Genomic DNA, 144179 nt, shown 5'->3' with positions numbered 1-144179 from the left:
AATCTTCTACATAACAGCCATTGGGATTCAAGCGAACCTGCAAACCCTGCTTAACCATTTGTCCAACAAAAACAAGATTCTTTGTAATGTTTGGGACATGAAGTACATCTACTAAGTACTTTGATTTCCCACTCTTCGTATTTAGAGGTATGTCCCTGAGCAATGGGGTGAGCTGTGTCATCTCCTGTCTACACATAGCCTGACACATCTGGTTTGCGCATATCTCTAAACCACTCTCCACGAGACGTCATGAGATTAGAGGCACCTGAATCCACATACCAAACATCATCTTGTGTGGAATTCTCTGCAATCATTGTATTCATTACATGTTGCATAACAAACATGCGCTCGTTTTTGCTGTCATCTGCATCTCTGCTAGTAGATGCATAGTTGCCCTGTTCTCTCTTTCCACTTGCTTTTCCCTTTGGACAGTCACGTGACATGTGACCTCTTTCACCACAAGTCCAACATTCTCTGCTATCTGCAGTATGTTGCTGCCTGCTTGATCCTGCACCACGACCTCTTTGACTCTCCCTGCCTTGAGACTGGTTTCCCCTGCCACCTGTATTGTTTTGATTTGATTGACCTCCTTGAAATTGGCCCCTGCAACCCCTTGGGCCTCGACCACGACCTCTACCTCTACCTCTGTTGGAGTTAGAATAGAAGGCCTGTTCAGAATTATTTCTGCCATGAGAAGAAGATGTGTCAAGGTTCTTCTCCTCAAGAATAAGCATAGAAATCAAATCTTGGAACACGAGAATGTCGTCTCTTGTATTCATGGAAGACCTGAAATGTACATACTCATCCAAGCATGCACGGACAATGTCATCGTCTTCCACTGAGACTTTAATAGATCCAAGAGCCTCAATGATACTCTTGATCTTCAAGGCATAATCATTGATTGAGAGGTTGTTCCTCTTAACCTGATTTAGCTCCGACATTAGTTGAAGCTTCTTGGCCTTGGTGTTCACCTCGAACACTCTCCCTAAGTTTTTCCATGCAATGGCGGGGGTTTCAGCATCTTGTAGATATCCCATCATGCCATCTGTGATGCTCATAGAAAGCCAATACATCAATTTGCTCTGGCCTTGTTGCCAGTCCCTCAAAGCTTTTATTTGTTCTACTGTAGCATTTGCCTCAGGAATCTCTGGTTCCTTTGACTTTATTCTCTTCTTCACAAATATGGAGAATATAGTATGTTGAATAGTTGAATACTCTCTCTTGCTCACACCAAGTGTTCAAGTGTACCTTGTATCTGTGTGGCTGGTACTGCATTCTTTGAAATAAAACAATCCACGATATCCCACTACAAAACCTTAAACTTTTTGTCATGGATTATATCTTTAGCAAGACTACTACTTATCAAGGGCTTCAACTGCTTCCCTACATTGGTTGTGGGATCAATGTTTTTCTTGTCCAAATAGAAAGCATGTCTACAAAGAAATCAATACACAGATAGCATGTCTATTTGAAATACTAAAGTAAGATTGAACTCCTCATTTTAGTGCTTGGATTCTTTTTTTAAGACCACCAGATCCAACATGGCAAGGTTTTAAGATTTTGTAGTTTCTTCATTTGCACACGAGCACCCAAGCTCGTATCATTCTTTTGTAAGATTTGTACCTTTTCTCACAAGACCTGTAATTCTTGTGTGTGACGCAATATAGTTTTTTTTCCATTACAATGCAAATAAGAGAGTCGTAGAGTCTCTTTTGCTTGAGCATAAAGCATGCATCTATGATTTTCAGGTTGGCAAATTAGAGCTTTGCAATAGCCTAGCAAGCCATTATCTCCATCACCAATAAAGGTCAATAAACCAGTAAAATGTATAAATGTAGGAGAGGCATTAGTCTTAGGATTAATAGGATAGAGTGAACCATGTGTCCAAATGTCTACATGTTTTTCTCCCTCTGCTCTGAGTCTCTCTTTTTGTGCTAGTGTCACTAGTGTTTTGGTTTTGCTTCGCTTAAGTAATGGCTCATATTGAGGATCCAAGCCAATGTGTAGATTATATTTAGGACTTTGGCTGGGAGGATTGTGGGTGTGGAGGAGACGGCCATTAGTGATTAGTGCAAGGAAGACAAGAAAGCCATTAGTACTCAGTGCAAGAAACATTGCGGAGAGAAGAAAGTTGAGTCATTGAATCTCTCTCCAAGATGATGAGGTGCATTAGATGTAGCTAAAAAGAGGCATTCCCTCAATCATTACGGCCGTTATGACATTTTGGGAAGAATCTACTTGGAAGTACATTTTTGAACGGTTGTATCGAGGACATTTTTTCTTTTACCACATTTACTTTCTAGAGAGAGAATGCCAAAATTTCTATTTTCTTAGAAGGCCCTCCAAATGACCTCAAAACTTTCCTAGTGTCACTAGGCCCATCCAAAGCCTCTTGAACCAACACAAGGGGGATCCCACATCAATGTAGATGAGCTAGAGACCGCCTACAAGGACACGGAGGGATTTTTCCTTAAGCATGTGATAGCACTTCTTGATGGGATGGTAACGGCCACGACAGCCAACATCTCCAAGTAAAGGTTCATGCCAGCAAGCATGCAAATGATAAAGAAGAAATCACCACATAGGGTGATGCAAGGATAAGGGAAGAGGGAAGAAGACAAAGAAAAGGGTCGGGATAGCTAGGATCATGATTATGAGGATGGTGATGATGATGGCAAGGATGACGATAATGGAGGTCAAAACAAAGGCCCTTCAAGAGCAAGAGCTTTGAGTGATTTATTTGTGGATTTATTGAATGATAGTACCCAAAAACTTGTAAAATTTGTGGAAATTTGAAAAATACCCCTCAAATTTCAAAATTCTTGAATTATCCTTGTACCAATTTTAGTGTGACCCATGGCAGCCATTGTGGAGGTAGCTTTCACTGCCCCTCATATTTACTCCTCAATGCCCTTATAGCTTGCAAGTGGAGCAAGCAAGGCTTTTGAGGCCTCTAGAAAGCTCTCATAGATGAGGGAGATAGGCACATGGTACTTATCTCAAGCATGTGTGATGAGACTCTGAGCTAACCAATTTCCACTCATGTGCTATGTGGCATGTAGATGTACATGTATTGTGGTTGCTAGATGTATATATCTACTAGTATGGTCAAGAACTACTCTCTATAGTAGAGCATCTTCATGGGAAGAGACTGCCTGGGTGTGACCAAAGTCTCTCTAGTGTAGAGTTGCAACACGTCCTATCTAAGTACTTTGTTCCACTCACTTTGTCTAATTGGAGAGGATGCCTAGGTGTGACCCAAGTCTATCTAGTGTAGAGCTACAACAAGTCCTATCTAAGTACTTTGTTCCTCTCACTATGTGTGAGCCCGATGAATGGGGAATCTAGATCATACTGAAAGGGGGCTAGTCTCTCCATGTCTATTCCATGTAGCTCAAATCTCTGTGATCAACCACCACAAGCTAGTGTTAGAAAAATGGTCATGCTAAGAAACAAAAAAAATCACAATTGCTTGCCAAATAGGGCCTAAAATAATCTAGGACATGAAAATAGATTAATATTGGTTCCAGCTCTCATAATAAAGGGAGATGACTATCAAAAAGAAGGAGGAAGCCATTGGCAAGAAGCGACACCAAGTACAAGTTATTCTAGAAACTCAAAGGAAAATGGTTGGTGCATTCAAATGTTGAGCACCAAAGTCATCATTAGATGAAATATATTTCAAAGGATAAACTACAAGACCATCTATTTCTCTAATTACAATCCATTGGCTATGGTCAAAGGCCTGAGGGATGCACCTTCTAGGTATGTAGGTGTATCAAGTATGCTTGACAAGAGGGTATATTATAGTTCTTGAGAGTTAAGATTCACACTTATAAGAGGGGATTTTTTATCCAACTTTTAAAGAAAGTTGTAAGTTTATGAAGAAAGATGGGTAGTTTCATTCCAATTTACAAAATATGTAGAGGAATTTTTTTCTTAATCTCTAATCACATGTGATACTACTGAGGTACATCCCCAAGCTTAGAGCATCTTTGAGGCTTTACTATGATTTGTGTAGTTGATGTGGCTCTAATGAGTTTCCTAATGTTGTGTTGTTGCAAGTGCAAAGTGACATGAGGAGAAAGGATGAAGCAAAGTGGAGAGAAGAGAACACTTTTGTTGGGGTAAGCCTTTAGATTACACTCTAAATGTGACCAATCCCTAAATCCAATCATACATGCGTGCACCTCTATTTACATGGATGAAACCTCCTGCATAGAACATCTCAGTATATACTACTCATGTTATGCATACATGCTACACATTGTAGCCCATATGTTGTTACGGTTATAGCATCTCAAGTGAATGGCCCTAAATCCAAGCATACATGCATGCACCTCTATTTACATGGATAGAACCTCCTGCATAGAACGTCTCAGTACATGCTACTCATGTTATGCATACATGCTACACATTGTAGCCCATATGTTGTTACGGTTATAGCATCTCAAGTGAATGGCCCAATGTGATCCCAATGTTTATTTTGAATTTAGGTATTTATTTTACTTATTTGTCAAAGTTTTGGGCAGGTTTTCCAAGACTAGTATATAAGGAGCCCTCACCTTGCATTGTCAACTTTGACATGGTATTAGAGAGTTAGGCTCGTTGATCCTCATAGAGGGCAGCATGGTGTGAAGAAGAGGAGGATATTTAGCTAGCATTTTTGAAGGACCTTGGTGATGGCTTCTAGAAATATGGTATTTTGAAAGGCAACCAAGTGCACCTCTATTGGCATCCATTTCCCTGTGCATTTTGAAACACATGTAGGCAAGAGGGCAACACCGGTTGGCATATCAAAATGCTAGGTGCAGAGGATTGCCACTGGTGACACTAGTAGGCAACATTAACACGTGCAAAGGATTGCCACTGGCCACACTAGTAGGCCTCTTTGAAAGAATTTTGAAATGCTAGAAGGATTTGCACCCCAAGCGACTAGCATTTTGAGACAACATTTTGAGATGCAGGGATCAAGAGGCCATTGTGGCAGCCCTTTCCAAAGAATTTTGAAACACTATTGTAAGAGGTGATTGGCAAGGTGGTTGCAAATGCCAAGTGATTTGAAATTCTCTAGCAAGGGGTGTTGAGATGTCAAGCTCAACATGTACGACCTTTAGATGACTTTGATTGACAGTCATCACGGGCATGCGTTGGTGGATACGCATATCCTTGCCAGTGATACTACACTGCATCGAGTTGGTCTACCTACTACTAGAGTGATGGCACACTTATCCATTCCCCTCACTCACAAGCAGTCCACACTATACCATTGTACTAGTTGTCTTTTTTGTTGTCATATTCCCTTATGTTTGGGAACTTGAGGAAGACTCCTCTATGCAGGGTAGAAACAATTTTAAACAAGTCCTTGTCAACAATAGAGGAAGAGGAAGAGGACGTGGGATAGGTCATGGAGGAGGTTGAGGAAGAGGTAACTACCAAGCACAATAGCAGATTAACAATCAGAAATAGAATACAGGTGGTCAAGAAAACTTTTGAGGCAAGGGGAGTCCAAGAGATCATGGAAATGCACAACGTAACAATGCATGTCAACATGGAAATATAGTATCATAGGGTTGTGGAATACATGGTCACTTTGAATGTGATTGTCTAGATAGGAGGCAGTAAAATAACTATGCAACCACTAGCAAGAATGTAGGTAAGTCTAAGAGGCTATTTGTGGTGCAGCACATGCTAAATACCATGTTTGGAAATGTAGAAAATCTCATGATAATGTCTAGTATGTGGATTCTGGTGCATCAAATCACATGACCAGTCATGGTGAGTGGTTTAAGAAAATGCAAACTTTGCAAAGTCCTAGTTATGTAGAGATTGGGGATGGTATTGCACATCCGGTTATGCATACAAGAAATGTACCATTATCTATGATAGGTGGTAAAGTAAAGTACCTGGCTGATCATGTACCTAATATCACAAAGAATTGGTTTCTATTGGGTAGATGGTTGAGCAAGGCTTGTAGGTCAAGTTTAGCTCTAATGGTCTGTTTGTCAAAGAGCATAATAAGAATGGAAGGTTTGTTGCGCAAGGAAAGAAAGTGGGAAGAATGTTTACTTTGTATGTAAATGTGCCCGAGGTGAATGCTGCCATGTTTTCACAAGGTGCAGGAGCTATTCAAGATATTGAGATTTGGCACAAACATACCGGTCGTGTAAATTTGCAGAGGCTAAAGATGATGCAAACTAAAGAGATGGTTACAGGTTTGCCAACATTTACAATTGTTAAATGCAAAAAGTTTGTGAAGTTTGTTAGTTCGGAAAGCAGGCAAAGTCATCCTTTCCTCATGATAATTTTGTAAGCAGGAATGCATTGAATTTAGTGCATATAGATGTATGGGTCCAGAAAAGATTGCATCTATGGGTGGATGTAGATATTCATGTAAGTTTCATTGATGGTCTATGCACTTTCAAGATTTCAAAGTTACATTTGAAAAACAGACTAGGAAAATTGTAAAGTGCCTGAGGTCAAATGGAGGGGGAGAATATTTCTCTAATGAATTCAATGGTTTTCTAAAAAAGCATGGAATTTAGAGGTAGCTTTTAGGCATACTCCACAGCAAAATAGTGTTGTTGAGTAAAAGAACAAGCACATTGCAAAAGTGTCTAGAGCATTGATGAATGAGAAGAACATGCCTCATTGTTATTTGGTTAAGGTTGTTACTACAGATGTTTACATTATGAATACAACCCTATTGCTACAATACATAATATGACACCATAAGAGAAGTTATGTGGTGAAAAATCGGATGTAGAAAATTTTTGAAGTGATTAGATGTATTTCTTATGTGCATGTGTTGGATGAACTAAGAAGTAAGCTTGACCCGAAAGCAAAAACATGTGTGCTCATTGGTAATTTCCTTGAGCAAAAAGGGTACAAATGTTACAATCATGTCACATGTAAAGTGAGGGTGAGCAAAGATTTTATTGTTTTATAAAATGACAAGTTGGTATGTTGATGTGAAAGATGATTTATGGGATGATGTAAGAGAGAATGTGACTGCAAAAAATGCAGGTGTACATTCACAGGTTTTGAGTGGACCACAAGGGTCACCTAATGCAAGTCGTGGTGAGAATCCATGGAATGGCAGGTTGCATGAAAGAGTGAGTCCTTCTAACTCTTCAAATGTATCAAGAAAAGGGAAGGAAAAGGTTGATGATGGCCCTAAGCTACCAAATTTGAGTGATGGTTATGATGATGGCGATAGCAATGGTTCTGAGTAGAGTTTAGATAAAGAGTTTGGCATACCCTCTGTGGAGACTCCGGGTGCAAGGAGGATGCAAGTAGGGAACAAGGTTCCTGGAAGTGATCCTAGACCACGCAAGTCTGAAAGAGTAAGAAATCATGTGCAAATATTTACTTATAGTAGTTATGTGGCTTGTCATTGTGCATATATGGTGAAGATTACAGAGGAGGTAGAACCCCCATGTTTTGAGAATGTTGTTGAAGATGAAAAATGGTGGCAAGCTATAGATGAAGAGATGACTGCCTTGATGCAAATGGAACATGGGAGCTGATTCCATCATTGAAGGGAAAGGAGGCAACTGGATGTAAGTGGACTTACAAAATAAAGCATAATATTGATGGTAGTGTGAGAAAATACTAGGCTAGGCTTGTGGCCAAAGGTTATGCATAGACTAATGGGATTGATTATGAGGGGACATTTAGCCTTATAGCCAAGATGGCTACCATTTGTGTGTTTATTGTAGTGGATGCAGCTTTAGGATGGGTGTTGAAACAAATGGATGTAAAGAATGCTTTTTTGAATAAAGACTTAGAGGATGTTGTGTCTACGTGACCTTGTATGCAGGTTGAAGAAAGCATTGTATGGGTTGAAGCAAGCACCTAGAGCCTATATGAGAGGATTGTAGCATTAATCATTTCATTAGGATTTGAGATTTCTAATGCAAATCATTCATTGTATGTGCGGAAGAATGGGGTAGTAATTGTGGCGATATGCATCTATGAGGATGACTTGATTGTTGGAGGTGATAATGTGGTTGAAGTAGAGGGTGTACATACTATACTTATGCAAGAGTTTGAGATGAAAGACTTGGGAGACTTCCAGTATTTCTGGGGCAGTGAACTTGTTCGCACGAAAGAGAGTGTATGGCTATCACAAAGACATTATGTCTTGACATGTTGAAAAAGTATGGTATAGCTAATTGTAAGTCAATCATGATGCCCTTAGATCAAAATTTGAAGTTGGGGAATGATGTAGGTCACGTACTTGAGAATGCTATCATGTATAGGAAGAGTGTGGGTAGCTTGATCTACTTGATTATCTCACATCCAGACTTGAGCTACACGATTGGATTGCTGAGTTAGTTTATGCAGTCTCCTAGGAAACCACACTTGGATGCAGTAAGACACACATTTCACTATGTGAGTGATACTTTGGATTATGCACTCTTTTATAGGGTGGATGTGAAGTTGCAGATCTATGGTTAAAGCTGGTAGCACATATGATCATAGGTCTACCAACGGATTCATGTTTTCACTTGGGAGTGATGCTATCACATGGAGTAGCAAGAAGCAACCTATGGTTTCTCTTCTGATTAAAGAGGTAGAGTACATGGGTGCTACAGTGGTGTAGCATGGTTGGGATTGCTACATCAGGACTTTGGAGTACAAGTATAGAGGCCAGTTGTCATCTATTGTGACATCCTCAGCAACATACATCTGGCATGAAAGCCACTATTTTATGCCAAAAAAAAAGCACATTGAGGTGCATTACCACTTCATCAAAGAGAGGCTCTTAGAAGGTGACATCGACCTTGAGTACGTGGTGACAAACGAGCAAGTTGTAGACCTTGGAGCAAAAAGCTACAACGATTTTGAGCGTTGCTTGGAGTACTGGAGATAGCGTTGAGCTTGAGGGGGAGTATTGAGATGTCAAGCTCAACATGTACACTCCTATGATGACTATCGATGATGACTATCATCGATAGTCATCATCATTGGCATGCCTTGATAGATATGCATATCCTTGCCAATAACACATATTTAGGAATTATGGGAAAAATACACAAAAATGGGACAATTATTCTTTTTCTCTATAGTATTTCTTGAGAAGAGGTGAACAATGTTTAAGGATGCACATTGTTTTTGTATGCAGTGTTTAGTGGTTTTTAATTTGTGGACTAGTAAAATCACACGTATCAAAACTCAAACTTGTTCAGAAATGGGCGCAATTTTTGGGCGAGCAATTTCTGGCGAGCGCTTTTTAAGAATCGGGCGAGCGGATTCCCAAAAGAAGGGACAATCTACCCATCTCTCTCTCTCTCTCTCTCTCTCTCTCTCTCTCTCTCTCTCTCTCTCTCTCTCTCTCTCTCTTCAACTAAAATTTGATTGTCGTTTCACGACCAACTTACATTCAAACAAAAAACACCATGGATTCATTCAATACACTATTAATAAGAGAAACAGAAGTTCCTTACACACAGTTATGGTCTATTTCATATAGCAAACCCCAAATCTATGTGTTCCATTGCATCAAAAGTAAATACATATGGGGGGTGATACATCATGGGTGACATGGATGAAAGAAGGGCGGTGGGGGGCCATATGCTCTGGGAGGAAACAAAGGTCATGCCAACGGGGGAAGTGTACCAAATGGTGGGGGAACTCCTCCAAATGGCAGAGGGTACGAACTATATGTGGGGGGGGGTTGTAGGTAGTGAAAGAGGCAATGGATCAACTCCGGGCGGGGCCTCAGATGTGGAGGCAATGAATGCACTAGGAGACGGTCCAGTTGCAGGCCATGCCAAAATTGGGGCCGTGAAAGTGGGATATGGTGCTGCTGCTGCCCCGCCCTGACTGCTGAGTGGTGTCGGGAAAGGTGGGTCAAGCGGATGAAGCTGCTCGGACACCTGCTTCGATTGCTCAGTTACAGAGCTCTGACACTCCTAAGAAACATCAATGTCGAGCCTAAATCGGAAGATAGGCACTGAGCTACTTGGCTCCAGACAAGCACTGAAAACTACCCAATCCTTCTCACAACCGATGCAATGTCTATGTAGCAGTAAACATTGTGCTGCCAATGTCCCAACTTCTGCAAAACAATCCAACACAGTATCTCCCATGTTTGTGAAGGTACCTAGTAGCCATCCACAAAAAAAAAAGTAACCTTTAGATTTATTATACCTATAATTTTACAGGAACAATCAAAAAAACTTGCAAAAAGTTTCTACCACCTGGCAAACGTTGGACTCCTCTCAACACCTCTACGATAAGGCCGGCCCATACGATCAAGCGTCCACTGTGTGGAATCTGAACCTGGTAGCTTCTTCCACAACATATCTTCATCAGCAGAGAAGCCACGTACATTTGCTGCAATCTCTCCATCCGCTCGATCGTACCTCGGAAGCCGACACCCACCAGTTCTAGGGGTGAAAAAATGACCAGCAACAAATTACCAACCTACGAATGGAAGTAAAACATTATTTTTTGACATGCAAACATCGAAGTTACTATTCATTATCATAACAAAAAAAAAAACATACCCCCTCTAAATAGTCTTGAACAGTCGTACAACTAGACTCCGGCAGCCATATGTACAATATCCTCAACAACTGGAAACCAGCTCCCTCTGCCTTCGAAGTAACAATGGAAAGATGTTTTGCACGACATGTCGCCAAAACCATGCCATCAACCAAAAGAAACTCGATTCCCAGAAGGAATGCAGCATCCACAAGCTCACTATCCCATTGGTTACATAAAGGAATCCCACCTGTGCTAGCTGCATGTGGCCTAGTGTGTAAGGGAAAGGCCATGTACACCAAACGTACGCCACCCAATCTCAAGCTGGGGTTCATCTTCCATGTTCCTGATAGAGAGTCCAAGAATCTACGTATTGACTGCATAGAACAACATGCAATCTTTGTTAGCACTAAAATTGTGCACATAACTATGATTGTAAATTAGCATGGCGTACCTGTCATTGCACAACACATCTGGGATAGCTTTTGCCAACTTTTTGGCACTAGCATGCACTGCAAGGTGGTGTGGCTCTACATGCATATCTGTATGTAGCAACATAAGATCAAATATATCTTTCAAGCAATGCTAAAGAGAACAACACAATATTAACCATTTTCACGTACCTGGATGGTTATCTTCCACAACTCTGGCCATGTCTGATAGGTCCTCTGCAGCCCTGCCATGTGATGGTGAACATGGAGGGGACTCCTGGATGCCCCCCACTGGTCTTGGAGTGAAGGATAGTGTTGGTACATTGTGGCTCATAGCACCAAGGCTATGAGCACTATTGCTGACTTCTATAGAATACTCCGCAACCACATGCTCGCTCTCACTATCACTAGAAACTACAACCCTCTTCTTTCTCTTCCCATGTTGCTTGTCAGCCAGTTGTGCTTGCAAGTCTTTCTTTGAGGTCTATTTCTTCTTGTCCGATTTCTTTGATGTGTTTGGAGAGAGAGCATCCTCTATCACAATCGCTTTCTTCCGTGACGCAATATGCTCCGCTATTAATTAAAAAAGAACAGTTATTGAGCCCATGTTTGTATTGCTTCATGGCAAAGGTAAAAACTATATAGAATGATACATATGTATAGCTCTTCCTCTTCGGGTGGGTACTCCTTGTCCGGGTAGTCCAGCCACCAAGGACACTTGAGCCACGCTCCCTTTGGCCGCAAGTCGTCTATCCACTCGTCAGGATATAAGCCCGTCTCCTCTCTCTCCGACATGCACCATGCATCACTGGGGTGCTCGGAAATGGGAAAGACAAGAGCATCTTTCCACCATCTACAAGATAGACCACGATGTTTTGAGCCACCAAGAACAAGATTAGTGTGTCCTATTACATTATTAATTTGTCAATTAAAGATGTCAAACCTGTACAACAAGCGTCGTGCCGTACAAGAAAAGTGGGGTTGCTCTTCGGGATCCTGTGTGGACTTGATCCGAGCACTCCACTTCTTGAAGGCCTTCTCAACGTGCTTGCATCTGTATGTCAGTAATGTGTGGGCAAGTGTGCAACCATGCCTACCTTCAACCTTCTCGTGTTCGATAGCAACATCATGATTCTCGGCCTCCATTTTCTCGGCCATCTCAAGCACTCTCCTGCAGCAACTAATAAGTCACAAGTTACATTATCAACAAATTGCTAGCCGGTGCACATAATCACTAAATCTAACCTTTCCAATTGCCACCAATACACGTGATATCGAAGCCACTGGATCCAGGCCTTCTCCGTCAAACCGATGCCATTCTCCTTCAAGGATGCATCACCGCCTTGGAGCAAATCAAGCAAGCGCCACTTCCTAGCAAAGGAAAAGCGAGACTTATTTTTGATTGCTACATTATAAAAAGAGAAATATATCAAATGATTTAAATGACTTTTACTTACTCTTTCGGGCTAATGCGTGCACAGACAACCTCTGCCACTCTCGAGGGTGTCATTTTTGTGGTCTTCTCACTCAACCTGTAAATGATATACATTTTTGGAAAAAATCGTTGCCATTCTCAGGATTTGCAATGGTGGCTATCTCAAGCCCTTTGCACGTAAAGTAATGCTCCATTTGAGATAGAGCTAGATTGATGCTTTCCTCGTATGCGTCATGTGCCAACTCGTAGTCAAAACTCCCTTTTGATGGCAGCCCTTCTGTTTTACTACTAAACATATGATCGAACTCTTCCTATCATTTGCCAAGGACTCAATCAAAATACACATAATAAGATTTCGCAATCAAAACATATTCTCATTTAGCATTGGTTTAAAGCATACCTTCCAAAGTAGTTGCGCAAGGATAGCCATTGGCAATTTTAGCCACTTTGACTTGTTTGGACCTCTAAAATTCAAAGCCCTTTCTGCTGTCAAATGCGCTCTTTCGGGGAATTTTTGCAAAAGTGAAGTAGGGTCCGCCAACCCTAGCTTTCTCATCATGAAAATATCATGAGCAGTTGTGTGAGGCATTGAAACCCTCGTGGCCCTGTAAAACACTCGATGTAATTTATATAGTTAAAAAATTAGATGCATTTACATTCACAAAAAAAATGGGCTCACCTATTGATCATTCCCAAAACCAATAGACACTCCGCTGTCTCATGGGGTTGAAAATCAACTAGAACACACTCCACCTTTGGTGCCTTCTCTATTGGGATGTCATTCTTGTTCATCCACCGCATCATCCCTCCAATCGGTGATTACCATCCCAAACCACAAAGTACCTCTCGACCATGTGACTAAGCTCGGGGATTTGACGAAGCTCCTCATCCAAATCATATGACATTGCAAGATCCCTCGAAGCATGACCACGACGAGAAAACTGTTTGTGATCCTCCCAAGGAATCCGTTCACTAACAATAAATCTTGCCATGGTTGGTTGGTAGCTTTTGTTTGCAATGGAGAGTTGCAAATCGGCCACATGGTCATCATGCATGCGGATGGCGGGGTTTGAAAGAAATCGACATAGAGGCAAGCGTGGAAGTTTGTCATCGTATGGTACTCTATGAGAATCCACCAGCCCAATGAAATGTGCTTGTCGACAACGTTTCCAAACGCTTCATCTCTTACATCTTCAATAGCGGTACCTGTTTCCACACGATGACTGGGTCCGGCGTTTGATTGTGTTGTTCCATCCACTCCAGTTACGATGGACACAATGCAATCTAAAGAACTCAAGGCTTGAAATTGTTCGGTATCCTATGTGCATAGCGGAGGTACTTCTTGTGACGTAGTAACATCAACCTCATCCACGGCACCAGTATTTTTGGAGTGATTTCTTGTTCTCATGTTTGCGCTAAAGAATTAAAGAAGATAGATATAGGATGATTAATGAGAAATTGTAGGTAAGAGTTTGAGATGTGAACAAGAGAATACTTGACAGAGAGAAGGAGAGAGATCTGTGCAATAGAAGAAAATAGAGATGAGGAAAGTGAAAAGAGAAGGTCAATGCTCTTTATAAAGCTTTCATTTTTATTTATTAATTTTAATTTTTTAATTTTATTATTTTGTCCTCGTGTGTGTGAGAGAGAGGAGGGTGAAGGTGTGTGTGTGTGTGTATTGGTTGTGTTTGTGTGTGTGTTGGCATGTGCATGTGCGTGTGTGCACGTGCACGCGTGTGCATTTGTGTGCATATCGTGGGCCTGTGTGTGTGTGTGTGTGTGTGTGTGTGCATATCGTGGGCGTGTGTGTGTGTATACACACACACGCACGCGCTGGCATTTGTGTGTGTGTGTGTGTCTGTACACACACGTGCGCTGCACGTAGGCGTGTGTGTGTGGTGTATACACACACATGCTGGCACACACACACGCCTGCGTGTGTGTGTGTGTGTTCATACATACGCACCTTCGTGGCGCGTGTGTGTGCGTTTGTGTGTGTATTCACACACACACACACGCTTTTTGCAAGTGTATGTGTGGACACACACACACGTGGCAATCCAAGTGGACACGCTGACCACGCATGCCGCCGCATGTCCATGTGGAATTGCCACGTGTACCTTCGATGGCCGACGTGTCCACGTGGAATTGCCACGTGTACCTTCTGTGGCCAACGGTACATGTGGCAGGCCACGTGGCCACGCGCACTGCTACGCAACCAGTGCATCGGCCACATGGCCTGTCACGTGTATTGCCGATGGTCGACAGTACAGGTGACACGTGTATTGACGCGTTGCCTATGTGGCAGTGCGCGTGGCCACGTGGCCTGCCACGTATATCGTCGGCTAATGACGGTATACGTGGTGAGTCCATGTGGACACGCGACGGCCTGCGTGGCCTTGCGTGTCCACGTGGACTGCCACGCGTGTGACGTGTGTGTGTACTCTGCCTCTGTCCACGCATTCGTATGAGACAGACACACGTGGAGGCGTGTGTCCGTCTCTCGCCAACGCGTGGCCAGAGGCACAGTACACACACGTCACACACGCCCATGGCCAACGCCCTGCCCTCCCCTGCCTCCGCCCCCCTTGTGTTAGTGCCCCGTCCCCGCCATGAACGCGCGTGCCATGGGCGCTTGGCCGCCCATGGTAAACGCTCTGGCCCGCCCGCCTCCGCCCCCCTTGCCCCGCCTGCCCCTCCCCCCCCCGATAGCGTCCCTGCCCCTGCCTCTGCCTCCGCCCCAAGTGGCGGCCCTGCACGCAAACCCTACCCCACCCCACCCCTCCTTACTTTGCCTCCACCAACGCACACGCCCCCCACCCCCCTTCCTCGCCGCTTGAATGGCGTGGGAGGGAGGCGGGGAGTACTATCTCTTAAACGTTCTCGTTATTTGACTCCTCAACCCTTCGACTTCGACTTACAGCATCTTGCCTCCCTATCCTTAGCACACCCGATTACTCACACATCTCCTTTACACATGAAGATTAAAAAAAGAAATTAAAATAAATAAATTCACGTGATCACACAGTCACAAACAAATATTTTGTAACAAATATTTTTAAAAAAAATATTTGGTATTTTTTTACATTAATTTTTCACAATAATAAAATAATATTAATTTTAAATTTATAACAGCTTTATTATTAGACGTGAGTATATAAACAATTTGTTTTAGTTTATACAATGTGATCTTGTACTTAATTATTTGATTAGCATATTATTTTGGCTTGCTCTTTATTTTTCCTGGGTAAAGAGATTTCTTATCCTTTTTACAATGGTAAATTTATATATTGAATCGTTTCTTTTAGAATTAATTTCTCCAATGCAATTTACAAATTTAGATGCAGTCATCGAAGTTGGTGATATTGAAATGAATTTGCCTCTTGAGAGGATGCTCAACAATTTGGGTGAATTCATCTATGTACTGGATGAGCAGCTTTCACGTAAATACAAAGTCAACGTATCCCATCAAACACAATATGCCGCTCACCTAGCATGACTCCCATTGCCATGTGGATAGTCCGTCAAAGATGCAGTTCGGTCAAAAGGAGTTAATAGATCTATGTACCCCCCCTCGAGTTTTGCCCTCAAACAGCTTCAAAAGGAGTACAAGACAAAAACTCTTACAGGCCGAAAAGAAGGACACATTGACAAAGCTTTTAATGCAAATACAACAAGTGGAACAAGTTACAGAGATTCCAAGGTCTTACAATGGAGATCTCGTTCTAGAATTTCCACCTACCATGGGAAAGTTGCACCATGTGGATGTGATGGAGCATAAGTATGATCCTCATTTGTGGTCGAAGCCTACTACGTCCAATATTGTTTTTCCAGGTGTAGTGCATCTTAGTCATTGCATAGGATCTCTCAAGTGCATGAATGAACAATGTGTCAGCTTGGTTAATTATCATATTCCCAATACAAGTCATTTCAACGCGTACATACAAAAGGCAACTGCACCTGGGCAATATTGTAAGATTGGAGATAAGAGCCTTACATGCCACTTTTGTAAGGCAATTGCTTTCTGTATTGCAACATGTGATTGTGTATTATACTATGTCATGCCATCCGATGAGACTGTCACTAGAGTCATGATTCATCGTAGCACACATCGACATGATGTGCACAGTGGCACATCCAAAACACTAACGCACAACACCAAGCTGATGGTGCAAAGGATTTTGACTGTTGACCCACACGCAAGATCCAGGAAGGTTCAAATGTGTTTGACAAAAGAAATTATAAGTACAACACTTCTTTGCAACAACACCAACGAAGGAATTTTAGGCGAGCAACAGCTATTTGCAATCGCTGAGGAGTTGGGGCCATTGGTGCAAGATAATTGGTATGAGCATTTCCTAGATTCTTATTTCGATGCAAAACTCTATGCTAAAAAAAAAAATTATCTAAACACTTTTAACATTGATAGGTTTCGGAGGTAGTATCTATTTTACGTAGAGGGGTTGACAAAGAATCTTTTGGCATTTATGCACTCCTAAAGCTGAAGCGAGACTGCACATATGAGTTTTTCCATGGAAGCCGGTTTCTTGGTCAAGGTACGGAGGGGGAGAAATGTTATGTCTTCAAAATGTCCACAATTGGTCCAGCATCCGGTGTGGACCTAGTGAATCGAATGAGACAAGATCGGGATGGCGATCTTCGACGTGCGTGGATCCAGTTTGATCACACCAGACTTGTTAACGAATGGGTGACTATGGCCTGTCATTTCTATGATCCAAGGTACATGGCGCACCTGAAGAGCTTTGTGGCTTGCCTTTGACTCTCTCTAAAAATATTTGTTTGTAGCATGCAGGACCTTTTGACTATTGCAACTTGTGAAATGAAACAGCAAGACATGGAAACGCAATGTTTGTTTTGGGAGTGCCTCAATGATATAATGATATCGTGTGGGTGTGACAAGCTAATTTCTTTGGCTACATGGCGGATGAAGCTCAAGCAAATTGGAATGCAGTTTGAATTGTTTTCAATGGTGGTGACAAGACCAATACAATGAGCGGTCGAGAGCGTTCTTGTCTTTTCCATTGGAAGCAAAGCTTGAATCAACACACAATGAAGTATGTGGTGCAAGCTTCTCAACACAAACACAAAGAAATGTGTGAGAAGTGGAAGCAAGCACCAACAAAAGAGGCTGCAGCAGCAGAGGCTCGTCTGATATGCCAATGGTGGCGTAACGGTCATTGCATAGACCGTAACATTCCATACATGGATTCATGGCTTAGTTGGTGGGAAATTCATATTGCACATTGGGGTGGCATTATGGCATGCGTAGAAAGTAGCTCTGATGGACCAAACACTCCACGCACTAACCTTGCAAAGAGCAAGCATGGCAACTGGCTAGCAGGGGAGGGTTTCTGTAAACGCATTTCATTATATGATGCATGTACAACCGACCTTGCGAATTCCGTCTTACAGAGCACAAAGGCCATTTCATAGAGCCATGGAAAACACATTGGGAAGGGTCCATCAATACAAAATCTTACGGAACGCCATGAAAAACGTCCTAGCCAAGTGATAAGAGCAATGAATGCGGCTACTGAGGGCACTCCAATGTATAAACAACCAACTCCATTAACAGGAGATAAGGAGACATCAAGGCAAAAACGCAAGCCAAATGAGGTTATCAACGTGGAAGATGATGCATTGCATAGGCCTGAGTACAACTCGGTCACCAAAGATCGCAAGAAGTGTGGAAGACCACGTAAGATCAACTTTGCAGAAGAAGGAATATCACAAACCCCAAAACGAAGTATAGGTTCTGGTGGGCTGTATGTAGTTGAGCGCAAGGTCAATGAGGCAATGTGGGCCATACACCGAACTCCACAAGGTAGTAGAGTCACATGTAGCGGCACGCCAAGAGGAGGACGCAGGTGTGGATGCAGTATAGCAGGTTCTAGCCTTGGTATACCATCCCCATCTTTTGAAGGATATCGAAAACATCCAAATGGTGTGGTGCGTCAATGGTTTTGGTTTTGTCCGGATCATGTCTTGCATTGCCATATAGTAGACCAGAACATTGAGCCGCAGCCTCAGCATCCACCACACACTTGGCCCGTGCATGTGGGCACCAACCTATCGGAGGATGAGGTGAAAATATTGCATGAAGGGAGGTATCAAGTGGAGCTTAGCAAAGAAGAAGTATCTAATGTAACGCCAATTGCTCCTGCACAAAATATTACAAACTCTCCTTTCAAGTCAAAAGATACATCCACTCCTAAAGGCAGTGCAAGAGCCACAGTGCGAGATGGTCTGCGTGTACGGTATCGGACTTCCATGTCTGAGGATGCTCCTCGCAAGATCAGTTTAGCACTAGCCCTGAGAGTGAAGGTCGTAGAAGAGATATGTGCAGCAGATGGTGTTAATGAGGTCTTCAAAGTAGAGACCAAAAGTGAAGATGGTCATGTCGGGATGTACAAAGTTTGTATTAGCAACCAACCATCGTGCACATGTCCAGACTTCATGGAACGGGTGTCAAAGCAAAAACCATATCTTGCATGTAAACATTTGTATTTTATTATCTGCGTGTGCTAGGGCTAAGCCAAAATGAGAACATGTTTATCCATCAACCAATCCTGGCAGATGTTGATATCTTCAGGGCACTGAGCCGAAGCCGAACTTATCCAGGCATGGATGCATAGCATTTGTCAATTCTCACTTTTTCTTAGTATGCTTTACCTAGACAATTGTACTACTTTTAATTTTATCTTATGATGGCCACATTTGGATACATTCATTTGCAGTTTTTTTTCATATTTGAGAACTGGTTGTTTTCGTGTCAAATCATGTATAAAGTAATATAATATTTCCACAGTGGCTATAAATTGCCATAGCTTGAATTATTTTTGTGAAAGCATCCACTAACTTTCTAGCACACCTCTCTTTCTTTTATCCATGTCCGACGATCTTGCATGGGATGCCATGGAAGCCATTCCCAACGGAGAGGCATTGTATGGAGCCGACTGGTTTAGGGAGGATCTAAAGGCAACCATCAATGTGTATCGCCTCTATCGATGCCACAAGGAACTCAATATGCGGAGCTTACTCAGTTTGAACGAGAAGGGATAATTTGCTTTCTCTTGCTGGAAGAAGATTGGGCTCATCACAGAGGAGGATGAGGAGGAAATGACGCAGCAGCTAGGGAACATGGTGAATCTTTATTTGCCACTCGAAGGGAGCACATCAACTCTTCTTGCCTATGTAATGTAAGTGCAATAAAATGTAACTTTTTATTATTAATGGGTGTTTTTGTTTTAAGTACCCTTGTCTCTATTGTTTTTGAAACAATTTGTTTAGCTTCCATATCTCTCTCTCTCTCTCTCTCTCTCTCTCTCTCTCTCTCTCTGAGAGAGAGAGAGAGAGAGAGAGAGAGATATGAAAAAGACGAAAGAGTCGACAAAGAGGAAGAGAGAATATTTTTAGGAATCTGCTCACCTGATTCCTAAAAAGCACTCACCAAAAACTGTTGGCCTAGAAATATCCCCCTTCAGAAATGACTTCTCATGAACCTACATCCTCAAGCATGATTCTCTAGGAGTAAGCATTATGTCAAAACACAACTTTAAGCCCAAACTCTACGTTGAGCACGGTCTGATGTAAATGACATTCAACCATGTGGCTATCCTTGTTGTGGTGACAAAGATGAAACAAGGAATGTTACAATTATACACGGTCTTGGGAATTAGCTTCTACATACTGTAGACATGTTCATTGATGATAGAAATCCGAATTTGAATCCTCTAGTTGTTTAGAACTAAATTGTTGTGACAAGAGAATGTGAAAGACTCTAGCTCAAATTTGAGATTAAGAGCCATTGCATAATCACTCTAGAGTGGAGAGTGCAAAGGTTGGAGCATGCTCCCAACTTTTGGAGTTCAAAGGCCAAAGCATGCTTCCAAGGCTTGCTCATTCAATCTCGAGGGCGATCCCTTTCATTCAAGCTTGAGGCTGAGCATAATGTTTGGGAAAGGTTTCCCTCAGCTTAGCCTTGAGCCAGTTGAAAACCAAGATGAGCCACTTGCCAACGAAGTTAAAGGGAATAAAACCCTACAAAATCTATTGGAAACTAGCTCAAAACTCCCACAAATCTGGAGAATTTTACTAGTGTTTCCGGTTTGGATCTTGGCAAGGAGGAAACCAAGTCCCCTATGAAAAAAACTTTCCCAAACAGTGGGTGAGTATGCTTCCAAGTCTGGCTATTTGAAGTTGAGGCAGATCCTTTCACATATTGTTTGCCTTCTAGGAAAAAAGGCTTTCTTGAACACTGGTTGAGAATGCTTCCAAGTCTGGCTATTCGAAGTTGAGGCCGATCCTTTCAGGACTTAGGGGAGCAGTCTTCCAACTTGAGTCCGAACATGAGATTTCAAGTACTATTTGATCTTACTTTAATTTGAATTCAAAGATAATGGACGTCAAATATGACGAGTGGGAGCGGGGATGCCGTCAATGCATCTCTGCAAAAAACCATCGCTACTCAGTGCCTCCCATCGCCATGCAGCTTCCCATCATCGTGCAGCCTCACTAATGGCATTACTGCGATTGCTGCAGCAGCAGGAGCAAGGGGTGGTGGATGCACTCCATCAAATATGGCGAGGTTAAGCTCCAATGCGGTGGTCATGGCCGTGAGTTATTACGTGCTTCTTCTTTGCCAAATTGCTTCAGCCCTTAGCGCAGGGTCCCCTCCGTCCATACCTCCATCACTAGCTCTAGAAAGTCCTTCCTCTCTAGAAGGTCCCCTCCGTCCGTATCTCCATCACCAGATCCAGCAGGTCCTTCCTCTCCAGAAGTTCCCCTCCGTCTGTACCTCCATCACCAGCTCCAAAAGGTCCCCTCCGGAATCCCCTGAAGACCCGAATAAATCTCTTTAATTCTTTTGAAGGTTTCAAGTTTACTGCCTGGCTTTGATCTTGAAGCCGTTGAAGGTGGTGCTCGCAACAGTATCCATTTCACATGCCAAAGTGAGCACATCAATGGCACTAATTACCAAGGACACAGGTGAAGAGGACAAAGCAAGTGGAACCAAGAAAGACAAGCTCGCAGAGGAAACTGAGGAAGCAGCAAAGGAGGTCTGAATGCGCGAAATAATAAACGACAGGTCGACGTGGCAATTTAAAAAGGGCGAAGGGCTAAGAACGAGCAGAGCGGGAGAGAATGCGAGCGGAATTTTCATCGAAGGAAAGGGCCACAGATGCGAAATAAGCTTCATAGAGCTCTTGCCTGTGTCTTCGCCATGGACATTCTTGCGGGTGCTGCTCATCGCCACCTGCAGAGCCGGGGGGGGGGGGGGGGGGGGGGGGGGGGGGGGGTGTTTAGCCACATGGACTAAAAGACAAGGCAGGGCGCTTGCTATGTATCCCAAAGTTGAATTTGCGCACGATTTTGCTAAGATGAGATGAAACAATAGCAACTAAAGTTGTTGTCAAGCAATGCAAATGAGAGAAACGGTTTAGATCAAAAAAAGTGTGGGAATACTAATAGCAAGCTATGACGCAGGCCACATTGGGCACCTAATTCGTCGATACAATTCATCACTTTCCTACCTTCCACGGATGCTTTGGGTCCACGGATGCTCCCAAAGCATCCGACAATTGATTTTGGCTCCCAATTAAGCGTGTTGGAAGCCACATACTATTGGTATTGATGTATGCTATCTCCAAGGGTGGCCATGAACTTAAGTTCAAGCCTACAGACCTTTCTATACATGCCATGGTAGAATCTCAAACTAAAGTTGGAGCCTGCATACCCTTTTGTATGTGCCATGGTAGAGGCTCGAACTTAAGTTCGAACCTACATACCTTTTTGTACGTGCCATGGTAGAGGCTTGAACTTAAGTAATTCAAACTTGCATACCTTTTTGTACGTGCCACGGTAGCGGCATGAACTAAAGTTCGAGCGTGCATACCATTTTGTACATGCCATGGTAGAGGCTCATTACTTTAGTAAATGTTTGTCATATCTGAAATATGTATGCTAATAGCTTGGTTTCTATGTGTTAATTCATTTTTTCACCTCTAACTATAAACAAATATATGTTTTCTCTTTCAAAAAGGCCATTGCTAGTTTTAACAACTTCTCAAATTCGTGCCCAAGAAATTTGCTTACAGAGGAGTTATTTGCATAGGCAACAACCATCAAACTCCTTCCAATAGACCACCAAGTGTCCCAAATTTAACTAAATAAAAATCATCAAACTTCTTCTAATTGACCTCCAAGTGCCCTAAAGTCCTTGTTATATTATGACTAGAGCAGAGTTCATCACATCATCTAGAGAATATTATTCAGTGATGGGCTTCTTGAAATAGCTAAAGTATGACAAAATAAGGGTACTATCTAGGAAAAAAAGGATTTGAATTGAGAGTTCCTACAAAAAGAGGATACCTCAAACTACACAAAATAACTAAATTTTTCAATAGCTTTATAAAAAAATGGGACTTGAATAATTCCCAAAATTCCTCAATATGTCTTCAATGATATTATAGCTATACTACACCAAGTTGATCTACCTACCGGGCTAATGGCACACTTGTCCATTCGCCTCACTCACTAGCAATTCACACTAGACTATTGTACTAGTTTTCTTTCATGTTGTTATTTTCCCTTATGTTTTGTAGACCTGTTATCTTGAGTTAGTGAAGAAGAAAAAGAACAGGTTTTTCCTCCATCTTGTGTGTGTGCGCTTGCAAGAGCTCGAGCTCTCTCCTTTTCTCTCTCTTAACAAGGGGAGATTTTATGCAAAAATTTTGGTTTTTAATGGCCAATGGAAAGGCACCTTAAGTTGAATCCTCCTTGGATAGTCCCATAAAGCCACAGTGTTAACAGCAGTGACGTTGATCCATAGTGCTCATTTTGTCAACATTGGAAAGCTATGGAGCCTTGGCACCAACTTGATACCTATGTTATCAAGCCAATGAGCTGGTGAAGTTCCTCATTGGAATTTGACATTGCAAGTTATGGTGTAGTCATTTTTGAGTGAGGCAACATTGTTGCACAAGTTTTTCCTAGCTTTGGATGGATCGCACACCCTAGGAAAAGGCATAGTCTTTTTACTATAGGAGAGGGAAAAAGGTATGGTCTTGGCAAAGGCTTGCCCTTGACAAAGGTACAACCTTGACATCAATGGCAAACGTATAGCCTCAGCAAAGGTACAACCTTAATGTAAATGGCAAAGGTGTGGCCTCGACAAAGGTGCGGCCACAACAAAGGTACAACCTTGGCGCATCAATGGCAAAGTTGTGGCCTCATAAAATGTGTGGCCTCAACACAGGTACAACCTTGGCATCTATGGTAAATTTGTGGCCTCTACAAAGATCTTGGCATCAATGGCAAAGGAAGGGCCTGCGCTTCAATGGCAACAAACGTCTTTGATTAACTATCGGCTATGGATATGGAATTGACCAGTACTCAGTTAGCTACCTCGAGACATAGGAGGTCATCAACTAAGATGAGGATGCATTGTTTGGCTCAGAATGTGAAGGCAAAGTTGAGTCCAAAAGCTCACAAGAAGACAAAGGCAAAGACAAGCTTGGCAGAGATAGCAATGATAAAGATTTGACTCCAAAAATTGGCACACAGGGCAACGGTCATAGTGGCCAAATTTCTAGTCAGTGGTTGTTGCCACAACATGCTTCAACCAGAGAGAGGCTTGTGAGCGGTAGAGAGGGGCAAAAGAGCTTCCTATACATGATTTGGACCCATGTGTTGGATTTCAAGTTATTGGTGTTTCATCGTGGGTCACGTCGAAGTTCAAGGCACATGCATCTGGCTAGGAACCAAGTATACAAAACACTATAGATATGTTGTAGATAGTCCGTTGTTGTTGGTCAGATTATGGATATGATGTATTTAAAAAGTTCATTGTCTAGGAAAGTTTGGACGTGATGTGTTCACAATTCACAAATGGGGATTCTTGGACGTAGTGTGGTGTTTCAAATTTTTGTGAGGCAACCAATGCTCAAGGTGGAATTCTTCTAAGGTAAAAAGTTGGTGTTAGCATAATCAAGGTAAAAAGTTGGTGTTAGCATAATCAAGGTAAAAAGTTGGTGTTAGCATAATAGAGGTGTATACAGTATCCAGGCAAGTGCTAGGTGTCCATGGTAACTTCTGCATTGATCTGGTCTTCCTACATATGTCCACTATGAGCTGTCGAGAGGGTTTTAATGTTATAGCATTTCAAGTGAATGGACCAATGTGATCCCAATATTTATTTTGACTTTATGTATTTATTTTACTTATTTGTCAAAGTTTTAGTTGGGGCAATTTGCGAAGGCTAGTATATAAGGAGCCCTTGGTCCTCATTGTCTAATCATCTAATTCATTGCCCAGTTGGTTAGTTCAATAGAGTCTCTCTCTTTTTTGCTCTGTCATGTATTCTCTTCATGATAGTATGATTTTGCATTGTCGACTTTGACACATGGTATCTCTCATAGCCACATGCTACTTTCCCTCTACCATATGTGGTGCATATCCCTCTCGCCTCTATTTTCACCTTGCATCTTGAACATGTAAAGCTAATATCCAAAGCTTGTGTCAATCTCTCTCAATTTTCTAATTAGTCAAGAAAGCTTCCATTCCATTTATTGAGTACGGTCCTCTAATTTAGTTAGTCTCTATTGCTATGGTGCCTACATAATTATGAATGCCACAATGGTTTATCCACCATAGCTCTTACATGTGGTATCAGAGATAATACCTAAGTAGTATCTCCTACTAAAATGTAGTATCAAAGATAACACCTAAGAAGCATCTCCTAATTACATTGGTCAAATCTCTATGCTACACTTTGTGCTCTCTGCTTTTTAAGTTTTAAGCTGATTCATAACATTTTAGGCTAATTTTTACTCAACTCTAATTATCTCTAGCATTAATTTTTGGGCACATCTAAATAGCATCTACCCTTGCAAATGATAAGTAATAATTGGATTGATCATTAGGTTGTGTGCAATTCTTTCTTCTTCATTTGACTTGCATAATTACATTGTGATGCTTGCATAACGTGCATAAGTCTATGTGTTCACACACATCAAACCATAGCAATGATCTCCCAAGCACTCCATTTGGAGTTGACTCAATTAGATTGAGAAATTTGAGATAATTTGTGTACAATTCGTATAGAAGCAGTAGTGTTCATTTGCAAACAGTACTCGGCAAGGCCATTCTACAAAGCCTTCAAGCTTTGAAATCCAATTAGTTTTGGTGCCTCAATTGAGTGATCAAAATCCCTCAAGTTTTAGCTTTCAATCAAGCACTTGCTTTGGCCATCATTAGACCTAGGCACAGTGGTGGTAATTACTTGAAGAAAAACAACAAAGTGTTTGATGTTTGTGCTTATGCCCTCTTGTCTTTCATCCTTTGATTTAAAAGCTACACATAGGGCCCTATCAGCTTTGAGAGCCATCTTTGCAACCTTTTCTCAAAGCTTTCGAAGTCTCCGTCGCGCTGTCCCTACCACTCACTACTCTCATCACCAATTTGGCATACCCATGGTGCCTCGCCATCCCCATCAGTACGTCATCACTTGGTGGCTTCCCCTTGACTGCTTGTCATCACTTACTAGAACCCATGCGTGGAGCCCGCACGTCATCATCCTCTGCCATGTACAAGCGTTGCTCGTTATCATTGGAGCCCATCGCAACCCACAACCAACATGGTAGCACACTTGGGTTTGCTGGAAAATTTTCTTTTTATTTGTAATTTATCATAAAACTTATTCCCACCAAGCCTCATCGTGTCAATTCCAGCTTTGATAAACCCACAGTAGAATAGGCATTCTTACATGCATTATGATTCGTATCATGATTTAACATCTCTTAATAAGAGAAGCCACACATGTGCACCTTTACTCATTAAGTGCAAATCTTTTGCAATATTTGAGGCTTTGCAAAGAAGTGATCTTGCATGCTACAATCCACATCCGGTTACATATGCATACACACTCACTAATATGTTCTCTCAGTATGTGTTTTTTCTCAAGGAACCCACTATACTTGGTCAAATTTGTAACATCTACATTGAGTTGGTTTATCCTCCTTTGTAAGCTTGTGTTACCGCCTTGCAAACACAATTGATGAGTGAGTGATTTCTAATACTTTATGCTTACGTGTTTAAAGCACTAAAAACATTTGTGCGTGATGCATACTCAAGTGAGCGTGAGTTATCTCTTCGGACACACCGCACACACGATTGTTTGATGTGTGCATTGACATGTGCCAACTTTCTACTCCCTAGTTTGAAGAGTCGGTAAAATATCTTCTTTTTTTTGCAGTACTTACAAATGTGAGTAGAAGAGACATATTAGCATAGCAAAAAGAATTACAAACTACAGGCATGCTCAATATGACACATGGAATCACAAGGCACATTCTACATCGCCTAAAAGGAGAGCCACCCTGAGACAATCAGCAAAGAAACATAACATCACTTACATAATCATGGGGTGTCTGAACAGGGAGCCACCCTCGACAAAGTAAACACCATCATGAAGGGTTGCCACAAGAGAAACACCCTCTGCCACCGGGTGCGACCCCACTCAAACAGGATCATCAAACTGAATCCTATAGCCTGTCGCAAGAAGGGGGCAGCCCGTACCTCCATCACCGGCCACACAAGAGCATCCACCAAAATAGTGGGACCATCCACAACAAAACCTCCCAGCACAATCCCGAACCTAGCATGAAACCATGCATATCAGAAGTCGGCCGGTGCCGGCAGAAGAAACCGCCAACAGATCCCCAACCAAATGCCGACCTCCATTGTCCCCGAGGAGATATGGGTGGGGAGGTCTCCCCCATAGCCAAAAATAAGAGGGGTTGCAGAGTGCAAAGAAGCCGTACAGGGAGAGCAGCCAGGAGCCCCCCGTTGGGAATGTCCCTTGCCCTCCAAGCACAAGCGTTGCCGCACGAATCTGAGACCAAGGCTGCCGACCTAGCGCCTCCTACCGCAGGCGATCCCCTTGATCCCTCCCCGCTCCGAATCCCTCGCAAGGCAAACACGGGAAGCAGAACCACGGCCGCACTATACCCTAAGCTTCGATATAACTTATATGTTTTATCCATGGGTGTCTCCTTGAGTCGGGTTTGGGGTTCCAAGTGTTGGAAGGAAAATGTTTGAAAAGCCCCAAAAGATATTTTTATAACCATGAGGTTCGACAGCCATTGGTACGAAGTGGTTAAAAGTTGAAACGCAAGCCGAATGGTGAGATTGATCGCTATAAGGCTCGACTTGTTGCAAAGGGTTATGCACATCAAAAAAGCATAGATTATGAAGACACTTTTGCTTCCACTTGTCGTATGGCTAAGCAATTTCCAATGACCCATGTAAGAACTTTGAAGCTATTTCTATGCACTTTCTAAGCACCATTGAGCATTGCTAAGGAGATGCTTCACTGTGAAGCACATCAAAGGAATTGCATCACCTCTTAGCACTTTTGAGCTTGTGTCTAAGCACTTCTAAGCTCCATCGAGCAGTATGAGGAACTTCTCAATACTGTCTAAGCACCTCATAAGCACCATGAAGCTGTCTCAAAGCACTTTCTATGCACCTTATTTAGCATGATAACCACTCATGCATAGCTCAAGTAGTTTCTCAATAGTTTTAGAGCAGTACAAGCACTTTCCAACTTTTCTTTACTTCGGCCAAATCGATGTTGGCACCTGCTTTGGATAGCATTTCGGTGATGGCTTCATTTTGTTTTTTTTGCTATTTTTGATCCAAGTGCGAGGTTGGCCACCACCGCATGCGTGGACAAGGACGAGGGCAAGGATTGGTTTTCAGTATAAACCCATTTGTGCTAGTTTTGAGAGTTGCCTACAATCTCGGCGGTGAAGTCTTATTCTAATTGGGAATCTTGTCACTACGCCAATAATTATTGTCATTGTTGGTCCATAACCATAAGCATTCATTCTCACACGTTACATTTTGAATACGAGCACCACTTCCCTTCCTTCTGTACATGTACAACAGGTCTCTTTACTTTGTTCGCCATTGGGTAAGCATCCTAGAACAGGTAAAGGTGTAGGGAAAGGACACTCAATCCTTCCCTCGACGGCCCAGATTGGCCAACCCCCACCCCTAATCTGGCCCCACCCCCTCTCCTAGACTTTGACGGTGTAAGATTTCAACAAGTCTTACAATTCCAAAAACTTCAACATTAGGCTCAGGATAGGTTTACAACTCTCCAAGTCTGAGCATGCCTACAAGATTCGTAGAGCCAGAGGACATAGCATACCCAGATGGAAGCACATTGTTGTAGATTCATCTTCACAAGGAGCAACAGGTCTTCTACAATAACATTGGTAGAGGTAGAGGGCACATTATTTGTCAAGGGGGTGGTCGAGGTGGTGGAAACTTCCAAGGTAGGGGGAGTCAAATAAGTTGTCAAAACTTTCGTGGAAACAATGTGCACAATAATGACAGGGGACGTTGAACATGTGGCGATCAAGACCATCCGTGCAAAAGAGAGGGAGAAGGAGAGGATAACAAAACAAAGAGAATATGAGAACTGTTTACCTCTTGAGAGTTGCTAAAAATGAATAATCTAGGAGACACTGACATATGAATCAAGAAAAAGAATTGGTTCAGATTGATTATATAATTCATGGATTCTGGGATCACCACTATGTGGTGATGAGCTTATTTCTGTTAGAAAATAAGATGTAGCTAAATAGATAATTGAGTAGATTACTTAATGGAGAGAGACAGATTTACATACACGAGATTATAGAGTAGAGAGAGAGAGAGAGAGAGTACACACGATATACGTGGTTCACCCAATGTTGACTACGTCCACGGAAAAGCAGCCACTCAATGGCTTTAGTACTTCAAAACAAGAAGTAGTTTACAAAGGGATTATACTCTTAATGAAGCTCCTGCCTTGCTTCACTCTCACCACCTCACTCACCTTGTTGCATCAACTTCACACTATGAAATGTGTATAGAAATTGCCTCCTTTTATAGGCCAAAAAGGTTGCACTCTCTCATGAGAGGCAACCATGTGTAACCGCCCTTGTGTAGATAAGTCCAAAACGAACCCTCCAATCCGGCCATGTGTGGTCGTCCTTGAGAAGACAAGTCCGCTTTTGAATTCGACCACCGGCCATTGAATTTGACCACCGGCCACCGGCCATTGACTACCGACCACCGACCAACCGACGTTTGTTTTCCGACCACTTTCCGACCGCCGTCCGGCCATAATATTCCGACAAAAAAGAATATTCCAACAAAGAAAAAAAATGTCTCAAAGGCTTCCGCCCCTGAAGTCCCTAAAGTTTCCCCTGATTTTTGGCCCCGTGAAAATTTTGGTTTCCGACGAGTGATTTTCCTTCACGCACGATGACTTTTCCTCATAATGGAGGCCTTACAAATGTGCGTTTTTACCACAAAAAATTACAAGAGTAAATCAAGCTCCATACTTAACATTTCTGTGCATTTTATAGGAGGGGACAGTGCCCTTGAGATGTTTTATTAAAAGAAAATTATTTTCTTGTTAAACCAAAGAGAGAGAGAGAGAGAGAGAGAGAGAGAGAGAGAGAGAGAGCTGCAAATGTTTACAGACTCGCAACGGTTTTTGGACCTGCCCTAATGAAGTGCGTCTCAAAAGGTAGCTCACTTCTCTCTTCCATCTCCCTAGAAGTTTTCTTTTTCCTTTCCCCCCAAAAGAGCCAGTTCACATGGCCTACTGGTTGCGGACTAGTTCGCAACCGAGCACTAATCCCTAGTTCCCATGTGCATGGTCCGCTATACAGAACAGGTAAGAAAGAGGAGAGAGACCCCGTTATTTCCAAAAATGTAGCATTGACGGCTCCACTCTTTGTCGTGTTGTGTGGTTGCCGTCTTGCTTCACCCCTTGGGGGTGGAGAAGAAGCGCAACTGGTTCGCAACCAAAAATCGACAAAAATCTCACAACCAAGCCATGGAAACAGAAATAGTTTGCAACAAGTTGCGAACGCGTACGTGAACTGCTGACAAATTATTGACCTTGTTTAGAGAGAACTTGCCACCTGAATACATTCACTGAGCGGAAAGACTAAAGCTCAAGGACCTCACACAATTACCAAGAAAGAGTGAGTGCTTCAAAGACGGACAAAGTCGAGGATAGAGCACCATTACTTGAAAGTTCTGGATTTGCAGTTGTGTGTAAAAACCTTACAAAAATATAGTTCAAAAATTCCAAGGAAACGGGCAGAGAAAGGCAACGAGCATTGAGCGACGAAGACTTACAAAATAGACCCACAGATAGAACAGCGAGCGAAGAGAGAGAAACATCCTCTCCGATGATTGACAACATTTCAGAAGCCTTCATGTCGATCACATCTTTCTGATCTCAGTTCCACGGTGGCTGATAATTGATGAAGCTTGCAAAACATGCTCTTGAATACAATTCAAGCTTTTGACCAGCTGATAACAACCGGAAAATACATGCCAAGAATTGCAACATAACAATACACCACGACAGGATAATGATTATGGCGTGTACTCTTTGCATTGCAACCAATCTCTCTGAGGCACGCAAATGGGCAGGGAACTAAGTACACGCCCACACATCCATCACAAATAATGCACAGAAATTACACTCTTAAGAAATTATAGAATTCATTTAAGGGCGGTTACAAATGAGTGAATGTTCACACCTTCTCAGTTGGAAGACCTGAACATTGCAGTGGTATCTAGGAAGACGATTCACTAAAGATTTCTATATGCAATTCCCTAACAAAGGCTTGTAAACCTTGTGTCATTGGGTGTAGGTTCCCGCAAAACCTCTCCGCATTGCTCGCTAAAAGCTGCACATCAAAATAGAAAGCCTGAGTCGAATGGTAGTAATCTTTTTCCAAGCGTTGCATAAGGACATCTAACGTCAGAGGTAGAGGCAACCTGACCATATTTCAAAAAAGCCAATTTAGCTCTCAGTGTTAAAGAAACACTTGCCATATCTTGGCTTGAAATGGAATGTAATCAAGGTGGTGGCATCATTGTTACCTATTTACAAAATCAGATTTACATGATGCTAGCCTAAGCTTGCGCAATCCATAAGCATCCTGGAAATACGAGGAATTAACATGATACTAAATTTCAAATCGAAGACTGCATGTAAACTTGTAAAGAAATAAAAGTAAAATACCTCTGGCTCATTAGCAGCAGATTCAAGCACCAACAGCAACCGATCTCTTGTTTGCAGATCAATATGTGGCTGCTCCCATTTAGCATCAGTTGAATCAAAAAGCTCCCATGGACTGTGTCGGTAGGGATTAGTCGGGTCAGATTTATACTGAACAGCAAACCTCTCCCAAGGGCTCTCAGGAAAATCAACTGATTTCGGTTTCACATTTATTACTCGTCCCTCCCACCATCTGCCCCCTTGTCCATTCTGAGATCTCCACCACACTTTGCACCTATCCCTGTTGGTCCACTTTCTCTCTATGGAAGAATCATACCGATTTTTCTCAATTATGAAATCAGGAAAATTTGTTAATTCTGGCAGACTTAACCAAAAGGTTTTGCCCTGCAAACACGATGTGCAATCCACAAACTCCAGAGTGAATTTGCAGCAAGTCTCTCCAGAATATGGTAAACTGACATATTCAAGACCCACAACTTGGCAAATTTCTGTGTGACATAAGTCATCTCCATATATAGTCCAAGGGCCAGGCTCATCTAGTCTGTACATGTCCAAATACTCTGCATGTCCCTGAAACTCAGAAGGAACAACAGTCAGTGTGGAAACAAATACATGCGCCCTTCCCTCCCTGCAAGATGATGAAGACTTGCTTTGGACAGTGTACCTGTCGAAGGTAGACAACCTCATCACCATATTGAGGAATGTAACGAGTTTCTTCCACCTCAGACTGCAAAAGCCAGGCTAAGCTTTTTCTTGTTCGAGCTACTTTGTCCCGAATTACCATGCTCGTGTTTACCTGTCGGCCTTGATCCCTTGTCACTTCCTTTTTGTGTCTGCTTGACACCCTCAGCTCCTTTTCCTTAACAGAAGATGCTTCAGCTTGTGGGCACTGCCCCACACCCCTCCTCTTAGACCTGATATCATGCAGCTCAATGTTCTGTACAGAATGACTCGTGTTTTCCTCTGTGTCTGCATCATCATAGTTGCTAACTCCAGGAGCCCTATTTATCCGAGCACTCGGTCTTTTAGCTTTTTTTCCTGTATCATAAATCTCCCTTTCCTTTTTAACAGCTTCTCTCTTACCTCTCTTGCCCCTTGATCTCATTGCCCTGACACCATCCATCACCACTGCCTGAACTTGCCTAACTTTTTTCTTGCTTGTTGAATCCTCTTCAGGTTTAAGAGATGGAATGTCAGTAGACTCTATCTCACACAAGGTTCTCCTTTTGTGAAGTGAAAAATCAGTCTCTCCAATAACATTCTCTGACTGGCTCCAGCTTGCATCATCATGACCGGATTCACTGTCATTATGGCCTCCCAGTAAACATAATTCTACCTCATCAGTATCCCCTGGAATACTTTGCATAGCACCTGATGAACCATCTCTGAGAGCCTTCCTCTCCTCCCTATCCACTAGCCTGACACAACTCGAATGATCTGGGCTTTTAAATCGATTTTCTAAGACAGCGCTCCTGTAATGACCCTCCCCATTGACCTGTAAGAACGCGGAATTGCAGTGATTGTGTGCAACTTTTTTACTGTTCTTTCTAGCTTGGCATGCAATGGCACCTCTCAAGCTGTTGACTGCTTTACCAACACCTCCCTGCTGTTCCTCATGAACCAACATTGGTTCTCCGTAACTCAGGCCCATATATCTACAATGGACCACTTGTGGTTTCAAGTTCACCTGATTTGTTTCAGACCCTAAGCTAGACCTGGTCCTTGGTTTGCCATACTCCTCTTCAGAAGGAAGTTCATTACTAAGACAGTGCTGAGCCAAAGAAGGGAATTTAGCAAAAGACTCCGGAGATGACATCCCCTGAGGCCCATGTGCTGCTCCTGCCTCTCTTTCAAAACTATCCATACGTGATTGTTTGTGTTCCGAGTTGCCAGACCAATTTATGCCTTCACTTTCAATATCTGTGTCTTCATTTGGAAGGTCCTCTGCTGCATCTGGAAAAACTTCCCCTACAGTCTTTTCTATAGAGGTGGAATAGACATCCGTTCGCCTGCGATAGCTGCCACTAAAACTGGCCGGGCTATTTGGCTCTGAGGCAACAGCTTTGCATGATCTCTCAAAGTACTTTGGAACTAAATCAAGTTCAGACTGGTTCTTCTCTTTGAGTCTTTTCCTGGGCCTTCTTAAGTCACCCGGTGGCATATCTTCATCGTATTCGGGCATACTATGTTGAGATCCACTACAATTTTCATTATTGCCTGTGTCTGATAACCCATCAGAATTGTCTTGCATATGTGTTGCAGAATCAGGAGCCTTGAGGATGAGCCTTCTAAGCCTTCTCTTGGTCTGTTCTTTAGAAATGTCCAAGTGATCCACCTCAGGGCTCACAGTTTCAGCAGTAGTAGGGTCTTCTAATTCGTCTTTATTGACAGGGAGCAAGATATCAGTCTCATTTTTACGCAGCTTTAAGACCAATCTTCTTGGTCGCCTGCTTGGATCTTCTTGTTCCAGTAAATCCTGTCTACCTGGTGTGGTAACTTTCTCAAGGACAATGGCCATAGGACCCACTTTGCTATCTGCATGGTTCTCGTACTTACAAAACTCTTTATCCCCCTCGTTAAACCTGGGACTTATGTCTTCAGCAACTGGAGAAGATGCCTCAAAATTTCTCATGAGGCATTCAAAATCTTCCTGCTGTTCTTCCTTCAGTTCAGCCCCCTCGTTCATCTCCACGACATCCTTTCCAGTTCTCTGAAAGACTTCCTCCATGCCGTTAACTTCCACAGCTTCAGCTGTCTCGTTTACTTGGCAAGCGTGCTTGCCACCATTCTTATCACTGCTTAGGGGCAGTCCATCAGATTCAGCCTCCTCGTCACTATACAAACTTGTATCTTGATGACTTGAAGATGCATCGTCCTCCTCTCCATCCTCATTACTCTGTTTGTTGTTAGTAAACAGCTGCAATGCATTTGCTGCCGCAGCCCTCTTTGGACGTGTCATGCGCTGTTCCGATGCAGGTCTTGGAGAGGTTTTGATCAATTCAGACTGCCCTTGCCTTTTAACCTTATGTATCCCAAGATCATTGATTGAATCAACCCGGTGTGGACAAGAAGGTGCTTTCCGAATTTTTCTTTCACCATAATCGTGGGGATGACCCTGACAATACGACAAAAGGAGCAAACAAAAAATAGTCACAAACTGAGCGATTTGAATTGACATACAAAGTGATGGCACGCACAAATTAAGCACCTCAGCTTTTCGTTTACGATTAGAGCGGCGCAACCATGTCTCTTCTACACTATTTTTGTCATCTTCCTCATCGTCACTTTGCCCCAGGCCTTCACTAGAGCTGGCTGTTCCTTCATCTTCTTCATCATCCTCAAGCAAGCTTAATATTTCCTCACTTGCACTGTAATCTGATCCTGAATCATCAGTGAGCCTAGTCAAATCTTGTTCCCAGTCCATTTCCTCATCAACATCTATTGGTTGTTCCACCCATCTCCGTGCACCACCCTCTGCAGTCTCAACCGAGGATCCTGGAATGTGAGGATGAAGGACAAGTGGATGATCTCTGAAAGCAACATAGTTAAGATCATCCATTCCAACAGCAAGATTAAGCCGTAGAGGCTGCCAATCTATCCCCAGTGCTCCAAGACGTCTTTGCTGATACATGCTCTGGTAAGGCTCCTGGTATGGAATCATATCTGAATCGAAATCCAAAGTCAGAATTACTCCAAGCGAGTGCCATGATAAAAGAGTAATAGCTCGAGAAACAAAAGAATAGCCCAGATTCATCTATAAAGAAAAACGCAATTTAAAAGCCCTTGATACTCAGCCAGAAACCTATATAATCATCAGCGTCCTAATGCACAATGATAATCAAATACTAAGTCAAGATCACAATATTTCCAAAAAGGATGTAGAGCTCATTTTCAACTACCCACACATCACACACACATATACTTTTCTTTTTTCTCGTTTTTCTTTCTTGCAAAATAAGGGGGGCTTGGTACCCTTTTGTATAAGGGAATCAAGATTACAAACCCGAAGGCATTACATCAGCCCGTAGGCACACAAAATATAACTATCTGATAATGAGAAAATGTCGCATGCACATCTAACCCTATGTGCATGTGAACAAGCTGATGTGGACAAGCTGACTCCTAGTTCAAGGATTTAGAACAGCCTAGGTAGTATTCTGGCACCCTTGTAAGCCTATACGCAGGACATGCATGTCTAGACACTTGGATTAGTTGCATACCCTTGTGAGCCTATACGCAGGACGTGCATGTCCATGCACTTGGATTAGTTGCATGCAGGCCATCCGTACAACAACCACGTCAGCAGGTCCTTCGCTTGAATTTTAATGCCTAGGTGTCCTTAGGTCCCTCGGCAAGAGTCCATAAGTTGGAAACAACTTATGAAGAGGTCATGCCTTGTCATTAGTTTGTGACATTAACAAACTCACTTATAAGAGGCGCTTCACATGCGGTTAAATACCTATGCTAGGATATTGATGCTAGTCTACCCGAACACTTCCCAATGCCTACACCTAGCAGACACTGGTTGTGCTCATGTGGCAGTACGGATTTTCACAGGCAGCACTGACTACTTTTGGCTGCAGGCTTTTGGGATCGAGTTGCTTTTGAGTTTCATGCTTTTGGGGCTCTGCTTTTAGCACCCCTTGTGATGTTTATAAGTGACCCAAGGGGGCTCGCTTTCTTAGAGCATTTGGACGCAGAGTCTGAGAGCAAGAATCCACAGGAGTTGTACTTTGCTCCAAGATTAATATAAAAGAAATACCGAAAGGGGCACCAGTCTAAGGGGCCAATCTCTCTCTTGTCGACTCTTGAATTGTGAATTGTTTTGAAGTGAATCTCTGTTGTGTCGCGACAAAATCTAGACTTGGGGTGTCAAAAGTTTGTTACAGTGGTATCAGAGCACGGCCGATTTCTCTTCTACCAAGAAATCCGATCCCTTTTCTCGCGGCACCTATGGATTCCGAAAAGAATTGATCGATCTCTTCTGCAATCGCTCAGGCGGGAGGAGGCAATATAGCAAAGTCAAGCGACTTAGCAGAAGATGAGTACACGCCACCTCAGTCCACACAATATGAACTCTTGGAGATACAACGTCGACAGCAGTTTGACGAGTGCACAGAGCAAATGCTTCGGTTTGTCAAAAATCCCTAATTTGCAAAATTTTTGACTCAACAGTCATGGCTGAAGTGCATACGAACCACCAATCAAACCTCCTACTCCGAAAATGTTCACTGAACAAAAACTCCATGATGTGGTCCAGACTCAAATCAGTCAGCTTTTGGACATGAAGAAGCCATCGAAGAAGCAATTGAAGAAGCGCAAAAAGAGGACTGACTACCCAGATTATTGGGCCGTCAATCTTCTTTTGCATTTGCAAGAAAGCAGAAGAAGCGTGTGCGTTTTGAAGGACTACCCAGTTCTTCATCCTCTTCTTCTGACAGTGCTTCTAGCTCTTTCTCTTCCAGCTCGAGTGAGGAGGACAGAAAGGGCAAGAAGCAAAGCTTTGGAAAGAATAAGAAAAAGGCAAAGAAGATCAGATTCCGACCAGTTTCTGATAGTTCTACAAAGGAGTAATCCTCTGATAATTCGAACTCCGACGATCACATGTTTTATGCAAAGAAGAAGCACTTTCACAAAGCCAACCAGTACGATTTCCTCGAAGATAAGAGGAAGAAGACAAAGGAATTTAAAGAGGGTGGACAGTCGATAAAATTTGAACCCTTTTCTGGATTCCGAGATGCTCCGAGGGCTTTGGCTTTCATTCAGCAATTTAACATAGCCTTCTCCAGAGGACATTACTCAAACACTCCAAGATCAAGAGGGCCGCATCGATTTTGAAGGGAAATGCTCGAACATGGTGGTCCACTCTTCTTTTGAGGGAAGAAGCCCCGGTCAAGTGGTTGAAGTTCAAACGGCTCTTTATTTCTTCTCGGTTGACCCAAGAATACGAACGAGATGTGAGAACCGCTTGGAACCATCTTCGGATGACCAAGGGTGATACTTTGGACACATATTGCGAGAGGTTTTGGGATTCTTTTCTACCGACCTCTTCGTTTAAGAAGGTCACTTTTAAAGAACAGATTGAGTGGTTTTGCTGCTGTCAACTCCCTACAGATATCCGAGATTACTGCCTTGAACAAAAGTCCGAGTCTATACAACAACTAATAGGACATGCGAAACAGGGATTCTCGATACATTCAGGGAATTTGACCTACCCCACTGACGAAATTTTGACTCAAAGAACCAAACAGACCTTGACCAATGAAAGAAAAAGAATCCCCATGAAAAGAAAGATACACGACACCGATTGACTATTAGAGAGAGAGAGAGAGAGAGATAACTATCTCAAAGAGGGAAAGTGTTTTGGTTGCGGGGAACAAGGGCACATCTTCGCAAAGTGCCCCAAAAAGGCACGACTAGGACAGACTCAAGACAGGCTAGATAGTTCTACAACAGCGGAGGAACGTGGTAGAAAAGGTAAAGATAAACCAAGATTGGTACCACATTGCATGGGAACCGACCCAAGCCAGATGGATGAAAGTACAAACTTTGCTACGCATGGAGCAAAGTCAAAGATCAGGAAGCCCTTATCTTTTTTGATAGAGGAGCCAAGGCCAACTTCATTTCACCTCAATTGGCGGCGCGGCATGAGATTACGGCCGAAAGGATGGAGCCACTAGCGGAGGCAGTTCTGGCAACGCCCAGACGGGATGTAGCCATTACGTCTGTCATTGGCAAACTTCGTTTGCATTGTCAGGGGTATTTAGAGCACAAGGACTTTTACATCATGCCTTTAGAAGGGTGTCGTCCTCCTAGGAATCCCTTAGTACCATAAGAACAACATTGTGGTCGACTATTGGGCAAGGAAAGCAACTTTGACAAATGAGAAGGGCAAGAAAATTATACTTGATGTAAAATTGAACAGTGAGTCCGTCCCTATTGTATCTGTAACAAATTGCTGACGTGTTGACCTACTGAAGAACGGAGCTACCGGCCGAGGGGCCTAAGCCTTGAATTTTTGCCAAAAACCCTAACCCTAACCCTAAGGGCAGCATAGAGATTTCCGAAAATTGCGTTGCTTGATGACGTGGCAAGCTGTACGGATTTCCGTGATTTACGTTGGCAGCTTTTTGGCTTTGCTTTTGGACCAGAGGCTTTTGAGTTTTAAAGGCTTTTTACTGTAACTGCTTTTCAGGCCAAGGGCCTTCAAATATGAGGCTAGGGCTCATTCTCTGGCATGCTTCTTGGAGAAGGTGCAGATTCTGGCGTACCGGCTTGTACTTTGATGATGCAATATAAAGAAATACCGAAAGGGCCGCCAAGATTTGGGGCCAATACTCTCTCGGGTGGAATTCCGCCACTCCGTGTCGCGTGTCGTCTCTCTCTTTCAGTTCAGTTGTTATTGAAGTGCTAAAAGTATGTTTCAGTCTGTTCTTTTCTATTGGCACGTGGTGCCCGCATTGTGTGTCACAAAGTGATGACGTGGCTAACGAAAGCAACAACCCTAATTTCTGCCAGAAACCCTAATTTCAGAAAACACTAATTTCAAAAAACCCTAATTTCCTGCAAACCCTAACTGCTGGCTGGAAACCCTAAACTAGCACCAGTCCGGATTTTGCGGCGCAAATCACGGAGGATGGGAAAAAAGCATGAGCAACGCTAGTTGAGTGCTTTTTGGCTTTGCAAGGGAATTGGAAGAGAGATAAAGAGAGAAACTGCTTTTGAAGTGAAAGCTTTTGGGGCTCTGCTTTTGGGCATCCCTTGTAATCTTTATATACACGGTTTAGGGCTCACTTTGCAGGGCATCTGGACGCACAGTCTGAGAGTGAAACCCTAACCACTCTTTGTACTTTGACATTGATTTAATACATAAAGAAATACCGAAAGGGGCCAGCCTTTGGGGGCAATATCTCTAGGCACGGAACTCCGTCGGGCCAGTGCAAATCTATTGTGATCTGTGAATTGTTTTGAAGTGATTATTTGGTGTTGTCGCAATTGATTCTTGACTTGGAGTGTCCAAGTCTGTTACAGTGGTATCAGAGCACGACCGATTTCTCTTCTACGGGAAATCCGATCCCCAATTTTTTTTCCCCGGCACCTATGGCTTCACACAAGGATCAGTCGACTCCCTCTGCATCTGGACCTGCAGGCAGGGATCACAACGAAGATTCCGACAGAAAGTATGGTCCGCCTCGGCCTACTCAGGCGGAGCAAAGAGAGATGAAGCGTCGTCCATTGATCGGCGATGCAACAAAGATGATTCTCAGTTTAGCGAAGGATCCGAAATTGGCAAAATATATGAGCGAGACTTCTTTTCAGGAAGTGCATACACAGTGGCAGAAAACCACTACACCACCATTGAAACCCGCTCTCAAGAAACCTTCTGATCACAAACAGTATTCAGAGAAGGAATTACAAGAGGTGGTTGATGCAAGGATTGCTCAGCTTTTTGACGTGCAAAAGAAAGTCAAAAAGCACGGCAAAAAGCAAAAGAAAAGCACTGACTTCCCGGGATATTTGGATCGTCAGTCGACTTTTGACAAGGCAAAGAAACAGAAAAAGCGTATTCGATTTAAAGGAGCACCCAGCTCTTCTTCTTCTTCTGACAGTTAGAGGTGGTTGATGCACGGATTCCTCAGCTTTTTGACGCGCAAAAAGAAGGCAAAAGGCACGGCAAAAAGCAGAAGAAAAGCATTGACTTCCCGGGATATTTGGGTCGTCAGTCGACTTATGACAAGGCAAAGAAACAGAAGAAGTGTGTTCGATTTGAAGGAGCACCCAGCTCTTCTTCTTCTTCTTCTGACAGTTCTTCTAGCTCTTCAGATTCGAGCGAAGAAGACAGAAAGGGTAAAAAGCGAAGCAAGAAACAAAGCTTCGGAAAGGGCAGAAACTTCTATGCGAAAAGAAGAATTTTTACAAAGCCAACCAGTATGACTTTCTCGAAGATAAAAGCAAGAAAGTCCGAGAGTTTAAGGAAGGTGGCCACTGGACGACGCTATTCAGAGCACTCCAAGATTAGGAGAGCTACAACTTACCTTAAGGGGAATGCTCGTACTTGGTGCACCGTCCACACTTCTTTTAAACAAGACTGCGCCAGTTAAATGGCTGAAATTCAAAAAGCTTTTTATTTCTTCTTGGTTGACGCAAGAATATGAACGAGATATATGAGCTGCTTGGAACCATCTTCGGATGACCAAGAAAGATACAATCAATGCTTATTGCCAAAGATTCTAGAGCTCTTTTCTACCCGCCTCTTCATTCAAGAAGATAACGTTCAGAGAACAGATTGAGCGGTTCACCTTGGGTCTACCTACAGAGATCCCAGATCACTGCTTGGAGCAGAAGTCAGCTTCTATTCAGGAGTTGATGAGTCATGCGAAGCGGGGCTTTGCCATTCACTCTGGCAGTCTGACTTACCCCACAGATGAGAACATGACACAACGAGCCGAACAGACTTATGGGACTGAAAGTAGAAAGAAAAAGAGCAACCCAGAGAAAAAGGATGCACAACCCAAGCTTACTCCTCGGGAGCGAGCTCGATTCATCATAGAGGGGAAGTGCTTTGGGTGCAGGGAAAAGGGACACATTCCGCGAAGTGCCCTAAGAAGGCACAGAAAGAACAGAATGAGGCCTAAGAGTTCGAGAGCAACTGAGGAACGTGGACGAAAAGACAAGATGAAAACAGGACTGGTTCCAGATTGTGTGGGTACCGATCCTGACACCATGGATGAGAGTACAGAACATTGCCGAGCTTGGGGCAAAGTGAAAGATCAAGAGGCCCTGATTTTCTTTGATGGAGGAGCCAAGGCCAACTTCATTTCACCGGAATTGGCGGCGCGCCTCGAGATTACTCCCAATCGGATGGGACCACTTGCAGAGGCAGTTCTAGCAGCACCCGGCAGGGACGTAGCCATTACACCTGTCTTTGGCAAACTTTGGTTGCATTGTTAGGGGTATTTGGGGCATGAGAACTTCTTCATAATGCCTTCGGAGGGTTGTGATGTTCTCTTAGGGATTCCCTGGTACCACAAGAAAAACGCCGTGGTCGATTATCGGGGGCCAGAAAAGCGACTTTGACTACAGAAAAGGGCAAAACAAATATACATGATATTAAACTGAAGGGCGAATCTGTCCCTATTGTATCGGCTTCGGCCATTTCAAAATTAATGAAATCCAGTCTGTTTGTTTACTCCATCTTTATGAAAGAATTGACCGATAAGGATAAGACAAATATGTCTAAACTTGATAAAGAACGCCAAGATTTTCTCCACTCTCACGCCAATTGCTTCTCAGTGGGCCTACCAGGAGAGTTACCGCCTGCTCGTCCTAAAGATCATACCATTGATCTGATACCTGGAAGCCCACCACCGAACCGGCCACCTTACCGTGTGAGCCGAGCACAGAATGAAGAGATTATGAACCAAGTGAAAGACCTCTTGAAAAAGGGTCTTGTCCAACCTAGTACTTCATCGTATTGCTCTCCAGTGTTGTTGGTTTAAAAGAGAGACGGATCTTGGAGGATGTGCATCAATTATACAGCTCTCAACAAAATCACCATCAAGAACAGATTTCCGATTCCTAGGATCAGTGATATACTCGACAGGTTACAGGGATCCTCGTGCTTTAGCACGATTTACTTGAAGAGTGGATATAATCAGATCCGGATCGCATCGGGAGACGTCTACTAGACAACCTTTTGGACTACTTTTGGGTTGGTGATGCCTTTTGGCTTAACCAATGCTCCTGCGACATTTAACCGGATGATGGACAGGATTTTTTGAGAGTATAGACTATTTGTTGGCACCTTCTTTGTCGACATCATTGTTTTCTCCAAGAATGACGCAGAACACACAGATCATCTGTTCCAGGTATTTCAGGCATTACGAGATCACAAATTTGTGATTGATGCGAAGAAAAGTGAATTTTTCCTACCAGAGATACACTTTTTGGGACACATTGTCTCAGCAGTGGGAGTGCAAATGGACCCGGCCAAGAGTGATTGGTCCGATTTGAAGAATGTCCATAAAGTTAGAAGCTTCTTGGGACTGTGTTCGTACTACAGGCGGTTCATAGGAAAGTTTGCGAAGGTTGCTTCCCCTTTGCATATCTTGACACAGAAAGGAGTCCCTTTCTTGTGGGGATCCACAGAGGTAATTGCCTTTGGGACCTTGAAGGAGAAATTGACTACGGGACCAGTTTTGACTTTGCCGGACTTGCAGAAGTCATTTGAAGTATATTGTGATGCTTGTGGTCGTAGTCTGGGTGTGGTCTTGATACAAGAAGGCCATGTCATTGCTTACGAGAGCCGATTGTTCTGTAGGCCAGAGATGACAGCATAGATATATGAGAAAGAGCTTTTGGCGGTTCTCCATGCTCTTACTCAGTGGCGGCATTACCTACTCGGAGCGGATTTTATTGTCTTTACAGACCATCAAAGTTTGCGCTACTTCTTGTCACAGAAGCAGCTTGTCACAGTTTCACTTCCAGATTGTCCATGTTCAGGGAGAGAAGAATGTGGTGGCAAATGCTTTGTCTCGGAAGCCGTTGGTTCTGGCTATTTCCGCGATACACCATAGGAGCTTCGAGGATATGGTCGATCAGTATGCCACAAATACAGATTTTACAGATATTTTCAAACGGATACGGGATGGGGAGACGATAGCTGGATACTCCCTTCGGGAAGGCTACTTGATGAAAAAGACTATGTTGTGCGTTACACAGCCGTTGAGGGAAAAGGTTATGACTGAATGTCACTGTCCACCTTTTACGGGTCACCTCGGCATTGCTACCACCATGAAAGGGGTAGAGAGATACTTTTTTTTTTGGCGAGACTCAAAAAGGATATGGAAGAATTTGTGCGTAGTATGCCAGAAGGTCAAGTTTGACAGGCATAAGGCACAGGGATTGTTACAACCTTTACCTATACCCACCCGCCCGTGGGAAAGTATTGCAATGGATTTCATTTTTTATCTCCCGAATACACAGAATGGTCGCGATGATTTTCCGATACTCCTCAGATTGTGAAACTTTACCTCGATGCTTTTGGTTTAGCATAGTCTACTCCAAATAAAACCAAAATTCAGCTTGGCCAGAGATCTGGTGCAGTGAGATACACAAGAGGGGAGTCGCTCCGCTCCTTTGTCAACAGATGCCTTGATTTAGATACTAGTGTCACTGATGTCTCTTCGAGCTTCAGGGATACTGAAAGCTGACAGTATTCTGTTGTATGACTTTAAGAAATGGAATTTCTGATTATGATACTGATTTGATCTTGACTTCTCTTAAGTGCAGGAACTGATAGACGAAATGACTGCAGCATTTTGGTCTGATTGATCTCGAATAGACATGGTTCCAATAGGGGTTAGTCAATCGGACATGGACGAGGTCTCGATTGGACCTAGATGTGATTGCTAGCTACATTGCCGATAAATCATGCTCTAAGATCCGAATGAATGTTGAATGTCATGTGATGTCCTGTGATGTCTAGTGATGTCCTGTGATGTCGTGTGATGTGACTGTTGATTTGGTACAAGTGCTAGATGTGTGTTCCTAGTACGCAGGTACTAACAGTCACTGTCTGCTAAGACGGTTTATGGCTTCTATCGCTTTTGCAGGCGTAGTCGCGGTCGATTACAATGCTTTCAAGAGGGGGGTATGTCACAAAGTGATGACGTGGCTATCGACAGCAGAAACCCTAATTTTTGCCAAAAACCCTAATTTCTTGCAAACCCTAATTTTTTGTAGAAACCCTAATTTCAGAAAACCCTAATTTCCTGCAAACCCTAGCTGTTGGCCGGAAACCCTAACTGGCGCCAGTGCCACGTGGCAACAGCTCCAGATTTTGCGGCGAAAATCAGGGAGGATGGGAAAAAAGCATGAACGACGCTAGTTGAGTGCTTTTTGGCTTTGCAAGAAAATTGGAAGAGAGATAAAGAGAGAAACTGCTTTTAAACTGAAAGCTTTTGGGGCTTTGCTTTTGGGCATCCCTTATATTCTTTATATACACGGTTTAGGGCTCACTCTGCAGGGCATCTGGATGCAGAGTCTCAGAGTGAAACCCTAACCGCTCTTTGTACTTTGACATTGATTTAATACATAAAGAAAACCGAAAGGGGCGCCAGTCTTAGGGGCCAATATCTCTAGGCACGGAACTCCGCCGAGCCAGTGCAAATCTCTATTGTGACCTGTGAATTGTTTTGAAGTGGTTATTTGGTGCTGTCGTGATTGATTCTTGACTTGGAGTGTCCACGTCTGTTACATTGTGACAGTTTTGGCTTCGGCCATTTCAAAATTAATGAAATCCAGTCTTTTGTTTAATCCATCTATTTGAAAGAATTGAATGATGAACAATGAACGAACATGTTTGAACTAGACAAAGAACAACACATATTTCTGCGCACATGTTGATTGTTTCGCAGAAGGCCTACAAGGAGAGTTACCCCCTTCTCGTCCTGAGGACCATACTATTGATCTAATTCCTCGAACCACACCACCAAACCGGCCACCTTACCGTGTTAGCCGAGCCCAGAATGAAGAAATCATGAACCAAGTAAAAGACCTTCTTGAAAAGGGTCTCATCCAATCTAGTACTTCACCCTATTGTTCTCCGGTTTTATTGGTACTAAAGAAGACGCATCTTGGAGGATGTGCATTGACTATAGAGCTCTCAATAAAATCACAATCAAGAACAGATTTTCGATTCCATGATGATATTCTTGACCGACTACAGGGATCCTCTTGTTTCAGCAGGATTGATTTGGAATGCGGATATCATCATATCAGAATCGCTCCGGGAGATGTCTACAAGACAACCTTTTGGACACGCTTCGGTTTGTACGAATTTTTGGTGATGCCTTTTGGACTTACCGATACTCCAACAACTTTCAACCGAATGATGGATAGGATTTTCCGAGAGCATCGATCTTTTGTGGGCACTTTCTTTGATGATATTATAGTTTTCTCCAAGGATGAAGCAGAGCACCGACACCATCTGCTACAGGTCTTTCAGGCATTACGTAATCACAAATTGGTTATTAAGGCCAAAAAGAGCAAGTTTTTCTTGCCGGAGATACACTTTCTGGGACACATCGTCTCAGCAAGAGAAGTACAGATGGATCCGGCCAAGATTGAGACTATCCGCGATAGGCCAGAACTGAAGAATGTTCATGAAGTTAGAAGCTTTTTGGGCTTGTGTTCTTAGTACCGGCGGTTCAAACATTCAGAAGTTTGCCGAGGTAGCTTCACCTTTGCACTTATTGACTAAGAAATGTATAAGAAAATGTATAACATGGATGAAATGTATAAGAAAATTTAAGTTGCCTTGGAGAAGGCTCGGGCAAAGCAGCAAAAGGCTGTTGATCGTCACCGTCGTGAATTGCTGTTATCACCTGGTGATTGGGTTCTGTTAAGGTTCGAAGAGGCAAGGTTAAAGAAGATGAAGGGCAAGGAACGGCTATTTCCTAAGCTCAGTATGCGTTACTATGGGCCTTTTCAAGTGCTTGACAAGATCAGCGATGTGGCTTACAGGCTGAAATTGCCTGATGCGTGGAAGATTCATAATGCGTTTCATATGAGTCTTCTAAGAACCTTCGTGGGTGATGTGCCAGAAGATATGCCAGATGAGGATCAGCCAGCAGTTGAGGAACTTGATGAGATCATGGTACCTGAGCAAGTTTTGCCACATAAGGATAGAAAAGTTAAAGGACATGTTGCAAGATGCTATTTGATCAAGTTCAAGAACAATCTGCCTATGGATGCAAAGTGGATGGAAGAGCATGAACTGTCAGAGTCACCAAATGTATTGCAGCTTTACCTTGAAGCCTTTGGGTTACAATCTACTTATGCCCCGACCCAACGTGTGCAAAGGAGGGGTAATGATAGAGCTACCACATCAAATGTGCATATGAATTCAGTGTGATAGATGGAAAGTATGAAGGTCTCATTCCGTCATTTGTATCTATGTGTTACGACCTTTCTTGTGGATACATGCGATGATAAAAGAGTGCTAACAACACAAGATCATCAATGGCGTGACACTTCTGCACCCAGATTCAACCCTGCTAATCTTTAGGATCTCTCACAATAGTCAAAGCTAGACTGAAATCCCAAGGTAAAGTTCCAAATTTGAGGAGTATCTGCTAGGTCCTCCTCCTCCATCCACTTTACAACAAATGCCGGAGAGTTCTTGACTAAGTAAGATCCACCGTTCACTTTACCTTTTCGCTTTCCTTTCCTTTCCTGGTGAGCCAGTATCTGTTCCGCAATGAGTATCTCCTCGCTCTCTTCCACTTCAGGTAGCTCCTCCGGCTCCTTGTCGACTAACACCTCACCCTTGAAAGGTTTCAATAGACTCACATGAGAAGCATTGTGAATTTTCCAGGTATCTAGCAACTTCAATCCGAAGGATACATCATTTACCTTCTCTTGAATTTGGAAAGGACCACAGTCCCACATTCCTAGCTTTCTGAAACCATAAGAGCACCCGACAGACTTGGACACTCCAAGTCAAGATTCCAAAAGACACCACAAGAATACACTTCAAAACAGTTCACAGTTCACAATTGATTCGACACTGGCTCGACGGAGTCCCGTGCCTAGAGATATTGGCCCCAAAGACTGGCGCCCCTTTCGGTATTTCTTTTTGTATTAATCTGTTGCAAAAGTACAAGCGAGTGGGAGGCTCTTACTCTCAGACTCTGCGTCCAGATGCTGTGAGAAGTGGGAGGCCTGCCCACTTATTTAAAAGTTTACAAGGGTGCTAAAAGTAGAGCCCAAAAGCTTCAAAATCAAAAGCATGGTCTTTCTCTCTCAAGCTCTCCTGAGCCAAAGTAAAAGCAAAAGAGCTCTCTCTCTCTCCCTCTCCAATTTGCGTAGACAAAAATAAAGCAAAAGCTGTCACCAGCGTGTGACTACTATCTATCCTTTTTGTTGATTTCTTTCTTATTATCTATTTACTTTCACTTTTTGGAAACACCCCTCGGAAAATCTAACTGCCCTGCATTGCATAGCTAGTGTGGAACTGTCCAGAGGGAGTCCAGGCCTGAGGGCAAGAGAGCACTAAGGTTGGACAAGGACTATGGTTAGCCAAGTGGGGTCATTGACTAGCCAAAGTGGAATCCTTTGCTACTAAGGTTGGACAAGGACTATGGTTAGCAAAGTGGGGTCATTGATAAGCCAAAGTGGAATCCTTTGCTACAGAGGCTACATTTCAATTCTGGATGTGGCCGCAGTGTACAAAGAGGGTCGGATGACCAAAAAAGATACAATGGCAGCATCTCCTAAAATTTAGGGAATTGCTATTTTGGGACCTGAAAATGTGTTGACGTCATTACCTCCGGAATGACAAGGGGAACATTTTCTTACTTTGCCGTGAAGTCAACTGGGCAACCGGTTGGGATATTTTTAGACGGCAACCCCGAAACGGGAAAATGCTTATAAATGTGCCAAGTGGCACCTTCTGGTGCACTTGCCTCATGCAACAAGAAGTGGCGCTGAATTTAGGAGGGGGAGAACCTCATTTTCAGATTTGTCACAGGTTAAGAGCTATGGAGTGCTTGCTTTCCCTCTTACGCACAGTGCGGTGCCAGGAGTGATGCCCTGCACGCTACGCACTGCCCTCTCTCTCCCCTTTGGTAGTATGTTATGCCCCTCTAGTGGGCTCTTCATTTGACCAATGTACAGTTGTGTGGGTTCATGCGCGATTGCCGAGGCAAGACCCTCTTGCACAGGTACTGGATTAGCTAGCGGCTAATCCCCCCCGCAGGTACAGGTGAATTCAGAGAGGTTTCACGCCAGAAATCTCGTCCGATTCAAAGGGCAAGTAGCCCTACAGGTGCGGGAGCTCGAGGGCTTGCTACGGATGCGACCGGCACGCGAAACGGAGCCCGAAACAGTAAATTACAGCCTGCTGTGTATTTTTGCAGGTTTAGGGTTTTGGCCCTAAACAGACCCTAATACCCCCAGGAGGTTCGGGGACGCAAGGGGACCGTTGTACCGGTGATCTGGCACATTTTCAGGGCTGAAAACAGAGAATTCAGCGTGCTGCAGATTCTCGCCAGGTTTTGCAAAGTGCCCGTATGGGTCGGGAAAGTCGGTCAATGCGTGGGAATACTGACTGTGAAGGGTCCTAGTACAGTTATGTTGCCGAAATGAGGCCGGAACAGCTGAAATTCAGTCAAGTTTGTGCAGGGCAGCTAATAGGGATCCACACATTTATTCCCTCTTTTAAAGAATAAAGAAATACCGAAAGGGGCGCCTAAGTTAGGGGCCAATCTGGTGTCCGTCTACTCATACAGGTGCAATCTAGCAGCCTGTATCCCTCTCCCCTTTGTTGTGTCTTGAAAGTACAGGTATAATAGACGACTAATAATGGGTGACAGGTAAATCAAGGTTTAAAGTAAAGTCTACTGCCCTTTTTGGATTGAACAGGCCGGTTACATGGTTCCATTGCCGGGATTAAATCACTTTTTCCCATAGAAGTGAGCCTTGGTCAGATTGGGCTTGAAGACACAGGGGATCATAGACCAGACACAGGGTATTGCAATTATGGCTGACAGACCAGATGATGTGACTGAAGAGGTTTCCTCTTCACAGGGTCAACACACACATGAAGTGGGTGAGTCCTCAAGACCACGACAGACAGATGACGATATATTCAGGACCTAGTTGGCTACTGCTGTGGCTATGTTCAATGCGTGGGAATACTGACTGTGGAGGGTTCTAGTACAGTTATGCTGCCGAAATCGGGCTGGAACAGTGGAAATTCAGCCGAGTTTGTGCGGGGCAGCTTGTAGGGAACCACAGCGTTTATTTCCCTCTTTTGAACAATAAAGAAATACCGAAAGGGGCGCCTAAGTTAGGGGCCAATCTGGTGTCGGTCTTCTCATACAGGTGCATTCTAGCATCTGTATCCCATTCCCCTCTCTTGTGTCACTATAGCGCAAGTAAAATAGACAACTAATAATGGGTGAAAGCTAAATCAAGGTTTGAAGTAAACTCTACCGTCCTTTTTGGATTGAACAGGCCGGTTTCATGGTTCCATCGACGGGATTAAATCACTTTTTCCCATAGAAGTGAGCCTTGGTCAGTTTTGGGCTTGAAGACACAGGGGATCATAGACCAGACACAGGGAATTGAAATTATGGCTGACAGACCAGATGATGTGACTGAAGAGGTTTCCTCTTCACAGGGTCGACGGACACATGAAGTGGGTGAGTCGTCAAGACCACCACAGACAGATGATGATATATTCAGGACCCAGTTGGCTACTGCTGTGGCTATGTTCACACAAGTAATGCAGAACCCGAGGTTTTTAGCCTTTCTGCAACCTCCTGTTCCGTCTCAGCAAGTTGGGTCACTGGATCATATTCAAAAGCCTGTTAAGGCTCGAGCACAAGTGATTCATACTCCACAGTCAATAGAAACACCTGTACACTTGACGGAGAACATGCAGTCTCCACAACCTATGCCTAAGGTGCAAGAACAGGTGGCTGAGATGCCAGTCCAGGCTGTACCAATTCAGCCCGCCACCTTTCAGTAGCCTATAGCTGGTTCTAATGGGCAGGGAAGCAACTTACAGGCTATGCAACAGGTCTTCCCACCACCTTCAGTACACCCTGGCTATTTTGGAGGTGGATCCGTATTCCAAAGCATGGCTGGTCATGCACCTGAAAATCAGTTTTATACGCCAGGAAAAGTGTTTGGGGGTGCTCAAACGATAATGCCTAACCCCATGTACAGTGTCATGGGTATCCAACCAGGGTTTCATAGCACTCAGGGCCAATTTGGGATGCCACAGGCAAATTTTGGTATGGCTGGAATTACAAATCAGCAGGCAAATATGGCATTTCCAGGTCAAGTAAATAGCGGCCAAGGAACACAGATGAATCCTAACAGTGTTCCCATGTTTCAGTCACTTCCATATGACAATTTAACACCGCTGGAGAGGCCAACTCCGTACAAAGAAGGTGGCAAAGGTGTGTCATTCACGACCTTTACAGGGTTTGATGACAGGAAGAAGGCTCTCTCATTCCTCCAGCAGTTTGACAAGGCCTATGCAGGGGGAAACTTTACAGAGGCTTCAAAGGTCCGCAAGGCAGCCACTTTCTTGACAGCGAATGCGGGACAATGGTCGACAACTTTATTGCTTCAAGGGCAAGCTCCGTCCACATGGATTTACTTCAAGCAGATTCTTACAGCAGCATGGTTATCTGATGACTTTGAAGCAGATGTCATGACAGAATGGCACCAGCTAAATGCTGCCACTTGCAGAAATCTGGATGATTACAATCGGAAGTTTTGGAAAGCTCTACTTCCAGTAACTTCCTATAGGTTTGTGCCATTGACAGAACAGATTGAAAAATACTGTTGTGGCCTACCTAAAGGATTCAGAAAATACTGCACGAAGACAAAAGTCACTACTTTGACGCAGCTCATCGAGGTAGCAAACATTCGGAATGGTTTGCTCATGGGGGAAGATTGTGAATTTAACACTGGCGTCAAGGCAGGATCAGGCAAGAAAAATTCAGCCAAGAAGCACGTTCCCAATGAGGCTCCTAAAGGGACTCAGGAGTCAGCCAACGCAGGGAAAGACAAAGTTACGGCTGAATTAGAAAAAGGACGAGCAAAGAAATGGAAAAGACGTTTTCCTCGCACGTCAGAAGAGCAAAAGAAGGTCCTGAGGACAGAGAACAAATGCTTTATATGTGAGCAGCCTGGCCACATTGCTTACAACTGTCCTACAAAGAAAAGGCCAGCTAATTCTGAAGACAAGGAGGACAGGAAAGGAAAGAAGCCCATGGCTGGTCTAGTGCCAGATATGGTGGGCGACAAGCCAAATTCAGATGCAAGTGAGCTTTGCAGAGCATGGGGAAAGGTCAGGGATCAAACAGTGCTTATCTTCTTTGATCCAGGTGCCAAAGCCAACTTCATTTCCCCAGAATTGGCTTCAAAGTTGGGAATCAGACCTGAAGAGATGGGGTATACAGCAGAGGCAGGTTTGGCATGTCCTGGCCATACAGAGGCTGTGACACCCATCATTGGAAAGTTGCGTCGACATATCCAGTCCTATGTAGATGCTGAAGAATTTTACATCATGCCACTAGACGGATGTGATGTGTTGTTAGGTATTCCTTGGTTGTTTCGTGTACAGGGAATCATGGATGCCTACAACAAAAAGATCACTGTACAGAGCAGGGGAAAGACTCACATTCTGGATGTAAAGCTTAAAGGGGAGTCTATTCCTACTGTATCAGCTTCTGCTATTACTTCTGTAGTGAAAAAGCATCTTTCTGCATACTTTGTTTTTGCACGTTAAGTGTCAGATTGTGATGAATCAAATTTATCTATGCTAGATAAAGAAAGGTCAATATTTTTACAACAGTACAGTGACTGTTTTTCCGTTTCATTACCGTCTCAATTACCGCCAGAGAGACCCGAGGACCATGCGATAGATTTGGTGCCAGGCAGTAGCCCACCAAATAAGCCTCCGTACAGGGTTAGTGCGGCTCAGCAGAAAGAGATAATGGGCCAAGTACAGGAGTTGTTAGAAAAGGGGCTGATTCAGCCCAGTTCATCTCCATTCTGTTCTCCAGTGTTGTTGGTGCAGAAAAAGGATGGCTCATGGCGTATGTGCATCGACTACCGTGCACTGAACAAGAATACCATCAAGAATAGGTTCCCTATACCTAGCATTGATGATATTATGGACAAATTACAAGGAGCAGCTATGTTTAGCAGGATAGATCTAAAGAGTGGGTACCATCAGATCCGCATTAGATCAGAGGATGTGCACAAGACTGCTTTTAGAACGACGTTTGGCCTTTACGAATTTTTAGTGATGCCCTTTGGTCTCACAAATGCTCCTGCTACGTTCAATAGGATGATGGACAGAATTTTCCGTCCACACCAGCAGTTTGTTGGTACATTCTTTGATGACATGATAGTCTACACAAAGAATGAAGAGGAGCATAGGCATCACTTGGCCATTGTGTTCAAAGAGCTACGCAGTCATAGGTTGCTCATCAATGCAAAGAAAAGTGAGTTTTTTCTGGAAGAGATTCAGTTTCTGGGACACATTGTCTCAAAGGATGGTGTCAGAATGGATCCTGCAAAAGTTGAAGCGATCAAGTCATGGCCAAATTTGAAGACGGTGCATGATGTCCGAAGCTTTTTGGGACTATGCTCCTATTACAGAAGGTTTATCCGACATTTCGCTGAGATTGCTTCACCTTTACATGCTCTTCAAAAGAAGGCAGTAACCTTTAGATGGACACAAAAAGAGATTTCAGCTTTTAATCTCTTAAAGGAAAAGATGACTTCAGATCCAGTCATTGTGTTGCCAGATCTTAGGAAGTCATTTGTGGTCCAGTGTGATGCCTGCGGTAGTAGCATTGGTGCACTGCTAATGCAAGATGGCAGGGTAGTAGCCTATGAGAGCAGAATTTTGCAAGGGCCAGAGATGACCATGCAGGTCTATGAGAAAGAGTTACTGGCTGTGATTCATGCGCTCTTAAGTTGGAAACACTACCTCCTAGGTGCAGATTTCGTTGTCCAAATGGACCATCAGACCTTGCCATACTTCTTGACACAAACAAAGTTATCTGAGAAGCATATGGGATGGGCAAATATCTTGTCCATGTTCCATTTTCAGATTGTGCATGTGGAAGGCAAGAAGAACGTTGTGGCTGATGCCTTGTCAAGGGAGCCACAAATTTCAGCTGTGTCAATTCCTTATCATCATGAACTTGATGATATGAGAGAACAGTATGCAAATGATGAAGATTTTGCAAGGGTCTTCGAGCAGCTAATGGATGGACAACGTCATGAACACTATCTTCTTAAAGACGGGTTCATGATGATGCATGGCAGATTGTGTGTCACAAAGCCATTGCGACGCAAAGTTATGGAAGAGAGTCATGTCCCACCGTATGCAGGGCATCGTGGTATTGATGCTACAGTTAAAGCGGTTGAGACATTCTTCTACTGGCTACATTGAGAAGAGATGTGGATGCCTTTGTGCGAGAATGCCTAATATGCCAAAAGGTCAAGTTTGACAGGCAAAAGGCACCAGGGTTATTGCAACCACTACCTATTCCAGATAAACCATGGGAAAGTATTGCTATGGATTTTATCTTCGATCTTCCGAGAAAGCAGACAGGAAATGATGATATTTGGACCATTACTTGCAGATTCAGCAAACAGGCTCATTTTATTCCTGTTAGGAAGAAGATAAAGCTAGATCAGATGGCACGCTTGTTTATGAGCAATATTTTCAAGTATCATGGCATGCCACAATCGATTGTTAGCGACCGTGATCCACGCATGACAAGTTTGTTCTGGTGAGGTTTGTTTGAGAATATGGACACCACGCTCAAATTCTCTTCGTCATTTCATCCTCAAACAGATGGGCAGTCAGAAGAGGCAAATTCTACTGTCCTAGATCTACTAAAGTGTTATGTATCAGAGCATAAAGGAAAGTGGGAGTAGTATTTGCCATTGGTGGAGTATGCATACAATAATACAGTGCATTCATCAACTGGCAAGGCACCCTTTGAGATAGTTGAAGGTGGCAAGAAAGTTCCTCCCATACTGCATACAAAGGACAAGATATTTGAAGCAGATAAGTATGTTCAGGACATGGATGAAATGTACAAGAAGGTCAAAGTGGCGTTGGAAAAGACTCACGCAAAGCAAAAGAAAGCAACTGATCGTCACCGTCGTGAAGTGGTATATTCACTTGGTGATTGGGTGCTTTTACGCTTTGAAAAGGCAAGGTTAAAGAAGATGAAGGACAAGGAAAGACTGTTTCCAAAGCTCAGCATGCGCTACTATGGGCCTTTTCAAGTGTGCGACATAATCAGTGATGTTGCATATAGGCTAAAATTGCCTGACAGTTGGAAGATTCACAATGCGTTTCATGTGAGTCTTCTCAGACCCTATGTGGGTGATGGGCCAGAAGATATGCCAGTTGAAGATCAACCGGAAGTCGAGGAACTTGACGAGATCTTGGTCCCGGAACAGATTTTGGCACACAAAGAAAGGAAAGTGAAAGGCAAGGTTGCTAGGCGTTACTTGGTAAAGTTCAGAAACTATCCACCAATGGATGCTAAGTGGATGGAAGAAGGTGAACTTGCAGAGTAACCAAGTGTGTTATCACTTTACCCGGAAGCCTTCGATTTGCAACCTACCTTGACCCCTTGAGTTTCAAAGCTACATGGATTGTCAGTGTGACAATGGCTTCTGAAACAAATGATGTACATGGTATTTAAAGTGAGCTCAAATCAAATACCTGTTACATGAATGTTAGAGCTGTACAGATTGTTAGTTTGGCAATTGCTCTTATGGAATGTCCAAAAGTTTGGTTAGTGCTATAGAAGTGAGTATTTCTTGTCAGTTTGTCAAGGATACAGTGATTGCTTCTATTGAAGAGTACATGTGTAACTGCATTCTTAAACTGTCGGTTTGGGTATGCTCGAAAGTGTTACGGGATCCAACGTGTACTATAAGACAGTGGCAAAATGTGCAGCTACCATTTTGTCATTGGAAAGTTAGTGACTCAAAGCAATGGCAGAGTGCGAAGCTACCACTATGTCATTGGGACAGGGTTCACACGCAGGCAATACATGAGTCGACGAGGTGTTGAATACACCAGGGTTGACAATGAGTATGTATGTGTCGTATATGTGTCAACAGGTGTTGAATATATCAGTGTTGACTAGGAGCATGTACGACATAGATGCAAACGAGGACGTTTGAGACTTCAAGAGGGGGGTATGTCACCAGCGTGTGACTACTTTCTATCCTTTTTGTTGATTTCTTTCTTATTATCTATTTACTTTCACTTTTTGGAAACACCCCTCGGGAAATCTAACTGCCCTGCATTGCATAGCTAGTGTGGAAATGTCCAGAGGGAGTCCAGGCCTGAGGGCAAGAGAGCACTAAGGTTGGACAAGGACTATGGTTAGCCAAGTGGGGTCATTGACTAGCCAAAGTGGAATCCTTTGCTACTAAGGTTGGACAAGGACTATGGTTAGCCAAGTGGGGTCATTGACTAGCCAAAGTGGAATCCTTTGCTACAGAGGCTACATTTCAGTTCTGGATGTGGCCACAGTGTACAAAGAGGGTCGGATGACCTAGAAAGATACAATGGCAGCATCTCCTAAAATTTAGGGAACTGCTATTTTGGGACCTGAAAATGTGTTGACGTCATTACCTCCGGAATAACAAGGGGAACATTTTCTTACTTTGTCGTGAAGTCAACTGGGCAACCGGTTGGGATATTTTTAGACGGCAACCCCGAAACGGGAAAATGCTTATAAATGTGCCAAGTGGCACCTTCTGGTGCACTTGCCTCATGCAACAAGAAGTGGCGCTGAATTTAGGAGGGGGAGAACCTCATTTTCAGATTTGTCACAGGTTAAGAGCTATGAAGTGCTTGCTTTCCCTCTTATGCACAGTGCGGTGCCAGGAGTGATGCCCTGCACGCTACGTACTGCCCTGTCTCTCCCCTTTGGCAGTATGTTATGCCCCTCTAGTGGGCTCTTCATTTGACCAATGTACAGTTGTGTGGGTTCATGCGCGATTGCCGAGGCAAGAGCCTCTTGCACAGGTACTGGATTAGCTAGCGGCTAATCCCCCCCGCAAGTAGAGGTGAATTCGGAGAGGTTTCACGCCAGAAATCTCGTCCGATTCAAAGGGCAAGTAGCCCTACAAGTGCGAGAGCTCAAGGGCTTGCTACGGATGCGACCGGCACGCGAAACGGAGCCCGAAACAGTAAATTACAGCCTGCTGTGTATTTTTGCAGGTTTAGGGTTTTGGCCCTAAACGGACCCTAATACCCCCAGGAGATTCGGGGACGCAAGGGGACCGCTGTACAGGTGATCTGGCGCATTTTCAGGGCTGAAAACAGAGAATTCAGCGTGCTGCAGATTCTCGCCAGGTTTTGCAAAGTGCCCGTATGCCTCGGGAAAGTCATCCAATGCATGGGAATACTGACTGTGAAGGGTTCTAGTACAGTTATGCTGCCGAAATCGGGCTGGAACAATGGAAATTCAGCCGAGTTTGTGCGGGGCAGCTTGTAGGGAACCACAGCGTTTATTTCCCTCTTTTGAACAATAAAGAAATACCGAAAGGGGCGCCTAAGTTAGGGGCCAATCTGGTGTCGGTCTTCTCATACAGGTGCATTCTAGCATCTGTATCCCATTCCCCTCTCTTGTGTCACTATAGCGCAGGTAAAATAGACGACTAATAATGGGTGAAAGCTAAATCAAGGTTTGAAGTAAAGTCTACCGCCCTTTTTGGATTGAACAGGCCGGTTTCAAAAGCTGTTGCAAGCTGCCCTGCTTTTCTGTTGTCGCAAATCCCGCCGCAAAACGCAGATGTCCGTACAGCCTGCCACGTGTCAGCCCAACGCCACATTTTTCGGGTCTGCAGTGCCACATCCGCAGTGTCCCCAATTCGGCCAGCCAAGGTAGGATATCTGTGTGTGAGTACTGGGCAGCCACGTCACCGAGTTGTGAAATACCCCCCTCTTGAAATCGTTGTAATCGCCCTCGATTAAGCCTGCAAAACAGACTGAAGCCATAAACTGTCTTAGCAGACACAGACTGTTAGTACCTACGCACTAGGAACACACATATAGCACATATACCAATCGACAGTCACTTCACACGACATCATAGGACATCACTTGACATCACACGACATCACATGACAAATCACATTCAATATTCATTCGGATTTTAGACCATGATTTATCAGCAATACAATTAGCAATCGCATCTATGTGTGTGAGTATTGGGCAGCCACGTCACCGAGTTGTGACATCTATGTGTGGTAGGATATCTGTGTGTGAGTATTGGGCAGCTACGTCACCGAGTTGTGACATACCCCCCTCTTGAAAGCGTTGTAATCGCCCTCGATTAAGCTTGCAAAACAGACTGAAGCCATAAACTGTCTTAGCAGACACTGACTGTTAGTACCGACGCACTAGAAACACACATATAGCACATATACACTTCACACGACATCACAGGACATCACATGACAAATCACATTCAACATTCATTCGGATTTTAGACCATGATTTATCAGCAATACAATTAGCAATCGCATCTAGATCCACTCAGGACCTCGTAGATGCCCAGTTGACTAATCCCTAATGCAACCATGTCTATCGAGATCATTCAGACCAAAATGCTGCAAACATTTCGTCTATCAGTTCCTGCACTAAAACAAGTCAAGAACAAATCAATTTTCATATTTTCCGGAATTCCATTTCATAAAGTCATACAGCAGAATACTGTCAGCTCTCAGTATCCCTGAAGCTTGAAGGGACATCAGTGACTAGTATTCAAAAATCGAGGCATCTGTTGACAAAGGAGCGGGGTGACCCCCCTCTTGTGCAAACCCACTGCATCGGATCTCCGGCCAAGCTGAATTCGGGGTTCCATTTGGAATAGACTATGCTAAACCAAAAGCTTCAAGGTAAAGATTCACAATCTGACGAGTATCTGCTAGGTCCTCCTCTCCATCCACTTCGCATCCAATGCAAGAGAGTTCTTGAATTTAACCAAGAACTGCCTTCTCACTTTACCCTTGTTCTTTTTGTCCTTATGTGCCAATATCCATTCAGGAACAAGGATCTCCTCGTTTTCCTCCACTTCGGGTTGCTCATCAGGCTCCCCATCTTCGGGCACATTACCTTTAAAAACGATTTGAAGGTGTAACACACTTGGACACTCCAAGCCAAGAATCAACCGCGACAGCACCAAATAACCACTTCAAAACAGTTCACAATTCACAATAGATTGACACTGGCCCGGCGGAGTTCCGTGCCTACAGATATTGGCCCCAAAGACTGGCGCCCCTCTCTCTCTATAATTACGTAGAGGAAAGCAATGTCAAAAGCTGCCGTCAACCAGTCCCTAATTTCCGCCGCAAATTTCGTGTCCGTACTGCTGTTACGTGGCATTTCTGCCACCAGGAAATTAGGGTTTCCAGCAGTTAGGGTTTTTGGCAAAAACTAGGGTTTGTAAGTTTTAGGCTTAGGGTTTCAGCAGCAGTTAGGGTTTGACAGAAATTAGGGTTGGGGTTTTTGCTCTTGGACAGCCACGTCATCACTTTGTGACATACCCCTCTCTTAAAAGCATTGTAATCGCCCTCGACTACGACTGCAAAACAGACAGAGGCCATAAACCGTCTTAGCAGACGCTGACTGCTAGTACCTACGCACTAGGAACACACATCTAGCAGATGTACCAATCGACAGTCACATCACAGGACATCACTAGACATCACAAGACATCACATGCATTCAACATTCATTCGGATCTTGGACCATGATTTTATCGGCAATGTAGCTAGCAATTGCATCTAGATCCACTCGGGACCTCATTGATGTCCGATTGACTAACCCCTATTGCAACCATGTCTATTAGAGATCAAGTAGACCAAAATGCTACAGTCATTTCGTCTATCAGTTCCTGCTCTTAAAAAGAAGTCAAGAACAGATCAGTATCATATTCAGGAATTCCATTTCATAAAGTCATACAACAAAATACTGTCAGCTCTCAGTATCCCTGAAGCTCAAAGAGACATCAGTCATTCTAGTATCAAAATCGAGGCATCTGTTGACAAAGGACCGGAGTGACTCCCTTCTTGTGCATCCGACCGCACCAGATCTCCGGCCAAGATGAATTCTGGGTTACATTTGGAGTAGACTATGCTAAACCAAAAGCCTCGAGGTAAAGTTTCACAATCTAAGGAGTATCTGCTAGGTCCTCCTCCTCCATCCCATGCGCATCCAATGCAAGATAGTTCTCGAACTTAACCAAGAACCGCCTTCGGCCTTTACCTTTATTCTTCGTATGTTATGTGCCAAAATCTATTCAGGAGAAGGGATCTCCTCGTCTAACAGACTTGGACACTCCAAGTCAAGAATCAATCACGACAGCACCAAATAACCACTTCAAAACAATCCATAGATCACAACAGATTTGCATTGGCCCGGCAGAGTTCCGTGCCTAGAGATATTGGCCCCAAAGACTGGCGCCCCTTTCGGTATTCTTTATGTATTAATCAATGATCAAAGTACAAGAGAGCGGTTAGGGTTTCACTCTCAGACTCTACGTCCAGATGCTCTAAAGAGTGAGCCCTAAACCACTTATTTAAAGTTTACAAGAGATGCCCAAAAGCAAAGCCCCAAAAGCTTCAGTTAAAAGCAAAAATTCTCTCTCTCTCTCTCAAGAGAGTAAAAATAAAGCATATCATCCTCTCTCTCTCTCTCTCAAGAGAGTAAAAATAAAGCATATCATCCTCTCTCTCTCTCTCTCTCTCTCTCTCTCTCTCTCTCTCTCTCTCTCTCTCTCTCTCTCTCTTGTGTGTGTGTGTGTGTGTGTGTGTGCCAAATTGCATCGCCCAAATCTGCTTTTTGCCAGCCCCGTAGAATCCGGATGTCCGTACTACTACCACGTGGCATTTCTGCCGCCTGATTTAGGGTTTTCAGCCACATTTAGGGTTTCAGCCAGCAGTTGGGGTTAGGGTTTCCAGAAATTAGGATTTTTGGATGGCAGCAATTAGGGTTTGCAGGTTTTAAGGTTTCTGGCAGAAATTAGGGTTTCTGCCACGTCATCACTTTGTGACATACCCCCCCCTTGAAAGCATTGTAATCGCCCTCGATTACGCCTGCAAAATAGACAAAAGTCATAAACCGTCTTAGCAGACACTAACTGTTAGTACCTACATACTAGAAACACACTTCTAGCACATGTACCAAATCGACAGTCACATCACAGAACATCACATGACATTCAACATTCATTCAGATCTTAGAGCATGATTTATCGGCAATGTAGCTAGCAATCGCATCTAGATCCAATCGGGACCTCATCGATGTCCGATTCACTAACCCCTATTACAACCATGTCTATTCGAGATCAATCAAACCAAAATGCTGCAGTCATTTCGTCTATCAGTTCCTTCACTCACAAGAAGTCAAGAACAAATCAGTATCATAATCAGGAATTCCATTTCATAAAGTCATACAACAGAATACTCTCAGCTTTCAGTATCCCTGAAGCTCAAAGAGACATCAGTGACTCTAGTATCTAAATCAAGGCATCTCTTGACAAAGGAGCGGAGTAACTCCCCTCTTGTGCATCCCACAACACCACATCTCCCACCAAGCTCAATTCTAGGTTCCATTTGGAGGAGTAGACTATGCTAAACCAAAAGCATCGAGGTAAAGTTTCACAACCTGAGGAGTATCTGCTAGGTCCTCCTCCTCCATCCACTTTGCATCCAATGCAGGATAGTTCTTGAACTTAACCAAGAACCGAATTCGGACTTTACCTTTATTCTTCGTATCCTTATGTGCCAAGAACAAGGATCTCCTAGTTTTCTTCCACTTCGGGATGTTCATCACGCTCCCCATCATCAGGCACATCACCCTTAAAAGGTTTCAAGAGACTCACATTAAATGCATTGTGAATCCTCCAAGTATCTGGCAGTGTCAATCGGAAGGAGACATCATTTATCTTTTCAGTGATCTGGAAAGGTCAGTAGTATCGCATACTAAGCTTTGGAAAAAGCCTCTCCTTCCCCTTTTTCTTCCTCAGGCATGCCTTCTCAAAACGTAAGAGCACCCAATCATCCTCCTTCAATTTCAAGTCGCAGCGATGGCGATCCGCTCCCTTTTTCTGTCGTTCTTGAGACTTCTGCAAAATCTCACGAACCTTGGCAAAAGCCGTATCTAAGTCTCGCGTATATTCATCCACTTCAAAAATCTTATCTTTCGTACTTAGGAAGGGTGGAACCTTCAGAGCACCTTCAACAATCTCAAATGGCGCCTTCCCATCGAAGAGTGTATCGTGTTATTGTAGGCAAATTCCACCAAAGGTAGGTACTTTTCCCATTGAGTCCTCTCATCCGAGATATAAGACTTCAATAAATCTAGAACCACTGAATTTGCAATCTCAGATTGTTGCCCATCAGTCTGCGGGTGGAACGATGACGAGAACTGCAACCGTGTGCCAATGTTCTCTAAAATTGCCTTCCAAAACAAACTCGTAAATCTAGGGTCTCTGTCGGAGACAATCGTCTCAGGCATGGCATGTAATCTGAAAATCTGGGCCACAAACAGTCTCGCTAAGTGATCCGGCTTGATTGTTTTCTTCACTGGAATGAAATGAGTCTGTTTGCTAAATCTGTCGATAACAATCCAGATACCATCGTGAACTCCCTGTATTCTCAGGAGATCAAAAATGAAATCCATTGCAATACTTTCCCAGGGGCTGTGTAACTCACGGCTGTGTCACGCACAACATGGTTTTTCTCATCAAGTAGCCATCCCGAACGGAATATCCTGCTACTGTATCCCCATCCCGTATTCATGTGAAAATGTCTGCAAAATCTGTATCTGTGGCATACTGGTCGATCATATCCTCGAAGCTCCTATGATGTATCGCGGAAATAGCCAGAACCAACGGCATCCTAGACAAAGCATCTGCCACCACATTCTTCTCTTCCTGCACATGGACAATCTGGAAGTGAAACTGTCACGAGGACGTGGCAGTTCTTAACCATGTCACAAAGATGTGGCAACTGCTAACCTTGGTTGTTGGTTTCTTTCCAATGGGGTTTATTTTATTTGTTTAGAGACCCTCCTCTTGAAGTAGCAAACGGTCGGACATTGCATGGCCAATGTGAACGGTAGTTTCACCCGCAGATGGGTAGTGGTCGGCACTGGAATTTGTATGGTAAGAGGATGTCTGGGCTCGAAGCAAGATCATATAGGTCCCCCCGTCACACTTAGCAAGTTGGTGGATACTAGGAATTGAACTCAATTAAGGCGTAAAGTCAAGGTGGGACTACCAACAAAAAGTATCCGACAGTTGGGCCACATTGCACTTTTGGAAGCCGTCCCAATGAGGATAGATGGTCAGAAGACCAGTGAGAGCCCAACGCAAGCATCTCCTAAAACTTAGGGAACTGCTATTTTGGGCTGTGAAATGGGTTCGCGTCATTACCTCCGGTATGACCAGGGGAACATTTTACAACTCTGCCACGAAATCAACTGGGCAACCGGTCAGGATATTTTTAAGCAGCGACGGGAAAATGCTTGTAAATGCGCCAAGTGGCAAATTCTCATGTGTAACCGGCCTATTCAATCCAAAAAGGGCGGTAGACTTTACTTTAAACCTTGATTTAGCTTTCACCCATTATTAGTCGTCTATTATACCTGTACTTTCAAGACACAACTAAGGGGAGAGGGATACAGGCTGCTAGATTGCACCTGTATGAGTAGACGGACACCAGATTGGCCCCTAACTTAGGTGCCCCTTTCGGTATTTCTTTATTCTTTAAAAGAGAGAATAAATGTGTGGATCCCTACAAGCTGACCCGCACAAACTTGGCTGAATTTCAGCTGTTCCGGCCTGATTTCGGCAACATAACTGTACTAGAACCCTTCACAGTCAGTATTCCCATGCATTGACTGACTTTCCCGACGCATACGGGCACTTCGCAAAACCTGGCGAGAATCTGCAGCACGCTGAATTCTCTGTTTTCAGCCCTGAAAATGCGCCAGACCACCTGTACAGCGTCCCCGAACCTCCTGGGGGTATTAGGGTCCGTTAAGGGCCAAAACCCTAAACCTGCAAAAATACACAGCAGGCTGTAATTTACTGTTTCGGGCTCCGTTTCGCGTGCCGGTCCCATCCGTAGAAAGTCCTCGAGCTCCCGCACCTGTAGGGCTACTTGCCCTTTGAATCGGACGAGATTTCTAACGTGAAACCTCTCCGAATTCACCTGTACCTGCGGGTGGGATTAGCCGCTAGCTAATCCAGTACCTGTGCAAGAGGCTCTTGCCTCGGCAATCGCACACGAACCCACACAACTGTACATTGGTCAAATGAAGAGCCCACTAGAGGGGCATAACATACTGCCAAAGGGGAGAGAGAGGGCAGTGCGTAGCGTGCAGGGCATCACTCCTGGCACCGCACTGTGCATAAGAGGGAAAGCAAGCACTCCATAGCTCTTAACCTGTGACAAATCTGAAAATGAGGCTCTCCCAGCTTAAAATTCAGCGCCACTTCTTGTTGCATGAGGCAAGAGCACCAGAATGTGCCACTTGGCACATTTACAAGCATTTTCCCGTTTCGGGGTTGCCGCCTAAAAATCTCCCAACCGGTTGCCCAGTTGACTTCACGGCAGAGTAAGAAAATGTTCCCCTTGTCATTCCGAAGATAATGACGTCAACACATTTTCAGGTCCCAAAATAGCAGTTCCCTAAATTTTAGGAGATGCTGCCATTGTATCTTTCTAGGTCATCCGACCCTCTTTGTACACTGCAGCCACATACAAAACTGAAATGTAGCCTCTGTAGCAAAGGATTCCACTTTGGCTAGTCAATGACCTCACTTTAGCTAACCATAGTCCTTGTCCAACCTTAGTGCTCTCTTGCCCTCAAGCCTGGACTCCCTCTGGACAGTTCCACACTAGCTATGCAATGCAGGGCAGTTAGATTTCCCGAGGGGTGTTTCCAAAAAGTGAAAGTAAATAGATAATAAGAAAGAAATCAACAAAAAGGATAGATAGTAGTCACACGCTGGTGACATAACCCCCTCTTGAAATCTCAAGCGTCCTCGTTTGCATCTATGTCGTACATACTTATTGTCAACATTGATGTATTCAAACACCTGTCGACACACATACGACACATACATGCTCATTGTCAACCCTGGTGTATTCAACACCTCGTCGATCATGTATTGCTGCGTGTGAACCCTGTCCAATGACATAGTGGTAGCTTCGCACTCTGCCATTGCTTTGAGTCACTAACTTTCCAATGACAAAATGGTAGCTGCACATTTGCCCTCTGTCTTATAGTACACGTTGGATCCCGTAACACTTTCGAGCATACCAAACCGACAGTTTAAGAATGCAGTTACACATGTACATTCAATAGAAGCAATCACTGTATCCTGACAAACTGACAAGAAATACTCACTTCTATGCACTAACCAACTTTTGGACATTCCATAAGAGCAATTGCCAAACTAACAATCTGTACAGCTCTAACAATCATGTAACAGGTATTTGATTTGAGCTCACTTTAATACCATGTAAATCATTTATTTTCAGAAGCCATTGTCACACTGACAATCCATGTTGCTTTGAAACTCAAGGGGTCAAGGTAGGTTGCAAATCGAGGCTTCAGGTAAAGTGATAACACAATTGGTTACATCCTGCAAGTTCACCCTTCTTCCATCCCACTTAGCAGATCTAGCACTAACCAAACTTTTGGACATTCCATAAGAGCAATTGCCAAACTAACAATCTGTACAGCTCTAACATTCATGTAACAGGTATTTGATTTGAGCTCACTTTAAATACCATGTACATCATTTGTTTCAGAAGCCATTGTCACACTGACAATCCATGTAGCTTTGAAACTCAAGGGGTCAAGGTAGGTTGCAAATCGAAGGCTTCCAGGTAAAGTGATAACACAATTGGTTACTCTGCAAGTTCACCTTCTTCCATCCACTTAGCATCCATTGGTGGATAGTTTCTGAACTTTACCAAGTAACGCCTAGCAACCTTGCCTTTCACTTTCCTTTCTTTGTGTGCCAAAATCTGTTCCGGGACCAAGATCTCGTCAAGTTCCTCGACTTCCGGCTGATCTTCAGCTGGCATATCTTCTGGCCCATCACCCACATAGGGTCTGAGAAGACTCACATGAAACGCATTGTGAATCTTCCAACTGTCAGGCAATTTCAGCGTATATGCAACATCACTGATTATGTCGCATACTTGAAAAGGCCCATAGAAACGCAAGCTGAGCTTTAGAAACAGTCTTTCCTTGCCCTTCATCTTCTTTAACCTTGCCTTTTCAAAGCGTAAAAGCACCCAATCACAGAGTGAATATACCACTTCACGACGGTGACGATCAGCTGCTTTCTTTTGCTTTGCCTGAGTCCTTTCTAAGGCCACTTTGACCTTCTTGTACATTTCATCCATGTCCTGAACATACTTATCTGCTTCAAATATCTTGTCCTTTGTATGCAGTATGGGAGGAACTTTCTTGCCACCTTCAACTATCTCAAAGGGTGCCTTGCCACTTCATGAATGCACTGTATTATTGTATGCATATTCCACCAATGGCAAATACTGCTCCCACTTTCCTTTATGCTCTGACACATAGCACTTCAGCAGATCTAGGACAGTAGAATTTGCCTCTTGTGACTGCCCATCTGTTTGAGGATGAAATGACGAAGAGAATTTGAGCGTGGTGCCCATATTCTCAAACAAGCCTCTCCAGAACAAACTTGTCATGCGTGGATCACGGTCGCTAACAATCGATTGTGGCATGCCATGATACTTGAAAATATTGCTCATAAACAAGCGTGCCATCTAATCTGGCTTTATCTTCTTCCTGACAGGAATAAAATGAGCCTGTTTGCTGATTCTGCAAATAATGGTCCAAATACCATCGTTTCCTGTCTGCGTTCTCGGAAGATCAAAGATAAAATCCATAGCAATACTTTCCCATGGTTTATCTGGAATAGGTAGTGGTTGCAATAACCCCGGTGCCTTTTGCCTGTCAAACTTGACCTTTTGGCATATTAGGCATTCTCGCACAAAGGCATCCACATCCCTTCTCAATGTAGGCGAATAGAAGAATGTCTCAACCGCTTTAACTGTAGCATCGATACCACGATGCCCTACATATGGTGGGACATGACTCTCTTCCCTAACTCTGCGTCGCAATGGCTTTGTGACACACAATCTGCCATGCATCATCATGAACCCGTCTTTAAGAAGATAGTGTTCATGACGTTCTCCATTCATTAGGTGCTCGAGACCCTTGCAAAATCTTCATCATTTGCATATTGTTCTCTCATATCATCAAGTTCATGATGATAAGGAATTGACACAGCTGAAATTTGTGGCTTCCTTGACAAGGCATCAGCCACAACGTTCTTCTTGCCTTCCACATACACAATCTGAAAATGGAACATGGACAAGATATTTGCCCATCGCATATGCTTCTCAGATAACTTTGTCTGTGTCAAGAAGTATCGCAAGGTCTGATGGTCCGTTTGGACAACAAAGTTTGCACCTAGCAGGTAGTGTTTCCAACTTAAGAGCGCATGAATCACAGCCAGTAACTCTTTCTCATAGACCTGCATGGTCATCTCTGGCCCTTGCAAAATTCTGCTCTCATAGGCTACTACCCTGCCATCTTGCATTAGCACTGCACCAATGCTACTACCCCAGGCGTCACACTGGACCACAAATGACTTCCTAAGATCTGGCAACACAATGACTGGATCCGAACTCATCTTTTCCTTTAAGAGATTAAACGCTGAAATCTCTTTCTGTGTCCATCTAAAGGTGACTGCCTTCTTTTGAAGAGCATGTAAAGGTGAAGCAATCTCAGCGAAATTTCGGATAAACCTTCTGTAATAGGAGCATAGTCCCAAAAAGCTTCGGACATCATGCACCGTCTTCAAATTTGGCCATGACTTGATCGCTTCAACTTTTGCAGGATCCATTCTGACACCATCCTTTGAGACAATGTGTCCCAGAAACTGAATCTCTTCCAGAAAAAACTCACTTTTCTTTGCATTGATGAGCAACCTACGACTGCGTAGCTCTTTGAACACAATGGCCAAGTGATGCCTATGCTCCTCTTCATTCTTTGTGTAGACTATCATGTCATCAAAGAATGTACCAACAAACTGCTGGTGTGGACGGAAAATTCTGTCCATCATCCTATTGAACGTAGCAGGAGCATTTGTGAGACCAAAGGGCATCACTAAAAATTCGTAAAGGCCAAACGTCGTTCTAAAAGCAGTCTTGTGCACATCCTCTGATCTAATGCGGATCTGATGGTACCCACTCTTTAGATCTATCCTGCTAAACATAGCTGCTCCTTGTAATTTGTCCATAATATCATCATTGCTAGGTATAGGGAACCTATTCTTGATGGTATTCTTGTTCAGTGCACGGTAGTCGATGCACATACGCCATGAGCCATCCTTTTTCTGCACCAACAACACTGGAGAACAGAATGGAGATGAACTGGGCTGAATCAGCCCTTTTCTAACAACTCCTGTACTTGGCCCATTATCTCTTTCTGCTGAGCCGCACTAACCCTGTACGGAGGCTTATTTAGTGGGCTACTGCCTGGCACCAAATCTATCGCATGGTCCTGGGTCTCTCTGGCGGTAATTGAGACGGTAATGAAACGGAAAAACAGTCACTGTATGTTGTAAAAAACATTGACCTTTCTTTATCTAGCATAGATAAATTTGATCATTCAATCATGACACTGACAGTGCAAAAACAAAAAAACAAGTATGCAGAAAGATGCTTTTTCACTACAGAAGTAATAGCAGAAGCTGATACAGTAGGAATAGACTCCCCTTTAAGCTTTACATCCAGAATGTGAGTCTTTCCCCTGCTCTGTACAGTGATCTTTTTGTTGTAGGCATCCATGATTCCCTGTACACGAAACAACCAAGGAATACCTAACAACACATCACATCCGTCCAGTGGCATGATGTAAAATTCTTCAGCATCTACATAGGACTGGATATGTCGACGCAACTTTCCAATGATGGGTGTCACAGCCTCTGTATGGCCAGGACATGCCAAACCTGCCTATGCTGTATACCCCATCTCTTCAGGTCTGATTCCCAACTTTGAAGCCAATTCTGGGGAAATGAAGTTGGCTTTGGCACCTGGATCAAAGAAGATAAGCACTGTTTGATCCCTGACCTTTCCCCATGCTCTGCAAAGCTCACTTGCATCTGAATTTGGCTTGTCGCCCACCATATCTGGCACTAGACCAGCCATGGGCTTCTTTCCTTTCTGTCCTCCTTGTCTTCAGAATCAGCTGGCCTTTTCTTTGTAGGACATTGTAAGCAATGTGGCCAGGCTGCTCACATATGCTCACAGTTAAAGCATTTGCTTATCTGTCCTCAGGACCTTGTTCTTTTGCTCTTCTGACGTGCGAGGGAAAACGTCTTTTCCATTTCTTTGCTCGTCCTTTTTCTAATTCAGCCGTAACTTTGTCTTTCCCTGCGTTGGCTGACTCCTGAGTCCCTTTAGGAGCCTCATTGGGAACGTGCTTCTTGGCTGAATTTTTCTTGCCTGATCCTACCTTGACGCCAGTGTTAAATTCACAATCTTCTCCCATGAGCAAACCATTCCGAATGTTTGCTACCTCGATGAGCTGCGTCAAAGTAGTGACTTTTGTCTTCGTGCAGTATTTTCTCAATCCTTTAGGTAGGCCACAACAGTATTTTTCAATCTGTTCTGTCAATGGCACAAACCTATAGGAAGTTACTGGAAGTAGAGCTTTCCAAAACTTCCGATTGTAATCATCCATATTTCTGCAAGTGGCAGCATTTAGCTAGTGCCATTCTGTCATGACATCTGCTTCAAAATCATCAGATAACCATGCTGCTGCAAAAATCTGCTTGAAGTAAATCCATGTGGACGGAGCTTGCCCTTGAAGCAATAAAGTTGTCCACCATTGTCCCGCATTCCGTGTCAAGAAAGTGGCTGCCTTGAGGACCTTTGAAGCCTCTGTAAAGTTTCCCCCTGCATAGGCCTTGTCAAACTGCTGGAGGAATGAAAGAGCCTTCTTCCTGTCATCAAACCCTGTAAAGGTAGTGAATGTCACACCTTTGCCACCTTCTTTGTACGGAGTTGGCCTCTCCAGCGGCGTTAAATTGTCATATGGAAGTGACTGAAATGGGAACACTATTAGGGTTCATCTGTGTTCCTTGGCCGCTATTAACTTGACTTGGAAATGCCATATTTGGCTGCTGATTTGTAATTCCAGCCATACCAAAATTTGCCTGTGGCATCCCAAATTGGCCCTGAGTGCTCTGAAACCCTGGTTGCATACCCATGACACTGTACATGGGGTTAGGCATCATCGTTTGAGCACCCACAAACATTGTTCCTGGCGTGTAAAACTGATTTCTAGGTGCATGACCAGCCATGCCCTGGAATACCGATCCACCTCCAAAATAGCCAGGATGTACTGAAGGTGGTGGGAAGACTTGTTGCATAGCCTGTAGGTTGCTTCCCTGTCCATTAGAAGCAGCTATAGGCTGCTCAAAGGTGGCGGGCTGAACTGGTACATCCTGAAAGACTGGCATCTCAGCCACCTGTTCTTGCAACTTAGGCATAGGTTGTGGAGACTGCATGTTCTCCGTCAAGTGTACAGGTGTTTCCATTGACTGTGCGGTATGAATCACCTGTGCTCGAGCCTTAACAAGGTTTTGAATATGATCCAGTGACCCAACTTGCTGAGACGGAACAGGAGGTTGCAGAAAGGCTAAAAACCTCGGGTTCTGCATTACTTGTGTGAACATAGCCACAGCAGTAGCCAACTAGGTCCTGAATATATCGTCATCTGTCTGTCGTGGTCTTGAGGACTCACCCACTTCATGTGTGTGTTGACCCTGTGAAGAGGAAACCTCTTCAGTCACATCATCTGGTCTGTCAGCCATAATTGCAATACCCTGTGTCTGGTCTATGATCCCCTGTGTGTTCAAGCCCAATCTGACCAAGGCTCACTTCTATGGGAAAAAGTAATTTAATCCCGGCAATGGAACCATGTAACCGGCCTGTTCAATCCAAAAAGGGCAGTAGACTTTACTTTAAACCTTGATTTACCTTTCACCCATTATTAGTCGTCTATTATACCTGTACTTTCAAGACACAACAAAGGGGAGAGGGATACAGGCTGCTAGATTGCACCTGTATGAGTAGACGGACACCAGATTGGCCCCTAACTTAGGCGCCCCTATCGGTATTTCTTTATTCTTTAAAAGAGGGAATAAATTTCAGCTGTTCCGGCCTCATTTCGGCAACATAACTGTACTAGGACCCTTCACAGTCAGTATTCCCACGCATTGACTGACTTTCCCGACGCATACGGGCACTTTGCAAAACCTGGCGAGAATCTGCAGCACGCTGAATTCTCTGTTTTCAGCCCTGAAAATGCGCCAGATCACCGGTACAACGGTCCCCTTGCGTCCCCGAACCTCCTGGGGGTATTAGGGTCTGTTTAGGGCCAAAACCCTAAACCTGCAAAAATACACAGCAGGCTGTAATTTACTGTTTCGGGCTCCGTTTTGCGTGCCGGTCGCATCCGTAGCAAGTCCTCGAGCTCCCGCACCTGTAGGGCTACTTGCCCTTTGAATCGGAAGAGATTTCTAGCGTGAAACCTCTCCGAATTCACCTGTACCTGCGGGGGGATTAGCCGCTAGCTAATCCAGTACGTGTGCAAGAGGCTCTTGCCTCGGCATTCGCGCAGGAACCCACACAACTGTACATTGGTCAAATGAAGAGCCCACTAGAGGGGCATAACATACTGCCAAAGGGGAGAGAGAGGGCAGTGCGTAGCGTGCAGGGCATCACTCTTGGTATCGCACTGTGCATAAGAGGGAAAGCAAGCACTCCATAGCTCTTAACCTGTGACAAATCTGAAAATGAGGTTCTCCCCCTCCTAAATTCAGCGCCACTTCTTGTTGCATGAGGCAAGTGCACCAGAATGTGCCACTTGGCACATTTACAAGCATTTTCCCGTTTCGGGGTTGCCGCCTAAAAATCCCCCAACCGGTTGCCCAGTTGACTTCACGGCAGAGTAAGAAAATGTTCCCCTTGTCAATCCGGAGATAATGACGTCAACACATTTTCAGGTCCCAAAATAGCAGTTCCCTAAATTTTAGGAGATGCTGCCATTGTATCTTTCTAGGTCATCCGACCCTCTTTGTACACTGCGGCCACATCCAGAACTGAAATGTAGCCTCTGTAGCAAAGGATTCCACTTTGGCTAGTCAATGACCCCACTTTGGCTAACCATAGTCTTTGTCCAACCTTAGTGCTCTCTTGCCCTCAGGCCTGGACTCCCTCTGGACAGTTCCACACTAGCTATGCAATGCAGGGCAGTTAGATTTCCCGAGGGGTGTTTCCAAAAAGTGAAAGTAAATAGATAATAGGAAAGAAATCAACAAAAAGGATAGATAGTAGTCACACGCTGGTGACACATGAACTTGCCTCTTCCAGAAAAATGGGCGCTGAATTTTTAGGCTGGGAAGGCCTTCATTTGCATTTTGTTACAGGTTAAGAGCTATGCAGTGCTTCCTTTCCCTCTCATGTACAGTGTGGTGCTAGGAGTGATGCCCTGCACACTACACACTGCTCTCTCTCTCCCCTACGTGCAGTTATGTGATGCCCCACAAGAGGACTCCTCATTTGACTGATGTACAGCTGTGTGGGTTCATGCTTTTGTGCTGAGGCAAGAGCCTCCTTGAGCAGGAATACGGGTAGCTAGCTGCTACTCCAAAGCAGGCACTGGTGAGGGTCATAACCTCACCTTACAGGTGCAAAATCAGCGCTGTGTGCGCGCTGTAATTTGACTGTTTTTCAGCCATACGGACGCCAGGACCATCGGGAATTGTGCCCCACTGGCAAAGGACAGTTTGGGGCTGAAAACAGAGCAAAAACCAGTAAATACAGCGTGCTGAATTTACTGTTTCTGTGCAGGAATCAGAGGGTATACGCCAGGAGAAGCGAGTTCCAACAGGGGAATTGGTTTCGCGCAAGTTTTGGGGCTGTTATGCTGCCGAAATTTGGCCAAAACAGGCGGTATCTAGTGGGATACAGTCAAAGGATTGCCAGGACTCTTCTTTGTACTTTACCCTCCTAAAGAATAAAGAAATACTGAAAGGGGCGCCAATTTTGGGGCCTACAGGTTGTCGGTGTCTGCTCGGAGCATTCTAGCTTCCGAGCCGTGTGTGTGATCAAGTGTTAATTCCCGTCGCAGGTTCTCTTTGCAAAGTGCTCTGCGTGTGTGTCTAAAGTAAAGAATTTCGGGAGAAAGCCAACGCCTACCACCCTACGCGCCGATTACATGGTTCCGTCGCCGGGACATCAATCACTTTTTCCTTAAAGAGTGAGCCTGGAATGTTTTGGGATAAAGACACAAGAGTGCAGGAACGCGAGGATTACACTATGGCCGACAAGGGGAAGAGAATTATGGAAGAGGGTTCCTCTTCAAAGGACACACAGGAGATTCCTATGGTTTTTGAGATTGGCGAGAGCTCACAGCCACGTCAGTCTGTACCTCCTGTCAACGTGAATGTCCCTCCAGTAGTACAGGGCTTTATGACTGGGCAACTTGAGGATGATGCGTTCAAGACTCAGTTAGTTGCCGCGGTGAATATCTTTTCGCAGCTGGTGCAGAATCTGAGGTTTATGGAATTCTTGCAAGCGCCACCAGTGCAACAGCAAAATAGGCAACCTACACCGCGTACGGAGCTTGTTGATGCTCAAGCCCAGGTACTTCATGTGGCGCAGGAGGAAAGGGAACACGCATGTTGCGGAGTCGGGGGCTCCAAAGCAGGTCCTCCCGTGCTTGAACAGGTGGCTAGAACGCCTATTCCACAGGTTATGCCAGTTCAGCCCGCTACCTTTCGGAGCCAGCATGTTGTTTTGAATAGACAGGGAGCTGGATACCAGGCTATGCACTCAGTTTTTCCACCACCCACGGTACATCCTGGGTATTTCGGGGGTGGATCAGTGTTCCAAAGTATGGCTGGTTATGCACCTAGAAGTCAGCCATACATGCCAGGAACAGTGTTCGGGGGTATGCAAGGCATCATGCCAAACCCCATGTATGGTAGTATCGGCATGCAGCAAGGTTTCCACTGCAACCAAGGCCAGTTTGGGGTGCCACAGGGTCATTTTGGCACGGCTGGTTTTTCTGGACAACAGCCAGGTATCGCACCTCTGACGCAGAATGTGAATGGCCAAAACCCCCTCTTGAAATCGCAAACGTCCTCAATTGCATACCATAAATACACGCCACTGATGATCTTGTGCTGTCAACACTCTTTTATCATCGCATGTATCCGCAAGAAAGGTCATAACATATAGATACAAATGACTTAATGAGGCCTTCATACTTTTGTCATTTCCATCTATTACACTGAATTCATATGTACATTTGATGAACTACCCCTATCATTACCCCTCCTTTGCACACGTTGGGTTGGGGCATAAGTAGGCTGTAACCCAAAGGCTTCAAGGTAAAGCTGCAATACATTTGGTGACTCAGTTCATGCTCTTCCATCCACTTTGCATCCATAGGCGGATAGTTCTTGAACTTCACCAAATAGCATCTTGCAACTTGTCCTTTAACTTTTCTGTCCTTATGTGCCAAAACTTGCTCAGGTACAAGGATCTCATCAAGTTCCTTGACTTCTGGCTGATCCTCATTTGGCATATCTTCTGGCACATCACCCACGAAGGGTCTTAGAAGACTCACGTGAAACGCATTATGAATCTTCCATGCATCAGGCAATTTCCGCCTGTAAGCCACATCGCTGATATTGTCAAGCACTTGAAAAGGCCCATAGTAACGCATGCGGAGCTTAGAAAACAGCCGTTCCTTGCCCTTCATCATCTTTAACCTTGCCCTTTCGAACCTTAACAGAACCCAATCACCAGGTGATAGTAGCAATTCACGACGGTGACGATCAGCAGCCTTTTTCTGTTTTGCCTGAGTCTTCTCCAAGGCAACTTTAATCTTCTTATACATCTCATCCATGTTCTCAACATATCGATCTGCCTCAAAGATCTTGTCCTTTGTATGCAAAATGGCAGGAACCTTTTTGCCGCCTTCAACAATCTCAAAAGGTGCTTTGCCAGTAGACGAATGCACCGTATTATTGTACGCATACTCAAGCATAGGCAAATACTGTTCCCACTTGCCCTTATTATCTGACACGTAGCATTTCAGCAGATCTAAGACAGTAGAATTAGCCTCTTCTGACTGTCCATCAGTTTGAGGATGAAACGAAGACGAGAATTTGAGCGTAGTGCCCATGTTCTCAAACAATCCTCTCCAGAACAAACTGGTCATGCGAGGATCACGATCACTGATAATCGATTGTGGCATACCATGGTACTTAAACACATTGTACATGAACAAGCGTGCCATCTGGTCAGATTTTATCTTCTTCCTGACACGAATAAAATGGGTCTGCTTGCTGAACCTGCAGAGATAATGGTCCATATACCATCATTCCCTGTTGGCGTCCTTGGAAGATCAAAGACAAAGTCCATAGCAATGCTTTCCCATGGCTTATCCGGAATCGGCAGTGGTTGTAACAACCCTGGTGCCTTTTGCCTATCAAACTTGACCTTTTGGCAAACTATGCATGCTTGCACAAAGACATCCACATCTCTCCTCAAGGTAGGCCAATAGAAGAATGTCTCTACCGCTTTAACTGTTGCATCAATGCCACGATGCCCTGCATACGGTGGGACATGACTCTCTTCCATGACCTTATGTCACAGTGGCCTAGTGACACAAAGTCTGCCATGCATCATCATAAAACCATCTCTGAGGAGGTAGTGCTCGTGATGTTGCCCCTCTTGTAACTGTTCAAAGATCCTTGCAAAATCTTCATCAGCAGTATATTGTTCCTTCATGTCATCTAACTCATGATGATAAGGAATTGACACAACTGAAATTTGTGGCTTTCTTGATAACGCAACAGCCAACACATTCTTCTTGCCTTCCACATGCATAATCTGGAAGTGGAACATGGAAAGAATGTTTGCCCATCGCATATGCTTTTCGGATAACTTTGACTGTGTCAAGAAATATCGCAAGGTCTGGTGATCTATTTGGACAACAAAATCAGCACCTAAGAGGTAGTGCTTCCAGCTAGAAAGCACGTGAATCACGGCCAAGAGCTCTTTCTCATAGACTTGCATAGTCCTCTCTGGCCCTTGCAAAATTGGGCTTTCATAAGCTACTACCCGTCCATCTTGCATTAGCACTGCTCCGATGCTCCTGCCACACGCGTCACACTGGACCACAAATGACTTCTTGAGATCTGGCAAAACAATAACTGGATCTGAAGTCAACTTTTCCTTTAAGAGACTAAAAGCTGAAATCTCTTTTTGGGTCCATCTGAAAGTGACCTCTTTCATTTGCAATGCGTGAAGAGGCGATGCTATCTCTGCAAAAATTCTGATAAACCTTCTATAGCAGGAACACAATCCCAAGAAGCTTCTGACGTCGTGCACAGTCTTCAAGTCTGGCCATGTCTTGATAGCTTCGACCTTTGCCGGATCCATTCTAACACCATCCTTTGAGACTATGTGGCCCAGAAAGTGGATCTCTTCGAGGAAGAATTCACTTTTCTTAGGATTGACAAGTAACCTGTGACTGCACAGCTTTTCGAACACAATGGTCAAGTGACGCCTATGCTCCTCTTCATTCTTTGAATAGACTATCATGTCATCGAAGAACATTCCAACAAACTCTTGATGCGAGCGGAAAATCCGGTCCATCATTCTGTTGAACGTGGCAGGAGCATTTGTTTAGCCCAAACGGCATCACTAGAAACTCATAAAGACCAAATGTCGTTCTAAACGCAGTCTTGTGCACATCCTCTTGCCTTATACGAATCTGATGGTACCCACTCTTAAGGTCTATCCTGCTGAAAATTGCAGCACCCTCTAAACGATCGAGAATATCATCAATTCTAGGAATAGGGAACCTATTCTTGATGGTATTCTTATTCAACGCACGGTAATCAATACACATGCGCCATGAGCCATCCTTCTTCTGCACTAGGAGCACTGGGGAGCAAAAGGGTGAAGAACTAGGCTGCATCAGCCCCTTCTCTAATAACTCCTCAACCTGGCCCATAATCTCTTTCTGCTGCGCCGCACTAACCTTGTAGGGAGGTCTATTTGGTGGACTACACCCTGGGACCAAATCTATCCGATGGTCCTCAGGTCTCTCTGGCGGCAATTGCGACGATAATGAATCAGAAAAACAGTCACTAAACTTTTGCAAAAATGCTGACCTTTCTTTATCTAACACAGATAAATTTGACTGATCGCTATCTGAGACATCACGTGCAAAAATCAAATACACAGAAAGATGATTCTTTATTACAGAAGTGATAGCAGAAGCAGATACAATAGGGACTGACTCTCCTTTAAGCTTTACATCCAAGATGTGAGTTTTGCCCCTATGCTGTACGGTGATCTTTTTGTTGTAGGCATCCAAGACTCCATGCACTCGGAACATCCACGAGATCCCCAACAAGGCGTCACAACCTTCCAGCGGCATGATGTAAAACTCTTCAGTGTCCACATACGACTGAATATGCAGACGCAGCTTTCCAATGATGGGAGTAACACACTCTGAGTGGCCAGGACATGCCAACCCTGCCTTTGCTGTGTACCCCATCTCTTCAACTCTGATGCCCAGCTTCATAGCTAACTCTGGTGAGATAAAGTTGGCTTTGGCACCTGGATCAAACGAGATGAGTGCCGTCTGATCCCTAACTTTACCCCATGCCCTGCATAACTCACTGGCATCTATGCCGGGCCTGTCACCCACCATGTCTGGCACTAAACCTGCAGTGGGTTTTGGCTTCTCTAGTGCCCCCAAGTTGTCATACGGAATCATGTAACCGGCCTGTAGGGCGGTAGGCGTTGGCTTTCATCCGAAATTCTTTACTTTAGACACACACACAGAGCACTTTGCAAAGAGAACCTGCGACGGGAATTAACACTTGATCACACACACGGCTCGGAAGCTAGAATGCTCCGAGCAGACACCGACAACCTGTAGGCCCCAAAATTGGCGCCCCGTTCGGTATTTCTTTATTCTTTAGGAGGGTAAAGTACAAAGAAGAGTCCTGGGAATCCTTTGACTGTATCCCACTAGATACCGCCTGTTTTGGCCAAATTTCGGCAGCATAACAGCCCCAAAACTTGCGCGAAACCAATTCCCCTGTTGGAACTCGCTTCTCCTAGCGTATGCCCTCTGATTCCTGCACAAAAACAGTAAATTCAGCACGCTGTATTTACTGGTTTTTGCTCTGTTTTCAGCCCCAAGCTGTCCTTTGCCAGTGGGGCACAATTCCCAATGGTCCTGGCGTCCGTATGGCTGAAAAACAGTCAAATTACAGCGCATACACAGCGCTGATTTTGCACTTGTAAGGTGAGGCTATGACCCTCACCAGTGCCTGCTTTGGAGTAGCAGCTAGCTACCCCTGTTCCTGCTCAAGGAGGCTCTTGCCTCAGCACAAAAGCATGAACCCACACAGTTGTACATCAATCAAATGAGGAGCCCTCTTGTGGGGCATCACATAGCTGCACGTAGGGGAGAGAGAGCAGTGTGTAGTGTGCACGGCATCACTCCTAGCACCACACTGTACATGAGAGGGAAAGGAAGCACTCCATAGCTCTTAACCTGTGACAAAATGCAAATGTAGGCCTTTCAAGCTTAAAAATTCAGCGCCCATTTTTCTGGAAGTGGCAAGTGCATGAGAATTTGCCACTTGGCGCATTTACAAGCATTTTCCCCTTTCGGGTTCGCCGCTTAAAAATATCCTGACCGGTTGCCCAGTTGACTTCGCGACAGAGTTGTAAAATGTTCCCCTGGTCATACCGGAGGTAATGACGCGAACACATTTCACGGCCCAAAATAGCAGTTCCCTAAATTTTAGGAGATGCTTCCGTTGGGCTCTCACTGGTCTTCTGACCATCTATCCTCATTGGGACCGCATCCAAAAGTGCAATGTGGCCCAACTGTCGGATACTCTTTGTTGGTAGTCCCACCTTGACTTTACGCCTTAATTGAGTTCACTTCCTAGTATCCACCAACCTGCTAAGTGCGACGGGGAGACCTATATGATCTTGCTCTGAGCCTAGACATCCTCTTACCATACGAGTTCCAGTGTCGACCACTACCCATCTGCGGGTGAAACTACCGTTCACATTGGCCATGCAATGTCCGACCGTTTGCGACTTCAAGAAGAGGGCCTCTAAACAAATAAAATAAACCCCATTGGAAAGAAACCAACAACCAAGGTTAGCAGTTGCCACATCTTTGTGACATGGTTAATTACTGCCACGTCCTCGTGACAGAAACTGTGACAAGATGTTCGCCCACCGCATTTGCTATTCCGAAAGCTTCTTCTGTGACAAGAAGTAGCGCAAAGTCTGATGGTCTGTAAAGACAGAAAAATCCGCTCCAAGTAGGTAATGCCGCCACTGAGTAAGAGCATGGATAACCGCCAACAGCTCTTTCTCATAAATCTGTGTTGTCATCTCCGGCCTAGAGAACAAACGGCTCTCGTAAGCTATGACATGGCCTTCTTGCATCAAGACCGCACCTAGACTACGACCACAAGCATCACAATATACTTTAAATGACTTCTGCAAGTCCGGCAAAGTCAAAATAGGTCCTGTAGTCAATTTCTCTTTCAATGTCTGAAAGGCAGTCACCTCTGTGGGTCCCCACGAGAAAGGTACTCCTTTCTGTGTCAAGATATGCAAAGGGGAAGCAACCTCTGCAAACTTTCGTATGAACCGCTTGTAGTATGAACACAGTCCCAAGAAGCTTCTAACTTCATGGACATTCCTCAAGTCGGGCCAATCACGGATAGTCTGTATCTTGGCCGGATCCATTTGCACTCCATCTGCTGCTGACACAATGTGTCCCAAAAAGTGTATCTCTGGTAGGAAAAATTCACTTTTCTTCGCATTAATCACTAACTTGTGATCTCGTAATGCCTGAATGACCTGAAGCAGATGATCTCTATGTTCTGCCTCATTCTTGGAGAAAAGAATGATGTCGTCAAAGAAAGTGCCAACAAATAGCCTGTACTCTCGAAAAATCCTGTCCATCATCCGGTAAATGTCGCAGGAGCATTGGTTAAGCCAAAAGGCATCGCCAAAAACTCAAATAACCCAAAAGTCGTCCGAAAAGCTGTCTTGTAGACGTCTCTCGGCGCTTATGCTGATCGGATGATATTCACTCTTCAAGTAAATCCTGCTAAAGCAAGAGGATCCCTGTAACCTGTCGAGTATATCATCGATCCTAGGGATCGGAAATCTGTTCTTGGTGGTGATTTTGTTGAGAGCTCTATAATCGATGCACATTCTCCAAGATCCGTCTTTCTTCAAAACCAACAACACTGGAGAGCAATACGGTGAAGTACTAGGCTGGACAAGACCCTTTTCCAAGAGGTCTTTCACTTGGTTCATAATCTCTTCATTCTGTGACCGGCTCACACAGTAGGGTAGCCGGTTCGGTGGTGTACTACCAGGTACCAGATTAATGGTATGATCTTTAGGACGAACAGGTGGTAACTCACCTGGCAGGCCTTCTGAGAAGCAATCGGCGTGAGTGTAGAAATCTTGGCGTTCTTTATTAAGTTTAGACATATTTGTCCTATCATCATCACTCAACTCTTTCATAAAGATCGAGTAAACAAACAAACTGGATTTCATTAATTTTGAAATGGCCGAAGACGATACAATAGGGATAGACTCGCCCTTCAGTTTAATATCAAGTACAATTGTTCTGCCCTTTTCTGTAGTCAAAGTTGCTTTTCTCGCCCGATAATCAACCACGGCGTTGTTCTTGTGGTACCAGGGAATCCCTAAGAGAACATCACAACCCTCCAAAGGCATTATGAAGAAGTCCTCATGCCCCAAATACCCCTAACAATGCAACCGAAGTTTGCTAATGACAGGTGTAATGGCTACGTCCCTGCCGAGTGTCGCTAGAACTGCCTCCGCAAGTGGTCCCAACCGATTGGGAGTGATCTCGAGGCGTGCCTCCAATTCCGGTGAAATGAAGTTTGCCTTGGCTCCTCCATCAAAGAACATCAAGGCCTCTTGATGTTTCACTTTGCCCCAAGCTCGGCAAAGTTATGTACTCTCGTCCATGGTGTTGGGATCGGTACCCACACAATCTAAACCAGTTCTCTTTTCATCTTGCCTTTTCGTCCACGTTCCTCGACTGCTCTCCAACTCGTAGGCTGTCGTCGTCCTTATCATTCTGTTCTTTCTGTGCCTTTTTATGACACTTCGTCCAAGTTTCCCGCATCCAAAGCACTTCCCCTCCTTGATGAAGCGAGCTCGCTCCTAAGGAGTAAGCTTGGGTCGTGCATTCTTTTCTGGGTTGCTCTTTCTCTTTCTATTTTCATTCCCAGAAGTCTGTTCGGCTCGTTGTGTCATGTCCTCATCTGTGGGGTAGGTCAGACTGCCAGAGTGAATGGCAAAGCCCCGCTTCGCATGACTCATCTACTCCTGAATAGAAGCAGACTTCTCTTCCAAGCAGTGATCTCGGATCTCTGTAGATATACCCAAGGTGAACCGCTCAATCTGTTCTCTGAACGAGATCTTCTTAAATGAAGAGGCGGGTAGAAAAGAGCTCCAGAATCTCTCACAGTAAGCATTTATTGTATCTCTCTTGGTCATCCGAAGATGGTTCCAAGCAACTCGTATATCGCGTTCATACTCTTGCGTCAACCAAGAAGAAATAAAAAGCTTCGTAAATTTCAGCCATTTAACTGACGCAATCTTGTTTAAAAGAAGCGTGGACCACCAAGTGCGAGTATTTCCCTTAAAGTAAGAGGCAGCTCTCCGAATCTTGGAGTGCTCTCAGTAGCGTCCTCCCGCGAAAGCGATGTCAAACTGTTGTATAAAAGACAAATTCTTCGAAGCATCAGAGTATCCTCAAAAATTGTCAAATTTGATCGAGTGTCCACCTTCCTTAAACTCTCGGACTTTCTTGCTTTTATCTTCTAGAAAGTCATACTTGTTGGCTTTATAAAAAATCTTCTTGTTCGCATGAAAGTTTCCATCATCGGAGTCTGAACTGTCTGTAGACGATTCCTCAGTACAACCGTCAGCCACTGGGCGAGGTTTAGGCTTTTTGCCTTTTTCTTGCCCTTTCCGAAGCGTTGTTTCTTACTTCGCTTTTTGCCTTTTCTGTCTTCTTCGCTCGAATTTGAAGAGCTACAAAAACTGTCAGAAGAAGAACTGGGTACTCCTTCAAAGTGAACACGCTTCTTCTGTTTCTTTGCTTTGTCAAATGCCGACTGACGACCCAAAAAACCCGGGCACTTTCTTCTGCTTTTTGCCGTGCTTTTTGGATTTCTTTTGAGCGTCAAAAAGCTGAGCAATCCGTGCATCAACCACCTCTTCTAATTCCTTCTCTGAATATTGTTTGGGAGCAAAAGGTTTCTTGAGAGCGGGTTTCGGGAGTAATGTAGTGGTTTTCTGCCACTGCGCATACACTTCTTGAAAAGAAGTCTCGCTCATATATTTTGGCAATTTCTGATGCTTCGCAAAACTGAGTATCACCTTTGTTGCATCGCTGATCAATTAACGACGCTTCATCTCTCTTTGCTCCGCCTGAGTAGGCCAAGGCCTCTGCTGGAATCTTCGTTGTGATCCCTGCCCACATCTCCAGATGCAGAGGGAGTCGATTGATCCTTGCGTGAAGCCATAGGTGCGGCGAAAAAAAAAAATAGGGGATCGGATTTCCCATAGAAGAGAAATCGGCCGTGCTCTCATACCACTATAACAGACTTGGACACTCCAAGTCAAGAATCAATCACGACAGCACCAAATAACCACTTCAAAACAATCCACAGATCACAATAGATTTGCATTGGTCCACCGGAGTTCCGTGCCTAGAGATATTGGCCCCAAAGACTGGCGCCCCTTTCGGTAATTCTTTATGTATAAATCAATGATAAAAGTACAAGAGAGCAGTTAGGGTTTCACTCTCAGACTCTGCGTCCATATGCTCTGAAGAGTGAGCCCTAAACCACTTATTTAAAGTTTACAAGGGATACCCAAAAGCAGAGCCCCAAAAGCTTCAGTTAAAAGCAAAAATTCTCTCTCTCTCAAGAGAGTAAAAAAAAAGCATATAATCCTCTCTCTCTCTCTCTCTCTCTCTCTCTCTCTCTCTCTCTCTCTCTCTCTCTCTCTCTCTCTCTCTCTCTCTCTCTCTCTCTCTGCGCCAAATTGCGTCGCCCAAATCTGCTTTTTACCAGCGCCGTAAAATCCAAACGTCCGTACTACTGCCACGTGGCATTTCTGCCGCCTGATTTAGGGTTTTCAATCACATTTAGGATTTCAACCAGCAGTTAGGGTTATGGTTTCCAGAAATTAGGGTTTTTGACATAAATTAGGGTTTGCAGGTTTTAGGGTTTCTTGCAGAAATTAGGGTTTTTGCTCTCGGTAGCCACGTCATTACTTTGTGACACCTCGTTTTCTTCCACTTCGGGTTGCTCATCAGGCTCCCCATCATCATGCACATCACCTTTGAAAGGTTTCAAGAGACTCACATGAAATGCATTGTGAACCCTCCAAGTATCAGGCAATTTCAATCGGAAGGAGACTTCATTATCTTTTCAGAGATCTGGAAAGGTCCGTAGTATCACATACTAAGCTTTGGAAAATGTAACAGACTTGGACACTCCAAGTCAAGAATCAAACGCGACAGCACCAATAAACCACTTCAAAACAATTCACAGATCACAATAGATTTGCACTGGCCCGGTGGAGTTCCGTGCCTAGAGATATTGGCCCCAAAGACTGGCGCCCCTTTCGGTATTTTTTTTTATATTAATCAGATCAAAGTACAAGAGAGTGGCTAGGGTTTCACTCTCAAACTCTGCGTCCAGATGCTCTGAGAAGTCAAGCCCTCTCCAAATATTTAAAAGTACAAGGGCTGCCCAAAAAGCTGAGCCCCAAAAAGCTTCAAAATCAAAAGCATCAGTTCTCTCTCTCTTAGAGAGTCTTTTTTTTAACAAAAAAAAGCAAGTTATCTCTCTTCCCATGGCGTAGAGTCCAAAAGCTACCGCCAAAAGCAACTGAAAAAACTTCCACGATTTCCGGCGCAATTTCCGGGATTCCGTACTGCGCTGCCACGTGGCACCCCGGCAAAAATTAGGGTTTCAACATAAATTAGGATTCCTGGTAGATTTTAGGGTTTGCAAGGATTTTAGGTTTTCAGCCTGAAATTAGGGTTTCTTCGTAGCCATGTCATCACTTTGTGACATTCCCCCCTCTTGAAAGCATTGTAATCGACCGCGATTACGCCTGCAAAACCGACAAAAGCCATAAACCGTCTTAGCAGACACTGACGTACTAGGAACACACATCTAGTACATGTACAAAATCAATAGTCACATCACAGGACATCACCAGACATCATAGGACATCACCAGACATCATAGGACATCACATGACATTCAACATTCATTCGGATCTTAGACCATGATTTATCGGTAATGTAGCTAGCAATCACATCTATGTCCAATCGGGACCTCATCGATATCCGATTGACTAATCCCTATTGCAACCATGTCTATTCGAGATCAATCAGACCAAAATGCTGCAATCATTTCGTCTATGTTCCTGCACTCACAAGAAGTCAAGAACAAATAAGTATCATTATCAGGAATTCCATTTCATAAAGTCATACAGCAGAATACTTTCAGCTCTCGGTATCCCTGAAGCTCATAGAGACATCAGTGACTCTAGTATCTAAATCAAGGCCTCTGTTGACAAAGGAGTGGAGTGACTCCCCTCTTGTGCATCCCACTGCACCAGATCTCCGGCCAAGCTGAATTCTAGGTTCCATTTGGAGTAGACTATGCTAAACCAAAAGCATCGAGGTAAAGTTTCACAATCTGAGGAGTATCTGCTAGGTCCTTTTCCTCCATCCACTTCGCATCAAGTGCAGGATAGTTGTTGAACTTAACCAAGAACCGCCTTCGGACTTTACCCTTAGTTTTCGTGTCCGTATGTGCCAAAATCTGTTCAAGAACAAGGATCTCCTCGTTTTCTTCCACTTCGGGTTGCTCATCAGGCTCCGCATCATCAGGCACATCACCTTTAAAAGGTTTCAAGAGACTTACATGAAATGCATTGTGAATCCTCCAAGTATATAGCAGTTTTAATCGGAAGGAGACATCATTTATCTTTTCAGTAATCTGGAAAGGGCCGTAGTATCGCATACTAAGCTTTGGAAAAAGCCTCTCCTTTCCCTTTTTCTTTCGTAGGCGTGCCTTCTCAAAACGTAAGAGAACCCAATCATCCTCCTTCAATTTCATGTCGCGACGATGGCGATCCGCTGCCTTTTTCTGACATTCTTGACACTTCTGCAAAGTCTCGCGAACCTTGGCAAAAGCCGTATCCAGATCTCGCGTTATTCATCCGCTTCAAAGATCTTATCTTTCGTGCTTAGGAAGGGTGGAACCTTCGTAGCACCTTCAACAATCTCAAATGGCGCCTTCCCCGTCGACGAGTGTATCGTGTTATTGTAGGCAAATTCCACCAAAGGTAAATATCTTTCCCATTGAGTGTTCTGATCTGAGATATAACACTTCAATAAATCTAGAACCAGTGAATTGGCAATCTCGGATTGCCCGTCAGTCTGCGGGTGGAACGATGATGAGAACTGCAACCGCGTGCCAATGTTCTCCCAAATTGCCTTCCAAAACAAACTCGTAAATCTGGGGTCTCTGTCGGAGACAATCGTCTCGGGCATGCCATGTAATCTGAAAATCTAGGCCACAAACAGTCTAGCTAAGTGATCCGGCTTGACTGTTTTCTTCACTCGAATGAAATGAGCCTGTTTGCTAAATCTGTCAATAACAGTCCAGATACCATCGTGACCACTCAGTGTTCTCAGGAGATCAAAAATTAAATCCATCGCTATACTTTCCCGGGGCGGGTGAGTATGGGTAAAGGCTGTAACAATCCCTGTGCCTTATGCCTGTCAAACTTGACCTTCTGGCATACCAAGCAACTGCGCACAAACTCTTCCACATCCTTTTAGAGTCTCGGCCAAAAGAAGTCTCTCTCTACCCCTTTCATGGTGGTAGCAAAGCCACGGTGACCCGTAAAAGGTGGACAGTGGCATTCAGTCATAACCTTTTCCCTCAACGGCTGTGTAACGCACAACATAGTCTTTTTCATCAAGTAGCCTTCCCGAAGGGAGTATCCAACTACTATCTCCCCATCCCGTATCCGTGTGAAAATGTCTGCAAAATCTGTATCTGTGGCATACTGATCGACCATATCCTCGAAGCTCCTATGATGTATCGCGGAAATAGCCAGAACCAACGGTTTCCGAGACAAAGCATCTGCCACCACATTCTTCTGTCCCTGCACATGGACAATCTGGAAGTGGAACTGTGACAAGATGTTCGCCCACCGCATCTGCTTTTCCGAAAGCTGCTTCTGTGACAAGAAGTAGCGCAAACTCTGATGGTCTCTAAAGACAGTGAAATCCGCTCCGAGTAGGTAATGCCGCCATTGAGTAAGAGCATGGATAACCGCCAAAAGCTCTCTCTCATAAATCTGTGCTGTCATCTCCGGCCTAGAGAACAAACGGCTCTCGTAAGCTATGACATGGCCTTCTTGCATCAAGACCACACCCAGACTACGACCACAAGCATCACAATATACTTCAAATGACTTCTGCAAGTCCGCAAAGTCAAAATAGGTCTCGTAATCAATTTCTCTTTCAAAGTCTGAAAGGCAGTCACCTCTGTGGGTCCCCACGAGAAAGGTACTCCTTTCTGTGTCAAGATAGGTCCCTGCCGTGTGCCGCTAGAACTGCCTCTCCAAGTAGTCCCATCCGATCAGGAGTAATCTCGAGCCGCGCCGCCAATTTCAGTGAAATGAAGTTGGCCTTGGCTCCTCCATCAAAGAAAATCAGGGCCTCTTGATCTTTATCTTTGCCCCAAGCTCGGCAAAGTTCTGTACTCTCATCCATGGTGTCGGGATCAGTACCCACACAATCTGGAACCTTCATCTTGCCTTTTCGTACACGGTCCTCAGCTTCTCTCGAACTCTCAGGCCTTTCGTCATCCTTGTCATTTTGTTCTCTCTGTGCCTTATTAGGGTAATTCACGGAGATATGTCCTGTTTCCCCCCATCCAAAGCGCTTCCCCTCCCTGATGAAGCGAGTCCGCTCCTGAGGAGTAAGCCTGGGTCGTGCATCCTTTTTCTCTGGGTTGCTCTTTCTTTTTCTACTTTAATTCCCAGAAGTCTATCCGGTTCGTTGTGTCCTGACCTCATCTGGGGTAGGTCAGACTGCCAGAGTGAATTGCAAAGCCCCTCTTCGCATGACTCATCAACTCCTCAATAGAAGCTGACTGCTGTTCCAAGCAGTGGTCTCAGATCTCTGTAGGTAGACCCAAGGTAAACCACTCAATCTGTTCTCTGAACGAGATCTTCTTGAATGAAGAGGCGGGTAGAAAAGAGCTCCAGAATCTTTCACAGTAAGAATTTGTTGTATTGCTCTTGGTCATCTGGAGATGGTTCCAAGCAGCTCGTATATCTCGCTCAAACTCTTGAGTCAACCAAGAAGAAATAAAAAGCCTCTTGAATTTCAGCCATTAACTGGCACAGTCTTTCTTAATAGAAGCGTGGACCACCAAGTGTGAGCATTCCCCTTATAATAAGAGGCAGCTCTTCGAATCTTGGAGTGCTCTAAATAGCGTCCTCCCACGAAAGCGATGTCAAACTGCTGTATAAAAGACAAAGCCTTCGAAGCATCGGAGTATCCCGAAAAAGTATCAAACTTAAGTGCTTGGCCACCTTCCTTAAACTCTCGGACTTTCTTGCTTTTATCTCCGAGAAAGTCATACTGGTTGGCTTTGTAAAAATTCTTCTTGTTCGCATAAAAGTTTCCGTTGTCAAAGTCTGAACTGTCCATAGGGTCCTCTGTAGAAGTGTCACTCACTGGGCGAGACTTGGACTTCCTTGCCTTTTTCGTGCCCTTTCGAAGCGTTGTTTCTTGCTTTGCTTTTTGCTTTTTTTTGTCTTCTTAGCACGAGTCTGAAGAGCTAGAAGTACTGTCAGAAGAAGAAGAAGAAGAAGAAGAAGAAGAACTGGGTAGGCCTCCAAACTTGACGCGCTTCTTCAGTTTCTTTGCCTTGTCGAATGTCGACCCACGACCCAAATATCCCGGGAAGTCAGTGCCTTTCTTCTGCTTTTTGCCGTGCTTTTTGTCCTTTTGCACGTCGAAAAGCTGAGCAATCCATGCGTCAACCACGTTCTCTAGTTCCTTCTTCGTATATTTCTTGGAGGCAAAAGGTTTCTTGAGAGCGGGTTTCGGGAGTGGTGTTGTGGTTCTCTACCACTCCGTCTCTACCTCTTCCAAAGAGGTCTAGTTCATATATTTTGCCATCTTCGGGTCCTTGGCAAAATTGAGCATCATCTTTGTTGCATCATCAATCAATTTTCGACGCTCCATCTCTCGCTGCTCCGCTGGAGTAGGCCTAGGCGGGCCATACTCCATGCCGGAATCTTCGTTGTGATCCCTGCCCGCATCTCCAGATGCAGAGGGAGTCGACTAATCATTGCCCGAAGCCATAGGTGCCGCGGAAGAAAAAAAATTCGAAGATCGGATTTCCCGTAGAAGAGAAATCGACCGTGCTCTGATAGACTTGGACACTCCAAGTCAAGAATCAATCGCATCAGCACCAAATAACCACTTCAAAACAATTCACAGATCACAATAGATTTGCACTGGCCCGGCGAAGTTCCGTGCCTAGAGATATTGGCCCCAAAGAGTGGCGCCCCTTTCGGTATTTCTTTTTATATTAATCAGATCAAAATACAAGAGAGTGGCTAGGGTTTCACTCTCAGACTCTGCGTCCAGATGCTCTGAGAAGTGAAGCCCTCTCCACATATTTAAAAGTACAAGGGATGCCCAAAAGCAAAGCCCCAAAAAGCTTCAAAATCAAAAGCATCAGTTCTCTCTCTCTTAGAGAGTCTTTTTTTTAACAAAAAAAAGCAAGTTCTCTCTCTTCCCATGGCATAGAGTCCAAAACTGCCGCAAAAGCAACTCAAAAAGCTGCCGCAATTTCCGACGCAATTTCTGGGATTCCGTACTGCTTTGCTACTGCCACATGGCACCCCGACAGAAATTAGGGTTTGCTGACAGAAATTAGGGTTTCTGGCAGATTTTAGGGTTTGCAGGGATTTTAGGTTTTCAGCCTGAAATTAGGGTTTCTCCGTAGCCACGTCATCACTTTGCGACAGAAAAAGCCTCTCCTTTCCTTTCTTCTTTCTCAGGCGTGCCTTCTTAAAACGTAAGAGCACCCAATCAACCTCCTCCAATTTCAAATCGCGACGATGGCGATCCGTTGCCTTTTTCTGTCGTTCTTGAGATTCCTGCAAAGCCTCGCGACCCTTGGCAAAAGCCGTGTCTAAGTCTCGCATATACTCATCCGCTTCAAAAATCTTATCTTTCGTGCTTAGGAAGGGTGGAACCTTCGCAGCACCGTCAACAATCTCAAATGGCACTTTCCCCGTCGAAGAGTGTATCTTGGTATTGTAGGCAAATTCAACCAAAGGTAAGTACTTGTCCCATTGAGTCATCTGATCCGAGATATAAGACTTTAATAAATCTAGAGCCACGGAATTGGCAATCTCAAATTGCCCGTCAGTCTGCGGGTGGAACGATGACGACAACTGCAACCGCGTGTCAATGTTCTCCCAAATTGCCTTCCAAAACAAACTCGTAAATCTGGGGTCTCTGTCGGAGACAATCGTCTCAGGCATGCCATGTAATCTGAAGATCTCGGCCACAAACAGTCTCGCTAAGTGATTTCGCTTGACTGTTTTCTTCACTAAAATGAAATGACGTTGTTTGCTAAATCTGTCAATAACAGTCCAGATACCATCGTGACCACTTTGTGTTCTCGGGAGATCAAAAATGAAATCCATTGCAAACTTTCCCAGGGGCGGGTGGGTATGGGTAAAGGCTGTAACAATCCCTGTGCTTTATGCCTATCAAACTTGACCTTCTGGCATACTAAGCAGCTACGCACAAACTCTTCCACATCCTTCTTGAGTCTCGGCCAAAAGAAGTATCTCTCTATCCCTTTCATGGTGGTAGCAATGCCGCGGTGACCCGTAAAAGGTGGACAATGGCATTCAGTCATAACCTTTTCCCGCAACGGCTGTGTAACGCACAACATGGATTTTCTCATCAAGTAGCCATCCCGAACGGAATATCACGCTACTGTCTCCCTTAAACCGGCCGTAGGGCGGTAGTTGTTGGCTTTCACCCGAAATTCTTTACTTTAGACACACACACAGAGCACTTTGAAAAGGAGACCTGTAACGGGAATTAACACTTAATCACACACACGGCTCGGAAGCTAGAATGCTCCGAGCAGACACAGACAACCGGTAGGCCCCAAAATTGGCGCCCCTTTCGGTATTTCTTTATTCTTTATCAAAGGGAATAAAACCTGTGATCTCCCACAAGCTGCCCCGCACAATCTAGGCTAAGAAACACCTGTTCTAGCCCGATTTTGGCAGCATAACTATACAAGGACGCTTCACAGTCAGTATCCCCACGCAATAGGTGACTTTCCCGACGCATACGGACACTTTGCAAAACCTGGCGAGAATCTGCAGCACGCTGAAATCTCTGTTCTCTGTTTTCACCTGTACAGCGGTCCCTTGCGTCCCCGAACGTCCTGGGGGTATTAGGGTCCGTTTAGGGCCGAAACCCTAAACCTGCAAAATACACAGCAGTCTGTAATTCCCTGTTTTGGGCTCCGCTTCGCGTGCCGGTCGCATGAGTAGCAAGACCTCGAGCTCCCGCACCTGTAGGGCTACTTGCCCTTTGAATCGGACGAGATTTCTGGCGTGAAACCTCTCCGAATTCACCTGTACCTGCGCGGGCTTAGCCGCTAGCTAATCCAGTACCTGTGCAAGAGGCTCTTGCCTCGGCAATCGCGCATGAACCCACATAACTATACATTGGTCAAATGAAAAACCCACTAGTGGGGCATAACATACTGCTCGTAGGGGAGAGAGAGGCCAGTGCGTAGCGTGCAGGGCATCACTCCTGGCACCGCACTGTACATAAGAGGGAAAGGAAGCACTCCATAGCTCTTAACCTGTGACAGAGAGTGAATGAGGCTCCTCTCAGCTTAAAATTCAGCGCCCATTTTGCCTTGCATTGGAAAGTGCACAGAAATGTGCCACTTGGCGCATTTACAAGCATTTTCCCGTTTCGGGTTCGCCGCTTAAAAATATCCTGACCGGTTGCCCAGTTGACTTCGCGGCAGAGTTGTAAAATGTTCCCCTAGTCATACCGGAGGTAATGACGCGAACACATTTCTCCGCCCAAAATAGCAGTTCCCTAAATTTTAGGAGATGCTTCCGTTGGGCTCCCACTGGTCTTCTGACCATCTATCCTCATTGGGACCGCATCCAAAAAAATGCAATGTGGCCCAACTATGGGATACTTTCAGTTGGTAGTCACACCTTGACTTTAGGCCTTTATTGAGTTCACTTCCTAGTATCCACCAACTTGCTAAGTGCGACGGGGGGACCTATATGATCTTGCTCTGAGCCTAGACATCCTCTTACCATACGAATTCCAGTGCCGACCACTACCCATCTGTGGGTGAAACTACCGTTCACATTGGCCATGCAATGTCCGACCGTTTGCTACTTCAAGAAGAGGGTCTCAAAAATAAAACAAAACTCTTGGAAAGAAACCAACAACTAATGTTAGCAGTTGCCACGTCCTCGTGACAAGAAGTAGTGCAAACTCTGATGGTCTGTAAAAACAATAAAATCCGCTCCGAGTAGGTAATGCCGCCACTGAGTAAGAGCATGGATAACCGCCAAAAGCTCTTTCTCATAATCTGTGTTCTCATCTCCGGCCTTCAGAACAATCGGCTCTCGTAAGCAATGACATGGCCTTCTTGCATTAAGACCGCACCCAGACTACGACCACAAGCATCACAATATACTTCAAATGACTTCTACAAGTTCGGCAAAGTCAAAATTGGTCCCATAGTCAATTTCTTTTTCAATGTCTGAAAGGCAGTCACCTCTGTGGGTCCCCACGAGAAAGGGACTCCTCTCTGTGTGAAGCATAGTTACCAGAAACGGGAAAACGGAACGGGAATGCGGAACAAAATGCCATTCCCTGTTACGGGTACTCACGTTTGAAACACGGAACGGGGATTCGGAACGGGAACTTGGAATGGGAACGGGGAACGGAGACCTGAAAATGGCCATTCCATAGGGGAAGCAACTCTGCAAACTTTCGAATGAACCGCCTGTAGTACGAACACAGTTCCAAGAAGCTTCTAACTTCAAGGGCATTCTTCAAATCGGGCCAATCACAGATAGTCTCTTATCTTGGCCCGATCCATTTGCACTCCCGCTGCTAAGACAATGTGTCCCAAAAAGTGTATCTTTGGTAGGAAAAATTCACTTTTCTTTGCATTAATCACTAACTTGTGATTTCGTAATGCCTGAAATACCTGGAGGAGATGATCTTTGTGTTCTGCCTCATTCTTGGAGAAAACAATGATATCGATTTGCTTTACCTTTGGCAGAACTAGACATTGTTGTTGTAGTAGAGGTTTTGGATTGGGAATGTAGTTTGGAGTCTTCAAGCTTCTGATTTCTGCACCTTGAAGGAAGCAGAGGCCTTCTTAGTTGACTCTTTTTCCCTTCCTCACTTTATCTCTCTCTCAAAGCTTTATATCCGTCTCTTTTGAGGTCTGTAATAAGCTTGTGCACACCAGTTAATCCTTCTTTCTCTCCCTCCTTCTCTCTCTCTCTCTCTCTCTCTCTCTCTCTCTCTCTCTATATATATATATATATATATATATATATATATATATACTCTCTCTCTCTCCTCTACCCTTTTGCATGCAATAATAGATATTACCGTTACGTTTTTTACAATGTGAGCCGCATGTATTGAACTTGTGTTACAAGGACATGCATTTAATATGCGGTATGACCAATAAAGTGAATTTTAACTACCCAAAAAACGTGTACATTTATAGTAACAATGCGCACTTGATTTCATGATCAGAGAGTGAGAGAGAGAGAGATATATAGTGAAACACAAAGAGAGAGAGGGAGAGAGAGAAAAAGCCTGCATAGACGACCTCTGCGAGAAGGAGAAGGAGATAGCTAACTCAAAAGTCAACCTCTACGAGCGATAGAAAGAGACAGGGAGGACACATACTGTCACCAGCGTGTGACTACTATCTATCCTTTTTGTTGATTTCTTTCTTATTATCTATTTACTTTCACTTTTTGGAAACACCCCTCGGGAAATCTAACTGCCCTGCATTGCATAGCTAGTGTGGAACTGTCCAGAGGGAGTCCAGGCCTGAGGGCAAGAGAGCACTAAGGTTGGACAAGGACTATGGTTAGCCAAGTGGGGTCATTGACTAGCCAAAGTGGAATCCTTTGCTACAGAGGCTACATTTCAGTTTTGGATGTGGCCACAGTGTACAAAGAGGGTCGGATGACCTAGAAAGATATAATGGCAGCATCTCCTAAAATTTAGGGAACTGCTATTTTGGGACCTGAAAATGTCTTCGCGTCATTACGTGCAGTTTGACATGGGGATCATTTTGTTACTCTGTGGCCAAGTCAACAGAGGCTGCAGGTGAGATATTTTTAGACCCGAGGGTCTAAAGCGGGAAAATGCACAAATGAGTGACACTTGGCACTTTGAGGCCAGTTTACTACTTATAGAGAAGGCAAAAACGTGATTTATAGTTGGGAGGCTCATTTTGCAAGTCTCTGTCACAGGTTAAGAGCTATGGAGTGCTTGCTTTCCCTCTTATGCACAGTGCGGTGCCAGGAGTGATGCCCTGCACGCTACGCACTGCCCTCTCTCTCCCCTTTGGCAGTATGTTATGCCCCTCTAGTGGGCTCTTCATTTGACCAATGTACAGTTGTGTGGGTTCATGCGCGATTGCCGAGGCAAGAGCCTCTTGCACAGGTACTGGATTAGCTAGCGGCTAATCCCCCCGCAGGTACAGGTGAATTCGGAGAGGTTTCACGCCAGAAATCTCGTCCGATTCAAAGGGCAAGTAGCCCTACAGGTGCGGGAGCTCGAGGACTTGCTAGGGATGCGACCGGCACGCGAAACGGAGCCCGAAACAGTGAATTACAGCCTGCTGTGTATTTTTGCAGGTTTAGGGTTTTGGCCCTAAACGGACCCTAATACCCCCAGGAGGTTCGGGGATGCAAGGGGACCGCTGTACAGGTGATCTGGCGCATTTTCAGGGCTGAAAACAGAGAATTCAGCGTGCTGCAGATTCTCGCCAGGTTTTGTAAAGTGCCCGTATGCGTCGGGAAAGTCGGCCAATGCGTGGGAATACTGACTGTGAAGGGTTCTAGTACAGTTATGCTGCCGAAATCAGGCTGGAACAGTGGAAATTCAGCCGAGTTTGTGCGGGGCAGCTTGTAGGGAACCACAGCGTTTATTCCCTCTTTTGAACAATAAAGAAATACCGAAAGGGGCGCCTAAGTTAGGGGCCAATCTGGTGTCCGTCTACTCATACAGGTGCAATCTAGCAGCCTGTATCCCTCTCCCCTTTGTTGTGTCTTGAAAGTACAGGTAAAATAGACGACTAATAATGGGTGAAAGCTAAATCAAGGTTTAAAGTAAAGTCTACCGCCCTTTTTGGATTGAACAGGCCGGTTTCATGGTTCCATCGACGGGATTAAATCACTTTTTCCCATAGAAGTGAGCCTTGGTCAGTTTTGGGCTTGAAGACACAGGGATCATAGACCAGACACAGGGAATTGTAATTATGGCTGACAGACCAGATGATGTGACTGAAGAGGTTTCCTCTTCACAGGGTCAACAGACACATGAAGTGGGTGAGTCCTCAAGACCACCACAGACTGATGATGATATATTCAGGACCCAGTTGGCTACTGCTGTGGCTATGTTCACACAAGTAATGCAGAACCCAAGGTTTTTAGCCTTTCTGCAACCTCCTGTTCCGTCTCAGCAAGTTGGGTCACTGGATCATATTCAAAAGCCTGTTAAGGCTCGAGCACAGGTGATTCATACCGCACAGTCAATGGAAACACCTGTACACTTGACGGAGAACATGCAGTCTCCACAACGTATGCCTAAGGTGCAAGAACAGGTGGCTGAGATGCCAGTTTTTCAAGCTGTACCAATTCAGCCCGCCACCTTTCAACAGCCTATAGCTGGTTCTAATGGGCAGGGAAGCAACCTACAGGCTATGCAACAGGTCTTCCCACCACCTTCAGTACACCCTGGCTATTTTGGAGGTGGATCCGTATTCCAAAGCATGGCTGGTCATGCACCTGGAAATCAATTTTATACGCCAGGAACAGTGTTTGGGGGTGCTCAAACGATGATGCCTAACCCCATGTACAGTGTCATGGGTATGCAACCAGGGTTTCAAAGCACTCAGGGACAATTTGGGATGCCACAAGCAAATTTTGGTATGGCTGGAATTACAAATCAGCAGCCAAATATGGCATTTCCAGGTCAAGTTAATAGCGGCCAAGGAACACAGATGAACCCTAATAGTGTTCCCATGTTTCAGTCACTTCCATATGACAATTTAACGCCGCTGGAGAGGCCAACTCCATACAAAGAAGGTGGCAAAGGTGTGTCATTCACAACCTTTACAGGGTTTGATGACAGGAAGAAGGCTCTTTCATTCCTCCAGCAGTTTGACAAGGCCTATGCAGGGGGAAACTTTACAGAGGCTTCAAAGGTCCGCAAGGCAGCCACTTTCTTGACAGGGAATGCGGGACAATGGTGGACAACTTTATTGCTTCAAGGGCAAGCTCCGTCCACATGGATTTACTTCAAGCAGATTTTTGCAGCAGCATGGTTATCTGATGATTTCGAAGCAGATGTCATGACAGAATGGCACCAGCTTAATGCTGCCACTTGCAGAAATCTGGATGATTACAATCGGAAGTTTTGGAAAGCTCTACTTCCAGTAACTTCCTATAGGTTTGTGCCATTGACAGAACAGATAGAAAAATACTGTTGTGGCCTACCCAAAGGATTGAGAAAATACTGCACAAAGACCAAAGTCACTACTTTGACGCAGCTCATCGAGGTAGCAAACACTGGCAATGGTTTGCTCAAGGGAGAAGATTGTGAATTTAACACTGGCGTCAAGGCAGGATCAGGCAAGAAAAATTCAGCCAAGAAGCACGTTCCCAATGAGGCTCCTAAAGGGACTCAGGAGTCAGCCAACGCAGGGAAAGACAAAGCTACGGCTGAATCAGAAAAAGGACCAGCAAAGAAATGGAAAAGACGTTTTCCTCGCAAGTCAGAAGAGCAAAAGAAGGTCCTGAGGACAGAGAACAAATGCTTTATATGTGAGCAGCCTGGCCACATTGCTTACAACTGTCCTACAAAGAAAAGGCCAGCTGATTCTGAAGACAAGGAAGACAAGAAAGGAAAGAAGCCCATGGCTGGTCTAGTGCCAGATATGGTGGGCGACAAGCCAAATTCAGATGCAAGTGAGCTTTGCAGAGCATGGGGAAAGGTTAGGGATCAAACAGTGCTTATCTTCTTTGATCCAGGTGCCAAAGCCAACTTCATTTCCCCAGAATTGGCTTCAAAGTTGGGAATCAGACCTGAAGAGATGGGGTATACAGCAGAGGCAGGTTTGGCATGTCCTGGCCATACAGAGGCTGTGACACCCATCATCGGAAAGTTGCGTCTACATATCCAGTCCTATGTAGATGCTGAAGAATTTTACATCATGCCACTGGACGGATGTGATGTGTTGTTAGGTATTCCTTGGTTGTTTCGTGTACAGGGAATCATGGATGCCTACAACAAAAAGATCACTGTACAGAGCAGGGGAAAGACTCACATTCTGGATGTAAAGCTTAAAGGGGAGTCTATTCCTACTGTATCAGCTTCTGCTATTACTTCTGTAATGAAAAAGCATCTTTCTGCGTACTTGGTTTTTGCACGTGAAGTGTCAGATTGTGATGAATCAAATTTATCTGTGCTAGATAAAGAAAGGTCAATGTTTTTACAACAGTATAGTGACTGCTTTTCCGATTCATTACCGTCTCAATTACCGCCAGAGAGACCCGAGGACCATGCGATAGATTTGGTGCCAGGCAGTAGCCCACCAAATAAGCCTCCGTACAGGGTTAGTGCGGCTCAGCAGAAAGAGATAATGGGCCAAGTACAGGAGCTGTTAGAAAAGGGGCTGATTCAGCCCAGTTCATCTCCATTCTGTTCTCCAGTGTTGTTGGTGCAGAAAAAGGATGGCTCATGGCGTATGTGCATCGACTACCGTGCACTGAACAAGAATACCATCAAGAATAGGTTTCCTATACCTAGAATTGATGATATTATGGACAAATTAGAAGGAGCAGCTATGTTTAGCAGGATAGATCTAAAGAGTGGGTATCATCAGATCCGCATTAGATCAGAGGATGTGCACAAGACTGCTTTTAGAACGACGTTTGGCCTTTACGAATTTTTAGTGATGCCCTTTGGTCTCACAAATGCTCCTGCTACGTTCAATAGGATGATGGACAGAATTTTCCGTCCACACCAGCAGTTTGTTGGTACATTCTTTGATGACATGATAGTCTACTCAAAGAATGAAGAGGAGCATAGGCATCACTTGGCCATTGTGTTCAAAGAGCTACGCAGTCATAGGTTGCTCATCAATGCAAAGAAAAGTGAGTTTTTTTTGGAAGAGATTCACTTTCTGGGACACATTGTCTCAAGGGATGGTGTCAGAATGGATCCTGCAAAAGTTGAAGCGATCAAGTCATGGCCAAATTTGAGGACGGTGCATGATGTCCGAAGCTTTTTGGGACTATGCTGCTATTACAGAAGGTTTATTCGAAATTTCGCTGAGATTGCTTCACCTTTACATGCTCTTCAAAAGAAGGCAGTCACCTTCAGATGGACACAGAAAGAGATTTCAGCTTTTAATCTCTTAAAGGAAAAGATGACTTCAGATCCAGTCATTGTGTTGCCGGATCTTAGGAAGTCATTTGTGGTCCAGTGTGATGCCTGCGGTAGTAGCATTGGTGCAGTGCTAATGCAAGATGGCAGGGTACTGCCTATGAGAGCAGAATTTTGCAAGGGCCAGAGATGACCATGCAGGTCTATGAGAAAGAGTTACTGGCTGTGATTCATGCGCTCTTAAGTTGGAAACACTACCTGCTAGGTGCAGATTTCGTTGTCCAAACGGACCATCAGACCTTGCGATACTTCTTAACACAGACAAAGTTATCTGAAAAGCATATGCGATGGGCAAATATCTTGTCCATGTTCCATTTTCAGATTGTGCATGTGGAAGGCAAGAAGAACGTTGTGGCTGATGCCTTGTCAAGGAAGCCACAAATTTCAGCTGTGTCGATTCCTTATCATCATGAACTTGATGATATGAGAGAACAGTATGCAAATGATGAAGATTTTGCAAGGGTCTTCGAGCAACTAATGGATGGACAACGTCATGAACACTATCTTCTTAAAGACGGGTTCATGATGATGCATGGCAGATTGTGTGTCACAAAGCCATTGCGACGCAAAGTTATGGAAGAGAGTCATGTCCCACCGTATGTAGGGCATCGTGGTATCGATGCTACAGTTAAAGCGGTAGAGACATTCTTCTATTGGCCTACATTGAGAAGGGATGTGGATGCCTTTGTGCGAGAATGCCTAATATGCCAAAAGGTCAAGTTTGACAGGCAAAAGGCACCAGGGTTATTGCAACCACTACCTATTCCAGATAAACCATGGGAAAGTATTGCTATGGATTTTATCTTTGATCTTCCGAGAACGCAGACAGGAAATGATGGTATTTGGACCATTATTTGCAGATTCAGCAAACAGGCTCATTTTATTCCTGTCAGGAAGAAGATAAAGCCAGATCAGATGGCACGCTTGTTTATGAGCAATATTTTCAAGTATCATGGCATGCCACAGTCGATTATTAGCGACCGTGATCCACGCATGACTAGTTTGTTCTGGAAAGGCTTGTTTGAGAATATGGGTACCACGCTCAAATTCTCTTCGTCATTTCATCCTCAAACAGATGGGCAGTCAGAAGAGGCAAATTCTACTGTCCTAGATCTGCTGAAGTGCTATGTGTCAGAGCATAAAGGAAAGTGGGAGCAGTATTTGCCATTGGTGGAGTATGCATACAATAATACAGTGCATTCATCAACTGGCAAGGCACCTTTTGAGATAGTTGAAGGTGGCAAGAAAGTTCCTCCCATACTGCATACAAAGGACAAGATATTTGAAGCAGATAAGTATGTTCAGGACATGGATGAAATGTACAAGAAGGTCAAAGTGGCCTTAGAAAGGACTCAGGCAAAGCAAAAGAAAGCAGCTGATCGTCACCGTCGTGAAGTGGTATATTCACTTGGTGATTGGGTGCTTCTACGGTTTGAAAAGGCAAGGTTAAAGAAGATGAAGGGCAAGGAAAGACTCTTTCCAAAGCTCAGCATGCGTTACTATGGGCCTTTTCAAGTATGCGACATAATCAGTGATGTTGCATATAGGCTGAAATTGCCTGACAGTTGGAAGATTCACAATGCGTTTCATGTGAGTCTTCTCAGACCCTATGTGGGTGATGTGCCAGAAGCTATTCCAGCTGAAGATCAGCCGGAAGTCGAGGAACTTGACGAGATCTTGGTCCCTGAACAGATTTTGGCACACAAAGAAAGGAAAGTGAAAGGCAAGGTTGCTAGGCGTTACTTGGTAAAGTTCAGAAACTATCCACCAATGGATGCTAAGTGGATGGAAGAAGGTGAACTTGCAGAGTCACCAACTGTGTTATCACTTTACCTGGAAGCCTTCGATTTGCAACCTACCTTGACCCCTTGAGTTTCAAAGCTACATGGATTGTCAGTGTGACAATGGCTTCTGAAACAAATGATGTACATGGTATTTAAAGTGAGCTCAAATGAAATACCTGTTACATGAATGTTAGAGCTGTACAGATTGTCAGTTTGGCAATTGCTCTTATGGAATGTCCAAAAGTTTGGTTAGTGCTATAGAAGTGAGTATTTCTTGTCAGTCTGTCAAGGATACAGTGATTGCTTCTATTAAAGAGTACATGTGTAACTGCATTCTTAAACTGTCGGTTTGGGTATGCTCGCAAGTGTTACGGGATCCAACGTGTACTATAAGACAGTGGCAAAATGTGCAGCTACCATTTTGTCATTGGAAAGTTCGTGACTCAAAGCAATGGCAGAGTGCGAAGCTACCACTATGTCATTGGGACAGGGTTCACATGCAGGCAATACATGAGTCGACGAGGTGTTGAATACACCAGGGTTGACAATGAGCATGTATGTGTCGTATATGTGTCGACAGGTGTTGAATACATCAGTGTTGACAGTAAGCATGGACGACATAGATGCAAACGAGGACGTTTGAGATTTCAAGAGGGGGGTATGTCACCAGCGTGTGACTACTATCTATCCTTTTTGTTGATTTCTTTCTTATTATCTATTTACTTTCACTTTTTGGAAACACCCCTCGGGAAATCTAACTGCCCTGCATTGCATAGCTAGTGTGGAACTGTCCAGAGGGAGTCCAGGCCTGAGGGCAAGAGAGCACTAAGGTTGGACAAGGACTATGGTTAGCCAAGTGGGGTCATTGACTAGCCAAAGTGGAATCCTTTGCTACAGAGGCTACATTTCAGTTTTGGATGTGGCCACAGTGTACAAAGAGGGTCGGATGACCTAGAAAGATATAATGGCAGCATCTCCTAAAATTTAGGGAACTGCTATTTTGGGACCTGAAAATGTCTTCGCGTCATTACGTGCAGTTTGACATGGGGATCATTTTGTTACTCTGTGGCCAAGTCAACAGAGGCTGCAGGTGAGATATTTTTAGACCCGAGGGTCTAAAGCGGGAAAATGCACAAATGAGTGACACTTGGCACTTTGAGGCCAGTTTACTACTTATAGAGAAGGCAAAAACGTGATTTATAGTTGGGAGGCTCATTTTGCAAGTCTCTGTCACAGGTTAAGAGCTATGGAGTGCTTGCTTTCCCTCTTATGCACAGTGCGGTGCCAGGAGTGATGCCCTGCACGCTACGCACTGCCCTCTCTCTCCCCTTTGGCAGTATGTTATGCCCCTCTAGTGGGCTCTTCATTTGACCAATGTACAGTTGTGTGGGTTCATGCGCGATTGCCGAGGCAAGAGCCTCTTGCACAGGTACTGGATTAGCTAGCGGCTAATCCCCCCGCAGGTACAGGTGAATTCGGAGAGGTTTCACGCCAGAAATCTCGTCCGATTCAAAGGGCAAGTAGCCCTACAGGTGCGGGAGCTCGAGGACTTGCTAGGGATGCGACCGGCACGCGAAACGGAGCCCGAAACAGTGAATTACAGCCTGCTGTGTATTTTTGCAGGTTTAGGGTTTTGGCCCTAAACGGACCCTAATACCCCCAGGAGGTTCGGGGACGCAAGGGGACCGCTGTACAGGTGATCTGGCGCATTTTCAGGGCTGAAAACAGAGAATTCAGCGTGCTGCAGATTCTCGCCAGGTTTTGTAAAGTGCCCGTATGCGTCGGGAAAGTCGGCCAATGCGTGGGAATACTGACTGTGAAGGGTTCTAGTACAGTTATGCTGCCGAAATCAGGCTGGAACAGTGGAAATTCAGCCGAGTTTGTGCGGGGCAGCTTGTAGGGAACCACAGCGTTTATTCCCTCTTTTGAACAATAAAGAAATACCGAAAGGGGCGCCTAAGTTAGGGGCCAATCTGGTGTCCGTCTACTCATACAGGTGCAATCTAGCAGCCTGTATCCCTCTCCCCTTTGTTGTGTCTTGAAAGTACAGGTAAAATAGACGACTAATAATGGGTGAAAGCTAAATCAAGGTTTAAAGTAAAGTCTACCGCCCTTTTTGGATTGAACAGGCCGGTTTCACATACAGCCGAGATATCCTCTGCAACCAAGTCGCAACGCTCCTACACGCGTTTTCGTCCATTTGAATTCCTCATAGAAAGGTATTTCCATGGTGATTTTTATAGATGAAGAGCCAAAAAGAGATAAAGAGAGAGAGAGAGAGAGAGAGAGAGAGAGAGAGAGAGAGAGAGAGAGAGCTATATTTGCTGATAGTCTGTTAGGTTTGGAAGCTAAAGACTGAGAGAGATCAATGGAGAGAGTGTTAGAGATAGTATTTTTGAAATTTTGCTTGGTTTGAAAGAAGAAGAGGCAGAGACAGAAAAAGACAAGGAGAGGGATTTCATAAAGTGGATCACGGCGCGTTGTAGAGTGTTCTCTTTGCTTGCATTTGTGCACGCGCGCCGTGATCCATACAAAGAGAGAGAGGGAGAGTGCAAACAAATAGCCTGTACTCTCGAAAAATCATGTCCATCATCCGGTTAATTGTCGCAAGAGCATTGGTTAAGCCAAAAGGCATCACCAAAAACTCAAATAACCCAAAAGTCGTCCGAAAAACTGTCTTGTAGACGTCTCCCGGCGCGATGATATCCACTCTTCAAATCAATCCTGCTAAAGCACGAGGATCCCTGTAATCTGTCGAGTATTCATCGATCTTAGGAATCGGAAATTTGTTCTTGATGGTGATTTTGTTGAGAGCTCTATAATGCACATTCTCCAAGATCCATCTTTCTTCAAAACCAACAACATTGGAGAGCAATACGGTGAAGTACTAGGCTGGACAAGACCCTTTTCCAAGAGGTCTTTCACTTGGTTCATAATCTCTTCAATTTGTGCTCGGCTCACGCGGTAAGGTGGCCGGTTCAGTGGTGTGCTTCCAGGTATTAGATCAATGGTATGATCTTCAGGACGAGTAGGTGGTAACGCCTGGTAGCCCTCTGAGAAGCAGTCGGCGTGAGAGTGGAGAAAATCTTGCCATTCTTTATCAAGTTTAGACATATTTGTCCTATCCTTATCACTCAATTCTTTCATAAAGATCGAGTAAACAATCAGACTGGATTTCATTAATTTAGAAATGGCCGAAGCCGATACAATAGGGACAGACTCGCCCTTCAGTTTAATGTCAAGTACAATGGTTCTGCCCTTCTCTGAAGTCAATGTCGCTTTCCTCGCCCGATAATCGACCACAGCGTTGTTCTTGTGGTACCAGGGAATCCCTAAGAGAACATCACAACCCTCCAAAGGCATTATGAAGAAGTCCTCATGCCCCAAATACCCCTGACAATGCAACCGAAGTTTGCCAATGACAAGTGTAATGGCTACATCCCTGCCTGGTGCCGCTAGAACAGCCTCCGCAATTGGTCCCATCCGATCGGGAGTGATCTCGAGCCGCGTCACCAATTCCCGTGAAATGAAGTTGGCCTTGGGTCCTCCATCAAAGAAGGTCAGGGCCTCTGTGTCTTTCACTTTGCCCCAAGCTCGGCAAAGTTCTGTACTCTCGTCCATGGTGTTGGGATCCGTACCCACACAATCTGGAACCAGTCCTGTTTTCATCTTGCCTTTTCTTCCACGTTCCTCAGCTGCTCTCGAACTCTCAGGCCTTTCGTCGTCCTTGTCATTCTGTTCTTTCTGTGCCTTTTTAAGGCACTTCGCGGAGATATGTCCATGTTCCCCGTGCCACAAAGTGATGACGTGGCTACTGACAACAGAAACCCTAATTTCTACCAGAGACACTAAAATTCTTGCAACCCTAATTTCTACCGAAAACCCTAATTTTTGAAAATCGGGGAGGTGGGAAAGAAAATTTGTATTTTTGTTAGCGACGCAAATCTCAACTTTTGGCTACACTTTGGAAGATAGAGAGAGAGAAAGGCATAATTGCTTTTTGTTGCTCTCAGTCAGAGAGAGAGAGAGAATCTGCTTTTGCTTTTAAGCTTTTGGGGCTCTGCTTTTGGGCATCCCTTGTAATCTTTTTATACGCAGTGAGGGCCTCACTTCTCAGAGCACGGCCGATTTCTCTTCTACGGGATATCCGATCCCCAATTTTTTTTTCGTGGCAACTATGGTTCACGCAAGGATCAGTGGACTCCCTCCACATCTGGAGATCCGAACAAGGATCACAACGAAGATTCCGGCAGAGAGTATGGCCCTCCTCGGCCTACTTAGGCGGAGCAAAACGAGATGAAGCGTCGTCGATTGATCGGTGATGCAACAAAGATGATGCTCAGTTTTGCTAAGGATCCGAAATTGGCAAAATATATGAGCAAGACTTCTTTTCAGGAAGTGCATACGCAGTGGCAGAAAACCACTACACCACCCCTGAAACCCGCTCTCAAGAAACCTTCTGATCACAAACAGTACTCAGAGAAGGAATTACAAGAGGTGGTTGATGCACGGATTGCTCAGCTTTTTGACGCGCAAAAGAAAGCCAAAAAGCACGGCAAAAAGCAAAAGAAAAGCACTGACTTCTCGGGATATTTGGGTCGTAAGTCGACTTTTGACAAGGCAAAGAAACAGAAAAGGCGTTTGAAGGAGTGCCCAGTTCTTCTTCTTCTTCTTCTTCTGACTGTTCTTCCAGCTCTTCAGATTCGAGCGAAGAAGACAGAAAAGGTAAAAAGCGAAGCAAGAAACAAAGCTTCAAAAAGGGCAAGAAAAGGCAAAGAAGGCTAAATCTCACCCAAAGACTGACAGTCCCTATTGAGGACTTGTAACCGGCCCGTAGGGCGGTAGGCGTTGGCTTTCACCCGAAATTCTTTACTTTATGCACACACACAGAGCACTTTGCAAAGAGAACCTGCGACGGGATTTAACACTTAAACACACACACGGCTCGGAAGCTAGAATGCTCCGAGCAGACGCCGACAACCTGTAGGCCCCAAAATTGGCGCCCCTTTCGGTATTTCTTTATTCTTTAGGAGGGTAGATTACAAGGTAAGGTCCTGGGAATCCTTCACGTGTATCCACCTAGATACCATTTGATTTGGCCAAATTTCGGCAGCATAACAGCCCCAAAACTTGCGCGAAACCCATTCCCCTGCTAGAACTCGCTTGCACTGACGTATACCCTCTGATTCCTGTCCAGAAACAGTAAATTCAGCGCGCTGTATTTAGTGGTTTTTGCCCTGTTTTCAGCCCCAAACAGTCCCCTAACTGTCCTTTGCCAGTGGGACACGATTCCCAATGATCTTGGCGTCCGTATGGCTGAAAAACAGTCAAATTACAGCGCATACACAGCGCTGATTTTGCACCTGTACGGTGAGGTTATGACCCTCACCAGTGCCTGCTTTGGAGCAGCAGTTAGCTACCCCTGTTCCTGCTCAAGGAGGCTCTTGCCTCAGCACAAAAGCATGAACCCACACAATTGTACATCAGTCAAATGAGTAGCCCTCTTGTGGGGCATCACATAACTGCACGTAGGGGAGAAAGAGAGCAGTATGTAGCGTGCGGGGCATCACTCCCGTCACCATACTGTACATAGAGGGCAAGGTAAGCATTCCATAGCTTCTGTACCTGTTGCAATCCGCCTGTGGCTGAAAATGGCGCCCCCTTAGATGATATGCAGCTCGTTTTTGCCTCCCAGAGTGGCAGAATCGCTCACAAGCTGACACGTTGCCCAGTTTCCGAGTTTGGGCTTTCCCTGCTAAAAATATCTCAACTGGTGCGTCAGTTGACTTCGCGGCAGAGTTGTAAAGTGTTCCCCTAGTCATACCGAAGGTAATGACGCGAACACATTTCGTGGCCCAAAATAGCAGTTCCCTAAATTTTAGGAGATGCTTCCGTTGGGCTTCCACTGGTCTTCTGACCATCTATCCTCATTGGGACCGCATCCAAAAATGCAATGTGGCCCAACTGTCGGATACTTTTTGTTGGTAGTCCCACCTTGACTTTACGCCTTAATTGAGTTCACTTCCTAGTATCCACCAACTTGCTAAGTGCGACGGGGGGACCTATATGATCTTGCTCTGAGCCTAGACATCCTCTTACCATACGAATTCCAGTGCCGACCACTTCCCGTCTGCGGGTGAATCTACCGTTCACATTGGCCATACAATGTCCGACCGTTTGCTACTTCAAGAAGAGGGTCTCAAAACAAATAAAATAAACCCCATTGGAAAGAAACCAACAACCAAGGTTAGCAGTTGCCACATCTCTGTGACATGGTTAATAACTGCCACGTCCTCGTGACAGGACCCATCTACAGACAGCTCAGATTCGGATGACGGAAACTTTTATGCGAACAAGAAGAATTTTTACAAAGCCAACCAGTATGACTTTCTCGAAGATAAAAGCAAGAAAGTCCGAGAGTTCAAGGAAGGTGGCCACTCGATCAAGTTTGATACTTTTTCAAGATACTCAAATGCTTCGAAGGCTTTGTCTTTTATACAGCAGTTAGACATCGCTTTCGTGGGAGGACACTATTCAGAGCACTCCAAGATTCAGAGAGCTGCCTCTTACTTTAAGGGGAATGCTCGTACTTGGTGGTCCATGCTTTTTTTAAACAAGACTGCGCCAGTTAAATGGCTGAAATTCAAAAAGCTTTTTATTTCTTCTTGGTTGACGCAAGAATATGAACGAGATATACGAGCTGCTTGGAACCATCTTCGAATGACCAAGAAAGATACAATCAATGCTTACTGTGAAAGATTCTGGAGCTCTTTTCTACCCGCCTCTTCATTCAAGAAGATCACGTTCAGAGAACGGATTGAGCGGTTCACCTTGGGTCTACCTACAGAGATCCGAGATCACTGCTTAGAGCAGAAGTCAACTTCTATTCAGGAGTTGATGAGTCATGCGAAGCGGGGCTTTGCCATTCACTCTGGCAGTCTGACTTACCCACAGATGAGGCCATGACACAGCGAGCCGAACAAACTTCTGGGAATGAAAGTAGAAAGAAAAAGAGAAACCCAGAGAAAAAGGATGCACGACCCAAGCTTACTCCTCAAGAGAGAGCTCGATTCATCAAAGAGGGGAAGTGCTTTGGATGCAGGGAACAGGGACACGTCTCCGTGAAGTGCCCTAAAAAGGCACAGAAAGAACAAATGATAAAGACGACGACAGGCCTCAGAGTTCGAGAGCAGTTGAGGAACGTGGCAGAAAAGGCAAATAGAAAAGTAGAACTGGTACCACATGGCGTGGGACCTGCACCGAATATAATGAATGAAAGTACAAACTTAGCCGCTTTTGGGGCAAAGTGAAGGATTAGGAAGCTCTTTTGAAGGAGCCAAGGCCAACTTCTTTTCACTTGGAATTGGTGGCTCGATTTGAAATTACGCCCGACAGACTGACGCCACAGGCAGAGGTAGTTCGACTCGCACCCGGATGGGATGTTGCCATTACACCGAGCATTGGCAAACTTCGTTTGCAATGACAGGGGTGTTCACGGCACGCGAGTGACGTTCTACTCAAGATACCTTGGTACCACAAGAACTATGCCGTGGTTGACTACCGGGCCAAGAAAGCGACTTTGATAAATGAAGGGCTCAGAGAATTGTACTTGATGAACTTCAATTTCTTTACTCATTCTTTTGGGAGAGAACTGAACGATGGATAAAGGTTGAATATGTTTTGACCTGATCAAAAGAACGCCCAGATTTTTCTCCACACTCATGCCGATTGCTTTTTAGAGTGCCTGAAGATCAGACCATTGACCTGATACCTGGAAGTACGTCACCGAACCGGCCACGTTACTGTGTGAGCCGAGTACAAACTGAAAAGATTATGAACCAAGTGAAGGACCTCTTGGAAAAGGGTCTTGTCCAGCATAGTACTTCACCGTATTGCTCTCCACTGTTGTTGGATTTGAAGAAAGACGGATCTTAAAGAATGTGCATCAATTATAGAAGCTGTCAACAAAATTACCATCAAGAACAGATTTTCGATTCCTAGGATCAATGATATATCCGACAGGTTACAAGGATCCTCGTGCTTTAGCAGGATTAATATGAAGAGTGGATATCATTAGATCCGAATAGCGACGGGAGACGTCTACAAGACAGCCTTCCGGACTACCTTTTGGATTATTTGAGTTTTTGGTGATGCGTTTTGCCTTAACCAATGCTCCTGCGACATTTAACTGGATGATGGACAAGATTTTTCAAGAGTACAGGCTATTTGTTGGCACTTTCTTTGATGATATCAATGTTTTCTCCAAGAATGAAGCAGAACACAGAGATCATATGATTCAGAGATACATTCTTTTTGGGACACTTCGTCTCAGCAGCAGGAGTGCAAATGGATTCGGCCAAGATAAAGACTATATGTGATTGGCCCGATTTGAAGAATGTCCATGAAGCTGGAAGCTTCTTGGGACTGTGTTCGTACTACAGGCGGTTCATACGAAAGTTTGCAGAGGTTGCTTCCCCTTTGCATATCTTGATACAGAAAGGAGTCCCTTTCTCGTGGAGATCCACACAGGTGACTGCCTTCCCGACATTGAAAGAGAAATTGACTACAGGACCAGATTTGACTTTGTCGGACTTGCAGAAGTCATTTGAAGTATTTTGTGATGCTTGTGGTCGTAGTCTGGGTGCGGTCTTAATGCAAGAAGGCCATGTCATTGCTTACGAGAGCCGATTGTTCTGAAGGCCGGAGATGACAACACAGATTTATGAGAAAGAGCTTTTGGCGGTTATCCATGCTCTTACTCAGTGGCGGCATTACCTACTCGGAGCGGATTTTATTCTTTTTATAGACCATCAGAGTTTGCTCTACTTCTTGTCACAGAAGCAACTTTGGAAAAGCAGATGCGATAGGCGAACATCTTGTCACAGTTTCACTTACAGATTGTCCATGTGTAGGGACAGAAGAATGTGGTGGCAGATGCTTTGTCTCGGAAGCCGTTGGTTCTGGCTATTTCCGCGATACATAATAGGAGCTTCGAGGATATGGTCGATTAGTATGCCACAGATACAGATTTTGCAGATATTTTCACACGGATACGAAATGGGGAGACAGTAGCTGGATACTCCCTTCGGGATGGCTACTTGATGAGAAAGACTATGTTGTGCGTTACACAGCCGTTGAGGGAAAAGGTTATGACTAAATGCCATTGTCCACCTTTTACGGGTCACCGCGGCATTGCTACCACCATGAAAGGGGTAGAGAGATACTTTTTTTTTGGCGAGACTCAAAAAGGATATGGAAGAATTTGTGCGCAGTATGCCAGAAGGTCAAGTTTGACAGGCATAAGGCACAAGGATTGTTACAGCCTTTACCTATACCCACCCGCCCGTAGGAAAGTATTGCAATGGATTTCATTTTTGATCTCCCGAGAACACAGAATGGTCACGATGATTTTCCGATAACATGGCATGTCTGAGACGATTGTCTCCGACAGAGACCCCAGATTTATGAGTTTGTTTTGGAAGGCAATTTGGGAGAACGTTGGCATGCAGTTGCAGTTCTCGTCATCATTCCACTTGCAGACTGATGGGCAATTTGAGATTGCCAATTCAGTGGTTTTTAGATTTATTGAAGTCTTGTATCTCGGATCAGAAGACTCAATGGGAAAAGAACTTACCTTTGGTGGAATTTGCTTACAATAACAAGATACACTCTTCGACGGGGAAGACGCCATTTGAGATTGTTGAGAGTGCTGCGAAGGTTCCATCCTTCCTGAGCACGAAAGATTAGATATTTGAAGCGAACGAATATTCGCGAGATTTGGATACAGCTTTTGCTAAGGTTCGCGAGACTTTGCAGAAGTCTCAAGAACAACAGAAAAAGGCAGCGCATCACCATCGTCGCGACTTGAAATTGAAGGAGGATGATTGGGTGCTCTTACGTTTTGAGAAGGCACCCCTAAGAAAGAAAAAGGGAAAGGAGAGGCTTTTTCCAAAGCTTAGTATGAGATACTACGTAGTACGAACCTTTCCAGATCACTGAAAAGATTAATGATGTCTCCTTCCGATTGAAACTGCCAAATACTTGGAGGATCACAACGCATTGCATGTGAGTCTCTTGAAACCTGTTAAGGGTGATGTGCCTAATGATGGGGAGCGTGATGAGCAACCCGAAGTGGAAGAAAACGAGGAGATCCTTGTTCCTGAACAGATTTTGGCATATAAGGATACGAAGACTAAAGGTAAAGTCCGAAGGCGGTTCTTGGTTAAATTCAAGAACTATCCTGCACTTGATGCGAAGTGGATGGAGAAGGAGGACCTAGCAGATACTCCTTGGATCGTGAAACTTTAACTTGATGCTTTGGTTTAGCATAGTCTACTCCAAACGGAACCCAGAATTCAGCTTGGCCGAAGATCTGGTGCAGTGGGATGCACAAGAGGAGAGTTACTCCGCTCATTTGTCAACAGATGCCTTTATTTTGATACTAAAGTCACTGATGTCTCTTTGAGCTTCAGGTATACTGAGAGCTGACAGTATTCTGATGGATGACTTTATGAAATGGAATTCCTGATTATGATATTGATTTGTTCTTGACTTCTTTTGAGTGCACGAACTGATAGACGAAATGACTTGAGCATTTTGGTCTGATTGATCTCGAATAGACATGGTTGCAATAGGGGTTAGTCAATCGGACATCGATGAGGTCCCGATTGGACCTAGATGTGATTGCTAGCTACATTGCCAATAAATCATGGTCTAAGATCCGAATGAATGTTGAATGTCATGTGATGTCCTGTTGTCACAAGGCGGGCACCACGTGCCAATAGAGAAAGAATAGACTGAACAGACTTTTAGCACTTCAATAACAACTGAACTAAGAGAGAAAGAGAGAGAGAGAGACGACACGCGACACGGAGTGGCGGAATTCCACCCCAAAGAGTATTGGCCCCAAACCTTGGCGCCCCTTTCGGTATTTCTTTATATTACTGCTGATTCGCAAAGTACAACAACCGGGGAGCACGTGCTCTGTAATCTGCCCGCTAAAAAGTGCCAGAGAGAGCCCCAAAGGCTCATGTTTAAAGGCCCAAAGCCTAAAAGCATCAAATACGAAAAGCTGAGCCCAAAAAACCACTTTCCTAAAATTTCGGGATTTCCCTAAAAATTCGTCGCGAATTCTGGAACGTCCATACATGTGCCACATCATCATATTTTGATGTGCAAAGACTTTTGAGTATGTTTTGCTTTATTTTATATGCCTTTATGTCACTTGGGTCCCATCGGACGAGGTCCCATAAGTTGGTGGGAACTCTTCTTTAAAAATAGGCCACTCGTCAAGACTTTGTAAGTCTGTAAAACTTCTTCTTCTTCTGCTGCTGCTTCTTCGTAGGGTTTCTGATTTTAGAGTTAGGATTTCGGGCAAAATTAGGGTTTTTTATTTTAGGGTTAGGGTTTCAACAGAATTAGGGTTTTGGACAGAATTAGGGTTTTTTATTTTATCGTTAGGGTTTCAGCAAAATTAGGGTTTCGACACGTCAACAGTTTGTTACATCTCCCCTTCTTGAAAGAGAGTAATCGTCCTCGATTACAACATGTCTGCAAAAAAACTCAAGTTAGCTCAAAAATTTCCGAGGGACAATCTGTTTGCTCTTTTTATTAAGGAACTAGCTTCTCTTTCGACTGTTTTGATCAAGGAGTTAGCTTCTCCTTTTGGCTGTTTTGATCAAGGAGTTAGCTTCTCCTTTCGGCTGTTTTGATCAAGGAGTTAGCTTCTCCTTTCTGCTCTTTTGATCAAGGAGTTAGCTTCTCCTTTCGTCTAGATCGGAACTCTTGATATTTCGGCGTAGTAAAATTAGCCATCACACCCATACCGTACTGATCTTCCACGGGTGTTTTGATGCACTAAAATTACATACCCAGGCAATCTCATCCAATTAGGATTATTCAGTAATTGGCACATCACAATGCAACACAAATGCTTACATATGCATGTTACAAGACACAACAAACAGTGCCGATGAGCACTCCCCCGAGACAAACGGTCTGCGGTATGAAGCTACTCAACGACTACCTCGTCACTCCCCCCGCAAATAACCTACAAAGGTCCGGGCCATAAGCTCAAGAGGACTGTACAACCAAACGCTCCCCAGACCGCAGCCTGCGTCGCTTGGAGGTTCAAGCATACAACCAAACGCTCCCCAGGCATCGACCTACATCGTTCGGAGGTTTTCTAGCATACAATGAAACGCTCCCCAAGCATCGGCCTGCGTCGTTCCGAGGTTCAAACAATACCAAGACAATATTTCTCACTACTCCACCCGGGAGTAAAATCACCGGTCATTAAAACCATATGAAACCAGAGTCAAACAAGTCAAATCGGCACCAAAACAGGTTTAAAACAGATACCATCCATTTCAAACAAATTCCAAACAGGATCACCAAACAATATCGAACAGAACTCAAACTTAAAAAGCAATCTCGACATCAGTCGAGCTCGAAAAGTCGACTGACTTTCCATCTTGAAACCTACACCAAAAATTAGGGTTAGGTTCTTGCCATGAGGTCGTAGCTGAGCACAGCATGATCCATCAGCTCTTGGACAAACAGTGTTGCTTTGGCGGCGATGGTAGTCCCAAGATAGCAATCACACTAAACCTCCAAGGTCATCTGCTCGTGAAGAGACATCTACTGAGAGATGTCGAGAAATTTCAAGATATGATCTGCTAGGGTTTTCCATGGCAAGCATTTCAAGATACCCCACTCTACCAGAAGTTGCACGAAGATGTTAGATCATACAACTTCGGGCATTTTTATTTTTTTTTCCCTTGAAAGCTTGCCAAGTACTTGGAGTATGCTGCTTGGTAGCTATAGACATCAACATCCGCATGGCACTGTTTCTGAGAAAAACAGTGACTTGAAACAAATCTGGATCCTTCTCTTGCAAGGGATCTTAATTGGCTTATGCCCTGTAAGACATGAGCGGTGAAGACGGGAGCGCGCCCAATGCAAGGGTGAGAGTGGCTGATACCTCAAATGTAATTCAATTCCAATAGCTCTGCCTGCTCTTTTGTAGGACCGGTAGGCTTTCAAAAAAGCACACCCCTGATGCTCTGATACCATTGTCACAAGGCGGGCACCACGTGCCAATAGAAAAGAACAGACTCAACAGACTTTTAGCACTTCAATAACAATTGAACTGAGAGAGAGAGAGAGATAACACGCGACATGGAGTGGCGGAATTCCACCCCAAAGAGTATTGGCCCCAAACCTTGGCATCCCTTTCGGTATTTCTTTATATTACTGCTGAATCGCAAAGTACAACAGCCGAGGAGCACGTGCTCTGCAATCTGCCCGCTAGAAAGTGCCAGACGGGGCCCCCAAGGCTCATATTTAAAGGCCCAAAGCCTAAAAGCATCAAATATGAAAAGCTGACCCCAAAAAACCACTTTCCTAAAATTTCGGGATTTCCCTTAAAATCCGCCGCGAATTCCGGAACGTCCGTACATGTGCCACATCATCGTATTTTGATGTGCAAAGACTTTTGAGTGTGTTTTGCTTTATTTTTTATGCCTTTATGTCACTCGGGCCCCATCGGATGGGGTCCCATAAGCTGGTGGGAACTCTTCTTTAAAAATAGGCCACTCGTCAAGACTTTGTAAGTCTGTAAAACTTCTTCTTCTTCTTCTGCTGCTTCTTCGTAGGGTTTCTGATTTTAGGGTTAGGCTTTTGGGCAGAATTAGGGCTTTTTATTTTACGGTTAGGGTTTTAGCAGAATTAGGGTTTCGACACGTCAACAGTTTGTTACACCTGTGATGTCTAGTGATGTCCTGTGATGTCCTGTGATGTGACTGTCGATTTGGTACGTGTGCTAGATGTGTGTCCCTAGTACGTAGGTACTAACAGTCGGTGTCTGCTAAGACGGTTTATGCCTTTTGTCGGTTTTGCAGGCGTAATCGCAATCGATTACAATGCTTTCAAGAGTGGGGTATGTCACAAAGTGATGACGTGGCTACCGACAACAGAAACCCTAATTTCTCCAAAAACCCTAATTTCCGAAAATCGCGGAGGTGGGAAAAAATATATATATTTGAGCGACGCAAATCTCAGCTTTTGGCTACGCTTTGGAAGATAGAGAGAGAGAAAGGCATAATTGCTTTTTGTTGCTCTCATTGAGAGAGAGAGAGAGAGAGAGAGAGAGAGAGAGAGAGAGAGAGAGAGTCTGCTTTTGCTTTCAAGCTTTTGGGGCTCTCCTTTTGGGCATCCCTTATAATCTTTTTATACGCGATGAGGGCCTCACTTCTCAGAGCTTTTGGACACAGAGTCTGAGAATGAAACCCTAACAGCTCTTGGTACTTTGACATTGATTTAATACATAAAGAAATACCGAAAGGGGCGCCAGTCTTTGGGGCCAATATCTCTACGTACGGAACTCCGCCGGGCAAGTGCAAATCTATTGTGATCTGTGAATTGTTTTGAAGTGGTTATTTGGTGCTGTCAGGATTGATTCTTGACTTGGAGTGTCCAAGTTTGTTACACCCCGTATCCAAAGCACTTCCCCTCCCTGATGAAGCGAGCTCTCTCCTGAGGAGTGAGCTTGGGTCGTGCATCCTTTTTTGGGTTTCTCTCTCTTTCTACTTTCATTCGTTGAAGTCTGTTCGGCTCGTTGTGTCATGACCTCATCGGTGGGGTAGGTCAGACTCTAGAGTGAATGGCAAAACCCCGTTTCGCATAACTCATCAACTCCTGAATAGAAGCTGACTTCTGTTCCAAGCAGTGATCTCGAATCTCTGTAGGTAGACCCAAGGTAAACCGCTCAATCTATAACCGGCCTATACAACGTAGAGGGCAATACTATTTCAATTACCTGTTAACTTTACACAGAGCACTGAGAAGGAAAGAGAACACAGTTGCGTCCAGCGACTAGAATGTCACTGCGCACACGAGACCGACACCCTGTAGGCCCCAAAGACTGGCGCCCCTTTCGGTATTTCTTTATTCAAATTAAGGTAGACGATCCAACCACTTAGCACAAGCTTTCACAAAGCTGTCCAAACCTGGCGAGGGCTGAAAACGCAGGTTTTCGACCTGATTTTGGCAGCATAACAACGCAAAAACCCCTGTAGGTCAAAAGCACCTGTGTAGGACGGATTCCCTCGCTATCTAGAAGCTTTCTGGTGCGCTGTCACAGAAATTCAGCGGGCTGTAATTCCCTGTTTTTCACTGCCGGGTGTCCAAAAGCCTGTACACGCATCCCAAGGCTCTAACGAGGCTCCCCCGGTGTTCCTTTGCAGTTTAGGTGCGAAACCCTAAACCTGCAGAAAAACACAGCAGGCTGTAATTCACTGTTTCGGATCGTTTTTAGCGGAGCGAACACACCTACACGTGTCCCAAGGGCTCCCGCACGCAATGGGACAGTTCCCCTGTGAATTGGACGAGTTTTCACGAGAGAAAACTCTCCGAACTCGCAATCTTTCACGATGGAACTGTGCGTACCTGTGGGGGATTAGCAATTAGCTCATCCGGTTCTTGTTCAGAAGGCTCTTGCCTTGGCAAACGCACATAAACCCCCAGAACTGTACATGTTCAACTGAGTAGCCCAACTAGTGGGGCATTACCATATGTGCCAAAAGGGGGAGAGAGATGCACGAGAGCAAATCATCGCGCTACATGAGACAGAGGAGAAGGCAAGCTTTCCATTAAAGCTGTAGACCTGCACCCACTACTAACACACACACTATAGGTCACTTATGATCAAAAATCAGCCTCCTCTCTCAAATTGGGCACCCCCTCTTCAGCTGGAAGTAGCAAACTCCCTAGAAGCCGCCATGTGTCCAGTTTGCCCCTTTTGCGTTAATTCTCTAGTTCCCACTGACTTATAAAGTTATAGGTGACTTTCCGAGTGGCCCAGACTTCATTTGGCGCACACAGGCTTCCATACTCATCAGAATTCAGTGCTAAGTGCTAACTGGCCCGACCAGTCCCAGACTGACCGACCCAGACTCCCGCTGTGAGAAACCTATTCGGCCGCAGCCGTTTCACACTAGCCATGTAATGTCCACTTGCACCTTTTCAAGGGTTCCAGGGAAAACAAGTAAAAATAAAATAAATAAAAATATCTAGTACTTATTTACGGAAGGCAACAGGAAAAATACACCTCCTGGTGACACAATCTGTTCTCTGAACGAGATCTTCTTGAATGAAGAGGCGGGAAAAAAAGAGCACCAGAATCTCTCGCAATAAGCGTCCACTGTATCTCTCTTGGTCATCCGAAGATGGTTCCAAGCAGCTCCTATATCGTGTTCATACTCTTGAGTTAGCCAAGAAGAAATAAAAAGCTTCTTAAATTTCAACCATGTAACTGGCGCAGTCTTGTTTAAAAGAAGCGTGGACCACCAAGTTCGAGCATTCCCCTTAAAATAAGAGGCAGCTCTCCGAATCTTGGAGTGCTCTGAGTAGGGTCCTCCCGCGAAAGCGATGTCAAACTGTTGTATAAAAACAAAGCCTTCGAAGCATCTTTATATCCTAAAAAAGTGTCAAATTTAATTAACTGTCCACCTTCCTTAAACTCTCGGACTTTCTTGCTTTTATCTTCCAGAAAGTCATACTGGTTGGCTTTATAAAAATTCTTCTTGTTCGCATAAAAGTTGCCGTCATCAGAGTCTGAACTATCTGTAGACGAGTCCTCTGTAGAACTGTCACTCACTGGGCGAGATTTAGACTTCTTTGCCTTTTTCTTGCCCTTTCCGAAGCGTTGTTTCTTGCTTCGCTTTTTGACTTTTCTGTCTTCTTCGCTCGAGTCAAAAGAGCTAGAAGAACTGTCAAAAGAAGAAGAAGAAGAAGAACTGGGTACTCCTTCAAATCGAACACACTTCTTCTGTTTCTTTGCCTTATCAAATGTCGACTGACGACCCAAATAACTCGGGAAGTCAGTGCCTTTCTTCTGCTTTTTGCCGTGCTTTTTAGCTTTGTTCTGCGTGTCAAAAAGCTAAGCAATCCGTGCACCACCTCTTCTAATTTCTTCTCTGAATATTCCTTCTGAGTAGAAGGTTTCTTGAGAGCGGATTTCGGGGGTGGTGGTGGTTTTCTGCCACTGCTCGTCAACTTCCTGAAAAAAAGTCTCGCTCATATATTTTGCCAATTTTGGGACCTTCGCAAAACTGAGCATCATCTTTGTAGCATCGCCGATCAATTGACAACGCTTCATCTCTCGTTGCTATACCTGAGTAGGCCGAGGCGGGCCATACTCTCTACCGGAATCTTCGTTGTGATCCCTTCCCACATCTCCGGATGCAAAAGGGAGTCGACTGATCCTTGCGTGGGATCGGATTTCCCGTAGGCGAGATATCGGTCGTGCTCTGATACCACTGTAACAGACTTGGACACACCAAGTCAAGAATCAACCGTGACAGCACCAAATAACCACTTCAAAACAGTTCACAGTTCACAATAGATTGATACTGGCCCGGCGAAGTTCCGTGCCTGAGATATTGGCCCCAAAGACTGGCGCCCCTTTCGGTATTTCTTTTTGTATAAATCAGTGTTCAAAGTACAAGAGTGGTTGGGTCTCACTCTCAGACAGATGCTCTACACAGTGGGAGCCCAAATTCACTTATTTATCTGTTTACAAGGGATGCCAAAAGCAGAGCCCCAAAAGCTCAAAATCAAAAGCCTAAAAATAAAGCAGACGCTCTTTCTCTCACAAGCTCTCTTGAGCTTCAAAAATAAAGCAAAGTTTCTCTCTCTCTCTCTCTCTCTCTCTCTCTCTCTCTCTCTCTCTCTCTCTCTCTCTCTCTCTCTCATAATTGCATAGAGAAAAGCAATGTCAAAAGCTGCCGTCAATCAGCCCGTAATTACCGCCACAAATTCCGCGTCCATATTGCTGCCACGTGGCATTTCTGCCTCCAGGGAATTAGGGTTTCCAGCAGAAATTAGGGTTTTCAGCAGTTAGGACTTCTGGCAGAAATTAGGGCTTGCAGGTTTTAGGGTTAGGGTTTCAGCAGCAGTTAGGGTTTGGCAAAAATTAGGGTTAGGGTTTCTGCTCTCGGGCAGCCACGTCATCACTTTGTGACAGAAGGACTACCCAGATCTTCTTCTTCCTCTTCTTCTAACAGTTCTTCTAGCTCTTCGGACTTGAGGGAGGAGGACAAAAAGGGTAAAAACTGTAACGTTTAAGTCTCATAGGTCATTTTGGCCTCTTGAAGACATTAATATAACATTTCTTTCTCTCTCTCTCTCTCTCTCTCTCTCTCTATTCCAGACAGTTTGCTTCATCCAGAGGACGAGAGAGCTACCTCCTGACAGACTTACCCGTAGAGCATTTGAGGCAGCTATACAGCTATCAGAGAGTGGGCATGAGAGAGCATGGTACTCACAGGTCAGAGCATGGTTTGAGGGACACGGTCTTGACATGGAGAGCCTACCACCATTCCAGTACGACCCCCACTCACCATATGTTCACCTCTCTCGCAGTGAGAGGAACTTGGTATTGAGACAGGATCTGTGGCAGCTATACACTAGGAGAGTCTAGGAGGCACCTAGCTTGGGGACGAGGATGTCAGATTACAGCGACCAGTTTCTCACCATATTGTCTGGGGGGTTCATACAGAGACCACGCTACATGGACACATATATGCCACATAGCTCACGGGTGGCGATTGGTCAGCTGAGAGTGGCTTCACACAGGCTAGAGATTGAGATCGGGAGACATACTGGTGTTCCCAGGGGGGAGCGAATCTGCAGAGCCTGCATAGAGGAGGTGGAGAGTGAGGAGCACTTTGTATGTAGATGCAGAGCATACACTGAGATCAGAGGCAGGTATGAGGCCCTATTTAGAGGACAGCCCACTCTCCGAGAGATCATGGAATCTCGAGATCAGAGACAGCTCGGACGTTTCTTACTAGAGATACAGAGCCATCGGGACACACTACTACAGCCACACACAGCTACACAGACAGAGGGGAGACAGTCGCAGCTCACAGACTTCTTTCAGAGGATTTCCGCCCCCCCCTCACCAGACACTCAGAGGGGAGTGACACTCCCACAGGCGGAGGTGAACCGAGCTAGACGACGACCACGAGTCACAGGCTACAGGGGCGCGAGCTCCCACCACCGACAGATCGAGGAGATCCGAGCCCGGGAGCGCCGTGCCACTGAGGAGCGAGTGGCTCAGATGAGGGCTGACCCGACAGCTTTCATCCGGGTAGCCTTGGCACCAGACCCACCCATGTACCACATCTTACACCCCCCCATTAGTACAGGATGGAGCTAGATAGCTTGATGCATTCTCATGATTGTACTACCTTGAGCATACAGACATGCATATACCCCTAGAGATAGAGCTCCATCCCTCCTCAGATACTCCACTACCTACATTCAGCTCAGTTTTGTATCAATTTTGTTTCATTTGTCTTTCCGATAGACGGATGACATACACACAATGTACATTTGATTTGTCTCATAGGCCGATTTCGGCCTGACATAGACGTTAAAAATCTTTCTTTCTTTCTTTTCTTTCTCTCTCTCTCTCTCTCTCTCTCTCTCTCTCTCTCTCTCTCTCTCTCTCTCTCTCTCTCTCTCTTATACACAGACAACACACACACCAGTAACTCTCAATGGCTCATGGTGCCAGTATAACACAAATTATCTTTTGGTTAGGATGCTGCTGGGTTCTGCTTTATGTGTAGATTCCTTTGGACAAGTAACTCTCAAAAGACATAGCGTCGGTATAATTATCTTTTGGTTACAGCTAGAAGGAAGCTTCTGGGTAGTGCTCTGTGTAGATTTCTTTTTTGTTAGTACAACTTCCTTGGAGCCAAGATTCAAGATTGTCATTGCTTACTTGCGTCACAAAGAAGGTCCTGAATATTTCTTTGATGGGGTGGTAGTTGTGTTTCCTGCAGTCGCAAACACCAGCAACCTTTTAATGTGAATGAAGTCCCCTTGTTCATCAGGGCACAAACCTGGTAAAAGTAAACCTTGTAAAAATTGTGGGTGGTATAAACATAACACCTGATCCAGTACGTTCCCTTGCAAGTCGCGAACCAAGGGTCGAAAATCTCCAAGGAAAAACTGTCACAGCAGAAAGTTTAAACTTTCCTCCATAGAGAAGCTAAAGGCTCTTAAGAACTAGGAACCGCATCAGCCAAGGCTAGGAACTTACCTGGTCAAACTTGGCGTCCTTTTGAGATTGTCCTTCACCAGTTGTGAGCAGATAAAATTGACCCACCTCATCTGACACCACTAGGGACGTTCCATCCCTGAAGCAGATTGATAAGAAAACATTGAATCAGCCAAATAATCCTACAATAGTTGGTGTCTGTTTGAATGCTGGTGTCAGTTCCAGTGCTTGAAATACCAAAGTCTCTACAACTTAAAGGTATTGCTTCGAGCTCTTTGTTAGATGTCTTTGCTGAAGGGAGAGTATTTAAAATTGATAGAAGACAGAAATAAACCTGACTCCACAGAACTGGAATGTCACACAACAACAAAGCATCAAAACCAGCATCATCAAGCAAAAAAAGGGATCTTACGGAGAGAAACTGCCATCAACAATTTGAAAATCGCCTGTTTCATACACACGAACAGGCTGCCCTTCCCATATCTGCACAACAAAACGACGGCAAATTATTGTGATACAAATGGAAGGTAGGGCATCTGAACAATGGCCATACATACATCCCATATGATAACACGGCCATCATAACCTGCACTCATGGCAATCCTTGGATTGAAAGGATGCACATCGACCACGAATGTCTGAATTTTAGAAACAAGAAGGGCTAGCAATTAGAAGACCCCAATTTAACTTGGCATGCACACATGATAGTGTCCAGTAGTAACCAACCGATTTTGTATGACCGGTTAGAGAATGAACTAAGCTGCCATCAACTGCATTCCAAACACATATCCTGCAATCTGCAATATTGTCAAGCACAACCAATGGCCAACATACTTTCACAAAAAACCCCTCAATGTGTGTGCAATGCCCAACGTTTGCATCCTATCCCAATGCATAGTAAGTCCAGAAGTGAAAAACTTGTTTCCCACTAGACACTACATGTCAAATCCATCCATATATGAGATTAAAAAGGAAAAGAAGGCAATGCATACCCATTATTGCTGCAAGGACAAAGCGGTTGTCCAAGCTCCAGACAATCATGTTCACACCTCGTGGGGTGGGTAAAAATCTCTGTCGGGGTCCTCCACCTCTTGGAGGGTGAGGAGGCATAGGTGGAGGTGGAACACGCAAGTGATAGGCTTTTGACCAGTGGCTATACCTTGCCTGTTCACATTAGTTTCCAGTATCAATCGAAGGTGATAGCTATGCCTGCAAGGGTCTGGCACCGAGACATCCCGTAGTAAGGATGAAATGAGCTACTCACAGTCTTCTTGCGCGGCTTGCATATCCAAATGATAGCACTACCATCACGGGAGCACGTAACAATACTATCACGAGTTGGCCTGGATGAAGAGCCCTTGTAACTTCAGTACAGCGTCACAAACCATGCAATCAGGACTACATGGTAGTATGGATCAATTAATGAGAGTATACCACACATTCTTGAATTTTGTGGCACCATCCTCCTTAGTACTTTCAAAGACATTAGGCTTTACGGGACCTGCACATCCACTAAAAGCAGAAAAAGAAGCTGACCACAAATTCACAAATTGATCGATAAGCCTTAATCTGAGATAATACCAAGTATGGACAATCTCACCAAAACTGTACATAATTTACAGCATTTTCATGACCCTTCAGCACATCCATCTCGTAATTTGGTTTTCCAGTAATTTCATCATTCCACTTTCTAGCATCCCAAACCTGGAACACCAGGCAAAGCATTACACAAGAAAAAGTAAAATAGCTATTATAAACAGCTTGCAACTCCTCAGAGAAGTCTGTATGCTTAGACATCTACTGGGCATAAGCAAGCAAAGCTACCTTTGTGCAACTAGAAGTAAATAAAGCAAGCAAACCGACCCGCGCAAATTTGTCAGAGCTTCCGGTCACAAAAATACTGCCATCTGCATTGAAGGCACAGCAAGAAATTTGCAGACCTGGCTGCTGTTGTACAGGTTGTGTGCTTGGAATTGACTTTGCAGCTGTAAGTTCCACAGTCACAAAATCCTCTGAGTGCTATATGCTTTTTTTTCCAAAACAAAGCAATAAATTAGAAATTGATGTAAATAGAAAATAATCAATTTAGAATGCGGCTCACACAAGCTTATCAATTCAGGGTTGGGCATATAAACCCGGGACTTCACTGAAGAATCCCGGGCATCCCAGATGCGGCATGTCCCATCATCAGACGACCTGAGAACAATTTTGAAAGAATCAAACACATGGTAGAAGCTCACTGATCAGCCTCCACCAGAAGTTCATGTGGAGAGGGAGCTTACGACAGTAGATGATGCTCACAACTCTGCCTGGGTCTAAATGCAATGGCTGTCACAGCAGCAGTATGGCCTCGCAAAACTGACACAGGAACTCCATCAGGTAGACGCCACTGGCAAGCAAAACAAAAACTTATTGATGAGTGCAATGCAAAACACCCAAATCCAAAACAATACAATTGCAACCTAGTAGAACTAACTCCAATAATAACTTGAGAGAGGACTTACAACACGAATTGTGCAGTCATTTGATGCTGATGCTACAAGAGAATTGCCATGACTGACGGATAATTCAGTAATGTCCCCCTGCAGCATGGCTCATATAAAGTTCAGAATCTGATGCAAATAGTTTTGCAACAGCCATCCTTCCAAAAGAACAAAAATACCTCATGCCCTCTGCAGCTACGCAGGCAAAATCCTGTTTCTGTGCTCCAGATTTTAACCAGTCTATCGTCTGATCCAGTAATTATGTGCTGCCCTGTCCTGTCAAAAATTGCTGCATACATAAAAGAATGAAGTAATAACACACAAGCTTTGTGAGACGATTTAGGTGTGAAAATCTAGATGCCAGCTGTCAGTCCTGAGGACTTACCACAGTAAACTGCATTTCGATGACCTCGAAACTTCTTGATTATCTGAATCTTGTCTACAAGAACCGATGGTTTCAATATAGCATAGCTAGCAGCTCTTACGGATGGCGGGCGATGATGTTTGGAGAAACCACCACCTATTTCTCTCAATGCTAATCCTCGAACCTGACTAGATAGCCAATGCGGCCAGCGGAGCTCTGATAATAACTGTAATCTTTGGACTTTGATGGGCTCGGCTGCAGTAAAGTGATAGCAAGTATCAAAACTCCGTTGGAAGAAACAAAGCTCATAAGAGCCAAAACAAAATAATATAATGATCACAACAACAACCTATTCCAGCACTTCGAGAACTAGTATAAAAGTAATGTTACTGTATGAACTCACTATTCAACAGAGAAAATGGACCCTGTCCTAGTATAGTTGGAACATCTGCTGCGGTTGGTATTCGAGAATTAGAAGGCTCAACAGGTGCTTCTGTTCTTCGAGACGCTATCAGTTGGTGCTTCAAAAGCTTTACCAGGTGGTCCTTCTCAATGTCTGGGTTTCTGAAAAAGAAGGGAAATGCATCAGCACACACCCATTTTTCCCTTATGGTACATGCTGATTTCGTGGAGAGGATTAAAGGCCAGAAAATGCAACAGATAAGCAACATATATAAGAGTGCTTGTCACACCAAGCATGATCCACTGTCCAAACAATACAAGGATTGTTTAAAGTAAGAACGAATTGGAAAGATTAGCTAGCCCACCTCTCTAAGACTTGAATGTAGCTTAGTGGAAATGAGATCCCATCATCATCCTCGTCGCCACTAGGCAGACCACTCCTTGAATACCAAGCATGGTATCGCCTAGGTAGAAGTTTATGTTGCAAGAGCTCATTCCACAGCTGGCCAGTTGCCCTGCTACAAGGACCACTTGACAGAAAGTGCATAATCAGGAAGTAGACCTCGCTCAAATTGACATCTACATCCTCGTCCTTTGTTTGAGTTCCACTTGTTGCTAGTGATAAGCATGCATCATCAGTTGCTGCCATATTCTTATCAACCTGTCTTTGAACATGTGGGAGGACCCGTTTTGCCGTTAGGCTACCTTTTTCCCCTGCCATAGCTCCCTTCTAAGCTTCCAAACCATCAGAAGTATTACCCCCATTCCATTTCAAAGAACCTGAAAATGAGGATATAGCTCCACAGTCAGATACCCCAAAGAGAGGCGGCTATCAGATGCTTACCACAAATGGAGGGCCAACCTTGATTGTGGGGATATAGTAGTGTGGCTAAGAAGTCCTAGTGGCGAAGACCACTAGGACTTCTTAGCTCCACAAGCATTATTTCAAGGGAAGAAACTTGCAATCAGTACACAACAGAAAACGAGAAGTAATACATGGAATTGCCCTATGCAAATTGCGGTCATTGATAAATGCAAATCTCAACAACAGTACATCAAGGTTCCATGTTTCTCCACGCAATATCGTTACTACAGAATTACAACTCCGCCCTTGCTTTTCGTACATTTTCTCGCTCACTACTCATTAGAAAAAGAAATACAGAAAATGGCTGTCACCTGCTTACATTATGCAGAGAATACATGTGCAAATTGGCATCAATTTCACAGATCTGCGCAAAGAAGTGCAATTCTATTGCCCCTCGCAAGAGCCCGTTGGCCGACAGCAGTTGCCAATTGAAAAAACCAGCTGCAATGGGTTGATTCGGCAGCACGATAGTTCCTGTGATATCTTTCTCGGTTACACAGGACTAGGTGAGACTTCTGATTGCCCTGGGTATCGTGTAGCTCTGCTCCTATATCGAATCTGTGGCTATGGCCGATCCAAGCCCTTTTCCTGCGTCCCTTCTATCCCTCGGAGCTGAAGCAAAAAGGTACACGGCGCACGAGGTGAAATGGAAGACGATGACTTTCCTAGCGACAGCGTGGAGGCCACGAAGAATTGTATTGTCTCGTGGCAGATGCCACGTAGGATAGTGCCTTCCACGCTGCCAACGCATTCCGAGCCACCTCAGCCATTAGATGGGCTTTCCCCGGCCGACTGTGGAGGAAGAGGAAATTTAAGGGAAAATTACCAAAATACCCCTCTAATTTGATGAAATTCCCAAAATGCCCCTCGTATTTTCAAAACTCCCAATCTGCCCATAAAATACACCTAAAATTTCCCAAAATACCTTGAAATAATTTGAAAATTCCCAAAATACCCCCAAGTCCTAAATTAAGCAAATTGGAGAGAAAATCGTTCATATGCATTCAAGCTTTCGACAACCAATGAAGGCAAGTCAAATCTCCGCTACATATACAACAAAATCGCAAGGAAAATGTGGTATGGCTTCCTAATACAAAATGAAGCCAAATCCCCGCTATAATCGGAAAGAAAATCTCTCACATGCTGAGAGTAATGCATTCAAGCTTTCGACACAAAATGAAGACGAGTCAAATCTTCGCTACATATAGAGCAAATCGCAAGGAAAATGTGGAATGCCTTTCTAATACAAAATGAAGCTAAATCTCCACTATAATCGGAAGAAAGTTCCTCCCACGCATTGTGACTTTCCCGCACAAAATGAAGCCACATCCCAGCTACATATTCAATCTGCAATTGGAGCTTTGCAAGAACACTCATTGTGGCCAAGACCACCACAACGTGAGCATGTGAAAATACGTTTTTCTTTGAAGTGATCCTCAGTTCTTATACGAAGTTTTCTAGGATGCCCAGGTGGCCTACGTGTGGCAGGTGGTTTCAATTGATCACTAGCATCTTCACTTGCATCCACAATTGGACTTATGACACCACTATAAGTGTTACAATAGGCCTGCAAAGCATATGCCTTATGTACATACGATTGAACACACTCTCTCTTGAAGAGAATAGCTACAATAGCATGAGCACATGGAATTTCAAATGTTTGCCACTTATTATATGAGCATGACCTTGTACATACATCAACCACACATGTTTTTGTACTTGTCAAGATCTCAAAAACCATATCACTAGAGGGCAAGATTCGATATTGCCGAGCACTATTTCCAACCTCACGCAAATTCTTCTCTACGTTTGCAACCAATGCAAACTGTGCTCTATCTCCTAAAGATTCACATGCCTTCTTTCCCTCCATTCCACGTGCATAGAACCAAGCTGTTAATTGGCGACGAATGATATCAAGCATAGACATGATAGGCATATCTCTAGCCTCAAGCAACCATGCATTCAATGACTCAGCAATGTTGGATGTAAGATGCCCATAACGCTTTCCTTTAAAGTGTGTCGTCGCCCAATGAGAAGGGGGTGAAGTAGTCAATAAGTAGTCCGTCGTGGCAGGACTTATAACTCTCATCCCTTGGATAGCCGTGTCGTAGTCGCTCATAGTGTTAGCATAAGCTGCTACCCAAAACAACCGAGTAAAGTCTCCATTGTTGCATTTCTTCTTAAGATTAACATCCAAATGGCACATACAATATGCATGCTCACATCCTAGAAAGACAAGCTCCACTGCTGGGAGAATACCTTTTTGCTTGTCTGATACAAAAGTAATCGCATTGATGCTCGCCATACAATCATGTATATTTTGCAAAAACCATACCCAATTGTCTTCATTTTGTGCATCTACAACACCAAATGCTATCGGAAACAAGCCCCCCATAGCATCAATCCATGTGGCTGTCAACAAAGCACCAAGATATTTGCTCGTCAGGAATGTGCCATCCAACCCAATAAAGTCACGGCTGTTACGAGACTGGGCACCCTCCTGTTGTAGTGGTTAGTTGCAATTGGGATAGCTGGGCGTAATGGTTAATTATGTGCTGTCTATTTATTTTACTAATTGAGTTGATGATGATTTTGTAGAGTGGAATGCGGGGAGTTGATGAAGAGGCGACGGCAATTACTCTTGGCCATTTTATATTTGCACAGTATCTTAGAACATCATTTCAATAAGCCACTATGGCTCTGTAAATAGTTGTAGTGGGAACTCCCCTTATGGGTCATGCAAGAACTAATGAGCTTCACTCATTTACAAAAGTGAAGTGGTTGTAAAAGAGGGGCCTCAATTTTTGGCATCTTAAACTCAAAATAATATATTAAATACCAACTCCACAAGAGAGGTGCGGTGGAGTTTGGGGCTAGATTTTAGGCCTTTCTCTTGCAGATTCTTTTCTCTACTCTCTTAAGCTATGGTTATTTTGTTGTGTACTCTCTAATAAAGTCTCCATCTCTTACACATCTCTTACAAGTGTAAGAGAGTGTAAGAGATGGAGACTTGATTAACTTGTAAGAGAGTGTAAGAGAAAGTGTAAGAGAGTGTAAGAGATGGAGACTTGATTAGAGAGTACACATCAAAATAACCATAGCTTAAGAGAGTAGAGAAGAGAATCTGCAAGAGAAATGCCTAAAATCTAGCCCCAAACTAAACTCCACCGCACCTCTCTTGTGGAGTTGGTATTTAATATATTATTTTGAGTTTAAGGTGCCAAAAATTGAGGCCCCTCTTTTACAACCACTTCACTTTTGTAAGTGAGTGAAGCTCGTTAGTTCTTGCATGACCCATAAGGGGAGTTCCCACTACAACTATTTACAGAGCCATAATGGCTTATTGAAATGATGTTCTAAGATACTGTGCAAATATAAAATGGCCAAGAGTAATTGCCATCGCCTCTTCATCAACTCCCCGCATTCCACTCTACAAAATCATCATCAACTCAATTAGTAAAATAAATAGACAGCACATAATTAACCATTACGCCCAGCTATCCCAATTACAGCTAACCACTACAACAGGAGGGTGCCCAGTCTCGTAACAACGACAATGCGTGAAACCAGTGATGCATGCTCCGAACGCAAGAAACATTCGAAAAAAACGACCTTAAGTGGTTTTCTACAAATGGGCCACAGTGCCCGGATTGCTAGCCACAAGCTTGTCGCAATAAGACTGAAGCTTTCCATAAGATTTTGCATGATCACCATGAATAATACCCAAAGCAAGTTGCTTCGCCTTCCAAGCAATCTTGTACGAAATTGACACTCCAACTTCTCGACGCAAATCGGCCATGAGCTCCTTTGTCCTATACATTGGATGGTCTCGAAGTTTCTCTACGTACCTTGTTGCAACCCATTTAGCAATGGCTTCCTTGTTTCCAAGTTGTGAAGCACCACCACAAGTGTGCTCATCATGAAATGCCTTGACCATACACCCAGGTCCACCAGAGACCAAAGACGCATGCAAGCGCCACATGCATCCCTGTGCCTTGCATACAACGGTATATCTGGATCAATCACGCTTAGCATGCCTAAGCTCCACATGAGACTTGATTGCTTGTTCTTGAACCTTTGAACGAAGCACATCAAGAGATTCAAATTGAGCACCAAGAGAAAGAGTTGCAGACATGGTAGCATTATTCTCTGATGTATTTGCATTACTCTCAGCCATGGTTTCCTCTTGTGTGTACCCGCAATACCACACTTGTTTACATACAAACAACAACGAGCTCTTGCATCAATCTGTATCCTGCACTATGCGGATGGACATTTGCCTTGCACATAGCCATTCGCATACATCGCACAAAAGGCTCCCAACTAGTCTGTGGAGAGAGATGCGTTGAAGACTCCCTCGTTTTTGTGACCTGTCGACCTCAAGGGCCGTGTAAGCAGACAATGGCCTGCGTTGCTGCGACTCAGGGCTGGCTGCCTGCGTTGCTGGGACTCAGAGCTGGCGAGGCGACAATTTTCTTGCACGACAGTTTCGGTGCTGCTCGCTGTTTTTTTCAACAGTTTCGGACGAAACCGTATGTTGAGAGAATACGAGGGGCTTTTTGGGAATTCTGAAAATACGAGGGGCGTTTGGGGAATTTCGGCAAATTGGAAGGGTATTTTGGTAATTTGCTCGAAATTTAAAGGGGCGCAACACATTTCCGATCCCCTGAGGCTATTAGCGAGGCCCCCCGCCCCCCTCTCAGAAAATGTCTTATGCCCAGAAGGTCGAATAGATCTCGCCACGCAAGGGTTGAAACCGGAACTTACGCTTCATATTTACCCACAACTCAAGCTATCCACGTGATTCAAGCTGCCCTACCTCTGGGCTGTGTGAATTACATACTACGGCGGAATAAGAAAAGCTAAACTCTTCCGCCGCGCAGTCTCAACCCACCCTGATTTGTAGGACTCTCTCACCCCCTAGAAGAGTTATCAAGCGATGAATCACAAGGCTGACCATAGCAAGGTGCAACAAGGTGAATAATGAATGTGGTATAACCATGGTAACAAGGTAAATACTTCAAGGAAAAACTATGGTTTTCTACATCGCCGCACCAAATATTAAGAACATATAAGTTAGGACCTTGTTATTAGTGGTGACTGACAAAAGCTTAATCGAGAGGACAATCACAAAGAGCAATAATTAAGACTAAATATGTAATATACTTGCAATCGTCCCACCTTGAAGGGGATGGACTTAGTGAGTGTGTTGCCACATAAAGCCATCACCTACAATGACTACAATAATTGGGACTTGAGAAACTAACACACGCTCCCCCAGATCTCGCAAAAGCGACTGCTGCCTAACAAGCCAATCCAGCAATTAACATTGCGTCAACTCCATTAATGTATCTATTATAGTGCCACCTTAGATAAGTATGGCACTCTCATAATGACGACATGGTGGAGAGCATGTAAGAGTAGAAGAGAAGTTTCATCACAATAACTGAAGGTTGTGCAACTTTGCAAGGCTAGGAGAGACAATTTCCATTAGCCAGTTCTTATGATGTCTTGATAGAATTTGCAAACAAATATGCTTGATAAGGGCACTATTAGCCTTGAGAAGTTAAAGGACATATAGAAGGTTATAGGCTAATATCGTGCATACACTTGGATGACTTGGTATTGTCATAGCTAAGAGTAAATTCCCTCTTGGCATATTGGCAAAAGCTTTGCGACTCTTCACTCAACCCATGCTAGAACGTAATCATAGGCTCTATTGCATTCATAATGTATGATAGTGCATGAATCTGTACAAAGCATAGTGTATCACTTTCAGACTTAGAGTTGGGTGGTCTACAGAGCACATACATTGGGTGGTTGACCATTAGACCGCGATCAACATCGGGCCTACATAATTGTTGATGATGGCTATGGCGAATGAAACGTCAATTGTTGGCTTCTTGATACCTTCCCAACACTTTCAATGCAACTTCAATTCATTAAGACGAAATAAATTCAACAAAACAATTGATTGAATAATCACAACAAATAAAGAGAACAACATAAACAAAAATCAAAACACAAGACACCATACTGCATATCAACCATCCCCTCGATCGATATGATTGAGTAGTTGCTTTCCATCTCTTTATTCATCTCATGGAGCATAAATTAAAATAAGATAAATATATGAAAGATAAGAGAGCATGAGCTACGTAATGAAGAGAGTATATGCCATGATTATAAGAGAAATTTACATAAAAGGGGGCAAAAGTGTATCCTACAGCTTGGCTCTAACTTCGAAAGGGGGGTAAAACAAGCGATCACCTTAAATCAAAATAAAATAAATATATGAAAGATAAGAGAGCATGAGCTACGTAATGAAGAGAGTGTATGCCCTGATTATGAGAGAAAATTAGCATAAAAGGGGGCAAAAGTGTATCCTGCAGCTGGGCTCTAATATAAATTTTGATGGCTCCATTGGCTTCGAAAGGGGGGTAAAACAAATGATCACCTGAGAAGGATACTCCCGGAGCACTCGTCTTCCTCGTGGAGGGTCAAGAAGTGCGGTGCGTACGATGATGCGATTTAACGGTTCTCTTTTTCTCATTATCGTTTGCACACATGCACCCAAAATAGAAGTAGTTGCTGCATTTCACTTGAACTCTCATAATAGTAGGTAAAGGGGAGTTCTATTTACATTCCTTCTTTTGCATGGTTTTTGAGAATAAAACATAAGCAAAAAAGATAAAATGTCCAAAAGTAGTGATATTGATAACAGTTCTCCCTGATAGGGAAGCAATAACCCTCATTTGCAAAAAATAGAGAGAACTAAGAATCTTCAAAGTTTGTGTGGAGACGAGGCAGATTTACACACAATATATGTTGAATCAAGTTCTCTTTCTATTTGCTTGTTTCATGCATGAATGTTGTGCTTTGTGAATTTCTTGTTTTGCTTGCTCCAAGATTTGGTGTGTTGTCAAGCAAAGTTATCAACATATGGTAATGTAATAAAATTGGCCTATTTAACTCGAGAGTAGCGAAAATTCATAAGAATACTTTTGAGAGATTACTTTGTGAGCATAGCGGGTGAACATAATTGAAGATAACAACATAGACATAGCAATTAGTTAACTTGGCACGAACAATACTTTTGCAAGAGAGAGAATTTAGAGAACATGACAACACCTGAGGACCAGATTTATGTGGAGCCGGTCCCCCCTCCAATAGGCATTTGTATTATGATTTCTCCAATTAAGAGAGACTTGTTACAATACAATCTTTGTATTCCTTATGACCTAGGTGATGCAATGAAGATGGAAATCTTCATGCATCACAAACATAACATAAACTTTGAAGAAAGCTTTAACTATCCCAAGCCTCAGTCCCAAGACCTCAAACACCTTCGAAGGTGGAGAGAGGTAGCAGGGAATGAGGGTAGGGGAGAGGAAGAAGAAACATTTCATAGGAGAAAGAATTAGTTCCTCGCTTATCATAACTCTTCCTGCTAGCATACATAATAGCATAATAATGAAGATGGAGAAGATGGCAAGCTTAAGCATTGAAGCATGGCTCTTGGTTGGATTTGCACTCCAAAGCCAAGAGCGTTGGTGTAGGCTCTCAACTTCTCAAGGAGCTTGGAGAAGGAGATGGAGCCTTGCACTTTGCATAACACACAATGAGAGTGTATGTCCGTGTGTGTGTGTGTGTGTGTGTGTGTGTGGGTGGGTGAGTATACCCCCTAAGCAACCACCTAGCTTGCTTGGGTCGACCCCCCCTTGTAGCTCATGCTTGAAGCTCATTGGACCCCTCTAGGCCCAGCAAATCACAAGCAGGAGGGATTACAAACAACAAGGGTAGCCTTGGGACAAGTGTCCCCCTTTCCCTTTGAGAGAGAGGACTTGATAAATGCAAAAATAATTAGATAATTCAAGTAATTTATCATTGGACCCCTTTTAAGCCTAACCAATAGAATTCAAGCATCTCATGAAGATAGCACGGGTAGGAGCTTGACATGTGTCCTTGTTGCCTCTTAAGGCTTGGGGTTACCTTGAGTGTGTATGTGTGTGTGTTCTCTCACTAGCCCCTACAACATGGGCTCGCCCCCTCTTATGTAGGGCTCCTTTTGACTTTATGTGCTCAAGCACCTTACTCATCAAGCATGACAAAGCACTCCTAACTTGGGGGTGTTCCCACAAGCTTCTCAAGCAAGAATAACAAAGCACCTCAAGCACCTTAGTCATCCAACAGGACAAGCACCTCAAGCACCTTAATCATCCAGCAGGACAAGAACCTCAAGCACCTTAATCAAGCACAACAAGTACCTCAAGCATGACAAGCACCTTAAACAGGACAAGCACCTCGAGCGGGGCCAGGTTCCCACCTCAAGCTCAGCCCTAGCTTACCTAAGGTCAAAGGACTTTTACACTCATTATTGGAGGTCTTTAATGAAGCTAACCCTAAGGTCTTATGCTCCATTCATTAGCCTTGCTCTTTGATAGACCATTTCTCATTTAGGGCCCTTTACCATGGGCCCCGTGTTGAAATAGATCTATAAGCACATATCTATATCTTAACCCTCGTTCCCGTTTATTCTCCCACATTAAATGATCAGTTTAAATGAGAAAATCATTTGGGTTGGTTAGATATTAGATTTTATGACATTATCTCTCTCTCGAAATCATAGTTGTCCTCGATATGAGGTAGAAGAGATAAAGCCTTAGTCATTAGTCAATCTTACTTAGCGGATAGAGGATCCCTTTTTATCCCATGACATCTTTCCAAGACAGATGACCTTTCCATTTGGTGCTTGGGAGACATAGCTGCCGCAATGGCACATCTGCTCTTCAATCCATTTCATTCTCCCAAAGTAGATTGACAAATTCTACTTGGTGTTTGAGAGACGTCGTCATCACAAACATGATTCTCAACATGCATACTATTTAAATTTGTGCACAATTTTAGAAAAAGAACTAGTTTAGCAAGACAAAAACATGGGTCATTTAAAAGAAATTTGTACCTTTGCTGACTCTAATGTAGCATTGTAAGCATTCGCAAGGTTCATAATATCCTTAAGTTGTATTCCTTGCATCCATCTAGCATCTTCGAAAGGATAATTTTTTACCTTAATCAAGATACCGTCAGATAATCTTACCATGTCGTAGTATCTTGTCTTCATGCCAAAGGATAGCTTCGGGTTGTAGCACCTCTTCTTAGTCTTCAACTTCGGGAGGGTCCTCACTAATTGGTTCACTTGGTGGCTCTCTTTTGTAGAGCTTGAGTAGGCTCACATGAAAAGCATTGTGGATGAGCCAATGGCTGAGCAATTTGAGTTGGTAGGCCGTCTCATTGATAGGCTTCGAAATTTGGAAAGGACCATAGTATCTTTTTGCTAGCTTAGCATAATACTTTTGATGGCCCGTAGGATTTTTGCTCGATGTTTTTCTTAATTGAGGCTTAGGAAACTTAAGTAAGACCCAATCATTTTCTTTGAACGATAAGGCCCTTCTGTGCTTGTTAGCAACATCTTTTTGCCTTTGTTGAGAGATGGATATAGCCTCCTTAATCTTTTATTCTTGTAGGTCATGGCTATACTCATTGGCAGTGAAGATCTTCCCATGTAATTTTAGAAAGGGACTTTTAGGTCTTCCCTCAATGATCTCAAAAGGTGCTTTTCCCCTAGAAGTATGTACAGTATTATTGTAAGCATACTCTACGAGAGGTAAGTACTTTTCCCATTGTGAACGTTGATCTACTTCTGTAACATAATTCTTTAGTTGATGGAGTATCGTAAGAATGGCTATCTCACTTTGGCCATCCATTTGTGGGTGATAGGCCAAAGAGAAATTCAATTTTGTTCCTAGATATTCAAAGAGACCTTTCCAGAAATTACTAATCATTCTAGGACCTCTATCTGACACAATGGATGTGGGTAAATTATGGTGTTTGAAAATCTGAGATATGAAGAGAGTTGCCATTTGGTGTGTCTCAATAGTATTTTTGACATGAATCAAGTGTGCTTGCTTGCTAAACCTGTCGACTATTGTCCATATTATCGTATTCCCATGGATAGACTTGGGTAATCCAAAGATGAAATACATGGATATACTCTCCCATGGTGAATTTGGGATAGGCAATGGCTGGAGTAATCCAGGTTGCTTCCCTCTATCATACTTGGTCCTTTGGCATACTATACATTTTGAACATACTCTTGTATGTCCACTTTCATGGTAGGCCAATAGCAATACGTCTCTACTCCTTGAAGAGTAGGTTGAATACCTCTATGCCTCGCATAGGAGGAGCATGGGATTCATACATAACTTTCTCACGAAGGGAATATGTAACACATAGCCTATTGTCATGGAGAAGATAACCATCCTGCAAGGTGAATGGTTCCTCTTTCTTCCCCAAAGCAAGGGCTGACATTATGTCTCTAAAGTCAGGGTCTGTAGCATACTCATCTATCATAGAAGATAGATCATTGTGAGTAGCTATAGACACCGCATTAACTTTTGGTCGTCGTGAAAGTGCATCGACGGGCCACTTGATTGTGCTTACCAGCAATGTAAGCAATATGGAAATTAAATTGCAAAAGAAAATTTGCCCACCTCATTTGTTTGTCGGAAAGCTTGGTTTGCGTCATGAAATACTTGAGACTTTGGTAGTCGGTTCATAGGAAAAATGGAGTCCCCGATAGGTATTGCTTCCATGTGTCTAGGGCATGTAGAACAGCTAAAAGCTCTTTTTCATAAATGCCCAAGACTCATTCATTCGTATTGAGCCTTCGGCTCTCATATGCTATGGTATGCCCTTCTTGAAGCAAAACTGCTCCAAGGCAATCACCACAAGCACCACATTGGACCTCAAATGGCTTTAAGAGATCTGAAAGCATAAAGATTAAGCTTCTCCTTGAGCTTATCAAAAGCATTTTGCTCCTTAGCAGTGCATACATACTCGGCGTTCTTCTTAGTTAAGTCATGTAGTGGTCCTGCTATTTGAGAGAATTTATCTATGAAGCGTCTATAGTATGCGCACATACCAATAAAGCTTCTTAGCTCATGTAGATTCCTTGGATTAGGCTATGCTTTTATTACCTCTAACTTTGATGGATCCATGCGGATACCATCTTGAGAGATAATATGACCTAGGTATTGAATCTCTTGAAGGAAGAATTCACTTTTCTTTTGGTTAAGAAAAGGCTTGTTCTCCCTCAATACTTGAAAAATCACTTAGAGATGTCGCTTATGTTCCTCCAAAGACTACTGGGGTAGGCATGGTGGACGTGGTGTCATCAAGAGAGAGATGAGCTAAACTTGGAAAGGTAAAGCTATCACTTGTGGGCTTGATGTGAAACCTAAAAGTTAGAAGCATCAGTGTCAATTCCAATTCTAGCTGCAAACATAAGAAAAGAATGAAAGATGCAAAAGCAAGAGCACTCCTCTGAATGCACTACTCTGACCTCTAAGAAAATCTGACAAGACCTCTCCCACAAACAGGTAGAGATATGCAGCATGGAGTAGATGATGATATCATCAAAGAACACTCCAGTGAATTTACGGTATGGTCTATTTTTTTTCTTCCATTAGACGATTGAATGTAGCTGGTGCATTAGTCAAGCCAAAAGGCATGACTAGATATTCATAACGTTGTGCGAAACGCGGTCTTTAGGATATCTTCATCCACTATCCTTATTTGATGATAGCCACTTTCAAGGTCAATCCTACTGAAGTAGGTAGAGCCTTGTAGCTTATCAAACAAATCTTCTATTCAAGGCACAGGAAATCTGTTTTTGATAGTGATATGGTTTAGTGCTGGATAGTCCACACACATACGTATGTACCATCTTTCTTTTGCACTAAAAGGACTGGAGAACAAAAGGGAGAGGAACTAGGCCTCACCATCCCTTTGTCTATCAATTCCTGTACTTGCCTGACGATCTCCTCTCGTTGAGCTTGAGAGACTCGATAAAGAGGCTTGTTAGGCGGTGAGCTTTCTGGAAGGAGCTCAATACAATGGTCATTATCCCCTCATCTTGGAGGTGTCCATAGGGATATCATCGATGAACACATCTTGGAATCCTTTTAGAAAATTAGACAAGTCTAACTCTTCTTGATTCCTACCATTTACATTTGATAAAACATTAGGATATTTTAGAGACTCTTTGACAAAAATCATGTATGCAAAAACTGAGCTCTTCATTGACTTATCAAAAGTAGGAGGATTTACAAGTGGAATAGTGTGACGACGCTCACTAGCATCTATATACATGTTCTTTCCCCTATAGGTGAAGTAAATTCTCCTTTCAGGAAACTTCATATTGGCAGCCATGCGATCAAACCATGGCGCCCCTAGGATAGCATCCTCATGTTGGAGAGGAGAGATGAAGAAGTAGTCTTCGTTGTCGACATAGCTTTGGACATGAAGCCTCAACTTCCCAATCAAGGGAGTAACGGAGGCTTGCTGTCCCTTGAAAGCTGTGTCAGCCATTACCATATCTCCCATCTTAAAAGCTTGAATGCTTGAATGCCCAACTTGGTGGCTAACTCCGTTGATATGAAGTTGTGAGTAGAGCCAGGGTCAAACAAGATGAAGGCATCATGCTCTCTTACCTTTCCCCAAGAATAGGAAAGTGATAATCCTTTGCAATGAGCATCGTCTTTTGGAGCTTCGATGGTGGAAGCCCTAGGAGTCTCATTGCAAGCATTCTTTTTGGGGCAAGAACGATAGCCATGTCCTTGCTCCCCACACTTGAAACACTTATGGTCCTTGCGAAAAGCTTCAAGCTCTTCCAGAGAGAGTTTGTTTTTGCCTTTGTAAACTCCCTTCTCCTTGGACCGATTGTTGTTGTTGTTGTTGGTAGTGCCTTGGGAATAATTTTGAGCATTGGTTTTCCCCTTTGCATCATCTTTGTCTTTGTTTTCCATGGGCTTGACATTCCGTCTAGCCCCTTGATGGAAATTGATGCGTGAAGCAACCATGGTATGATGGATTACTTCGATAATAGAAACAGGCCATTGAGAGTTGATGTAGTTGGCCACGCACAGAATTGTTGTCTTTGCTCGGCAAAGTCTATCTTTTGAAAGACAGTAGCCTTGAGATGTAAATCCCAAAACTTGTCTACATACCTGTGGATAGACTCATGAGAGAGAAGCTTTAGACTGGACCATTTGGTAAGCACTTTGTCCTTTGCATCGCTTGCAAGGAATTGCTTCATGATGGAAACTCGTAGAGTTTTCCATGTCTTTGGGGATTCGACAGTGCCACAAAGGCTAGCCCACCATTGATGAGCTCACTTTTGGAAGTGCATAGCTACATGGTGTGGCTTAGACGACTCCGTGAAGCCCTTGTCTCCAAAGGCCGCATCAAATTGTTGGATGAAGGGCAACACTTTATCGGTAGCACCAAAGGTGCCATCATAGTGAGAAAAGAGATACTCTTTCCTCCCTCCTTGAACTTCTTTAGCTTTTGTGACCTCTGACATGCAGTTATAATTTGCGATGTCGTCCCCTCCTGTATTCTCTAGTAGAATAGACATAGCTTTCATCGGAAGAGGAGGAAGGTGAAGAAGAAGGAGAAGAGGGTGACCTCTTCCTAGCCCTTTTCTTCCTTTGTTTCCTCTCTTCTCTTTCAGAATGATGAGGACATGGATTGTGTGTTGATCTTTTCCTCTTGGGAGGAGTGGGCGATCATCTAAACCACCGTCTTCGTGGAGCCACATCTTCAGAGGAACTTAATGTTTCATGCTTTCTTGCTCTTTGGATTCCTCCTCTCTCATGGGAGAGAGTCTTCTTTTGGGGGTCTCTTCAAGAGGCCTCCTAAGCTCCCTCTCCAAGAGGAGAGGAAGGGAAATTCCATAAGCACGAATTTGTTGAGTAACTTCGACTTGCAAAGCAGGGTTGCCCATAGCTTGTTGCAACCAAGTAACGAGATAATTTACAAACATGGGGGCATCATCATTAGCACCTTCATGTGCAAAATCAAAGCTACCAATGTTCATTCTACTCTCTTGATTATTGTTAGCCATGTTAACAGAATTTATGTATGTACTTATTGTATGCTTTGGCAATTCAAAACTTCAGTTGCCACTCCTCTTAGCCTTTGCAAAATTGCTCTTAAGTATCTACACCCACGCCTCAAAGTTGTTAATTATAGAGAATAGTGGAGTTCTAACATAGCGGAGTTGCCAAGAGCTAGCTCCTTTCAAACTTCTTATGGCTCAATAATGGTAAAGATGTAGGCAAGTCTAAAAAGACTCCATTATTAAGTCCACATCTCTCGAAGTGTGCACCATATCCCACATAGTGGACTCAACAAAATCGATAACAGATCCCAATTCCACTTACCCTAATATAATTAACAAAATCAACCATTTATAGGCTACTTAAAGACATCTCTTCTTAAGCAACAAAAGAGGAACCAAATGCTCTGATACCAATGTAATGGAATTGGCTTATTTAACTTGAGACTAGCGGAAACTAATAAGAATACCTTTGAGAGATTACTTTGTGAGCATAGCGGGTGAACATAATCGAAGATAACAACATAGACATAGCAATTAGTTAACTTGGCATGAACAATACTTTTGGAAGAGAGAGAATTTAGAGAAGATGACAACAATTGAGAACCGGATTTATGTGGAGCAGGTCCCCCCTCCAACAGACATTTGTATTATGATTTCTGCCATTAAGAGAGACTTGTTACAATATAATCTTTGTGTTCCTTATGACCTAGGTGATGCAATGAAGATGGAAAGCTTCATGCATCACAATCATAACATAAACTTTGAAGAAAGCTTTAACTATCCCAAGGCTCAGTCCCAAGACCTCGAACACCTTCGAAGGTGGAGAGAGCTAGCAGGGAATGAGGGTAGGGGAGAGGAAGAAGAAACATTTCATAGGAGAAAGAATTAGTTTCTCGCTTATCATAACTCTTCTTGCTAGCATACATAATAGCATAGTAATGAAGATGGAGAAGATGGAAAGCTTAAGCATTGAAGCATGGCTCTTGGTTGGATTTGCACTCCATAGCCAAGAGTGTTGGTGTAGGCTCTCAACTTCTCAAGGAGCTCAGAGAAGGAGATGAAGCTCTTGCACTTTGTATAGCACATAATGAGTGTGTGTGTGTGTGTGTGTGTGGGGGGGGGGGGGGGGGGGGGGGGGGGGGTGAGTATACCCCCTAAGCAACCCTCTAGCTTGCTTGGGTCGCCCCCCTTGCAGCTCATGCTTGAAGCTCATTGGACCCCTCCAGGCCTAGCCAACCACAACCAGGAGGCATTACAAGCAACAAGGGTACCCTTGGGACGTGTCCCCCTTTCCCCTTTGAGAGAGAGGACTTGATAAATGCAAAAACAATTAGATAAGTCAAGTAATTTATCATTGGACCCCTTTTAAGCATGGCCATTACAATTCAAGCACCTCATGAAGGTAGCACGAGTAGGAGCTTGACATGTCTCCTTGCTGCCTCTTAAGGCTTCGGGTTACCTTGAGTGTGTGTGTGTGTGTGTGTGTGTGTGTTCTCTCACTAGCCCCTACAATATGGGCTAGCCCCCTCTTATGTAGGGATCCTTTTGACTTTATGTGCTCAAGCACCTTACTCATCAAGCATGACAAAGCACTCCTAGCTTGGGGGTGTTCCCACAAGCTTCTCAAGCAAGAATAACAAAGCACCTCAAGCACCTTAGTCATCTAGCAGGACAAGCACCTCAAGCACCTTACTCAAGCACGACAGGTACCTCGAGCATGACAAGCACCTCAAGCAGGACACCTCGAGCTGGGTCGGCTTCCCACCTCAAGCTCGGTCCTAGCTCAAAGGACTTTTACATACATTATTGGAGGTCTTTAATGAAGCTAACCCTAAGGTCTTATGCTCCATTGGTTAGCCTTGCTCTTTGATAGACCATTTCTCATTTGGGCCCCTTTACCATTGGCCCCGTGTTGGATAAGATCTATAAGCACATATCTATATCTTCACCCTTGTTCTCGTTTATACTCCCACATTAAGTGATTAGTTTAATATGAGAGAATCATTTGGGTTGGTTAGATATTAGATTAAATGACATTACCTCTCTCTTGAAATCATAGTCGTCCTCGACTATGAAGTAGAAGAGATAAAGCCTTAGTCATTAGTCAATCTTACTTAGCGGATAGAGGATCCCTTTTTATCCCACGACATCTTTCCAAGACGGATGACTTATCCATTTGGTGCTTGGGAGACATAGCTGCCGCAATGGAATGTCTGCTCTTTAGTCAAATCCAATCTCCCAAAGTAGATTGACAAATTCTACTTGGTGTTTGAGAGACGTCGTCATCACAAACATGATTCTAAGCATGCATACTGTTTAAATTTGTGCACAATTTTAGAAAAAGAACTAGTTTGGTAAGACAAAAACATGGGTCATTTAAAAGAAATTTGTACATTTGCTTACTCTAATGTAGCATTGTAAGCATTGGCAAGGTTCATAATATCCTTAAGTTGTATTCCTTGCATCCATCTAGCATCTTCAAAAGGATAATTTTTGAACTTAATAAGATACCGTCAGATAATCTTACCATGTCGTAGTATCTTGTCTTCATGCCAAAGGATAGCTTCGCGTTGTAGCACCTCTTCTTAGTCTTCAACTTCGGGAGGGTCTTCACTAATTGGTTCACTTGGTGGCTCTCCTTTGTAGAGATTGAGTAGGCTCACATGAAAAGCATCGTGGATGAGCCAATGGCTGGGCAATTTGAGTTGGTAGGCCGTCTCATTGATAGGCTTCGAAATTTGGAAAGGACCATAGTATCTTTTTGCTAGCTTAGCATAATACTTTTGATGGCCCGTAGGATTTTTGCCCGATGTTTTCCTTAATTGAGCCTTAGGAAACTTAAGTAAGACCCAATCATTTTCTTTGAACGGTAAGGCCCTTCTGTGCTTGTTAGCAACATCTTTTTGCCTTTGTTGAGAGATGGATATAGCCTCCTTAATCTTTTATTCTTGTAGGTCATGGCTATACTCATTGGCAGTGAAGATCTTCCCATGTAATTTTAGAAAGGGACTTTTAGGTCTTCCCTCAATGATTTAAAAAGGTGCTTTTCCCCTAGAAGTATGTATAGTATTATTGTAGGCATACTCTACAAGAGGTAAGTACTTTTCCCATAGTGAGAGTTGATCTACTTCTGTAACATAAGTCTTTAGATGATCGAGTATCGTAAGAATGGCTATCTCACTTTGGCCATCCATTTGTGGGTGATAGGCCAAACAGAAATTCAATCTTGTTCCTAGATATTCAAAGAGACCTTTCCAAAAATTACTAATGATTCTAGGATCTCTATCTGACACAATGGATGTGGGTAAATTATTGTGGTTGAAAATCTGAGATATGAAGAGAGTTGCCATTTGGTGTGCCTCAATAGTATTTTTGACATGAATCAAGTGTGCTTGCTTGCTAAACCTGTCGACTATTGTCCATATTCCCGTATTCCCATGGATAGACTTGGGTAATCCAAAGATGAAATTTATGGATATACTCTCCCATGGTGAATTTGGGATAGGCAATGGTTGGAGTAATCCAGGTTGCTTCCCTCTATCATACTTGGTCTTTTGGCATACTACACATTTTGAACATACTCTTTTATGTCCACTTTCATGGTAGGCCAATAGCAATACGTCTCTACTCCTCAAAGAGTAGGTTGAATACCTCTATGCGCCACATAGGAGGAGCATGGGATTCATACATAACTTTCTCAGGAAGGGAATGTGTAACACATAGCCTATTGTCGTGGAGAAGATCCTGCAAGGTGAATGGTTCCTCTTTCTTCCCTAAAGCAAGGGCTGACATTATGTCTCTAAAGTCAGGGTCAGTAGCATACTCATCTATCATAGAAGATAGATCATTGTGAGTAGCTATAGACACCGCATTAACTTTTGATCGTCGTGAAAGTGCATCGGCCAATTGATTGTGCTTACCAGCAATGTAAGCAATATGGAAATTAAATTGCGAAAGAAAATTTGCCCACCTCATTTGTTTGTCGAAAAGCTTGGTTTGCGTCATGAAATACTTGAGACTTTGGTAGTCGGTTCGTAGGATAAATGGAGTCCCCGATAGGTAGTGCTTCCATGTGTCTAGGGCATGTAGAATAGCTAAAAGCTCTTTTTTATAAATGCCCAAGACTCGTTCATCCATATTGAGCTTCGGCTCTCATATGCTATGGCATGCCCTTCTTGAAGCAAAACTGTTCCAAGGCAATCACCACAAACATCACATTGGACCTCAAATGGCTTTAAGAGATTTGAAAGCGTAAAGATTGGTTGGGAAGTAAGCTTCTCCTTGAGCTTATCAAAAGCATTTTGCTCCTTAGCAGTCCATACATACTTAACGTTCTTCTTAGTTAAGTCATGTAGTGGTCGTGCTATTTGAGAGAATTTTGCTATGAAGCGTCTATAGTATGCGCACATACCAATAAAACTTCTTAGCTCATGTAGATTTCTTGGATTAGGCCATGCTTTTATTACCTCTAACTTTGATGGATCCATGCGGATACCATCTTGAGAGATAATATGACCTAGGTATCGAATCTCTTGAAGGAAGAATTCACTTTTCTTTTGGTTAAGAAAAGGCTTGTTCTCCCTCAATGCTTGAAAAATCACTTGGAGATGTCGCTTATGTTCCTCCAAAGACTTGGAGTAGATGATGATATCATCAAAGAACACTCCAGTGAATTTGCCATAAGGTCTAAAAATTTTCTCCATTAGACGATTGAATGTAGCTGGTGCATTAGTCAAGCCAAAAGGCATGACTAGATATTCATAATGTTGTGCGAAACGCGGTCTTTAGGATATCTTCATCCACTATCCTTATTTGATGATAGCCACTTTCAAGGTCAATCCTACTGAAGTAGGTAGAGCCTTGTAGCTTATCAAACAAATCTTCTATTCGAGGCACGGGAAATCTGTTTTTGATAGTGATATAATTTAGTGCTCGATAGTCCACGCACATACAGTATGTACCATATTTCTTTTGCACTAAAAGGACTAGAGAACAAAAGGGTGAGGAACTAGTCCTCACCATCCCTTTGACTATCAATTCTTGTACTTGCCTCACGATCTCCTCTCGTTGAGCTTGAGAGACTCGATAAGGAGGCTTGTTAGGCGGTGAGCTTCCTGGAAGGAGCTCAATACAATGGTCATTATCCCCTCATCGTGGAGGTAAGTCCATAGGGATATCATCGATGAACACATCTTGGAATCCTTTTAGAAAATTAGACAAGTCTAACTCTTCTTGATTCCTACCATTTACATTTGATAAAACATTAGGAAATTTTAGAGACTCTTTGACAAAAATCATGTATGCAAAAATTGAGCTCTTCATTGACTTATCAAAAGTAGGAGGATTTACAAGTGGAATAGTGTGACGACGCTCACTAGCATCTATATACATGTTCTTTCCCCTATAGGTGAAGTAAATTCTCCTTTCAGGAAACTTCATATTGGCAGCCATGCGATCAAACCATGGCGCCCCTAGGATAGCATCCTCATGTTGGAGAGGAGAGATGAAGAAGTAGTCTTCGTTGTTGACATAGCTTTGGACATGAAGCCTCAACTTCCCAATCAAGGGAGTAACGGAGGCTTGTTGTCCCTTGAAAGTTGTGTCAGCCATTACCATATCTCCCATCTCAAAAGCTTGAATGCCCAACTTGGTGGCCAACTCCGTTGATATGAAGTTGTGAGTAGAGCCAGGGTCAAACAAGATGAAGGCATCATGCTCTCTTACCTTTCCCCAAGCATAGGAAAGTGATAATCCTTTGCAATGAGCATCCTCTTTTGGAGCTTCGAAGGTGGAAGCCCTAGGAGTCTCATTGCGAGCATTCTTTTTGGGGGAAGAACGATAGCCATGTCCTTGCTTCCCACACTTGAAACACTTATGGTCCTTGCGAAAAGCTTCAAGATCTTCATGAGAGAGTTTGTTTTTGCCTTTGTAAACTCCCTTCTCCTTGGGCCGATTGTTGTTGTTGTTGTTGGTAGTGCCTTGGGAATAATTTCAAGCATTGGTTTTCCCATTTGCATCATTTTTGTCTTTGTTTTCCATGGGCTTGACATTCCGTCTAGCCCCTTGATGGAAATTGATGCGTGAAGCAACCATGGTGTGATGGATTACTTCGCTAATAGTACGAGGATGTTGAGAGTTGATGTAGTTGGCCATCTCTTCAGGTAGTCCCACATAGAATCGTTGTCTTTGCTCGGCAAAGTCTATCTTTTGAAAGACAGTAGCCTTGAGATCTAAATCCCAAAACTTGTCTACATACTTATGGATAGACTCATGAGAGAAATATTAGAGTCACTTGTTTAGCTAAGAGGGTGTTCTTACAAGGTAAAAAGTAAGTATGTTTGCTAGATCTATCCAATATGGTCCAAAGTATATTATTTGAAGCACAAGTGAGTGGCAATCCAATGATAAAATCCATAGAAATGCGTTCCCAAGGAGAGTCATGAATAGATAAAGGCATCAACACACCATAATGCTTACCATAGTGACGCTTAATTTGTTGATAAAAAGAACATTGTTCAACATATAAAACAACATCTTTTTGAAGGTAGGACTAATAAAATTGAGAGTCTACTATGTGAATAGTTGTGGTGATTCCACCGTGGCCTATATAAGGTGATTAATGGCACTCTTTAACGACAAGTAGACAAATTGCAATGGTTATGCACAATCGCTTTTCAAAGAACAAATAGCTGTAATGGAAATGGCCTATGAACTTTAAGAGTAGCGGAATTAGGAAATTAGATAAAGCACTTTTGTGAGCATAGCGGATGAACTTAATTGATGGTAGCAACATAAACATGGTACTTAGTTAACTTGGCATGAACAATACTTTTGCAAGAGAGCGAGTTTAGAGAACATGAGAACAGTTGAGGACCGGATTCATACGGAGCCGGTTGCCCCTCTTATAGGCTTTTTTATTATAGTTTCTCCCATCAAGAGCGTTTCAGTACAATACAATCTTTGTGCTCCTTGTGACCTAGGTGATGCAATGAAGACGGAAAGCTTCATGCATCACAAGCATAAAATAAACATTGTAGAAAGCATTAACTATCCCAAGCCTCAGTCTTAAGGCGTCAAA

General features: G+C 44.0%; 2 protein-coding genes and 1 pseudogene across 4 annotated transcripts; all 3 read right to left on the bottom strand.

Moving 5' to 3' along the window:
* Positions 1–30654: 30654 nt before the first annotated feature.
* Positions 30655–123782, bottom strand: LOC147438338 (uncharacterized). 3 transcript variants are annotated; one of them, XM_086487627.1, is made up of 24 exons: positions 123450–123782; positions 122639–123053; positions 122275–122435; positions 121893–122126; positions 121687–121796; positions 121529–121606; positions 121307–121413; positions 121126–121220; positions 120888–121009; positions 120625–120728; positions 120459–120536; positions 120289–120367; positions 120017–120188; positions 119751–119821; positions 119582–119662; positions 119437–119507; positions 119067–119163; positions 118916–118975; positions 118746–118800; positions 34692–35146; positions 32148–34598; positions 31487–32053; positions 31345–31403; positions 30655–31239 (listed from the first exon to the last, which is right to left on the bottom strand). In XM_086487627.1, exons 2-24 carry the CDS (start codon positions 122992–122994, stop codon positions 31035–31037), a joined length of 5868 nt encoding a protein of 1955 aa, XP_086343753.1. In that variant the 5' UTR covers positions 122995–123053; positions 123450–123782; the 3' UTR covers positions 30655–31034. The 3 variants fall into 3 exon arrangements, with proteins under 3 accessions (XP_086343753.1, XP_086343751.1, XP_086343754.1); XM_086487625.1 differs by having other exon boundaries at positions 123458–123782; XM_086487628.1 differs by lacking the exons at positions 121529–121606; positions 121687–121796; positions 121893–122126; ... (1 more) ...; positions 122639–123053; positions 123450–123782 and having other exon boundaries at positions 121326–121396.
* Positions 123783–124480: 698 nt separating this feature from the next.
* LOC147438337 (uncharacterized) lies at positions 124481–125008 on the bottom strand. Its single transcript, XM_086486113.1, has 2 exons — positions 124835–125008; positions 124481–124705 (listed from the first exon to the last, which is right to left on the bottom strand). The coding sequence occupies exons 1-2, from the start codon at positions 125006–125008 to the stop codon at positions 124481–124483; spliced, it is 399 nt and encodes a 132-aa protein (XP_086342239.1).
* Positions 125009–126763: 1755 nt separating this feature from the next.
* On the bottom strand, positions 126764–127315 carry LOC147438336 (uncharacterized; annotated as a pseudogene).
* Between the last annotated feature and the right edge of the window lie 16864 nt (positions 127316–144179).

This window comes from Adiantum capillus-veneris, chromosome 17 (assembly GCF_014529385.1).
Source record: "Adiantum capillus-veneris isolate H3 chromosome 17, ASM1452938v2, whole genome shotgun sequence".
NCBI lineage: Eukaryota > Viridiplantae > Streptophyta > Polypodiopsida > Polypodiales > Pteridaceae > Adiantum > Adiantum capillus-veneris.
Note: the sequence above shows the minus strand (reverse complement) of the source record. Positions and strands in the feature narration are given on the sequence as shown.

Coding starts and splice junctions, on each gene's coding strand:
- LOC147438338 (XM_086487627.1), bottom strand. CDS start 122,994: ATGGCAGGGGAAAAAGGTAGCCTAACGGCAAAACGGGTCCTCCCACAT. Junction 120,729..120,887: donor GCTCTGACAAATTTGCGCGG/GTCGGTTTGCTT, acceptor CTGGTGTTCCAG/GTTTGGGATGCTAGAAAGTG. Junction 119,663..119,750: donor TAACCGGTCATACAAAATCG/GTTGGTTACTAC, acceptor TCTAAAATTCAG/ACATTCGTGGTCGATGTGCA.
- LOC147438337 (XM_086486113.1), bottom strand. CDS start 125,008: ATGGAGGGAAAGAAGGCATGTGAATCTTTAGGAGATAGAGCACAGTTT. Junction 124,706..124,834: donor CAAAAACATGTGTGGTTGAT/GTATGTACAAGG, acceptor TATGCTTTGCAG/GCCTATTGTAACACTTATAG.